Source organism: Hakea prostrata, chromosome 9 (genome assembly GCF_041222555.1).
Source record: "Hakea prostrata isolate BN-2017 chromosome 9, UWA_Hpros_2, whole genome shotgun sequence".
Classification (NCBI taxonomy): Eukaryota; Viridiplantae; Streptophyta; class Magnoliopsida; order Proteales; family Proteaceae; genus Hakea; species Hakea prostrata.
Window position 1 is genome coordinate 55,057,433 of NC_142608.1, and position 144,179 is coordinate 55,201,611.

Sequence of the window (144,179 nt, forward strand, 5' to 3'; positions counted from 1 at the left end):
ATTAAATTGAGGGTAAATCTTTACAAAAAGACAACTCCCTAAGCCTTTTCTTCATTGTTGCCCGAGGGACCCTGGTCGGGAGAACTTTTCTCAGGATCATGAGAAGAGCCTTCCTCAAGAGCGGCATCGGCTGAGTCCTCTACAGCAACAACTTGAGACTCGGCTTGTGATTTCTCCTTTGGAAGTGCTGGCTCGTCATTCAGGTATGCCTCATATTAAGGGTCAGCTGGAAAAGGATCATCTTCTTCCTGAGCCCAGTCCGGGAGATCCATACCTACTTTCCCGAAGACCTCTTTGTGGCATACCTCACGAAAAGGAGCGGTGTCGAAGGCAGGGATCGATCCAAGGATTCGCTCCCAAACATCGTTCTGCCCCATGCGATAAGCTTGAATGTTGTAGAGACCTAGCAGCTCGGAGAAAGGTACGCTGTTCAGGTATTTCCGAATGCACTCCTTCCGAAGCTCTGGCTTTATATGCTCGGGCTTGCTAGGGATCGCCAACTTCAGATGTTCTTCGAGCTCCCTACTTTTGATTTCAAGGCTGTCACCAAACAACGTGGCAGCTGCTTTTTGCTTCCTAGCCTAGCGCTCGGCAGCAGCGGCACGAATCTTCGATGCTTCGAGGGCTTCCTTGAGGGAGATCATTTCTTCCTCATGCTTTTTCTGCAGCTCCACGGTAGCTGCAGTCAGCTGGTCTATTTCAGAATTGGCCTTGGCCAATTTCTCTTCACAAGTTTGCAGCAAGGAGCTGGTGCGACCAACCCGGCTCAATGCTTCCATGTGTTGATAAAAGCTCAACACAGCATTCCTGGGAAGGCGGAAGATATCAGAAGAAGTCATAAGAAATTATGAAAATATAACTAAGCAAGAAGACCGGTACCTTGTAGATTGACTAACAAGGGAGGTGTCATCCAGGGCTTCAAACTCCTGGCGATCAGAAGGAGCAAGACTGAGGGAGCTCCATTATGCAGCTTTCTCGGGATCCCGAGTAACCCTGTCGGTCATCTTCAGGGTCCACTAGGGAGTGAAGACCTCCTCACCATCCGTCGAAGCTTTGGATTTCTTGTTGGAGGGAGCATCAATTGTGTCATGCCTCCTCTTGGCTCGGGCGGAAGAAGAGACATTAGACCTCTCCACCATCGGTTTCTTCCCTTTACCCGAAGCATCAGCTACAGTCCTGATATTCCTGATACCCCTATAAGAAGGGTCGGGAGAGGGAAGAGAAGCCTCTTGATCTACTGTCAAGACCCTGGGCGATCGTTGCTCGGCTGTCACAACTGCCCTAGCGGCCTTCACCCGCAGGCTTTCGGGGTTCATTCTGGGAGGCACTTGCAAAGAAGAAGGACAAGAGTCGGAATTCAAAACATATCACTTGAGTCAAATCAAAGGATGATGGTTAGAAGCTCACAATGAGCCAAGCCCCAGTACTGAAGGATGGAGTTATACTCCACTTCATATCCATGTATCTCTTGATACCACGGAATGGATTTGATCTTCCTGATGGCCGCCTCGTCTTCTCTGGATAAGGGAAGGCCCCGGTTACTCTCGGACGAAGAAGTAAACCTCCTCCAGGTGGTTGGGAAGTTAAGATCTGATGGAGGCGCTCGACAGAAAAAGTATCGTTCGCGCCATCTTTTGTGGTTAGAAGGGCAAGTTCCTTTGACAAGGATGCTGCCCCTCCAATCAAGTTCAGCCTTATTGCGTTTGGAAAGAAAAACCCATCCGGGAGGATGGGAGATAGAAAGAACATGAAAATGTACAAAAAGAGAAAGAGATGGCGTAATGCCAAGCTCAAAACACAAACCCAAGAAGCCAACGAAGAGACGCTAGCTATTGGGGAGGAGCATTCCGGGACAAATGTTCCAGTGATTCAAAACTGCGGAGAACAAAGGATTAAAAAAGGGAAAGCGAACCCCGCTTTCCAGTGCATCTATATACAGAGAAAATTCACCCGAAAGGGATGAATCAACCCTCTCATCAAGGTGGGGAGCCCTAACCTGATATGAGGAAGGAAGATCAAAATCTTGGACAGCTGAAAGAAGGTTTTCTCCATTGTAAATGGAGGGAACAGAGCCAGGTCCACCATTGGACCCGGAGGTTTGAGGCTGCCTAGAAGACTCGACAATCTTTGAAGATCCAGACTCGAGAAGGACACGAGAAGTTTTGGTTTTTCTTTCAAAACCTTGTTGAGAAACTTCAGCGAACTCTTGCCAAAGGACAGTTAGGGTTTTGTTATCACTATCCGACTGTTCGGGAGCAAGAGAGGCAAAAGCATCACTGCTATTACTAACAAGGGGTACTAAAGAAGCCCTATCGTCCGCCATTACTCGTTTCAGTAAACTACAAAAAGAAAACAGTAAACTTACTGATTCAGTGAGACGGAAGCTTGAGAGCGGGAAGGCGCGAAGCGAACAACAAAGGTTCAAATTCAGACGGGAAGAATGAAACCTACAAAGACAACGAACCGCTTTTAAAACTCCCGCACGAGTGTTCGGGAATCTGAACGATCGAGATTGATTCAAAATCAGCGATCAAGATTGAAAGACGTTTTGAAAGTTTGAACTCACGAATCCGAAATAGGCGTTCGGAAACCGTCGCTTGGATGACGTGAGCCACGACAGATCAACTGCAAGGAGATATGTGGCCTTACACTCACAACGCTCGAGGAAAAGTGACCACCGCATTAAATGTGATATGACATTTAATGAAGCACGCAGAGATTATCATCTGACGACAAACCCAGTTAAAAACCAAGCCCTCGGGATCGACCGAATGCTTGGTCTGGGGGGCTCGTGATACGGAGGGATTATGATCAGACTGGGTTCATACCTGGTCCGACCCTCATCCCCGGTCGAGACGGAAAGAACCGATTCCCTCCCGAGCAAACCGGATTCAGAAGATGGCTTGCTGAAGAAGAAAGCCTATTCGGCTGCAAGCGTGCCCTAATCCTACTTATGGATTAGGGTAATCACCCTAATGATGGCAGACTCAAATTGACGGCTGCGGATAATCATTATCGAAGGGATAAACATCGGATAACCTAAAGGTTATCTCAGGAGTCCTCTACTAGTCCAAACTAGTAGAAGTCTATTGCTCAACGGATCTCACTGATACGATCCAACGACTACCCGAAGAAGGCTCAAGTGCATCCAACGAAAGAGATTCGAAGGTACACTCTATATAAACCTCACTACCATACAAGGTGGGGAGATCGATCGATCGAAAAGAATACTATCTGAGACTTAGGTTCAAATACATACTGATAGACCTAAACTATCAGCGATCTGCTATCTAGATCACCTTTCCCAGTTCTTCATTCCTTAGCTCTGCGCTTCTAGCAGAGCCGTTTGTGATTAAGTTCATAAACTGACTTAGCCTTCGGAGGTGGACTCCCGACCCCAGCGGTCGGGCCACATCTGACGCTTTCGTTTTGCAGGACATCACGTGGAGATCCAAGGGCTGAGCAGATTTTGGACGCATCAACACCCAAAAGAGAAGGGAAGGCAATTGCACAAAAAACCTAGCGTTGATCCCATGCAGCAGTTACTCGAAGAATAATATTTGTAGTATTTCAGCGCTACTTCCAGAGGATATCCTGATTCTGATAGTAAACAAATTAGACGTGGTAGGTTTCCACCGCTTCAATGCATCGTGCAGGTTCTTGCATTCGGTTGCCGCTGCTGCCAAGAAAACACGGCATCAGATTCAGGTCATCACTAAACCTCAATCCCCATGGCTGATGCTTTCATTCAATTCGAAGAAACATTATTCTACTCGCAAGGATCTTCTTCCTCATCATCCTTATGATCATGATGGGTTTTTCAGCGGCTTCCATGGAAAAGTTTTTAGGTTGGGAATGACTAGGTTGCTAGATGCAATGTGTTGTGGGTCTAACTGGGGATGGTTGATAATGTTGGATCAGCGATTCGGAAGCATGTTTCTTTTTAATCCATTTACTGGAGTTCGTATTGAACTTCCAAATGCATCTACTCTTCCTCGTGCCATTAGTATGCCACTTGGTAGTTTTTACGGCCCCGGTTACATTCGCAAGGTTATCTTGTTGTCCCCTGCTGCCGTTGTTGCTACTACTACTGACCATACCAGTTCTAATTCCCACAGAACCAACAACAATGCCTGTCGTGGATGATTGTTTGGTCTTAGCTCTTTATAGGAGAAATCTCGTAGCATTTTGTAGACCAGGGGATAAGGCATGGACTGCCTTCACAAAGCACTATGTGGAAGATAAATTTCTTAGATATCAAGATCTTATTGTACAAGATGGCAAACTGTACGCCATAAAGTACGACTATGATCTTGTATTAGTGGAATTAGGTCCTGATCAGTCAAAAGAAACAAGTTGTAACATTGCTCCTCCTCCAGTTGAACAATTGGATAACCCGTTCCTGAATTTGATGAGGTATCTCTATTTAGTGGAATGTCGTGGGGAGTTGCTAATAGTTATAAGATGCGGTAAATATCATGTGGTGAGAGGGAAGCTCAAAATGGAAACCGTTCAAAAAACTCTGACACTGAAGATATTCAAGTTGGAGAAACAACAGCAGCGTTGGACTGAGGTAGAGGAATTAGGTGATCAAATGCTATTTGTTGGTGTAAGCACTGGCTTCTCCCGCTCGGCACTTGACTGCCCTGGATTTAGAGGAAACTGCATATATTTCACAGATGGATATTTCGGCAATAATCGCCATGATTTAGGTGTGTTTCACTTAGAAGATAAAAGTGTCAAACCTTTTTACACAACTCCTTCAGATTTAGACGAATTTCTGCCCATCTGGTTCGCACCAATTTCTTGGTAGACAAGAAGGTGGTCAAACCTTTTTACACAACTCCTTCAAATTTAGACGAATTTCTGCCCATCTGGTTCGCACCAATTTCTTGGTAGACAAGAAGGTGATTCTTATCCTACTAATGCACATGTTGTTGATTGGTTTTCAAATTTTTACAATGATCATTAGGAGAGGCTGGTCTCTCTTGATTGTTCTTGCTTTGTACTTTTTATGCATTTATATATATTTATGGTTTCCTTTTATTTTTATCCTAGTGTGCATATGTTGTTGATTGGCTTCCAAGTTTTTACAATGTTCATTTGGAAGAAACTGTCTTCAATTACTTGTTGAGTTTGTTAGATTGATTTGGATTGCTAGGCTGGAGACTATTATTATATTCAGACTACTTAAAGTCTAGGAATGTCCTCACTCATTTGTTTGTCATGATCTACCATTGTTGGTTCAATGGCTCCAACCAAATGTGCCTCTGTTAAAAAAGATGGTCTGTGATTTAATAATGTCAGGTTAACTTTTACATAAGATTATGTGGGAGTATGAATTCAACAATGAAAGTCTGCTTAACTCAGTTTCTTTAACTAAAATTCAATAATGAAAATCCAATTACCTCAGTTGCTATACTGACTTCCAAGTCAATCAGCAAAGCTTAACACTGATTACAAATATAGCTAAACAGAATATAATCCATGGCAAGCCCTTACATATTTTAGATAAACTGCCTTGATGCATGATCTATTTGACAAGGAATGAAGAAAATCACTGCATCAAAGTTTAAAAAGGGTTAAAAGCTGCATCTGCTTGAGTGATTTGGCATCAACTCTTCAGTCAGAAGCTTACATGCAGGCAGACATAGGCTACACAGATTAATGCAACCAAGTGACACCACTCATCAAATTGATCGTAAGCAATCATTGCTCTCTGATCACAGGACTTTCAACAAATGCAACAGGACGAACTAGGCAAGCAGAAGGGAAGAAAAACTAAGAATTCCATACAGATGTGGAGTTGTTTACCTTTAGCTCTTCTCAAAAATGATGGTAAAACTTCATTGTCAATGATAAGCTAAAATATTCATCCAAACCCAAGAGCCCAAAATCTGAAGCAAGCAGCATCAAGGAAGCAAATGGTTGTTGTTGAGAAGTCATAGCAATCCCAAATTGGGGTGAGCATAATTTGGCTGGGTAGCAATGTCTTGTACCTTCCTGGCATTATCTTCCCACTGCAATGCATATTCTACCTATGTCTTTGCATGAAGTGAGCTTCATATGGGTTGTCTATTGCCAACCCTGCCTCACTGTTTCAACATTTTCAACTTTGTATCCACATGTATTTAAGGTCAAGTCATCACCCCTCAATTCTTTACATCTCCCACATAATCTACTAATGAAAAAAGTACTTTCAATCAATTAACATCAAAATTGTGAAATGCCCTTGCTGAAGCTAGAATGAAAATTATATTCCTAGAAAATAGTACCAAAACCCAAACCAACATGAAGGCTTCTTTAGCAGGCACTATAATATAAGAAACATCACTAAAATGGGCCTGTCACTTCTCAATGTGCATGCATATGTTATACAAACTCCATGCTCCAATCCTACATTTGATCTCAAACTCAACTTAAATGTAAACTACTTAATGATCCAAACTGCTAGTGGTGAGTTTTTCAATTTGCATTGTACACATTTCATAGCGGAACTTACTGAATCACCTCAGAACTGAAGGCATAGCCAATCTTTTCATTTATTGAATCATATAGATGGCAATGCCTCTTCCATGCTTAGATAAATAAACAAAACAAACTAACTAATTATCTTTTTCCCTACACAGTTAGGGAAGAGTCCCTAACTGACTAAACTCTAAAACCAAAAGTATTAGTTAGAAAAACTCCTCCATATGCAAGCTATGTAGGGAGGGTCTAAAGCTATCAAAATACTCATGTATCCATCCATTGAAGATGAAAAAAGGAGTTACAGACTTACAGTACAACATATAACAGCGAAATCAGAAAAGTGAACCATATAAAACTGAACCACAAGGAAGAGAAAGAAAATAAAAGGAGTGGCAGGGGGTCGGTTTTCCTCAATGCTGCAGACCATCTATCTGTTCTTGAAATCTCGATCACTAAACCAAATACCAACCAAAACCAGCTATTAATTGACCAAGGTTTAAAGCAACTACTATCCTAGATAGTATTCCTTGGAACTTATCAACTGTAAACTACAACTTAAGTCCTACTGTCTCAAGGACACCAAATAAAAATTCAATTAACAAATTGACTTCTCATCTATCAAATAAAATAAATCTCAAATTCCTAACTCGAATCAAGCTTGTAAGATATATATATATATACACATACATACTAGTCATGTACTAACATGCACAAAAGCACGTGGCTGTGTGAGAAAGAGAGAGATAGGAAAAAAAGAAGAAAGAAAAGCATTTCAATGCCTGTAGTAATCCATCACGTCTTCAAAATGCTGCTAAAACATTATCAGAAATTAGGTTTAAAAAAAAAATCAGAAATTAGAGTTGTAGGTAGAATTTTACTTACTTAAAAGCCTTAATATAGAACAATATATAGGATATGGCAATCCAATGTTTTACAACTGATTGATACAGTATAACGAGTATGCGTATCAAATAATGATGGATATCACAATATTCTGTGGCAACAATATAAAATCTTGAGAGTGAAAATTTCAAAAGCATCCGTTATACCTGGATAAAATCACCATGGAAAAGTATTTCTTGATATAACTCAACAGTTATAGAGATCTTTCCCATGTAATAGTTTCTATATAGAGAAAAGCATGGTATGCCACAGTCTTAGAATAACATATTGTATATGTTCAAGTTAACTGCGTTATCCTTACAGGCATATTAAATATAAGAAAATTGGTGAAACATAGGCAGTGATCTAATCTACGCATGGGAGAACAATCAAATCCTAGCATAAAATATTACTGTCAGTGTTCTAAAACATATTGTGGGAGTCAGAATGTTACAATCTTGGGCTTAGATACTACCAAATTCTCTCAGTTTTCACCCCACTTGTACATTCTTCCCCCTCCCTTTTTTCTCCACTCTTTGGGAAATATGTTGTTGTTCCACCTCTGAAGTTCCTCATTAATGTGAATCGAAGTGTTTGTGAGGCGGTGCAAGTGGAGGTCAAAGTGGAAAGACTTGCTATTTCTGCTACTTGTCCGTTACCATCGGTCAGCCATGAAGAAGGGAGATGCACGAAGCGGTTTGAGAAAATCCAGAGACATCATCTGGATCATGGTTGTCGACTTGTCGCATACCAAGTGAATGCCCGTTAGCTCCAAAAGCGAAATGGGTACCTGAACAGAAAGCTCAAGTCCCAGAGAATAGACTGCTTCATAAGGTTCGTGTGCTCTTACCTGAAATGAGTGACCCACCTGAGAGAGCAGGGTTCCAAGAGCAGGTCCGACGCAGCAGTTCTCTGAGCAGATTTCAGAACGTCAGGAGGGCAGAAAGAATACTGAGGTAAGGGCTGTCACAGAAATTAATCCTAAAACGGTCCTTAAAGGGACATGGAAATAGGAAAAGGGGCAAGCTTGCTTGCTTGCTTGCTGTGAGAGAAGCGCTCTCAGGTGAGTGAATTAGTAGCAGTAGCATTCGCATATCGGTGTAAGAGTCTTGTTTTGTAATGGGATTTGCAGATTGTTTAAGGAATCGATTGTTCTTTGTTGATCCACTGCATTCTTATTTAATTACTCCAGTTCCAAATTTAATCCATAAAATGTTATTTTTAACCTGAATAGTGCTCACTTCAGAGTGAATCATAATAGTTCATCATGTTTGTCTTTCAATTTGTAGCCAACTAATTTTCTCTGCAATTTTTTAACACAGCAGTTGCTCTCTCCAATCACAAATCAACTAATTAATATTCACTAGTCCAAAGCATTCAAATTTGTCAAGCAAGCTGCATTTTCTGCATAGTTATCAGCCAGACCTCAAGAAATAAATGACTGAACTGGATATGAGTCCTAGTGATTGGGAAATTTTGTGGAATAGAATGCAGTTTAAATTCCTTGTTATTATAATATAAGGATCTTTGTGCTATTCTTTCCACACAAAGAACCATTATATATGTTGCTATTTCCCTCCTGAACTAGGAAACTTCATTAGTTATGGACATTAACGACTGTTCTAATAGTTACATGATTGGAATTGAAAGGTGTGAACCTTTTTCAACATATCCTTGAACTTAAGATTTCATACATGTATCCCATATCAACTCACTATTAAAGACATTCTGGTTCCAGCAAAAACACGTATTGAATTTTACAACATCCTCTTTTTGTGTGCATTAAATTTTCTCTGCATGGTACATTCAAAATGATTTTGATATGTTTAACAAAGTGAACTTATCATGATATCAGTTAGGAATTCATAAATGGTAAATTAGAGACCCTTCAGAGGTAAAAACTACCTTACTAATTTGATTAACCAAGGCAGAAATGATAAATTTTTCTGGTTTATCAAGAAGTTGTTTATACCAGAGAGCATGAATTCCTTCCCACCCTCAACCCCCCCTTCCCCAAACAAAAAAAGCAGTAACATGCAATGGAATGAATGGGGGAAACATTGGTTGAATAGCCAATTCTAAGAACTTGAAGATAATTTTTGAGGACTTATACATATCAAAGCCAGAGCAAACAATTGACATGTCTTTGTTAGATTTCATTCTTGTAATGCAACAAATACGTGAGAGAAAATACCTCAAATGAAGATGTTGGTGTAGAGCATTTATACAGAATCGTTTCGTTTTTGGTAATCTGGACTTGAATCTATAGAGTCAATGACGTTTTGAGGCAGGGGTGGAGCCAACATTGGGGGGGGGGCGAATGTATGTGGGCCAATGTGGGACCCACTATAGGTCCCATCTCAGAATATATTATTATATTTTAATATGGAGTCTACATTAAAAATTAGGTAAATTAATAGAAAATTCGTGAGTGTGAGAAAGAGAAAGAAAGAGTGAATACCTGATGTTGAGAAGATTTAGAAAAATTCCCAAGTTTGCTAACTACTTCAATATTTTGTGAGACATGTGAGAAAAAAAAAAGAGAAAAAATATGGATAAAAGAGGAGATTCATGAGATAATAAATAGAAATAAAAATAGGAGATAACATATAGGGAGAAATTCATGGATCATGAGTTAGTTTTTAATTAGAATTTAACTTTTTATTCCTTAAAATTAGAGATTTAATGATAACCATTAGATAAGGATTATGAATGACATTTGTACCCATCATCTTTATCTTAAATTTTTATTTTTAATTTTTGGAAGGGGGCCAAATAGTGGTATTTCACATTTAAAGATAGAGAAATAAGGAGAAAAATAAGGATATTTACAATTTCAAAAAATCTGGGGGGGACCATGGCCCCTTCCAGTACCAACGTGGCTCCGCAACTGTTTTGAGGAAAGAATCTATAAATTTTTTTTTTTTTTTTTGGTAAGAAGTTAAAAACTTCATTCATAAACTCGAAATAAAATACAAAACTTGACCAAAAAAAAAGAAATAAAATACAACGCACAAACATTAAACAAATTAATAAAGAAATACAAAAGATAGATGCATGAAATACAAAGTTTGGTCCGAACCAAGGAGTGGAAATTGACCAAGTTATCGTACATGCAATAGTCAAGGCCATTCAAGCTAAGGGATGAGTCTAGTCTAATAAACCCTTAGAAAAATAGTTAAGGGATGGATTAACCGCGTGTTGACATTTTGATCACTGAACATGGAAATAAATTTTAAGAGGGAAAAATTACTTGAAATAAGACTCCAAACAAAATCTAGAAAACTTTTACCATTAATATAATCTGGGAGGAAATCTCTCCCATTTTCTTTTTTGGCAACTCTCTCCCCTATTTGATTTTACAAATTTAAGAAAAAGAAAATTCTAAAATTGATTTGTATGGAAGTAAAAAAAAAAATAGCACGATTATTAGCAAAATTAGAAAACAAAATATCAAAACCAATTGTAAGTCGGGAAAATCACTTGAAAGATAATTTGAGATAGAATCCTGAAATATCTCCTACCATTAATATGAACGATCATGGATAAGAATACTCTTTCCTATTTAATATTTGATTTTACAAATTCAAGAAAAAAAGTAAAAATATAACGGGTACCCACAATTTGTGAGGAAAAAACAAAAATTATTAGAAAACTAATACACAAAATATGGTATTTGATAAAAAAAAGCCCAAAGGATATAATGGATAATACACAAAATATGGTATTTGATAAAAAAAGCCCAAAGGATATAATGGTCAACGAAAAAATATGCCAAAAAAGAAGAATCATGCTTTTATATAATAATATAATATATTTTCTCTTTTTAGAAAAAAGATCTCTTCCCTAATTCATTTGAGGCTTTTATTAGTGATTTATAAGGAAGATTGTTAGAGATTGAAAATATATATATATATATATATATATACACTAGCAAATTTACACACGTGCAAATGCACGTGACCATATATGAAGGATTAAGAGAGAGATCTTTGAAATTATTTTATGAGATATCTCGATATGCAATAAAATAAAGACAAACGCAAGATAAAAAGTGATAATTTTCTAGGGAGAATGGTATGCATCCCAATTAAAGGAAAGATAAAGCCTTGCCTTCTACAATCTCTAAATTGAATTCTAACTGAATATTGGGAAAATCATTTTCAAATTCAATATCCTAGTACACGAAATGGAAGTGTAAGAGTGTCTACCACTCAAGTAAGAAGTGCACGAAACATATTCACCATGGGGTTAAGTACGTGTCATGTATCCAGGTCTTTTTCTTTTACCTTTAGCTTGCTGATCAGTATTATTGTATGCTTATAGTTTCTCTTTATTTTCTTAATTGTTGTTTCTAGTTTTTAGGAAAGTACAGATTAAAGTAGATTGTAATTCTCCTTCTATTTAGTAATATCGTAATAGAGAGAGGACTGCTACCAAGTTGTGTTTCTCTTGCAACCTCTCCTATCCTTTTCTCTTCTTATTATTATTACCCATGTTACATCTAGCCAATTAGTGACTATTTATTCCCATGGTACCCAAGCATTGAAGTGACTGAACACCAGATATTGATCCAACCTTTTATGCTGTTTTGAGAGTCCTCCCAAAGGAAAAGCATGTGTACTGTATTGCTTGCACCAATTCGGATCCGTGCAGCCTATCAACTTTCAGGACTTTGATTAATAGTGATAATCATGAGTTAGACCTTTTTATCAAGCTTTGAAGGATTAAACAATTTATAGTCTATTTTATGGAGATCATGCCTGTAGTTGCAGTTTCTGGGAAATTTTTTCCTGAATTTTCTTTGTCGCTGTTGCATACTACCTACCCAGCTGATGCAACTGAGATATGAGGGCCGGTCTTACCTAGAGGGAGACTTGATCCCAGTTTGAATGAATTTTGGTGGCTTGGTTACCACACCCTACTGGCCACTTCATGATACGAGATTTTTATTTTTATTTTACTACAGGCATGATATGAGCAGATTAGGAGAAACAACAATACATTCAGTCAGCTTCAGATCTTTTTGAAGGCATAATAAATCTAAAAAGTAACAACCAAACATGAAAACAATTGATTGTAAATGGGAATATAATGTGTTTAGAACTACAAGTCAAGTAACTGCCTCAGTTCTTGAAGCCCAATGCAATGAAAATAGGCAGGATCATCAAGAAACATAAAAGGCTAGCAGGTTTCAAGCTACCTTGCTCCATCTTCCCTTCGTGAGAGGAGGAGATTGAGAGAAATTGAGAGAGATAAATACCTTTCGTCATAGGAAGAGATTGAGAGGGATTAAGACATGAATCTTCCAAATTCGTCGTGAGAGGAGATTGAAAAAGATCGAGAGAGATTTAAAGAGATTGATCATAAGAAGAGATTGAGAGAGATCGGGAGAGATTGAGAGAGATTGAGAGAGATCGATAATAGGAAGAGATTGAGTGGGATCGAACATAGGAAGAGATTTTAGAGAGATTCCGGAGAGATTGAGAGATTAAAACTTAGAACCTTCCAAATCAGGAGAGATTGAGAGAGATCGATCACAGGAAGAGATTGAGTGAGATCGAATGGAAGAGATTGAGGGTGATTAAACCGTGAATCTTCTAAATTCGTTGTGAGAGGAGATTGAGAGAGATCGGGAAAGATTGAGAGATTAAAACATGAATCTTCCAAATTCGTATAGGAATATTATATATATATTATTAAAAATTAAAACGTCGATATCCCTACAAAAACAACTAAAGAAAAAAAAATAGTAAAAAACTAATGAAATTTTAAAAAAAGATAAGGATAAAAAAGGACAGAAAAAGATTTGCGAAAAAAGGAGAGTACGTGCTTTTATAATAGTAGTATGATATAGTATGATTTACAAAAACCCGAGCTTATTATACGAGAAAAAGAGGAGAAATAACAAAGATAAATAAATAGAAGAGATTGGTTTCCGTCTACCTCTTTTAAATACCAACGGGAATCCCTCAGAAATCGATCATTCTGATCTTCTGAGATCGATAACAACCCTTGTCATCTTCATCAAACACTGCCTGAAAAGAGATCACTGAAATATATCAATAATCGCCGAAAGAAGCCGAAGAGTGAGAAGAAACCCTAAGTAACAGTTGAGCATTAGAACAACTCGTGAGGAGAAACGATTGAGAAAATTAAAATTTGCTGGAAATACTGAAGATTTGCTTTGCAACCCTAGATCTCATGCATTCGAACTCTATAAGTTTCTAACAAAGATAAATATATAGTAGAGATTGATTCAGAGCGAGTAAAGGGATATAGGAATATTTCTGCAATGAGAGAACAAATACATAGATTTAGAGAGATCGAGAGGGATTCAAAGCGAGTTCGAGAGGAAGAGGATATAGAGAGCGAGAGACTGAGATTGAGAGGGGTCGTAATAGATAGTGGTGATTTAGAGAGAGATTCAGAGAGAGTTTGAGAGGGAGAGGGATAGAACGACAGACTTTGAGATAGATTGAAAGAGGTCAAGAGATAAATCGGGATTAAAATTAATGATAAATTCATAATAATTCATGACTACAATGTCCAAATTATCCTTGCAAAAATAACTAAAGAAGTAACAGATAGTACAACATTATTGGTATTTAGAAAAATTCTAAGGACAGAAAAGGACAGAAAAAGATTTGCGAAAAAGATAGAGTACATGCTTTTATTATAGTAGTATGATATATATATTATTATCTTTTGTAGGAAATATTTCTTTCTCGATTTCATTTACGCATTTAAATAAAAAATATATAAAGGAATTACCAAGAATTTACGAGTAAAAAATAAAATGACAAAGTAATTAATACAAAAAATATGACATTTAAACAAAAACAAATTATATAATAGTCAAGTGAAAGATTTTTATTTTTTTTTTTTTGGAAAAAGGTAGCTGTGTATTAGAAAGAAAAGAAAAAGTTACAATCTGAAATAAGTCTTCCCTTCAGGTCAAGTCAAAGATTTGCAAATGAAATTGGAGTGCTTGCTTTTATATCATACTATTATATAAAAGCGTGTACTCCTCTTCTGCTGCAGATCTTTCACTTGACTATTATATCATTTACTTTTGTTCAAATATCTTATTTTTTATATTATTTTTTCTGTCATTTAATTTTTTATTAATTTTTTTCTTGGTATCCTTTATATTTTCCTTCTTATTTAAATACTTATCAAATCAAAACCACGACGGCAAAAATTCCGAGATTTTTTTTTCCAATTTTGTTAATAATTGTGATTTTTATTTTTATTTTTTTTTGCTTTTTTATTATTATTTTACTTCCATACAAATCAATTTATGATTTTTTTTTTCTTAAATTTGTAAAATCAAATCGAGGAGAGGGTTGCCAAAAAACAGGAGATAGTTCCTCCAACGATTATATTAATGGTAGAAGACTTCTAGATTTTCTTTGTAGTATTATTTCAAATAATTTTTTCTTCTTAAAATTCATTTCCATGTTTGGTTTTTTATTTTGTTAATAATTGTAGTAGGATGTTTTGGGATTTCTATCGAATATTCTTTTCTTTTCTTTTTTCAAGTTATTTTTCCCTCTTGAGATTTGTTTCAATGCTTTATTTTCTAATTTTGTTAATAGTTGTGATATGATATTTTGGGATTTTTTCTTGAATAAAAAAAATTTTAAAAAAAAAAGATGGCATAAAATTTGAAGAAAATGAATTGCTTCCTTTAATGCTTTTTTCTTTCTTTTCTTTTTTTCTTTTTTTCCTCTCTATTAGAATCTTTGAGAAAATAATAACAATACATGAAAAAGTTAATTAAAGGAAAGAGAGAAGAAGAAGAGATAATTAATGGAAAAATATAGTAATTTTTAAAAAAGAACCTTGTATAAATAAGAAGGTAAAATATAGTTTTTTTTTTTTTTTTTTAACGGTAATAGAATATCAATCACTTTTATTTTTATTTTCTTTATTCTTTTCAATTTCTGAGCAGATGTGTGGGCGGGGCAGTGGTGCAAGCAGAATCTTTCAGAATGTTATTTAATTGGAGATCTTTTTTTTCACAGTGTTTCCTAGCTACCCATTTCCTAGATAGGGTATCTATATATTTGGCTTCACAAATCATCCAGAGGAATGCCACCAAACTCATCTCTTGGATCATTCATTCACGTGGCGCCAAGGATGAAAAAAGGACCACCATGAGTTCATAGTTGGGTTTAATCAAATGCAGTTTCTTGGTTGTTCTTCTTCTTCTTCCTTTTTATTATATCTCACTCTCAAGCTTAATAGAATGTTTACAAAAGACGTGGACGAAAGTGATATTCAGTGGATCATCAAGAAGCTATCCAATATGTGGGTGCTTCAATAGCATTTTATGAATTTTTAATTTGCAAAAGCCTTTTCTTCTAATCATCTCCATAATTTTTATATGGGTTTTGATCTATTGTGTTCCATTTGAGATCTCTAATATTTAATGTAAATGCATTCTTCCAGAAAATGAAGATTCTTTATTGGAAGAAGAAAAAAAAGGAAGAACTTTATATGGCATTTTGCTTATGATTCTTGGTATTTATCATCTATCCAAAGTTCATTTCATGTAGTTCTTAAGGAACATTAGTTTTATTAATCTGAAACTTTATTGGTGCTTTGATGTAATACTTGCTGAATCTTTGAGGGATCAAATGAAGACAAGCAATTTCAGTCTCCTAGCCAAGAAATTTACTTTTGGTAAAGCCCCACAATATCCTTTGCACACAACAAGAAGTCTCTCTTCACCAATTCTACCTTGACTGAAGTTCCATTTTAGATTGTTAACAGCTAATACTACATTTACTCTTGCCCTGAGCGATGACGATGATGAGAGTAGGGCATCGGTTGATATGGATACCGGTTGCTTTAATGAATCTGACAACGTTCGTGTTGTCTTATGCCCGGTGGTACATAGGTGTCAAGATGTGCTTTGAGACTAAGTTTTTTAAGCTTGACGAAAGGTGTAGCCCGGGCTTTAGGTATGGAAAGATTATGGATTAAAATAGAATCCCTGTTAGTTGTGTTGGCAATGCAAGAATTCTGGATCCCCTAGTTTGTCTTGCAGCATTGGTATCGGTTGCAATGCGACTTGGAAAGCATTGATTGAAGAATCAACAACTATTTTCAGGAAGCATATTCAATCATTGATTATCTTGCAAAATCAGAAATGAAGATCAGACTTCGGCCCTTATTCGGAAGTGGCATGAACATATTTAGAGGCAGTTGAAATGGGACGCCATATAACTTCTAAGGTTCGATCAGGTTTAGTTGAGTGCCATTGCCCTTGGTTAGGGGCTATTGGGTTGTTTAATCTTACCTTGTCTTTCGATAGAGGAGCCAGTGAGCTCAGGCAAACATGGGGCAGCTGTTGTTGCAAGGTTGAAGGTTTTGGTTCCTAAGTGTGTACTTCTTCAGTTAATTTTAATGAAGTCTAATCCTTCTATTATATATAAAAAAAATATCCTATATTAAGGGGAAGGATTATTTTATCATTAAATCTAAGGGACAAAGCAGGATAAAATATCCTACACCCAAAAGCCAATCCTTAAAAAGTTGTACACCCCTTTCCAATTTTCTTCTCTACTCAGTCCTTGAGTCCTTGAGAAACTGAAATAATGCTATTCAAATGCAAAAATCTCTCTTTCTCTCTCTTTTGAGGTTTAGGTCAAAGAATGAAGATGATGGCATTGATGGGAAATACTTCACATTCAAGGTTTTCACCAAGTTGTTTGAGGTACATTTAGAAGGTGACAGACATGTTTTGTTTAGCATTCTTAGTAGAGATTTAAATCACCAGGTGTCTTGTGAAAGACGTACTGACGGATGGTATTGGCATAGTGGATAGGCAATGGTCGAAGGACGACACTCCAACCACAACCACTACATACAATAAATTATGATTTATTGGGGTGGAAGGATTATTTATCATTAAATCTAAGGGGAGAGCAGGAAAAAATACCCTTCACCCAAGGGTCAATCCTAGAAAAGGTTGAACAACCATTCCTAGTTTTCCTCTCTGCGTGGTCTTAGAGAAGCTTTGAGATGAAATAACGCTATTCAGATGCTTACTGCCTTTCCTTTTCTTTTCTTTTCTTTTATTTTGTGAGTTTTAGGGTCAAAGAATGATGATGATGGGAAACACTTCCCGTTGATTTTTCCCCAAAGTTGTTTTAGGTTCACTTAGAGGGGAAAGACGTGTTTTAGAAGTAAAGATTTATTATGTTGTTTAGCCTTCTTAGTTGAGAATTCTCCCTTTGCTTATGGTAAAAATCACTAGGTGTCTTGTGAAAGACTTAATGGTTTCTACCAATGGCATGGGCAAAATGTATAGATTACATCCGAAGGAGGACTATGGGAGGCATTGGTTTTGTCGGGTGAGATCATAATGGTTCCATTCTATTTGCAATCTCTAATTTTTGGAAGAATGTGCTATGCACTGGAAGGTGAGTTAGAAGCTATTAAAGAGGGTCTTCTTTTTGCTATTCAAGCTGGATTTAAATTCGTGGTGGTGGAAGTGGACTGTTTGTTAGCCATTTCTAAGTTGCAAAAAGGAGGTTCTGACATCCTTTCTATCTCCCCATTGTTGATCAAATTTTAGCTTTATGTGTGCCCCCCTTATTTGTTTCCTTCTCTTGGATCTCGCGCTCCTTTAACTTGGTTGCAGATGCTTTGGCCCGTGGTGGTTTTTCTTCTGGTTCTAGGTGTTTATGGCCTGTGAACTCTCCCTGGATCCGGGACTTGTTGTCCCTGGAGCTTGGCTTGTGTAATGGCTCTCCTTTTGAATAAATTGTGATTTACCAAAAAAAAAAAAAAATCCAAAGGACATTCAAATCCCAACCATTACATAAAACAACAGTCCAATACTAAGGTGGAGGGATTATTTATAATCAAATTTAAAGGGAGAAATCACAAATGAAATCCCCTTCGGAAAAACATCTACTGCTGTGCACAGCTGTGCCATATATACCAAATGGTTGGCTGAGAAAGCAAAGCAAATACAACACTATTGAGGATTTTAAAATTGAGTTTTTAATCTCAGCCTTCTATTTGGTATAAAAAGTGCACTCTGTGCACAACAAATAATTTTTTTTTTTTCAAATACTCTTCACCTAAGAGAGTCAAAAAAAAAAAAAATGATTGAACACCCATTCCCAATTTTCCTATCCACTCGATCATTGAGGAGTTGTGAGACATCTGAGACCTTTTATTTGGCCAGTAGATGCAAGAATGCAACACTTTATCATCAAAACCAACTTGTAGCCCTTGATTAAATCAAATTATCATTTTTTTAAGCAAATTGCGGCCCCAATGGAGCGCCTGAGAGCCTTCCATTGCCTCGACACGCCCACTTCATGTTTAAAAAGCATAGAGATCCAAAAATTGGATTTTTATTGGATATATTTGTCAAATTCATCACTAAAAACAGCTAAATCACTCTTTATTTTCAAAAACATCCCTATAATAAACAATGTCTAAGGGCCTGTTTGGTTACATGAGTTTGGAGATTTCAAATATCTAGAGATTTTAAATCTATAGATTTCAAATCTATGGAGTTATAATTTATAAAATTAGATGTTTGGTTGTGGAATGAAATCGGGATTCATCCCCAAAAACTATTTGATCGGCGTGATTTTTGTAAATGTGTAAATGTATAGTTTTTTTGAAACTCGGATTTCACCCCTTACCCATAAATCTCGATTCACGTTTTAGTGTAAAAATGTGAATCTCAGATTTCATGAATCTAGAGATTTTTACAACCAAACGGGTATAATTCTCAGATTCATGAATCCAGAGATTTCAAATCTCTGGATTCATGTAACCAAACATGCCCTAAAAGGTTTTCAGTGACAAATTGGACAAATATATTTAATGAAAATTCAATTTTTTGGTCTCTGTGCTTTTTAAACATAAAGTGAGGTTCACTTTAAAGCCTCCATTTTGAGGTGTCAGTGCAATTTGCTTTTTTTTTTTTTTTATACAAATTTTATGAAATTGTCAAAACGCCTTCTAGGGTCATGAAATGTTGGCATGTGTTGGACGTTAAGAGTGTCAATTGTATACCAAAACCGTTTATCAATATTGAAGTCGCATTGTTTAAACCATTTCAAAATTCAGTATGGCTAGTACCGAAATCGTATTTTGGAATTCGATACTGTATGGTGCGATTTCGGTTCAAGTATACTATTGTCCATATGTACCGGTACCAAAACCGAATTTTGAAGCGAATTTCGTACCGTATTTAGGTTATTTATGTAATGTAGTTTTTAATTTTAATTTTTTTTCCTCCAATTACTCTTTAAACTTATAACGGTAGAACCGTAGAACCCTAACGTTCAGCTTCAGCCTTGATTTTGGCTTCGACTTCTCTCTCTTGCGTCCGAACTCTGCAAAAATGAGCGACTGAGAGCCTTCTTTGTCTCCTACTGTTCTCTTCTCTTCGTTTTACTTGAACCACTCATTGCATACCTGTAAAACAGCAAAAGTTCGAAGGTATCTTCTCTTCTTTTTCGTTTCTGTTGATTTTCCCCCACCCCTTTTTCTAGATGCTCGTCTGCGACTGAGTTCGATTTAGAGCCGAGATGGATTAGGTGAAAATGAAATTTATCTGATGCATTTACTCTGTTAAATTTCATATCTTTAGCCTTGTTTCCAAGCATTGGAGTTGGAGTTGGAACCATAGCCTTCTCCCACTTCTCCGGCTAGGGATTGGAAACTGAAGCTCCAAGCAGAATTAACAAACCACACAGCTCAAGAAATCCAGGATTGCAGACAGATTCTACGGTGATCGCCTGGGTGTCACTATACCAGCCCCTAAATACAAATCACTGAGCAGAAGAAAACCAGGTATGCTCTGGTGTGGATGTCACATTCCCTTCAAAATTACTCTTGTTTGTATTCAATTTTTAATGCTATAATATATATTTTTTTAATTACTTCGATCACTGTCTTCACATTCCTTGTGTACTAATTTTCTGGTTCGATTAGAGAGAGAGGGGAACCGTGTGGGCTGGGAAGAGTCCAGATGCTTCTTGAGTTCCTTTTCCAGTATCAGTTTGTTTGGGTGAATTTCATGCTTTCAAAGCTAAGGAGTCAAACACAAAACTCTGAATCAGAGTATCGCGTATTTCTCATTTGCTTCCTTTGGAGAATGTTGACTTATGTCTTGGGAATCTCTCTGATGCATGGGTTTATATGTTTGTTTTCTCATCATTTCATGTACTGTGTCTGCTTTTTATGATCTGGGCTGTGGTGTTGTTTTTTTTTCTTTGGGGAGGGGGGGGGGGGGGGCCCGGGGGTTGTGCCCCCCCCTCTCTCTCTTCCCCCTAGGGGGGGGGGGGGGGTTTTGTTTTTTTTCTTTTTCTTCCCCGGGGGGGCCCCCCCCCCCCCCCCCCCCCCCCCCCCCCCCCCCCCCCCCCCCCCCCCATCATTCATCATATAGTTTCCCATGATTTGAAACTCCAACCCACACATTACAAACTAAAGCGAGCAATGAAGTTCCACAGATATCCAATTATAACTTGTATCAGAGTCTATACGGATATGCACTAAAAAGGAAGTTTCATTCAGAAACAGAGCTCATAGCCTGAAACAAGTGGGAAGCTTTTGCTTGTTCTCTGTTTCAATGGTAGCCAAATACGAGATCAATTGATTTTAGGGAGGATTCAATTGATTAAAAAAAAAATGTATATCCTTATAAGGAGAAAAATAAATTTCTGACAAAGAACAAACACAAGAAGAATTATTTGAACATAGAAGAATCCTAAGGAGAGAAACCAATTTATTTCACCCTTGGCGGCTCAGCTTCTCGCAATCCCACTACCAGGGGTTGCCAAGACGAAGAAGATGTAGAAGAGATGAACTGCTGCAAAAAACTGATTTTGATGGATTCAATGAGGAATCCCTTTCTCAGTGACAGCAGTGGATTGAAGCTTCCTCTGAGAAGAAGGGCAGAAAAATACGTCAATCATTTTTTTCAGCTTTTGGTTTTCTCTTTTTCCCCCCCTAAAAAAGCCCATACTTTTTCGTAGAAGGAAGGGGGGGGGCGGTGGAAGTGTGATCCACGTGTAATTCAATCAGAAAGAGGATGTAGAGATCGTGTTCTTAATCATATAAAACACGGCTATTAGATGTTCTTCATTAATACGTTCATACGGCAAAAATATGAGTTAAATACACCAATTCATGTAAAACTCCTATGGACTTATTTAATGAAGGATCACAGGGTAAGGTAAGGATGCCAAATGGTACGGTATCGATAAGGTACAGAAAATTAAAACCCAAAACTGAAATCATACTATACCATTTTTGTATCTACATTTACCAACCATTACCATAATGTTATGGTATGGTATGGTTTTAGCACAAAAATGGTATACATATTATATTAGGCAATATGATACAGTGTTCAGTATCTAAATGGTACTAAAAAGGTATATACCCATTAGTAGTGCACCCAAAACCAATATTGTATTGTGTCACAATAGAAACTGTTTTCAAAAAACTGTACCATATTATTTTTTAAATGGTTCGGAACGGTACGATTTTATATGGACAACTTTAATATCAGTTCCAGTATATAGGTTTGTTACCTAATTGACACCCTTAGGTCAAGGAGTCCAAATATGCAACCCACTTGGGGTGAAGGATGAATCCCAAGTTCCCAACTTATTGCATTGATAGGCCCCACATCTCATTTATGGCCAGCATTAATTCCATGCTGCCTGGGGATAGCTGATTGCTATTCCTCCACAATTGTGGAATTTTTTTTTGGCCAAAACAGAAGCATAAATTCATCCAATGAAAGAATTTAGGTCAAAAGACCTATACAAACGAGAAGAATCCACGATAAATAAAGGTGGTATACCCCACCAAGTTCTGTTTAAGGAGAATCTTCAAGCACCCCTAGTAAGAAAATTAGCAAAACCATTGCCAAACCTAGGAATATAACTAAACGAAACCCTACTAAACAAAGAACAAAGTCTCAAAATGTCCCTAACTAAATTGAAACCCATCCAATCTAAAGAGGATTGGAGACTTTGGAGAGCAAAAATCACAAGTAAGCAATCTGAATGGATTTGCAAATCAACAGCTCCTAAATAAGAGACAAGAAAATGCCATCTCTAATGGCTTCAAGTTCAACTATAGTTGCTGAAGAACTATGTCCCCATTTGCTTTGAGCTGCCACAAAATTGCCATTGTAATCCCAAATAATGCAACCTCCTCCTCCTTTGGGTGAGGTATTATCCCATGATCCATCTACAAAGATTTGAAAGAGAGCAAGTTCCTCAATAATGAGATGACTTGGCCTTGGATAAGGTTCCCCACGAGCCCTTTGAGACTCTATAGTGTGAAGTTGTATATTTGCACATAGATAAAAGAAGGTAGTCATTGTATGTATTATAGAAGCGTCAAACCCCTCTACATAGAACTGCATTCCTAGTGTTCCATTGCATCAAGCTAAGGCACTCCACATTTGATTCACCAAGATTAAATTGTCACAACCCTTAAACTTTATTTTGATAAATTCCATCCGATCATATAAATTTGTTCCTAGGAAATCAGATGTACTAATACGGAGAGAGGATAGTCTCCAGTACTCCTTTGCATGAGAACAGGAAAACAAAGCATGAAATACATTTTTTAGGCCATGGCCACAAATTAGATAAAGGGGGTTAAGTGAAACATTCCTTGAAAAGAGGGAGCTCCCAATTGCAATAGCCTCATATGAGGATTGCCACAAAAAATGTTTAGTCTTTGGGAGGGTAGGGATCTGTCAAATATGTTTCCAATACTCAGATGAGGAGGAAGAAGAAGCTACATGACCTTGATCATCATCCATAGCTAAAGTTAGGAGCTTAACACTGTCTTACCGTTTAATTGCCGTATGTATCCCTACCTATATGATTGCTATTTTTGACCTTACTAACATGAAAGGGTCAACTTATTAGCATTCCAAGATGTAATTTGACAATCCCTATGAGAAATAACTACCCGTGCAGGATTCGGGACCCACTGCTTGTGGGATACCCTCAAGGGGAAATGGAAACCCGTCTCTCTTTTCTCCTGGCTATCCTCTTCCTCTCTGTCAGCACTCTACTCCTAACTAAGATTTAAATTATTGGTATGGAGTATCATATCAATTTGTTGATTTTAAGAGATGCATTGTCTCGTATGGAGTATTGTATCGTACTAGCCAACACATTTTGGTGCAATCCAATACTTGCCCTTTAAAAAGAAAAAGAGATGTATCGATTTGTGTCATATCGACTGTATCCAATATGGGTACATATCGGCTAGTATCATGTCTTATCTTATCGTATGATACAGCAGCCAATCAAAGTTGATGGTGAAGGGAATCAGGACCACTTAGGAGGTTGCAGATTACAATTCTCTCTCTCTCTCTCTCTCTCTCTCTCTCTCTCTCTCTCTCACACACACACACACACACTCTCACAGATGAGTTTTTGTGATTCTTGTTTGCCCTTTATTGTTCGATTATTTGTCTGTGAAATACATCAAAGTGGCATGTCTCAATCTTCAGTGACTTCACAGTAGATCTCCTTCTCTCTCTTTTGCCCACTCAAAGAGGTCCTGCTTGTGCATCAACAGTCGTTCTTATTTTACGGTTATCTGGATGAATTTTCAGCCTCCATGCAGCTTGCTTCATCTGCAAGAGAGAAATTTATGTAGGAAAAAGAGATACTTGTGTACCAGCTACTTCCTACTTCGAACTTCTGGTTCTTTGGTTTAGCCAAAATTTGTGTAGTGTATTTTTTGGAGGGTCTATAATTGATTTGATTTTTGTTTATCAATTTTATTAATCATGGATTTTTTTAAGCAAGATGGTTAATTGTATGTCTGAAACCAGGTACGAAACCCCCTTCATCCACTTGAATGCTTGATTACCTTTTGAAACTGTGTTCTGAAGATTAACGAAGACTGACGGAGATTGCAGCTGAGTTATCTATTGTGTACTTGATGGCAATCTCTTACTGCCCCTCATACCTGAGATATACAGCAAGAGATCATGTTATATCATTCCCGCGTGTCAACTTCAGAGATAATATCAGGAAGAGGAATTGTTTAGTCTATGCTTCTTCTACAAAGTCAGAAAGGGATTTATTTTCTGAATCAAAGGTATTTCTACCCAGAAAATCTAATCTCACATGGCTTACTTGAGGATTTTTCCATTTCTTTTTAAGTAGTTATCCAACTCTCTTTCTTCCGCGGGGGGGGGGGGGGTTGTGGATCCTCAGAATATTAAATCAATGTCCCTTGCTTTTGTATTCTGGACATTCTTCCTTTAGAAGTATGGCATTGTTTTTACCTCTGAAGTATGAAGTTTGTTCTGGCTTTGATTCTATCAGAAGGGTTCTTATTTTGCTGAATATTGAAAATATAGTTGCATCTGAGGCCATCTTTAAACGAGTGATCATAGAACTCTTGATCAAGAAGGAATCATATTGCTGTTGGTCCCTTCCAAAATTTCCTTCATTCAGGGTTACAATGGTTGATAAGGTGCATATTATTTTCAATATTTCCCTTTTCATGGTCTCCATGTAAATATTCACCTAGAATATAACTTAGTCGTTCAATGTTACTATCCATTGAATTTTTTTTTTGGTCCCTTTAACAGTAAGAATTGTCCCATATTTTGAGCATCATATTATTTATAAATGATAAGTTTGTATTATTTTCAATATTTCCCTTTTCATGGTCTCCATATAAATATTCGCCTAGAATGTAACTTATTGGTTCAATGTTTATACCCATTGAACTGTATTTTTGGTCTCCTTAGAGTAAGAATTGTCCCATTTTTTGGGCGATTATATTATCTGCAAATGATAAGTTTGGCTATCTTTTTTCTTAATCTTCTGCATAGGTTCATTGATTGATGATTTTCTTTACACTTTTTTTCTGACCCCCAAGCCCCACCTTCCCCCAGCCAAAGAAATAAATGAATAAATAAATAAACCTGCCAGTTCCAGAAAAATATATTAATTTCATAGGCTTGATAGGCTTCTCGCTCCTTGCCCTATTCTTGCTTTTTGGTTTTCCTTGTTGCTTTATTTACTAGTATTGCCTTAGTTAGAAGTAGAACAGCCCAATAATGATCTAACCCCCAGAATCCGAGTTTCAGGAGCCTCATGCAGTCATGCACCGGGTATGCCCTTTTTATATTACTTGATAAATATGACTACTTTTACTTTTAGATCTTCTATATGGGGTTCATTGGTTGATTATTTCCTGGACACCTTCTCTTTGGACCATCACCCAAACTCCCAGTGCCCCTAAAAAATAATAATAATAATAAATAAATAAATAAATAGAAGAAGAAGAAGGAGAAAGAGAGAGGAATCTCCATTAACTATTATTGTCTCTGTTGAAATTGTTGGATCGTCCCAAAAAACCCATTATATCTTATTTTCCAGTATCAAGGTAGATCATTGACCACGTTGGCCATGTGAGTTTCCTCACTAGCTTAGTGTTCTGAACTTGTGCATATGCAAGCTGTTTATGCTTTAACTGATTTGCTTTCCTGGAATAATGGGGTGTACTTTTTATTGTGAATAATTTAGATTGAGCTATTGTTAGATTCTGTTAAGTGGAATGAAAAAGGGTTGGCAGTGGCAATTGCTCAAAATGTAGACACAGGAGCTGTCTTGATGCAAGGCTTTGCAAACAGGGAAGCACTAGCTACAACCATATCATCACGGAAGGCAACATTCTATAGCCGTTCCAGATCATCTTTGTGGACTAAGGGAGAGACATCCATGAACTTCATCAATATCCATGACATCTTCCTTGATTGTGATCGTGATTCTGTATGTTTCCCTAAGGCTAGTAGATTCCAAGAGCTTCATCTTTCAAAATCTGATCCAAAGCTAACTCAGAATTGTATATCAGATAATATATCTGGGGAAGCCTGATGGCCCAACTTGCCACACAGGTTCGGAGACATGCTATTATACATCAGTGTTTGATTTTTTGAAGGGTTCACAGGTATATAATCTCCTCTTATACTGTGATTTCTTTCTAGAAGACAGTGTTCAGTTTTTGGGTTGTTTGAAGTATTAATATCCTTTTGTGTAATTTTTGTTTTGCTGTTTATCATGTTGGTGTCAATAGATTAGTGCTAGTGGGATCGAATTGAGTTAATCAGGTTTCTTAATAGCACACTCTTGGCAGGATTTGAAAGATAGGCTTCTGTTGACGACTTTATCATCATTGGAGTCTATAATTTCCACACGCAAAGCAGAAATAGAGGCAGCTGAAAATGGGAAGCCGTCATGGACCAAACGGCTGTTGTGTGACCACGGGTTGCTTTCCTCTAAAATTCGGTACATTCTCAGTTGCTGCTGCAGATGGTTTCTATTTCCAAGTTACTTTTTACATTTTATCAATGCATTTGTGTAGGTTTTGGAGCATTTGATTCTAAACTCAAGTTCGAAGTCAGTTATTTTAGTTAATCATACCAACCAGGGGTGGGTTTATTAGTTTGGTATAGTAACTAACTCACAGTATCCTAGAAGGGGAATGACAAACATATTGATATCCTGCTAGAGAGAACCTGGTAGCAGACCACCATATCCTAGAAACATGCACCTACTATGTCTAATATGACATTTTTTCTTTGTTTGCTGGGTTGGTTGGGCTGGGTCACTTTGCTGAAGTCCTCAAAAGAGATTTCATATCAAGGATAGTGCAGGCTCAATCAAGTTGAGTTTAAGCCAAGTTGCTCCTAAATTTGTTTTCCGTGCAAATTCACCCATCATTTTGTTTCAGATGTGGAAAGAGTACAACTGCTCCAGAATCTTCTGAGAAAGATGATCCAGTTGATTCTGGGAAGAATTATATGCATTACAACTCTGTGTGTGACATAAATCAGGTTTAAACTATAGCAAGCACCTAGAAGGAATTTGGCTAACATTCTGTGTAGGTGAAAATATCTGAATATTCCAATGGTCGTTGATTCTTTCTTATCTACTGCACTATGGCCTTGATCCAACGTTCCCCATTGGATGCATTTCATTCCAGTCAGATCAGTTTTGCCCTTTGAAGAAAGAAATGTTAAGATTTACTCAACAAATATTATTGGTAGAGTTGTTCTAGTGCTTCCTTCGTTGCTTTAACAACCACTCCAGGTAAGGTTGGCTGAATAAGGATTAAGACCCACTCATGTAGAAGACATTTCTAACAGAGTAGTTCCACAAAAGACATTCTGAAGCAGAACACTCATTTAGTTTATGTACATGTTATTTGAAATCTGATGTGAAACCTTACGCAGGGAAGAGGCCGATGAGTTATGCAGAACATTAGAGGAGGATGAGGATAAGTCCCGCGCAGCTTCAGAGATGGCAGATTTGGTTTATCATGGCATGGTCTTACTTGCAGCTAAAGGTGCGACGATGGAAGAGGTTCTTGAAATTCTTAGGCACAGATTTTCTCAATCAGGCATTGAGGAAAAGAGCAGTAGGAAATCAAATCATTGAACAAAGGACCTGAGCTTGCTATGGAGAACTTCTGATCAGTTTTGTAGGTCACCACTACTCCTAATGAGAGGAGATTGTTCTTATACTCTCTCCTATCAAACCATGCTGGATATGACCAACTATAATTTATTTTTTTCTGTTTTTTTTTTTTAAATCTATTTATTGTTTTGCATGATTTTGTTGTATCTGTTTTGAGAGAATAGTTTCTTAACCACCAATGGTTATTTACCGTTTCATCCGGATTCTGTTGTTTTTTGGGTATAACTGTAGGATAAGAAAATTAATCATTTCAGTTTAAATGGTAACCAAAAATTAAAAGTTAGAAACCCATTCCTTTGAAGGATTTATAGACCGTTTAGAATATAGAGGACTGGTTGAAATATAATTTTTTTTGTTTTTCTTTGGGTTATGGGTGGGGCTGGAGTTGAAGTTCAGCTGGACCGGTTCTGTGTATTTTGACTAGGGATGTAAACAAACCGGATTTGGATTGAATAGTGGTAATACCATATCTGCATATTATTAAATTTGGATGAATTCGGATAATATTTTATCGGCATTTGGAAAGATTCATTCGGATGATAATCGGCTAATTATTTTTTTAAGTAAATTATTTTAAATAAACATAAATACAGATTGAATATAAGTTTTCGACTACTTATTTACATATTTATCCTTTTATTTGTGAGGGTTAGGTTTGAAATTTAAGTATTTAAGCAACTTTAGTAGCTATTTTAATAGAAACTTTAACAAAATAGTCACATATCATAGATTCATAGGTAAAAATTGGTAAAAGTAAGGGAAAAAAATCCAAATAAGTAACTTAATCGGATAATTTTGTCAAAAGGATAATAATGGGTAAGAAAGGGTAATATCATATTTGCATCTTCTGGACGGATTCGGAAGCAGATTTTGGTTATTCATTTACATCCTTAATTTTAACTACATCTTCACCAGGGTAGTTATTATATATAATTTAAATATAATGTAGTGTTTTATCCCTAATTAGAGTGAGATTTGATTCGAACTTTAATTTCCTATTTGGAGGTGTTGGATTTTTACCAAGAGGCTTGATCTATGGGATTAATTTTATTAATTTATACTAAACACAGAAGAAAAAAAGGAAAAAAAAAGGGCCAGATAGAAATGGTTATTCAGGCTTGTGTGGTGCAGAACACTTGCGTCTACACACAACAACTTGTGAAATGACTAGTAGTCTTTCCAAAATTTTCCTGTTTTCACAACTATTCCTTCCAAAATTTTCCTGTGAACATCTTTAACACGAGTAATTGAGTAATCCTCTTTATTTTGTATTAGCCCAACATGATTAAAGATATGAACTGCTCGAGTATTTATGTAGATCATTGATACAACAACAACAAATTTAATCTTATCTTAACTTAATGGAGTTGACTACATAGATCTAAAAGATAAGGGTAGGACAGAAAATGCTATCTAGAAAAATCAAAATTAGAACAATTAAAGATGAGAAAGATAGAAAGGATAGAATCATATCATAGTAAAAAGAAAAGAACACGCCTAGCACAGATGCAGATGCATAAAACTAGAAGAATTCAACTTAATCGTTGCTGATCATCATTATTCTTTGAAGAATTTTTCTTTTCTTCTTTTTGGGTGAGAATTCTTCACTGAATTCAAGAAAATGAAACGAGAATTTACATATAATGCAAAATATACCAACCAAAGGTTCTCCAAATAGAGGAATTTATTCTTTCTTATCAAATCAAGCCCAAAAGAATGGTTATACAATGACACTGTTCTTGAATCAAGGCATTTGGCATTGTCTACTGTGTCAAAAACTGGAAAGATGTCAAAAGCTTTCCAATAAAGTAATTCTGCTCAAATGAAACCAGTAAAGTCTTCATTGATGTGATGTTCAGGTCTCCATGGGATGTTTCATTTGTCAACATAAGTAGGTTTTGACGTGATTTTGTGGTCCAGTGGATTTATCTATTTGCCTTTTGATCTTCTTTATCTTTTTCTCTTATAAACGCAATTTGAGAATTGAAGATGACATCATTTTCTTTGACACTAGTGAAGCATCTTTATCAAATTATATAAAAAAATCTTAAAAAAACCCACTTAAATGATCGCATTTTGGTGGTTCAATTAATGGGTTTAAATCAAATATATGAACAGACTCAATTTGAAAGAAAAACTAATTGTTTTTTAGAAGAAAAAAAAAACCAATTTGGTGTAAGTGCAAGAAATGTAATCTTGGCTCCTTGGTTCGCTCCAGATCCAGCCCTTATTCCTGAGACCAAAGCAATGTGAAAGTGGGCCGCTTCTGAGGACGGGAAGCCATCTCCGACGATCGAGTTAGTCCAAGCTAACAAATAGCAAACTCCATTGAGGAGATAAAACCCCAAGAAATGATGAAGATCATCCTCTTGAAGGGTTAGAAAGTTGAGGATAACGAAGGCTGAAGTTTATAGAGCTTACCCCGTTTTTGGTGTAAGGAGGGATTATATCATGGATCCTTACTCTTTTTCGTGACTTTTGGGCAACTGTGCGATACAAGGGTCTCTTCAGCCGCCATCGTCTTACGGCGTGCAAGATTCGATAGAGATCTTGTCGTCCGAGGAGATCTTAGATAATGCCAGGCGCTAAGTTTATTTGGATATTTTGGCTCAAGCACGTAGGTCCCTGATGCGTCCAAAATCTGCTCAGCCCTTGGATCTCCAAGTGATGTCCTGCAAAACGAAAGCGTCAGATGTGGCCCGACCGCTAGGGTCGGGAGTCCACCTCCGAAGGCTAAGTCAGTTGATGAACTTAATCACAAACGGCTCTGCTAGAAGCACAGAGCTAATGAATGAAGAAACGGGAAAGGTGATCTAGATAGCGAACGCCGATAGTTTGGATCTATCGGTATGTATCCGAACCTGAGTCTCGAGATAGTATTCTTTTTGATCGATTGATCCGTCCCTCACCTTGTATGGTAGTGAGGGTTATAAAGAGGGGGCCCCCCCCCCCCCCCCCCGGGGCCCCCCCCCCCCCCCCCCCCCCGCCCCGCCCCCCCCCCCCCCCCCCCCCCCCCCCCCCCCCCCCCCCCCCCGTGGGGGTGATAACACTACGAGGATCCGGTCGAGTTCCAATCCAAACAAAATACAACAAGCGTGATTTAAGAGCAAGAGGTACAAAGAGACGCAGAGATACACTCCACAAAAGCACAAGACAAGATAGTCGTGTAGGAGAAAAGGACACAGAGTATCAGCGGAAGTTATGTTATTCGATGTTTCCCGCAAAAAAAACAAAGCTCCAATCCCAAACAAAACCCCAAGATCAAAGATACAGCCTCCGACGCACACGACATACGCACAATGCGTCATGTACATCGATATTCTCACAGCCGGCCACGATGACCCCGGCGGCGACTCTCCAAGTAATATGAACGCACCACCGCAACGAGCTAAAGAAAAGGAAAATACACGAGAGGATGAGTTCCACGAACCGGAGCGAACACATCAACACATGCATCATCATGTACACACACACATACGCATGTACGGTTGATGAATAAAGAATGAACATAAAGATATGATTATAACTTCTACCATGTAGTCTCTACGAGACACGCTTTAAGATAACACACCAGCCTCCTCTCAAGTAGTCCACACTCACCCTCACGACACTAAGCCCGCCGGGGTTCACCGCGAGTTGGGTCTGTCACACAACCATGGGGGGATTAGGTCAACACCCTCCCATCACCAGGCCCGAGAACCGGCGCGTGTCAAGGATTACTCAGCCCAATGCAAAGTCACATGTCTCGTGCACATGTGATCCGGATACCCCTCATGCCTAAGCGCCCTGGTCCGGATCGTTTCACCTATGAATGGAATCCTCAACGGGAGGCATCTATTGGATCCCATTCCCAACCCCGTGGCATCTACAATGCTAGGGTGGATGCCGTCATGTCCCCCACGCCGCCTAACCGCCGCTTGGGCATCACGAGGTCCGTCTAACACATGTCACTATACCATTGCATGATACCGTGGGTCCGTTGATGCACACGAACCCCATCCACCGATACACGGGTCACTCGGCCAATACCCCCGCCGAAAGGGTAGTAGCACTCACGGGATCTTAACCACAGCACTAAGACAACCACACCGACTATGAAAGTGCTCGGCATCGGAGGACAGTGTCCCATACCACAACCGCCGATAACCCAAGCTAGGAATACCAAGATAGGTAAACCCCATTTCACAGTCACATACATATATGCATCAATCAAGTGAAGTAACCAACACATAATCACATACAATTTACATTTAATCAATTAGTCATGAGTACAGATGACATGCGGATTATCGAGATTATAGAAGGTAATGACAATTATCATGCAACATACATTTTCACGTCCAAACACACAATGAAATTACATAATATATGTGATGTTATCCTCACCGTTAATCGAGAATTCACAAAATAACGACGCCCAAGACTCGTAACCAGCAAATAAACAAGATAAATAAGATTTAATCGGGATTCAATTTGAACACGGACCAAAGTGGGTAACACAGTCCAACAAGGCGGGCAACTCAGTCCCAAACGACCCGGTAACCGGCGGGTAGCCACGAGTCAACCGGCGAAAGTGCTCGGTTTCGCACGAGGCGACAAAGACGGCACAATAGCCATGCGAATCTTCACGGAGTCGAAAATTATTCCTCAACCTAAGCCCTCCAATATCACATTTAAATAAAATTACCCATCAAATATATCAAGAAACTACCCGAATTAGGTGAGGTGAAGCCCTACCTCCACGCGATCAAACCCAAACGCAACAAGACGCAAACACCCAAACCCCTCCCTAAGCTTGTCCTCTCTTCTCTCTCCCTCCCAAAAGTTCTCCTCAAAAGAGCTCACAAAACGTTTGTGAGTGAGACTAGTAAAAGGCAACAATAGGTAAAAAGACCAGCCCTAGTGGGAGGGACAGTCGATAAATAGCGACCGCCCATCCGACCGCCCCAAACACTCAGCGAGGCCGACGCAAAGGCCTCCGGAGGGTAGGTACCTTCGAAATCCCTACCAATGGTATAATCACCGAGATTTTAAGTCCTCTCGCATAGCTTTTTGGGCACACCAAAACCTCACTAATGCCTTCGGAAATAATTCTCTCTCCGGTGAAGTCAAATAAGGTGGGGGTCTCATCACATCATCCAAATCCATGGGTTCGATCCTTGAACCTTCGGGTTCAACTCAATGTAGGGTTAGAAATTGGGGTTCACACGTTGGATCTTATCAATAAGATCCGTTGAGCGATAGACTTCTACTAGTTTGGGCTAGTAGAGGACTCCTGAGATAACCGTTAGGTTATGCGATAGTTATCCCTTTGATGATGATTATCCGCAGCCGTCAGTTTGAGTCTGCTGTCATCAGGGTGATTACCCTAATCCATAAGTAAGATTAGGGCACGCTTGCAGCCGAATAATCTTTCTTCTTCAGCAAGCCATCTTCTGGATCCGGTTCGCTCGGGAGCGATTCGGTTTTCTCCGTCTCGACCGAGGTCGAGGGTCGGACCAGTTATGAACCCGGTCTGATCATAAACTCTCCATATCACGAGCCCCCCAGACCAAGCGTTCGGTCGATCCTGAGGGCTTAGTTTTTAATCGGGTTCGTCATCGGGTGATGATCTCTGCGTGCTTCATTAAATGTCATATCACATTTAATGCGGTGGTCACTTTTCCTTGAGCGTTGTGAGTGTAAGGCCACATGTCTTCGTTGCAGTTGATCTGTCGTGGCTCACGTCATCCAAGCGAAGGTTTCCGAACGCCTATTTCGGATTCGTGAGTTCAAACTTTCAAAACGTCTTTGAATCTTGATCGTTGATTTTGAATCAATCTCGATCGTTCAGATTCCCGAACACTCGTGCGGGAGTTTTAAAAGCGGTTCGTTGTCTTCGTAGGTTTCATTCTTCTGTCCGGAATTTGAACCTTTGTCGTTGCCTTCGCGCCTTCCTGCTCTCAAGCTTCCGTCTCCATTGAATCGGTAAGTTTCTTGGTCTTTTCTTTTTGTAGTTTCTTGAAACGAGTAATGGCGGACGATAGGGCTTCTTTAGTACCCCATGTTGGTGATAGCGGTGATGCTTTTGCTTCTCCTGCTCCCGAACAGTCGGATAGTGATAACAAAACCCTAACCGTCCTCTGCGGAGGAGTTCGCTGAAGTTTCTCAAAAAGGTTTTGAAAGAAAAACCGAAACTTCCCTGTCCTTGTCGAGTCTGGATCTTCCAAGATCGTTGATTCTTCTAGGCAACCTCAAACCTCCGGGTCCAATGGTGGGCTGGCTCTGTTCCTTCCATTTATAATGGAGAAACCCTTCTTTCAGCTGTCCAAGATTTTGACCTTCCTTCCTCCTATCGGGTTAGGGCTCCCCACCCACGATGAGAGGGTTGATTCATCCCTTTCGGGTGAATTTTCTCTGTACATAGATGCCTTTGGAAAGCGGGGTTCGCTTTCCCTTTTTTAATCCTTTATTCTCCATGAGTTTTGAATCACTTGGAACATTTGTCCCGGAATGCTCCTCCCCAATAGCTGGCGTCTCATCGTCGGCTTCTTGGGTTTGTGTTTTGAGCTTGGCATCACGCCATCTCTTTCTCTTTTTGTACATTTTCATGTTCTTTCTATCTCCCATCCTCCCGGATGGGTCTTTCTTTCCAAACGCAATAAGGCTGAACTTGATTGGAGGGGCAGCATCCTTGTCAAAGGAACTTGCCCTTCTAACCACAAAAGATGGCGCGAACGATACTTTTTCTGTCGAGCGCCTCCATCGGATCTTAACTTCCCGACCACCTGGAGGAGGTTTACTTCTTCGTCCGAAAGTAAGCGGGGCCTTCCCTTATCCAAAGAAGACGAGGCGGCCATCAGGAAGATCAAATCCATTCCGTGGTATCAAGAGATACATGGATATGAAATGGAGTATAACTCCATCCTTCGATCTTGGGGCTTGGCTCATTGTGAGCTTCTAACCATCATCCTTTGATTTGGTGAAGTGATATGTCTTGAATTCTGATTCTTGTCCTTCTTCTTTGCGGTGCCTCCCCGAACGAACCACGAAAGCCTGCGGGTGAAGGCCGCTAGGGCCGTTGTGACAGCCGAGCAACGATCGCCCGGGGTCTTGACTTGCAGATCAAGAGGCTTCTCTTCCCTCTCCCGACCCCTCTTACGGGGGTATCGGGAATATCGGGCCTGTAGCTGATGCTTCGGGTAAAGGGAAGAAACCAATGGTGGAGAGGGCTAGCGTCTCCTCCTCCGTCCGAACCAAGAGGAGGCATGACACAATTGATGCTCCCTCCAACAAAAAATCCAAAGCTTCGACGGATGGTGAGGAGATCTCCATCCCCCAGTGGACCACGAAGATGACCGACGGGGTCACTCGGGATCCTGAGAAAGCTGCGGAGTGGAGCTCTCTCGGTCTTGCTCCTTCGATCGCCCGGGAGTTTGAAGCCCTGGATGACACCTCCCTTGTTAGTCAATCTACAAGGTAACGGTCTTCTTGGTTACTTATGTTTTCATAATTTCTTATGACTTCTTCGATATCTTCCGTCTTCCCGGGGAATCTTTGTGTTGAGCTTTTATCAACACATGGAAGCATTGAGCCGGGTTGGTCGCACCAGCTCCTTGCTGCAAACTTGTGAAGAGAAATTGGCCAAGGCCAATTCCGAAATAGACCAGTGTTGCAGCCTACCGTGGAGCTGCGAGAAAAAGCATGAGGAAGAAGTGATCTCCCTCAAGGAAACTCTTGAAGCTTCGAGAATTCGTGTCTCTGCTGCCGAGCGCGAGGCCGGGAAGCAAAAGGCAGCTGCCACGTTGTTTGGTGACAGCCTTGAAATCAAAAGTAGGGATCTCGAAGAACATCGAAGTTGGCAATCCCTAGCAAGCCTGAGCATATAAAGCCGGACCTTCGGAAGGAGTGCATTCGGAAATACACGAACAGCGTACCTTTCTCCGAATTGCTAGGTTTCTACAACATTCGGGCTTATCGCATGGGGGCGAACGACGTTTGGGAGCGGATCCTTGGAACGATCCACGACTTCGACTCTTGCTCCTTTTCGTGAGGTATGCCACCCGGAGGTCTTCGGGAAAGTTGGTATGGATCTCCCAGAGGCCGGGCTCGGGGAGTAGATGATCCTTTTCCAGCTGACCCTCAATATGAGGCATATCTAGATGACGAGCCGGCACTTCCAGAGGAGAAATCACAAGCCGAGTCTCAAGTTGTTGCTGTAGAGGATTCAGCCGATGCCACTCTTGAGGAAGGCTCTTCTCATGGTCTGAGAAAAGTCATCCCGACCGGGGTCCCTCGGGCAACAATGAAGAAAAGGCTTAGGGAGTTGTTCTTTTGTAAAGATGTACCCTCAATTTAATGAATAGACATTTCTTTATTCATGTTGGCCTCAAAATTTCCCCGTCTCCTGCCCGAAGTATTGCCTTGAATATCAAAGTATTAATGATAAAACTTATCACTTAACTTTTCATTCCTCGCCGAATAATGATCTTGTAGAAATATTGTGAAGATGCGTTTCGGGAAGATACGTTAATCTTCCCCACTACTTCATTTATTGCAAAGTCCGCACGTTTCCCTTCTGCGAAGTTCAAACGTTTTCTGCTTTTGTGTACCATTCATTGTTTCCAATGAATCGGAAATACATCCATTATTTTAATGGCGGTGCGACGATTGGAGGTTTCTCTGCATCGGTGCTCGCTTCCACATGTTTCCATGTGGCATCCCTTCGACCGTTGATCTTGCTTTTTGCGGATTTCGAAGCGTCGTTTCGATCTGGGTCGTCGGTTGTCCTTAGCCTTCAACCGTCGTCTTATACCTGAGGCTATTTAAAGCCTTCGTGGGTACTCTCCATCTATCCTGACTTCTGCAAGATAGATTTGCTAAAGTGCCAAAGCAACCTTTCGTCCTTCGGCCTGCTTCCGTATTCCTCGTACTCCAACGACAGCTCTATCCATTTCTGAACAAGTGAGTTTTTTGATTTCTCATCTCTTTCCCCTCTTCCCCCCGAAGTAAACTGCACAGTAGTTATACTTGGGGTTTAGTTTGTTGGTGCATCGGAAGCTTTAGAAAACTAGGGTTTCCCCATTGTTCTTTGTCGTTTATTTCTGTACTGATACGGCTTTTTTTTTTGTTGTTTTGCATAGTGGCTCCCAAGATCAACCCGAACTTTATCAGAGCAAAATCTCGTAAGAATAGCGTTCCGTCGGTGGTGGTTGGGGCCAGTGCGGTGGTTTCAGCTAGTGAATCCTCCAAGCGTAAGGCGACTGCTGGCGGTGAATCTTCAAGTCGATTCCTGCAGCTTACGTTGATGCCGTCCCTGCGCCTCCTTTGCCCGAAGTGACCGCTCGTCTTTCCCGGGAAGATCTTGATCACTCCGTTGCCGATGGTGCTGCCGGCAATCCTGCTGGTGAGCTTTGTTGGTGCACCCCCGAAGAAGACTCTTCGGGCATCCGAGGCAACTATGTTGGCGTCTGATGAAGGTGTGGTCCCAGCAGGTGCTGCTCCTATTTCTAACTCCAGTGCTTGTTTGGCATCCTCCTCCTCTCCTTCTGAGTTGGAGGATTTTGCCACCGGGAAGCGCCGTCGGGTGACAAGTGATGAAGCTCGGCCTTTGCTTAGTGTAGTTCGTCCTTCTCATCCTTCGCCTGAATTAGTGTCAAACGAGTTTGACGGAGCGTTGGAATGGTGTCTTGCTGCTCGAATGACTACGAGAGCGCAGTTCTTTCCAAACTTCCGGATGAAGTCTTTACGAAGTCACTAGTGATGTAAGTCTTTCTTCATTATCCTCGATTTTGAAAAATTACTTTTCTGCTCCTCGCTAACTCGAAAGTTGTTTGCGGGGAGTCTTCTTTGGTAACTTCCACAACCAAGTGGAAGCGGTTACTAGACTCGATGGGTTGAGCAATGAAGTTTCTAGGCTTCGGGAAATCTCTCGAAGCTAAAGATGTTGAGATTGCTCGCCTTCGGAATCTAGCTTGGGAGGTGGCGGGGAGAAAAGAATTCGATGATTGGTCGTCTTCGGTCGGATTTGGATGATGCCGGGGAGAAGATCCGGCGGCTGGAGCGGACAGTTGGAAAGTCGGGAGCTAAAGGATCTGAAACATTACCCGAAAGGCAAGCTGTCGTTCCTTTGCCCGAATCCCTTCCAAGCGATGTTCGCAGAGCCTGCGTCTTCAAGTATTTACACGGTAAGCCTTTTGTTGATATGCTGAATGCTTATAACTTGCGGGCGTACCGGGATGGTGAGAACGAAGTATGGGAATCAATATTAAGGAAAGATCCTCATTTTGATACGACTCCCCCTACAGTCTTTGTTTGCCATCCTGAAGTATTTACCGACACGGGTATTCCTCCTCCCGATTGGACCAAGGATAAGATTGATCCTCCACCTTCCGATCCAGATATTATGCAATATCTGGAAGATTCTCCTGTTTATTCTCCATTTGGAAGAAGTCAATTATGACGAGCTTGTGCCGAATGCGAGTTTGATCGAGGACCATTCTTCTCCTGGACAAGTTGGGCAAAGAGTATGAAATTGCGGAGGATTTTCTGAATATCGAAATATTTTTGTAATCCTCATTTCTTCTCTTCTTTTCCTTGACTCCCCACCAATGGTTGACTCATATGTTTGTTCTAGCAAAGTCACGTCGATCTTGTATAACTTGTTATGAGTCCTGTAATGACTTTCTTCTTTGATCAAAGATTGTATTCAGCTCTTGTAATTATTTTGATCTTGGCCTCTTTGGATCTTCGAAGAAATAAGAAATTACTTTATCTTTGAACTTTGCTAGCCACTTGAATCGCCGTTGCATTAGGTCTTAGTTATGCGAAACAATGCCTTTACTTAAGGATTTCCGGAGAAATACAATAAGTCCGAGAAGGAACTCACTCGGGTTTTAAACCGATGCCTTATACTTAAGGATTTCCGGAGAAATACAATAAGTCTGAGAAGGAACTCACTCGGGTTTTAAACCGATGCCTTATACTTAAGGATTTCCGGAGAAATACAATAAGTCTGAGAAGGAACTCACTCGGGTTTTAAACCGATGCCTTATACTTAAGGATAATTCAAAAATTCAATAAGTCTCGAAGGAACTCACTCGGGTATCAAACCGACGCCTTGCAAAAGGAACTCACTCGGATTTTCATCCGATGCCCCGACTTAAGAAAGTTTGAAAAATTTTCCATAAGCGTTGAAGTGTTGAAGGACCCACACGAATTTTCATCCGATGCCTTATAGTTGGATCTTGTTCTTGAATGTGGTGTATGATGCCCCCCAATCAAAAGCTAGTTTGTTGAAAACCAAAAATTGCATTGATTGAGTTGAAAATGATTACATCACGAACAAAGTCGAAATCATCCTCAAGGATAAAACTTTTTGAGATGCCTAGCATTCCACGGACGATCCAACTCTTTCTGGGAGTCAATGTTCTTCAGCCTGTAAGCTCCTGAACCGACCGGTTTCACAACCATATAAGGTCCTTCCCAGGAAAGGTCCAACTTTCTTTGGTGACGCGGGTCGGAAGCTAGGGTGTTTCTCAACACCAAATCTCCGGCTAAGTACCGACGATTCTTCACTCGAGTATTATAATGAGACGCTATCCTTCTTTGATAATGTTGAGTTCGTGCTATTGCCTTTGCCCGAACTTCGTCCAACAAATCAAGACTATCAAGCGAGTCCTTGTTCATTTGCTTTTTCCTCGAACTCACGATCCCGTAACGTCCCGCCATTATCTCCACAGGTGCCAATGCTTCGGATCCATATGCCAACTTTGAATGGAGTTTCTCCTGTAGGTGTTCGAACCGTAGTTCTATAAGCCCACAGTACATTATGTAGTTCTTCGACCCAAGAAGCTTTGTCAGCTTCGAGTCTTCTCTTTATTCCTTCCAGTAGCGTTCGGTTAGTAACCTCTACCTGGCCATTGCTTTGGGGGTATGCTACGAGGACATACGATGCTCGATCATATATGTTCCATGAAATTGCTCAAATTGTGGACGATCGAGCGAGTACCATGGTCGGTGACAATTATCTTTGGAATCCCAAAGCGATATATGATTGATTCAAGCACAAATTTCTCCACTTTTTTCTCGGTAATTGTCGCCGGTGCTGCAGCTTCTACCCATTTTGTGAAGTAATCAATTGCTACTATCAGATATTCCCGTCCGCCCGATGCCTTGGTGAATTTGCCCATGATATCAATTCCCCACATTGCAAAGGGAATAGGATTTAGAATTGAAGTCATAATTTCCGCCGGGCGCTTCGATCTTGTAGCATGAATTTGCAGTTACTACATCGACGAACGTAGTCCATAGCAGCCTCTTGGATCTTAGGCCAATATAACCCAAGTCTTAGAATTTTGTGGGCCGGGGCTCTGCCACCCATGTGAGCGCCACAAATTCCTTCATGAACCTCGGCCAAAGCTGATTTTGCTCCTTCGGGGCCTATACATCTCATAAGGGGTCCAGCATAAGATCTTTTGTATAGTCTCCCATTCCGAATGACAAATCTAGCTGATCGAATCTTGATCAACCTTGCCTCTCTTGGATCCTCGGGTAACTTGTCATCTCTTAGATATTCGATTATTGGATCCATCCGACAACGTTCTGCTTCAATATAAGAAATTTCTTTCTCATGATAACTTGGAAAAGTTACCTCTTCAATGTAGACCGAAGGGTCTAGATTCTTTTCCTTGGCATTGGCTAGTCGGGATAGCTCATCTGCCACTGAATTTTCATTCCTCGAAATCGAGATATCTTCAAATTCCGAAATTGGTTCCGAAATGCCTGCACTATCTCCCGATATTTTTGCAAGCGTGGTTCTTTAATGCCATACTCCCCCTGGACTTGGTTGACTATAAGCTGAGAGTCACTATAAATAGTAACATCTGCAATAGCTAATGCCTTTGACAACCGAAGTCCTGCTATCGAGGCCTCATATTCCGCTTCGTTATTACTTGCATCAAATGCGAATCTCAAAGCATATCGAATAATAAATCCTGCTGGACTTTTTAATAGAATTCAGCGCTTTGCTCCATCTTTATTACTCGAACCATCCACATATACCTCCCAAGTGGTTGGTATAATGGGATCTTCAATGGTGGGTTCCTTTGGTGCGGTAGTTTCTACTACAAAGTCGGCTAATGCACGAGCCTTGATTGCGGTTCCGGGCTTAAAACTCACTTGGAACTCACTTAGCTCAACCGACCCAGGATACCATCCTTCCGGACAAATCAGGTTTGTTAAGAACTTTACTAAGAGGAAAAGTTGTAAATACCTCAATTGGATGAGCCTGAAAATATGGCCTTAGCTTCCTGGTGGCCATCATGAGAGCAGAGCACTGCTTCTCAATCTGCGAATATCTCGTCTCCGCAGCATCCAGCAACACGTGGCTTACATAGTAAATCGGCCCTTGTTTCTTATCTTTCTCCCGAACAAGTCTTGCACCGACCGCCGAAAGGGATGTCGCTAGATATAGCTGTAATATTTCCCCCTTCTCTGGCCCGGACAGGATCGGTGGTTGTTCAAGTGCTTCTTTTAATTCCTCGAAAGCTTTACGGCACTCTTGATCCACTTTGCTTCCTTACTGCCCTTCAGGTCTTTAAGTGCCTTGAAGAAAGGCAAACATTTTTCTCCAGGACTTGGAGATAAATCGATTTAAGGCGACAACTCTCCTGTCAAACATTGTACATCCCGAACGGTTTTGGGAGCCTCCATATCAATCGAGCTTGTATTTTGGCGGGATTTGCCTCAATTCCCCTCTGTGATACCATGAAACCCAAGAATTTGCCCGAGGAGACTCCAAAGGCACATTTTTCGGGGTTCAACTTCATTTGATGTTTCCTCGATCTTGAGAAAACCTCGATCAAATCTGCAATGTGATTTGCTTTTGTAAAGCTTTTCACCAGCATGTCGTCAACATATGCTTCAACATTCTTTCCTATCGGCTCTTTGAAAATCTTGTTGACGGCCCTCGATATGTTGCTCCTGCATTCTTGAGGCCAAAAGGCATGACCTTGTAATAATAGCTTTCACGATCAGTCATGAAAGCCGTATACTTCTCATCCTCCTTATTCATAAGGATCGATTATACCACGAGTAGGCATCCATGAAACTTAAAGTTTCATATCCTGCGATAGCATCTATCAAGAGGTCAATCCGAGGCAATGGATAGCAATCTTTTGGGCAAGCTTTATTTAGATCCGTGTAGTCTGTACACATCCTCCACTTCCCATTCGCCTTTTTCACCATCACCACTTTGGCCAACCATGTTGGGCACTCGATTGGTTCTATGAAACCAGAATTCTTAAGTTTTTCAACTTCGTTCCGAACGGCTTCATACTTTTCAATAGAGAAATTTCTTCTTTTACGTATCATTGGTTTCGCCTTAGGGTCTATCCGAGTTTGTGCTCTGCAATGGCCCGATCGATCCCGGGATGTCCTCGGCGGACCATGCGAATACATCCTTATTCTGTTGAAGAAATAACTTCAACTCATCTTTAAACTCTTCCATTTGTTCGGACCCGACATAAGTAATCTTTTTCTCATCCTCGGTACACAGCTGGATTTGCTCCGATTTCTCCTTTGGTTCGGGCCTTTGCATCTCTGTCTCTTCCCGTTCATCTCGAACTTCTATGGGGAGGGCGGTAACCTTCCTCGGACCCTCCTTGTCTTTTAAATAGGCAACATAACACGCCGAGAGATCTTACAGTCGGAGGAGACTTGACCGATTCCCATATCAGTCGGGAATTTTATCTTCAGGTGCTTTGTCGAAACAATAGCACCTATCTTGGATAAAGATGGTCGCCCAAGAATCATATTATAGGCTGGTAGTTCCCGAACCACCAGAAAATTGATTCGGACAGTTGTTTCTTTGGGAAAACTTCCAATGGAAAGATCCAACTGAACCGATCCTTCCGCTATTGCAGATGACCCTGCAAAGCCATATAGGTGTGTAGATGAAGGTTTCATCAAGTCTTGATCCACCTTCAATTTTTGATACACTTCGTAAGAAATTAGGTCAGCTGCAGAGACCTGTATCAATCAAAACTCTATGCACTTCCCGCCGTGCAATCTCTACCTTGATGACTATAGCATCATCATGAGGTAAACAAACGTCTCTTTCATCTTCTTCGCTAAAGGTGATAGAATCTTCACCATTCAGCTTCTTCCGCTTCTGCGCCTCTCCGGCTCCAACAAATTTGGATTTGGTTTTTAAACTCCGGAATGATTCGGGCTCTGGACCCCCGAAGATGGTAAGGATCGGTGACCGAGTAGCAGCTTCAATCACCTCCTTGCCTTTTTTAGACTTTAGGGCCTCCCTTGATCGTTCTGAACTAACCGAACGATTCCTTTTAGGGGCAGCCGCACGTGGCCCACGTGGCTCCTCCCTTCTCCTGCTAACAAAGCCGGAATGAGATGTCCCTGAGATATCAATCTCTCAATATCGCCTTGGGATGACGACGAGTCATTAGTGTAATGACCATAGTCCTTGTGGAATCGGCAATACTTTTCCCGATCCTGCTTGCTCTCTCGGGTTTCAAAAGAATTTTAGGCGGCCACTTCAAAATATTTTTTCTTTTGAGGATATTCAAAATATCGGCCCGAGGAGCATTCAATGGAGTGTACTCACTTCTACCGGGGGATCTTTGGCGCCAAGGCTGGGATTTTCCAACTCGATCACGAACATTCTTCTTTGGCTTCCCGTACGCTCGGGAGCCTTTTGTTCCTTATTGGAGATTTTATTATCTCCTTGGCGCGCATCTAGAATCTCCATGACTTCAGCACTGCTTACGGCATCTCTGTACCAACTCGGCATAAGTCGTGGGTATATCCTGTAGTAATAACTCCGGGAGTTTCCGATTTGTGAGTCCTGTGAATAGAGCGGTTACGGCTACTGTTCATCCAAGTTTTCTATCTCCATCGTCACTTTGTTGAATCTTTTGAGAAACTCTACGATCGATTCGTTCTTTCCTTGTTTGACGATAAACAAGGTTTCTTCCGTTTTCTTGACTGTATCCCACTCTGGGAATCGCCCTATGAATTGGCGCGCCAATTCGTCAAAGTTTACGATCCTTCCCGAGGGAGGTTAGAAAACCACTTTTGTGCCGCTCCGATTAGAGATGAACCGAAAACCTGCATAAAATTTCATCGAATTACTGAAGCGCCATGGTCTGTTGGTAATAGCCGATGTGAGCTGTTGGATCTCCGGAGCCATCGAATGTTGAGAAGGTAGGCAAACGAAAGTTATGGGGAAAACGATATCCCGCAATTGGCTCGGCAAAAGGAGTCTTCCAAATGAGCGAGTAAATATCCTCGATTATTCTTCCCTTAGCCAATTGCCCTAACTTCTCATTGATGTTGGCCAATTCTTGACCAATGCGGGTCGGGTGATCTTCAGCAATACGATCACGACCTCGATTAGCACGATCATCACGTGCTACTCGATCATCACGAACAGCCCGTCCTTCACGAACGTTTCTCTCGTCACGAGCTGCTCGATCATCACGAACGGTTCTTCGACGGTGGGTGAGTGAGTTCTTACCCTTGTATCCAACCTTGTATTTGAATCAGTTGTACTCTCTTGCGGTCCGTCGAACCGATCGCCTCGCCTTGGTTGATCATCAATCCTCCGAAGTCCTCGGTCTCCTTCACGGAAATTCTGATCAACATTCCGGTCTTCACCATTCTTTGGTCACGTGGCAATGCACGTCTCCCTGAATCGTGTTGATCGGGTTCTTGTGGTAAAACCACTCGTGCGGTGAGCATGCGGAGTGCTTGGCTCACCTCCAAGAGTTGAATCTTTACCTGATCCAATTGATCTTGGATTGTATCGGGAGGAAGATTACGTCCTCCCTGGCCTTTATCCACCTCGATAGGATTTTGGCTTTCTGGGGAATATCCGGATTATTCACCCCAGGTATCCTGAACACCGGAATTGCGTTGTGCGGCGGCTGCTGCGGCTGCTGATCTAGTCACCATGGCTTTTTCAAGTCTTTCCCACGAGACGGCGCCAAATGATGCGTCCAAAATCTGCTCGGCCCTTGGATCTCCACGTGATGTCCTGCAAAAACGAAAGCGTCGGATGTGGCCCGACCGCTGGGGTCGGGAGTCCACCTCGAAGGCTAAGTCGGTTGATGAACTTAATCACAAACGGCTCTGCTAGAAGCACGAGAGCTAATGAATGAAGAAACGGGAAAGGTGATCTAGATAGCGAACGGCGATAGTTTGGATCTATCGGTATGTATCCGAACCCGAGTCTCGAGATAGTATTCTTTTTGATCGATTGATCCGTCCCTCACCTTGTATGGTAGTGAGGTTTATATAGAGTGTACCTTCGAATCTCCTTCGTTGGATGCACTCGAGCCTTCTTCGGGTAGTCGTTGGATCTTATCAATAAGATCCGTTGAGCGATAGACTTCTACTAGTTTGGGCTAGTAGAGGACTCCTGAGATAACCGTTAGGTTATGCGATAGTTATCCCTTTGATGATGATTATCCGCAGCCGTCAGTTTGAGTCTGCTGTCATCAGGGTGATTACCCTAATCCATAAGTAAGATTAGGGCACGCTTGCAGCCGAATAATCTTTCTTCTTCGACAAGCCATCTTACGGATCCGGTTCGCTCGGGAGCGATTCGGTTTTCTCCGTCTCGACCGGGGTCGAGGGTCGGACTAGGTATGAACCCGGTCTGATCATAAACTCTCCATATCAGTCCCCTGCCACGTAGGCCTTTTGTAGGGGATGAGCTGGCTTGAGGCTTCCTTAGCTATCTAGAACCGGTCCCGAGATTTATCCTTCTGGTTCAGATATATCCACAACCACAACATTTGGGTATTTAAAAGTCATGAGAGAAGAACCGAAGAATAGAGTCAATTTGAGTCAAGAGATTCAAAACATCTTTGAAATATTTCTCATGAAGAATATAGTCAAGAAAAAATTCAAGTCCTTCAACTGTGGAGAGAAAATCTATTTCATAAATTACCATTAAACTCTTTGACTCATTAATATGGTTTATCAGACCACCTCCCCTAATGCAATATTCCCTAATTCATCTATGGGTTTTGATTTTTTGACTGTGAAATGTAAAGGGCGGGGCATCCGAGAGACCCGGGCCCGAAAACCCGGGGTAAAATCATAGATTCATGAAACAGAGATTCACCTTTTACACAAAAACGGGGGATTAGGGTAAGGGGTGAAATCCGAGATTTCAAAAAGCTTACATTTGCACATTCACAAAATCACGTCGATCAAATAGTTTTTTAGGATGAATCCATAGATTTCATTCCACAACCAAACATCTAATTTTATAAATTATAACTCCATAGATTTGAAATCTATAGATTTAAAATCTTTAGATATTTGAAATCTCCAAACTCATGTAACCAAACAGGCCCTAATATAACTCGACTTTAAATTTCTGTGCTATTCTTTGAAACCCAAAAGAAAAAAAGAATTTAGTAAATTAAAAGTTAATGTTGGAGTGAAGTAAAAGATAAACAAAAAATATTTAGATTGCTTGGTGTGTTAGATTTTTCAACCCCCAATTTATAACCTTATGGAATGATTGATTAATAGGTGGGTTGTTGTGTCTTTGGGATACTTTTGGTCAACAAACCTATTAATTATTTTAGGTGATCTATGTCCTACTCGTCGGCAATACCATTAATCCAAGATTTTAGTTCTCAATTTTTTCATTAATCGAAGTAACACTGATCCCTTTTTGGACCACATTAGTTGTTTAATATAAACAGGGAGGCAAGAAAAACACAAGACGTCTTGAGAGCATAACTCAAGAAGCCAAGGCTCGGAAATGGGCCACACTGTCTTACTTGCCAACGACAGTGCCCTCCTGGTTAGAGCATCGGCTACAAAATTAGCCTCTCTAGATGTAAAACAAAAAGATCACCTAATAATCTGTTGGACCAAGATTCGAATATCATCTAAGATAGGGCCAACATCCATAAGACCGCACGGCTGAACCCGATTGAGAAGAGAGATCAGGTACAAGCAATCTTACTCAAAGCAAACATACTCCAAAGACAGCCTGCTTGCCTTGAGTCTATGAACCCTTGATGATGATGAAAAAAGGGGGGAGGGGGTTGGGTCTTTAACCTTAAGCTATTAATCAAACTAAAAAATATTACAATTTGATTCATCTCATGAAAATTATGGGAGATCCTAAGCCATCAATCAAACTAAAAAAAATTGTGAGTTGATTTGATCCTGTAAGAAAGCTGACAAAGCCTATCCTCCGTTGCAATATAGATCAAGTCATATCCTTCTTGTGTCCGAGCACAACCACTGGTCTTTTTTTTTAGTCAAAAGCTCAAACATTTCATTCATAATTGAAATAAAACACAGACACAAACACCGAACAAAAGGAAAAAAAAAAAAACAAAAACTAAGGAATGGGCTGAACCCAATAAACCCTCAGAAATCTGGTCTTATTAGCACGTTAAAATTATCCCTGTCAAACCATTTTTGGCTCATGTCTGTTAGTTACAAACTGAAAATTATATTTGAACCTTGGATCTTGCTTCTTGGGCTTAAGAATCAAATAAACTAACCTTTTGCCTCTTCAAATCAGGCTATTATTGGTTTGTTTTTTGTGTGATTCGGTTCGATTAATGATTTCATCCATTTATTTGATCTAAAGGGCCCGAACCAATTCAAGATCGATAGGTTTTTCAATCCCCAATTCATACCGTCCAAGTAACCTTAGGTTGGTTCAGCTGGTGTCTTAATGGGTCTCATATTTCAATCCCTAAATCTGAACCGTTCGTATCTTGAGATTCAGGTCCTTTCCACTCAACTTATTCATGCCCTCATCTTTCCACACTCACATAAGACCTTGACATAGGCTTGCCCGTCTTAGCTAGGGCCTGCCCATGTCAGGCCTTATGTGAGTGTGAGAGAATAGAAGCATGGCCGCAAGGCAGGTGAAGTGGAGAGGTCTCCACAAGTGGATCTCATTCATTGAGGCATGGATTTTGATGTAATTTCAAGTTCATTAGACAAAGCATGAAAGCACAAAGTGGTCTTATAATTTTCAACTCTAACGTTTGAAACCGTACCATTTCGTTTGAATGTTCATTGTTCATACTCAAGTGGATTTGCAAGTGCGCATTACTGAAAAGTCGGTTGTTTAATTTAAAAAAAAATCAGAAAAAGTCGAAAAACAAAACAACTTGGCGGGTAAAATTTCTACTAAAGTAATGATAATTGTAGATGACGAAAGCCAGCAGGTTTAGCTTTAAATAATTCGAGTGTGTCAACCCAAAACCGTTGCTACAGTCATCATCAGTAGAGTATGTTTGTTTGTTTGTTTTCTTCTTTTTTTTTTTTGTTTTTTGGGTCAAGAGAGTATGTTTGTTTATCTTTAGTTTTCTTTATGATTTCTGATCTCATTCCACTGTAGAACCAGAAAGTTAACTAGGGTTCTTCTTCTTGAACATTCTTCTGAGACCCTGTGTAACTTCCATTTCTTTAATCATCTTCTCTTTCTTGTTGTTGATTATCAGTTACCCACCTGCTTCGAGTTCTTGGTTTCTGATTTCAATGGATACTTCAACTTCTGAATTGAAAACTATTACAGAATCAATGCCGGATTCTCCAGATCCTCAGGTATTCTTTCTTTCATTTTTTTCTTTCTTTAAATCCATTTTGTTTGTGTGCTGTTGTTCGTAGACTCTTAATCAAACCAAAAATTCTTTCTGGGTTGATGGACTTCTGAGTGTATCGTTAGCTGAAATGGAAAACTATTTGCTGTGGATTGTCTCTGGTATATGTTTTGATACTGAGAGAATGTGGCTGAGTTCATGCCTTCAAATTTTTAATTTTTTGTTCTTACTTCCCGCCAGGGTTATTATTCCTTCCTTAGTTGTATAAAGCAAGATTTATTCCGAAGATTAAAGTGTATCACTAAAGGTCTTTAACAGTTTGGGAAATGGGTAGGGCAGCCAGGCTGAGGCGTTCTCAGGAATTCCATAATTGTATTTGTTCAGAGACGTGTGGATCAATACCGAAGTTATCTTGGGGAGCTCTTTACAGTATTTAGGGATTTTGAATGTGTGTGCTTAGTTTTGTTTTTATGTCATTTTGTTCTTTCTCCATTCTAGTATTTTACCAGAGTCTCTAAACCCCTTCTGTCGACTCCCACCCCTTTCCCAAAAAGAAAAGAAAGCCAAAAGGAGAATGATATGTAGAGGAACTAATTAAAAAAAAAAGGTAATGAAGCTATGAAACCATAATTCCAAGAATTCAAAACAAATCAAAAGCATTTTGAAGGACATCTAAGAAATCTGGCATACATTAAATTTGGGGTAGGATCATAGTGCAAAAAAAATTTCAGGGCAAGTTTTAATTGGGTGGAATTTGGTTTTCATCATGGAATGTACTTAGATTTTGATCTTGTGAGAAATTTATTACGTAGTTCATAATACATGAAAGAAATATGGAGTATGAGATCAAATGTGATGTTAATAAAATTACCAGACAACATAATACATGTATGTCTCTATGTTAAACATACATTAAGAAGGGGTGCACATCTCTTTTCTATTATTATATAATCATACTAGAAAATTTTCTTACATGAAGTCGCTTTTTGTGTGAATCCTGTTGGAAGACTGAGGGTGCTCACTGCTTGCAATGGCTCATAAGAGGTCCTTTAGGCAAGTTCTTTGACATGTCAGTGCTGAATCCGAGTGAATTAAGATCAAGTGGATGTCATTGTTGATGGAGTGTTCTTAACTCTTATCAAGAAACCCTGCTAACGAGGCGAACCTTTTTCTGGATTATAAAGAGAGTCAGGGAGCTTCAAACACGCATGTGGAAGATTCTTCAAATTTTTATTTGTGGTTGAAAAAGCATGGATTGGAACTCAAACCCTTGCAAATGTGAAACTTTGATGCATCTAATAGCTTAGTGTAACCTAAACTGCATGGATTTATACCAACAAAGTAACACTCTGAAAGCATGATTTGAAGAAAAAATGGTTTCTTTTAATTGTAAAAAACATGCCTTTTCCTGTCTAATTTTTTTGTACAACTTGTTGAATGATGCAAAGAATGATGCTTTTCCACTATTTGAATCATTTTCAAATTTTGAATGTTAGGCATTACATTTTTGTGTAAAAAGAAAGGTAGAAAGCAAGATTTGGTGGTTTTCCAAAGGGTGTTTCCTTTGCCTACTATGCTACTATAAAGGATAATTTAAACCCTTCATATCGAGCATATTGAAATGTATTAGTATGTATAGCCATATGGCCACATCATCTTGTACATCTCAATACCTATCGAACCATATTGGCCAATATATCATATTGATATGAATCAAAGTCTTGAAAGACGTCAATCAACTGCTTATCATACTTATCAAATACATATTGATGGTATTTGCCATTATGTGTCTTTTTGCCAATATCTATTAAATCCCAAAAATAATTTAGAAAGATTCATACCAAGGATATTGTACTTACTGAGCTTAGTGCATCGTATCATATATTATCAGACAATATGATACGCAAGATATGATATTGTTTTTTGAAAATAAAGAGATGTATCAATTGGTATTATATTGATACTGATACCTAGTGGCCAACATGTTACAATTCCGACTAATACTTAATTCTTTGGTAGTTAGTACTGGTTTCTATGTCGGTATTGATCAATAACCGATACATGTACCTATAATGTGTTTTAAAACCATGGATTACTGATCGTAGTATCTTTTTCTGGGATAGCTAAGTACCAAGGAAAGTCGAAGCCATGACCTCTAATTATGCAGTATTAAGTATTGATCCTTGCATTGAGCTATCCCTTTGGGGTCTGGCCATGCTTATACAGTCATCTATTTTTCAAATGTTTTTTTATATCCATTTGAAAAAAAGACATAGTAGCATTAGCATTCTGAAATTTGATTGCATATTTTTTGTGATACTTCTTTAAAACAACTGTTGTGCTTTAAAGAAAAAAAGATGGTAACTGTAGCAATGTGTTATTACCATTTTACTTATTCTGGCATGATTAACCTTGTGCTAGTTAGATGAATCTTCTATTGTTTCAGTTTGTTCTGTTATTGCAGGCAAGTGATGAAAAAGAAGTAAATGGTGAGCCCTCCTCAGTTCAGCGTCCAAGGAAGCCAAGTCTCTCCTCATTGCAAATACCTGCGAGGTCCTTAGAAGATCCATTGCCCAGTTCCAGTATGCTGGATATCCCTTCTATATCGAGTCCAAGTTCTACTAGAGCAGGATTGCCGCCAAGGCCAAGTTCAGCAAAGTTTAAACCGTCTATCAGAAGTCTCCTTTCACAGAGGAGCTTCAAAACAAAAAATTTGTTGCAGGAAGCTGAGAAGACAGTTCTCATTTCTGATGCACCAGCATCAGAAGGAATTGTGGATAAACCTTCTACGTCAAGGTCCTTTTCTTTGACCAAGGTTTTTTCTTCTTCGTCCACAAAAAGGACAAATTCTTTGCCTGTTACACCAGTTGCAAATTCAGGTGTTCAATGTTCATGGGAAAGAAATCTTGAAGATGGTCCTAATATCACTGTAAGTGTGTTTAGTTCGTTCCACTTGTGAACTGTCTGCCAGGTAATTGTATTTTTTTCTGTTGTCAATGCATCCCTCTTCAAAATTTAATGTTTTCTTTGAACAGAAATCAGAAGCTTGTCACCCTATAACACGCTCAATGTCAGTTCCAGTCAATGCCAAAGCCAGAAGCTTAAGGCGGACAGATTCTGTTGGAGGTATAATTCGTGTAGTATCAGCCACCCCTCGCCCTGCAACGGTTGATGAGACCTTAACAGATGATGGCCAAACAGATGCTGGTAAAATGTTATTCTGTTTCTCAATGCTTCCAAAAATTGCATCTTCTTGTTTTTATTAACTTGTATTTGTTAATCTTGCTGGTTAGTACTATGATGAGAAAATCTGATTAGGTTTATGTGTGTGAGACCTCATTGCATTCCATTGTTGATCCAAGCAACAGAGAACCAACTCCATTAGAGGTCACTATACAGTCTAACAGCAGGTCTAACTAATAGCTCCAGGTCATCACTGAATTAGAAAGTGTTCCAGAATTAGGAAGTGACCATTCTGATAGGCCAGATTTTTCAGCCAATGGTAGCCCCATTGAGAGGATTGACTTCTGAAAATATCCTCCTAAACTGATGGCTGGATACCGAATCATGAAAGGGACTCAGAAATAGATGGTGAGCAGATACCATAGGGTATGTTCTTGAGGTTTTCAGCCAGCACTTGATCTATCAGAAATCCACAGTCTTCTATGATCCATAGAGTAATTCCAGTAGCAACAACAAATCTTCAATGTTCTCAGACAAATAGGTATTTATGGATCAGTATTCTAGAAGCGAAGGGAAATTGATTGGAAAAAAATAAGATGGGGACAAGATAGTCGATTGAGCCTCCCACTCAACCTAAGTATTTAATTCATCAAATTATACCTTTCTGATCTGATACATAAAGGGCAAACCTGATGCTGAAGGCTCCTGCAGAAGTAGAGTCTGGGTGGCATTTTTCCTATGCAGCCTTGCCTCCAACAATTTTTGCTGAGAGGCTATTCCTATTGTGATCCAATACATTTATAGCAAATATTACAAATACCAAAAAGGGAATAAAACAAATTGGGAAGCCCATTACAACATCGGAACTTATACCCTAAGTCCAAAAATACTTGATAAGAATATAGAAACTCTTAACAATAACGACTACTAAGTCTAACAGTAGAAGAAAGAGTAGAAAGCTGATATATATAATAGCCTACAAATGTTTGCAGCATCTCATCCAAACTTAGGCTCCAACCGCTGATCATGTGGACAGTAATTTGGTCCTTTTATTCTGTGTTGGAGCTTGCAAATTTTTGTGTCCATCTGTTACATTTTAACAAAAGGTGTGGGTAGAATAAAACATTAACTAGATAAGAGTCAATACTTGGAGTTTGTGCTTCTTGTTTTGGAAAATACCAATATCTTTTGATTTTGTTAGCTTCAGAAACAAAGCTGTAGAATCGGCTCTTTGAGAAAACAACATTAACTGAGTGGTGATTTGTGATGTTCTATACCCTTAAAACATATACCTTTTGTGTTACATTAACTCCCACTCCTCCCCCCCCCCAAAAAAAAAAAAAAAAAAAAAAAAAAAGAAAAAAAGTTGGATACTGTATTGCGTAGTTTTATATTTTAAAATTGTTTTGCGAAAAAGTAAATATGTATTGTGAATAAAACATAGTGGTGATCTTGAAGCAAGCTACCACTGAGCAGGATAAAGATTACTATCAATTATTTTTGTGGGACTATATGTTAATGCATGCCTTACTGCTTGTGGCCCTATAGCTAACATGCTGTCACCAAAATCTATGACGTCCAATGAAGCCATGGTATCATTTTGCCAAATAGATACACATAGCTTAGGCCTTGTATTTAGTATGGCCTCAAATTGTGACTGGAAGGCAAGGGTCCCTGTAGCTGATCCCATTTAGTTGGGAGAAGGCTTGTTGTTGTTGTTGTTGTTGTGTTTGTGGTGTTATCATTTTTCTAAATTCGACTGAGATCTTCTTTAGGTACCAGTCTTGTACAGTGCATGATCAGATCTGAAGACTTACAATCATAGGAAGGCCAATGAGAGAGGCCAAACCGTGGCATAGTCTTGTTAATGTTTTGCTGCTTTTACACTTGGTTTATCTTTCGGGAAGTAGTTCTCTGTTCAGGAGTGTGGCCTACATTGGCACTCCCATGCGTTTATCTATCTCTCAGAATAAGGGGGCATAGGGTTCTTTTCTTCATATGTGTATGAGTGTGGCCTATACCAGGACTCCCATGTACATAACCTTACCTGTGCTTCCAGAAAGGCTGTTTCTGGGGCTTGAACCATGACCAAGCATTCAGTGAGTCAATGCTTGAGCAACGCAGGAAACACGATCTTCCAATTAAAGGTGCATCATTTATTTATTTCCTTTTCTATTAAAGTGGAATCCGCATCAGTGGCTAATTAGATGAATCAGTTGTGGGATCTCCCAATCCAATTCAAACTCTTTCTTTCTTATCCAATTTTTGAGCTAGAGTAGGTTGGGGCAGGGGTTTCTGATGTAAGACAACCCTAGAAACTAGGGTAGTCTACAAGAAGGCAGGATCACTAGCTAAGCATGACACTAGGAGGGGTATGACGGGTGGGAGTTGCACAGCACACACTTTACTAGCAAGGTATCTTCAACATAATATTAACCAACAATCAATAATATAAATAAAGTGCAAACAACGTAAAGACTAAAGGAAATACAATTCAGATGCCAAGCTTAAGGGAACCGGGATTAGGGCCATTATATTCAAAACAATTAAAAAAATGCAGCAACAATTCATATGCTTTATTAATCCATTTATTAAGAAGGAAAGTGCATAAGCAATATTCAATCTCAACCCCGTACCTAGGCTAACACCTAACCAGAGCACCATAGGATTACCCATAGAAAATAAAATTCCAGCAGTCTAAAGGATAATTTCAGCAAACTAAATTGCTGTAAAGGGAAAGAAACTACAGGGATAAATAAGTAATTGATGGGCACTTGCCTGATAGGCTGCTGCAGGGGGTGAGAAAAGCCACAGGCAAAGCAGGGAAAACAGGGGAGGGACAAGACTGTATTGGACAAAGGAGAAGAGAGGTAGCAGGTAGTCAGAGGTTAGAAGGATGAGGGAACTGAGGAAGGCAGTAGGGAAAATATGCTGGAAGAATGGTGCTTCCACAGGGATATAAGAGGGGGAAGAAGAGAAAATTAAAAGGGGAGAAAAAGAGAACTATCTGCAGAAGAAACAGAGAGAAACGAAGAAGAAGAAAAAAACAGAACCCGCAAGAGAGATTTTTTGGACTGAAGAGAGGGAAGGATGATATAATTTTCAGGCCAAAAGGAGATCGGTTGGAGGAAGAATGAAGAAGGAAACTATTGGCAGTAAGAGCTCTTGTCGTTAGGATGTAAGGATTAGGGGAAAAATTATTGAAGAAGGGAACAAGGTTTTTTTTTTTTTTTGGGGGAGAAAAAAAGAGTAGGACTATTAAGAAGAAGGGGAAAGGAAAGGAGCAGCAAAGGAGAAGAGAAATGACTTACCAAAGGTGAGGGGGAGAAGAATTCCCGCTAAGAGAGAGAAAACTTTGGCTGCAACTCGGTTTTATTTTTGGATTTTCCAACGTTTGATTCTTGGTGCTGGTTAGTAAAAACAAAAACTTTCCTAAAATATCCCTACAAATAAAAGGAAAAGTTTCCAATTGAATAAAATCCAACAACATCTAAGATATGAAGAAAAAAAGAAAAAAAAGAAAAAGGAGACTCCCTAGATTACCCTTACAATTAGGGATGTAAATGGATTGAATTCATCTCAAATAGGATGTTGTTTGATAAAATTCTGAATCCAATTATTAAACCCATTATCCAATTTCAAATCCGATATCCGTTAGATATGTAACTTTATAACGCGAATTCAAATTTGTTTAGTTAATCGGATTTTTGGATAATATCTAATCCGAATTCAAAGCAATCGAATGGATAAAAATATCCAAAGGTAGTTCAAATATCCGACATATGATTAGAGTAATTATTATTAGTTTAGTATAATTAGTTATTATTAATGAATATTAGTGAAGGGATAATGACATTTTTCCCAAAATTAAACTTTAATTGGATATAGATATTAGATATGGATAATATCCGTCAAATATCTAATCGAATCGGATAATATCCGACTTAAAATTGGCATATCCAATTCGAATCCGATTATTAATCGGATCATCCAAAGTCGAATCCGAATTTAAAAAAATTGAATTCGGATGCCCTTAAACGGATATGAATACTAGTCAAATTCAAAATTTTGACTATTTGTTTACACCCCTACTTACAATAAATAAACCCAAGCTACTAATGTAACAAAACAAAAAAGGTGTGGTATGGGCCATGTTCCTAAGGGTCCAGATGACCCTTTCCTAGTAGATCTCTCTGTGTGCCTCACCAGGTGAAAAAGTTCCATCGTCTCTGTCTCTGGTAGTAATGAGTGATGTCCCCATCAGCTTCCCGATCACACTCTTAACTCTGTTCTATTGTTAAAAAGAGCAAACCAGGAGCTAATTCGTAGCTCAGGATTTTACAAACAACCAAGCTGCTGCTGCATGTCTTCTCCATCGAAGAACATTGTGTGTGATCAAGGAAAGGATTGGTGTCTGATCCAATTGACACCTCAGGAAGCCCCGGTGGATCATTATATTGTTCATGTTTTGTATTGTTGATGTTCTACTTGTATCCTGACTATTCTTTTATGTTCCTTGCCATTGACAAGTTAATCTACAAGTTTGCGTAACTAAAATCCTTGCTTCTAGATCGTATACTACAATCTTTTGGAGCGAAATCTCTCAATCCAACCATTATAATTTATCACAATATGATAGTCGCATACTCGCATATCATTAATTGTGGAAGCCGATCCAAGTTTCAGGCTGTTCCAAGTCTCTGACCAGTTGTGGTGAAATTTCTATTTTGCACTTTTTGCTATTAAAACCTTATTTCATGTTTGAATCAATTCTGATATGCTGAACCTTTTCAAGTACTGATCATGTGTCTTTGTTTATGATTGATTTGATCAAGCTTTCTTTATTTGTGAACCCCAATTTGATTAGTCAAATTACTGTTTTGCTTCTACCACTAGTGGGATAACCTGATTCTTTCTTATTTCACCATTCAGTTGGATTCAAACTCTCTGCAATTCTTCATCTGCCCCTATGCTAGACTGAGTTGGAAGTTTAGCCTATTCTAACCATCTTAGGTTGGTTTTTTTCCCTTTTCTTTTTTTTTTTTTGGGTTTTGTTTTATTTATTATTATTATTTTTTTAATTTTTCCTAATTCTGGGACTTGTTCTTTGTGGAACATCTTTGTCATATAGCCAAAAGTCCAAATTTTGGTCAAGAACACCGAAATTTCAGTTTTTTGCTCAGCTGAGATGAAACTAGGAGGGTGAATTTTTTTCTTCCTAGTTTCAATCAAGAAGGGATTTCAAAAAACTTTTGTGAACCCTATTTAAAGTCCCAAATCTTGGTCGAGTTTTGCGAAATTTCACAGAACTCGCAAGTGTTGCCGGTAAAAATTTCGGGGATTCCCCCCTTTTCCCCCATTTTTGCCTCTTTCAACCTTGTTTTCACTCAAATATTATTACTTCTTTTTCTTCCATCACCTTGTTTGTTACTTGCTCCATGTTTATAGTCCTTATGGAATATATGGTGGAGTTGCTGGATATGAGGGTTCATTTGTTGATGCTAGTAGTATGTATGCATATGGGTATGCGGATAGTTTGAGACCAAGTCCATCCTTTGTGGATATCAATCATAGCCAATTGGGCCAGTTCAACCATCATCCTCTGACAGTCCATTCCTTGATGATACATTCCCTAGGTTGGGATATCTAGCTTATGCTGACAATGACACCTATAGATTCACAATATTGGACTACCTGAATAAATATTCCAAGACCATGACATGGGATTCTTGTCCAGTATTAAGTGTGATGGATCAGATCTTACCAGTACGCGTTTTGTAAGGTGGATCCATCGAGGAACTCAATTTGGAATTGAGTGAAGATGTTAGCAAAAGTTTCTTTTTGGTTATTTGGTTTGTCGCTGAAGCAGTCAAGAACATAATTCAATCAAGAAATGATGGTGGGAGGGAAAGAGAAGATGGACAAAGAGGTATCATGTGTTTTCTCTCCTCTTGTAATCCTTTTTTATTTTTTATAATAGAGAGATACTGTCCTATACTATTTAGGAAAGTAAATATCAGTCTTAAGTCACAACCAAAGATAACAAAAAACTAACATCCCAAAATTGCTTTGATTTGCGCTATAAGAAACTTGCAGCCCAAGTTACCTTACGGCCCAAGTATTGGGTTGACACCCCCTTCAAGTCGGAGCATATACATTATCAAGGCCAAGTTTAACACATCCAGATTTGAAGGTGGGTCCATAAATTGCTTTAGCAAACAAATCTGCCAACTGATCATGTGATCGTACTAGATGGGTAACAATGGTGCCTTTTTTGTACTTCATCTCGAACAAAATGGAGATCCACTTTAATATGCTTAGTGCGCTCCTTAAAGACAGGATTTCTGGCTATGTAAGTTGCTGCCTGGTTGTCACAGAATAGTTTAATAGATTCTTTCATTCTAAATCCAAGTTCTTGCATAAGCCCTTCAATCCAAAGTAATTCTGACATTGTATGAGCCATTTCTTTGTATTCAGCTTTTGCACTAGAAAGTGTCACCGTGGTTTGTTTCTTGCCCCACCAAGTGATGAGATTTCTACCAAGGAAGGTACAATACCTATGGTAGATTTTCGATCATTTTCTGAACCTGCCCAGTCTGCATCCGAGTATGCTTGAACTTCAATATTTGCACTGGGTTTGTAAATTAACCCTTTTCTTGGAACACCCTTTAAATAATTCAAGATCATGCATATAGTTCCTTAATGTTTCTTCTAGGTTTTTGCATATACCTACTCACCACCCCTACTGCATAAGAAATATCCGGTTTCGTGATTGTTAAATAAATTAACCTTCCCACAAGCTGTTGGTATCAATGGTGGTCTTCATAGTCCTCCTCATTATCATCATCAATGCTAAATTTTCCATCCATTGGGGTTTCAACTGGTTTAAACTCTAGTTTGCCAGTTTCATTCAGTAAATCAAGGAAATATTTTCTTTGGGAGAGGTTTATTCCTTTTTACTTCCTTAATTCCCAAGAAATAGGTTAGTTGGCCCAAGTCGGTGATCTGAAATTGTTGTTGTAATTAAGTTTTTACTTTATCAATGCCTTCCCTATCATTTTTGGATATGATGATGTCGTCTACATAGACAATTAAAACCACAATTTTGTCTCCTTCTTTACCATCACTGAATGATCTGAGTAGCATGTCCGGAAGCCAATTTCTGAAACTATGGAAACAAACTTATTGTACCATGCTCTTGGTGATTGTTTTAAGCCATAGATGGAGCGATGGAGTTTACATACCTTGATAGCAATATAGCATTCCTCCCTTTGAGCAACATACCCATATAGAATAGCTATTTTCACATTTAACTGGTACAAGGGCCAATCCAATTGGCAACTAGTGAAAGAAGAATGCGAACTGAATTTAATCTTGCCACTGGTGAGAAGGTCTCAAAATAGGCTAGGCCATATGTCCGGTATATCCTTTGGCCACAATATGTGCTCTCAAGCGCTCAATTGTCCCATCAGCACTGTATTTAACTACATACACCCATTAACACCCTACAATTTCTTTTCTAGGAGGTAAGTCCACTAATGTCCAAGTGTTATGAGAATGCATAGCATCCATCTCGGTGTCCATTGTAGTCTTCCAGCCAGGATTATTCAGGGCTTCGATTGCGAAAGTGGGTATAGGGTGATCATTAAGGGATATCAAGGACTTGATAGGCGAAGGTAAATGAGAGGTAGCTACAAAGTTGGTTATGGGGTAGGCGACATTGGCTGTATTTTTTTTGAGTGCAAAATCCTTTAGGTTTCCAAATAGCGATCCGTAGGTTTGTAGAACTGTCAACAACAGGAAGTACATTTGGTGTAGGTACTTGTGAGTGATCATTCTACCTGGAACCATCTGCCATTTTTTTCTTTCTTTGATAAGTCCGTATAGGAGTTGGAGTCGTTTCAATTGGTGGCTCATCAGGTATAAGTATTACAGGAAGAGGAAGATCAAATCTTTCAGCATCAGGTTGGGAAGAATATATGGAGTATTTTTTAAAAAGCTAACATCTGCAGAAACATATTGACGAGGGTAAGGGGATCAAAACATTTATAACCTTTTTGGGTTTTAGAGTAACCTAAAAATATACATTTGACAGCTCGAGGACTCTGTTTATTTGATGGATGAAAAATATGAGCAAAACAGATGCACCCAAAATTTGAGGTGAGAGACTAAACAAGGGACGATTCGAATAAACCACTCGAAAGGGGATTTTGTTTTTAAGATCCGACTAGGGAATGCGATTAATCAATGTACATGCGGTTAAAACAACATCACACCAAAACCTTTTGGGAATGTTTAAATGCAGCAAAAAGGATTGTGTAACCTCTAGGAGGTGTTGGTTTTTCCGCTCGGCGACTCCATTTTGTTGTGGAGTGTTAGAGCAACTTATTTGATGGATGGTCTCTATTGAAGCACATAACATAAAAATCTCATTCTTTGTATTACTCTAGAGCATTATTTGACAATTTTTTTTTAATTCTTTTGCCGAATTGTGTTTGAATTTTTGTAAAGCGTTGTTGGAAAATCATCATAAATTTACATCTGGATTTTAATAAATATAACCATGTCATTCGCAAATGGTCATAAAAAAAAATCACAAAATATTCATTACTGAATCGATTTGAAATCTTACAAGGACCCCAATGTCCGAATGCGCTAAATTAAAAATTTTTGGACTACTCGAAACAGACAAATGGAAGTTTTGCTAACTCACTAGCTTCACATTCAAGAGATGTAGCATCTTTGCAAGAGGGACCTACAGGTTTAAGTTTTGATAAAGATAAGTGACCTAAAGTCCATGCCATTGTAGGGACTCGATTCTGACACAGAATTAGCAGGGATAGAATTTAAGGCAGATGATTCCAAGTAGTATAATCTGTCTCGTTCATGTCCTAAACTAATCGTTCTCGCTATCCTATTGTTATGAAACTCATAGAAAGCTCGATTAGAAACAACAGCGCAATCAAAGTCACGGAAAAGCTTACTAACAAATAAAAGGTTGATAGGAAAATTAGGCATGAAAAGTATAGATTTTAGGGTGTGATTGGGATAAAGAGATACATCTCCAATTCCTGTGGTAGGTATAGTAGAGCCATTGGCCAATATAATGGGTGAAGAAATTTTTTTGAAGTTTGAAAGTAGGTGAAATTTCCTGTCATTTGACAAGAGGCTCCAAAGTTTATCAACCAAGGATTAGGACTAGAAGAAAGGAAAACAAGGTTACCTATGTGTGTCAATGTCGCAGTTGATGTAGGAAGAGAGGTTTCAATTTGTTGAAGGTGAAGGTGTTGAAGAATCTGAGTTCTCTTGTCTTTAGTAGCTGAACTACCTAATTTTAATTTGAAGGTGCTTCAATGGTGTTTGCAGCTTTAGACCGATACTGATTGATAAGATTGTCTGCCCAATCTGGCCTACCATGCTTTGCCTAACATGTTTCTTCAGTATGATTTTGTTTGCCATAGCGAATACATGTCCTTGATGTTCTTTCAGAGTAAGCTAAATTTCTTCCCCTACCATGTCCACGGGCTGAGGCTCTTCTACCTCTAGATGGGAACCCCTCGCCGCGACTATCCATCATTACTTAATTTTCTTTAGGTGGGGCAACAATATTTCCTGCAGGAGTCATGTGTTGTAATCTAAAGAAGCTTTCAGATAAAGATGGTACCTTTTCGCTTGTCAAAATATTGTTGTGAACGGAATGATAATCTGAGTTAACACCAGCTAGGAATTTTCCAATTGTATTTGAGCCCTTTGTTCTCGTAATTTTTCAGCATCTGTAGTAAAAGGCTGGTAAACAGCCAATTTTTCCAGTATCCCTTTGTATGTGCTGTAGTAGTCAACTAGGGATTGATCTCCTTGTGTAATATTGAACCACTTTTCATAGAGGTGGTAAATACGGGAAATATTTTTCTCACCACAGTAGGTTTCCTTCAAATCATCCCATTTATTCTTGGCAGTAGCATGAAACATGATGCTGTTAGCAATCTGTGGCTCAACACTGTTCCAGTCTTCCAGATCTATATTTTAATGGTGGAATCTTCTCTACTCCATGTTTCGAATTCTGTAGCAGATTTCTCATTCAATATCTCCAATTTTGGTGGATCTTGTGTCAGAAGTTTTTCTTTTCCTTTGGCACGTATGAAGGCAAGCACCGATTGGGACCATAGTAAATAGTTACCATGCTATTCAGTTTGTTGGTGGTGATTTGAATCTGAAACGATTCAACTTTTGTAGCTTCAGCTATGGAGTAGAGATAAAAGGTAGGTTAAAAAAGATTTAATGGTGCATAAAAAATACCTTTCGGTATTTTGTGTATCTTAATAGCACCAAACCAGCATAGTAGTCAGCTTTGTGGTGCTGCAACCAAGGGAACAACGAGAACTTTGAAGTCAATCAAGAGAGAGAGAGAGAGAGAGAGAAGAGCCCCTAGATTGAACTACAGCTCTGATGCCATGAAGCAGCCAAGAAAATAATTCAGTCAAGAGACAATGGTGGGAGAGAATGAGAAGATGGAGAGAGAGGTATCGTATGTTTTCTCTCCTCCTCTTGAAATCCTTTGTTTATGATAGAGAAATATGGTCCTATACTATTTACACCACTTGAATGACAACTCTTCATTTATTTATTTTAAAGCAAAATATCCAGGACATTGTGTTCTTTGTGCTTTAAGTAGGTTGTATGCAAAAATCCTGATGAAAAAACGATGTAAACAAGGCCAAACCCATCCATCGAGTTGTCTTGGAAAATTCCCAGGTTTCAAATGAGAAGGTTGAAACTGGCCTTGAAATCGAGATTTTGATCCTTGCATATAGCTAGTGTTTTGTGTCTTTAATCTGGTACTACCATGGTGCACTTTTGGCCCATTAGAGTGACGATCAAATAGTTTACCATTTACATCTCATTGATTTACTGAGCTTTTCTTCGGTTGGTACCTAACAGATTCATCCCTCTTTTTGTTTTTGTTGAAAAAAAGAAAAGGGGGGGGGGGGGGGGGGGGGACACCAAAGTCTTACTTTGAACCTAATGTTGGTAGTGAAATGGAAACATCTGAAGGTGGTTCCATCTATAAATATGTATTTGTATTCCTTTTCATTCATCACTATTTTCTACTTATGCTAATAAGTATTCTTTATTTCTTTTTGCAATCTATTATTACAGAAAAAGAAGATGCTGGGGAAGACATCCCTGAAGAAGAAGCAGTCTGCAGAATCTGTTTGTCTGAGCTTGGTGAAGGAGGTGAAACTCTTAAGATGGAGTGCAGCTGTAAAGGTGAACTTGCACTTGCTCACAAAGACTGTGCAGTGAAATGGTTTACTATTAGGGGTAACAAGACATGTGAAGTTTGCAAGCAAGAAGTTCAAAACCTACCTGTAACATTATTGAGAATACAAAGTTCTCAGTCTGTCCCTAGGCAGCCAATTATACTTGAGCAAAGAGAACCTGCTCGCTACAGGCAAGTTGTTTGACTCCAAAAATCTTTTTAGCTTCTACTTGGCTTGAAACATGCAAGTAGGACATGTATCCCTGGTCATAACTGGATGTTCATATTCACTCAGCCAGATCTGAATTTTTGTCTTTATTTATCTTTTAATTTCTAGGTAAAAGTTCCCTGAGGAGAAAAAAAAGTTGGGTCTTGACAAGTTTTTTGGTGTTAATCAAAATGGAAAAAAAATATTGAAGAAGCTTCACTAAGTCTTTGCTAAATATTCAATGTATACACAAACACACAATTCTCACAATTCTTTCCCTAGTCTCTGTGGTTAATTTGGTTCTGAATTTCTCTGTGGATTTGGTATATTCAGGCATGGTGTCCAAGAATACTTGCTTGGTGAGTTTCCACTTTTTTCGTTGCAAATAAAAATATAGCCCCCTTGATTGTACCTCAAGAATCAAGTGCTGCTCACTTAGGATATTGGAAGGTTGATAGATGGATTTCTGTATGATCGTAGGAGATTTATGTGAATCCCATTCTCAAAAGAATCACAATATGATGAAATCTCTGAGAAAAAGCAACTCCTTGAAACTTGGAAACATTAGGTTCTGAGACTTTAGAAACTAATTCCAAAAGCTTCAGTTTGGTCACAAGTTTCTTGGTAGCCTGGACAAACACATAAACGGAAAGGAACAAAAGCATTTTGAAAGAGACTTGTCAACTTTCAGAATTTGCATGAATCTCACATCGTTCGCAGGTAGACCACATTGTTTGTGTAACCCGAATTTGGGTTTTATCATTGGCCCATGACCAGTTCCAAAATCTGGTTCCTGTTCTTTAGTATGCCCCCTGCATGAAAGAAAAACACAAATTCCTGGTTGGGCTGGCCAATTACTTACCAACTCAGACAGTTGAGCTTCTTAAAAACCAGAAGGTATGATTAGAAGGGTTTCCAAGAGCACACTAATGTAGTAGCAATTTGAAGGATTAAAATAGTGCCAGAACAGGATAAAAAACAGAGAGATAAACAAGTATTTTCAAACGAAATTTGATAGAACAGAATCCAATAATTTGGGACGAGTTCTCCTCTTAGTGAAAACTCTCAGGTTAACCTAACGAGTGATTAGGAAAGGGGCAAGGCAGATCAGATCGTGAAAACAATGGCACACTAAGATATCTTATAGGTAACTTCGTATTGAAAAACCCGTTAAAATTCCAATAGTTGCAGTTTATTTTTCTGGGTAAGGCCCCCTACACTAATAACGGACTTAGTGCTATTGAGACACAACCCAGAGAGGGCAGTGAACTCATCTAAGGCCCCCATACTAGCTACGATAGAATAGTGAAAAACCCTTTTAAAGATCATCAAGTCATCTGCAAACATCAAATGTGATATACCTGCTGACTTACGTCTGGACAGCAACTTAATCTGGCCTTTTATCTCCAACCGCCTCATAATCCCAGAGAATGCCTCCATTGATAAAGTAAAAAGATATGGCGAAAGTGGATCCCCCTATCTAATCCCTCTACCTCCTGCAAAGTATTCTGCTGGGCTGCCATTATTTAGGATAGAGAACATAAGAGAATTAATCCGGCCATTAACCTGTCGCAAGAACTTATTACGGATTTGCATCTGTTGCATTACTAACAGAAACTTTCTACTAAGAGAATCATAATCCTTGTGCCTTCAACACAGCCAAGGGGGAAGCTGCTTTTTGTTCTATCCCTCTCACAATGTCATTGCACACAAGGATGTCATCTACTGCCAACCTCCCTTTGATGAATGCAAACTGATTTCTCACTAATGAGATCACCAACCACCTGTTTCATTCTATTTATGAGTTAGTTACTGATCATCTTGTATAACAGATCACACAAGGCAGTAGGTCTGTACCCTGCAAATTTTCCCACCTCTCCACCTTTTGGCACCAAAGCAACAAAGGTAGCTTCAAGTGAATTAGGAATAGCCAACTCCTCAGAGAACCACCAAATGGTTTCCGTTGGCTTCTCCCTCACCAAGTCCCAAAGAGCTTGTAGAATTTTTCCCTGAAGTCATCAAGCCCAGGAGATTTTAAGTCTTGCATCTCAAAGACCACCTTTTTTTATTTCATCCCTAGAGAAGGGGGCTTCTAGCCAATTTTTTTGTTCCACCAACAGTGTTCCCTTCAATGGGATATTAGGAGGGCGGCTAACCTTATCCTCTTCCCCTGTTCCAAAAAGCTTCACAAAGAACTCGATAGCCTTGTTTTATCTCCTTGGGCTTCTCTAAACTAACACCTTGCTGGTTTTTATTTCCAGAATGTGTTTTCTGACTTTCTGTTTTGCCTACTATTTCACTGATTTATGAAAGAAAGCATTATTTCCATCTCCAAGTTGCAACCACTATACTCTGGACTTTTCCCTAAGCACTTTCTCCTCAGTCTGCAGTACTGCAGACAACTTACTCTTTGCTTCCCTTTCTCTTCTTAAGAGGCTGTCGTCAAAGATTAGTGCTTATAAAAGGGCAAACCCCGTGCTAAAGGCTTCACAAAAGCAGAGTCCCTGGGGGGGGGGGGGGCAGTTTTCCCGTGCAATCTTACCCCAACCATTTTTGTTGGGAGGTTGTTTTGATGCCTTGACCTCAGGGCTACAACTGTGGTCCACCAACTGTTGCGCCAGGGCTTGCCTCTTCAAGATTATTGCTAGTCAGTCGTTGAATTTACTCCAATTCCTTTGTTGCTTCCTTAACTGCTGGGGAAACATCTCCAAATTCATTCTTGTTCCACTCTTGGTGCTCCTTTCTGGCATTTCCAACCCAGCAGCAAGCCCCAAAGAGGAATCAGCTTATTACTTATTGGTTTGCCCAATCCTCTTTCAACCACCTCATGATATGCAGCCTTGGCAGTCCAAGCTTGTAAGAATTTAGAAGGTTTAGGGCATGAATTGTATTCCTCCAATATCTTCAACACAACCAGATTAGGATCAGACAACCCAGGTTCCAGAAACTCCGCTTTGAACACCCTAAGCTTATCCAACCATTCATTATTCACGAGGACCCTATCCAGCTTAGAACATATCCTCCTGCCTCCCCTCTGATTATTAGACCAAGTGAAAAGTTATCCTTTCCATTCCAAGTCTGAGAATCCCGCATCAAAGATGTAATCATTAAACTCTCCTACTGCAGCTGGACTTCCAAAATCATCTCCTCTTCTTTCACTGGGGTGCTGAACAACATTAAAGTACCCCATTACAACTCAAGGTTCATTAATAGACCTTGCCAATCCTTGCACTTCCCTCCATGGAATTTACTGCATAAACAATAGAGCAAGCAAACCCAACTGTAAGTCCTTGCCACTATTACTCCTAAGTGGATAATCTGTGCACTCTTCTGCATTTCCTCCACAGTTAAGTAACCCAGGTCCAAATCCTATACAGCTTTGAATTTTCACTTCCATGGTCCCATTATGAACAAACTTCCAGCCTAGCTTTACTCTCTGAAAAGCTTCTAATGCATTATCAATTTTTAACTTTGTTTCTATAAGTCCAGCAAACTTAATTTTCCTCTCAATGAACATACTCCTAATGTAGTTTTGTTTCTCAAGGGCATTTAAACCCCATAGTTCGAGCAAAGCCAGTTCATTTAGACATAATAATGGCATTTGACCTTGAGGCTTGTTGCCATCATTCTCCCCTCTTATCATTATTACCATACTTTTTAACAGGAGGTAGTCCGATCTTGAATTTTCACACCTTTTTTCTTTTGCAAATATGTATCTCCCTTCTTTGAACCTGTTAAGTACCCGAATGAGGCAACTTAACAAAGATGGAATAACTCAAGAAGATAATAGCAATAATGGACTTTGAATAAAAGTTGAACGAGAAACAAAACACACTACTAGCAGTAGGTGAATCCTACGGCTACCCAAGAGCAATAACTCTCACTCAATAACTCAAAAACCTTCTCTCCTCTACTCTTCCTTCCCCCTATTTATAGCAATTTCATTCCTACGGTATTAATCAACAGAATCATCCCAATTCGAATAGGACTCTTCAAATCTAATCCTAAAAAGTAACCTGAATGTAATATGACTCTTCAAATCTTCCACCCGATTTAGGGGATTTGCTTGCCACGCTTTCGTTTATAGACTCGTGATACAAGGGGCTATCAGAACCATCTAAGGATGCTGCATTTTTGTTGTTTTGCGGAGTGAATAGGGGACTAAAGCAAGAAGAGTTTTACTTTGATGGAGCACAAGTAGCTTCAATGTTATAATCAACTCAGCACCTTTTCCCCCATTCTGAATCCCAACATCACCTTGCTGTTTATATTTTTTGGTGCAGCAATCACGGTCTCCCCACCCTTGGAATTTCTAGTTTTTTCCCAGTAATAGTTCCCTTGCTAACCAACTGTAGAGGTGAGTCCAGTATATCAGAAAATTGATTATTATTTAGTTCTCCAAACTCCCCATCATCAACTCCAAATTTCTAGTGAGGATCAAATGGGGATATCAACTAGATTTGAAGCAAGCATTCCAGTGTCATAGGTTGGGATAGGTTAGTCCTTTTGTTGTAAACCACTTCAAGAAAATCATGAAGGTCCCTAGGTCCTTGGTTTGGAAATGAGTCTATAGTTCAGCTTTCACCTCTTCAATGCCAGCCTTGTCATTCATAAAAATAATCATATTGTCCACATATACAACCATAATGACAACCTTGTCCCCCTTGACGATGGACAAATATAGAGTGGTCCGAGTAACATTGGTGAAATCCATAGGTGGTGACAGTAGTACTGAATTTCTCAAACTATGCGTTGAGTGATTGTTTAAGCCCATGTATAGGTTGATGCAGTTTGCACACCTAATGCTGATTCTCCCTCTATGCAACATACCCTGGAGATTGCATCATGTACGCATCAAATGAAGATCAACATATAGGAAGGCATTTTTGATATCCAACTATAGTAATGCCAATCAAAATTGACTGTAAGTGATATCATGAGACGAACAAAATTTTGATCTGGCTACAGGAGAAAAAGTCTCAAAATAATCAATCCCATAAGTCTGAGTATAACCTTTGGCAACCAACTGAGCTTTTAGCTGCTCAATGGTGTCATCAGAATGATACTTGATAATGAACACCTAATGACACTTAACCACCTCCGCCTCCTTATAAGGAAGTAAATTGACTAGAGTCTATGTGTTTTGAGAAGTCAGGGTATCCATTTCCGTATCCATTACAACTTTCTAGTCAAGGTAATTGGAACTACCCTGAAGCTTAGGGGAGATAATATGAATATTCAGATGCTCAGAAGAAAGAGTAGGGTTCTCTGAAGAGACAGCAGTGGTCTCAATGGCCATGTAAAATCAGAAACAAGAAAAATACCATCACACAAGTAGTGATCAATCCAAAGCAGGGCAGCAGACAACAGGGATGTATCCTGCTTATCAGAAGAGAAAAACAAGGGCTGCTGTCCATTCATATATGTAGGACAGCAGTACCATATGTTTGAGGGAAACAAAAATATCTTCAAGGGACTATGTCACCCAAAAAATCTGCAGTAGAGAAGCTATACAGCAGCAGCATAATCTGTTGGAGTAAAATAACTCCACAAAGCAGGGATAGCAGTAGATCGTGGAAATTCAAGGTTTCAAACACAGTCCATATCACATAAAAAGAGAGCAGCATCCTAGGATTCAATATAGGGTGAATTGCACCTCAGAAAATAGCCAAAAACCTCCGCAGAGAACCACCGCATGAAGGAATTTTCTTCTGAAGTACACAGCCAGCCATCATCTTGATCCCTGGATTGATAGTAGTATGATTCACATACTCTTAGTCCTTAATGAGTTGATTAAGGGGCAATATCATACACTTTAGAGCAGCAACAGGTTGTGATCAGCAGAAAAGACTTTGGGAGAATGTTACACTAGTTACAGAGGCTTTGATTCCGTGTTACAATCCTAGATCTCTGTAACTAGCTATGCAGCTGAGAAGAAAGAAGAGACTGAGAGAGAAGAAGACAAAAGAAGACAGAATCACAAGGAGAAAGGCCTGTGGTTAGGATGGTTTGTTCGCAGGCAATTAAGTTTAAAACAAAGAATAAAGTCCATTCTGCACTTCACTTAATTTACAGCAGAAAATGCAATAATAAAGCTCTAGAACTAACCCTACCAAACACAGAATAGAGGACGGATAACCCCAGGCTATCACTGCTAGGACAATAAATCCTAGCTATTGCAACCTTCAACAGAATACAACAACAACAAGCCTTTTCCCAACTTAATGATGTCGGTTACATGGATCCTTGCCTTCCAATTAGCTCTATTTGAGGCCATACTAGATGCAATGCCTAAGCTATGCATATCCTTTCTATATTTGGAAGATTGCATGTAATTAGATCAAGGATAGTTTCCAGATCTGGAGTTCCTTCAGGAATCAATAAAGCAGCAAGCTGACAGAGAGCTGCATTCTCCTCTTTATCTTCTTTCCTTCATCCCTGTTCTCTGTTCTTCTGTGATATCTTATAACAAAGGTAATATAAACTGATTAGGAAATTAAAATAATGAAAGAAATTGACTGAAAACCAGACTGACTAAATTAATGACCTAAATCCTGTTTTCCTCTTTTCTCCGTGTTTTAGGTCCCTTAAAGTGGTATATTGCCAAGAAAACCCAATGTGAGCAAAGGTCCTACACTTACATGCTGTTTAATTGACTTATCTGCTTTGTTATCCCCCCACCTTAAAACAATTTGTACAGAGTCTTGACAAGTCTGGAACTAATCTCACTTGTTGCATACTTGCATATCTATATTCAATCTGAAGTTGAATTCTGGTAGTTGCTTGACATTAGAAATGAAGTCTTGAAGTCTTGGTTTTCTTTCTTTGAAACATTTCAGTCTTAATGAACTTGGCATGATCAATTGTGTTTTCAGATTTGTTGACCACTGAATCCCAAAAAATTCCTTCCATTGTGTTCTTTTTTGCCTCGATCTCTGACATCTTTAAACTCCATTAGTTGACAAGTTTGTTGAGGACTTCTTCTATGTGGTTCCTCAACCCAAGGGTGCAAATCACAATTCCAACTTGGTTTCAACCAGCTAGGAACTGAAACATGGTTGAAACCACTCAAACCAGCACTTCTTCCCAGCCATCTTGAGGTGTAGGCATGTTTTGACACCTGGAAATGGTTTTTTTATCTGATTTTTTTGTGTACAACCTATTTTTGACCTTCTAAGCACAATGTATGGTCCAATTTTCACAGGGAGAAAAAGCACTCCAAGTGATGCTTGTGATTTTGGCCCAAGTTTGATGATGTACAGTGTTCTTGGAGATCGGCTAGTAACCAAGAGAGATACTTTTAGCTAATATCCAAGTGAAAACTTTTGTATTTGTATTTTATTTATTTGAGATATTATTCAAAAATAAGAAAATGCTCTTCTATTAGAATCCAATGAAAGTAATTAAAAAAAATCAAATACCAAAAAGAAAAAAGTCGACTCCCAGTTCAAGAGTAAGACGGGATTATTTATGGCAAGGTGCAACTTTCAACTTTCTAATGCTATGCTTTTATCAAATCACTAGTCTTAATATGGTACCAAAAGTGCAGTGAAATATTCATTTGTTTTGCTAAAAATATATTTTCTTTCAGAGCTATTTGCAGACAACAAATTAAGTTTGACCTTTGGCTGAAAAAAAATTTCAGTGATTGAAAACTAACCGCTGAGGGACCTATTAGACTCTAGTACAGTGAAAAAGCTGCAATCAGTATAGCCCACAACCCAGAATAACATGACAGGACCAAACATGTTGAAATTGACTGACATTTTCATCAAGAAGAATATAAAAGATGGTCTAATATGCATTCCTTTTGTTACTACATATAATGGAAAATGTCATCACTAAGAGCTTGTCAGCTAAGACCTTCCATACAGTTATTTCCTAGATAGAGATGTCTGACATCCATGCACCAACTTAAGGTGAGTTTGGGGTTAACCCGATTTGATTCAGTGTTCTTTACTTCTGTCTTGGTAGTGCATACTAGGTACACTACGGTGCCAAGATTCATTATGCATATGTTGTAGTTGCACATGATCTCCATATTTGTCATAATCCTAGATTATAAATAAAATGTTCAACCCTGAGAACTTCACAAGCTAAATCATCCTAGATTATAAATTAAATGGTGTACTGTATATTTGATTTCAACCTTTACTGACCTGTTATTGTTGAGATTTGTGATCTATGTTCAAGATCTGTATATTTCTATTCCTGGTGTAAGTAGGACTGATCCATATTTTCTGATCCAACTGTTGGATTTTGTTCTATGCAATTTCTTCTCAATCTGGATTTTTTTAAACCTGGAAGAGATTCTGATTATACTGTTTTGAGTTTTCAGTTACAGTACTGCATTATGAGCACCTTCGCCCACCTCCTCATAGTTCTTTGACATTCTGATACTGGAAGATAATTTGGATAAATTTGTTAAATAGCAAAATCATCTGTTCTATTTTCATTTTTTTTGGGGTTTCCTTCAAACTTCACAAAAAAGTTTCAACGCTCTTTTGAAAAAGAAAGGCATGTTCCTTTCTTGATGATCATCATTTTGGTTAGTGTTGTAAAAACTAAACAAGAAGAATTTTTAATTATAGAAACAGATGATGGTGGCAATGTAGGATTGATTTCTCAATCTGTAAGCAAGATCTCCCAAGTTCTCATTTATTCTGATAAACAAAAGAAGAGTATATACTAGTCCAATTGATTGCCCATTTTAAAATACTACTAGATCATCCAATACGCATGCTATTGATTTTAATAGGAAGCAAGGCTTTTCAAAAAATGATTGCACTGTTTCAACTCATGTCTATTTGTTCCTTCTTTTTTTAAATGGGAAACTGAATAACTAAAATAGATATTGCTTGATCTGTTTTGTTTCAAATGGAGGTAACAGAGACTTTGTGGTCTGATGCACATTATGCACCAGTTATATAATGGGCTCCCTCTTTCTTGTCTCATAATGCTAAACCTAGCAATTACTCATTTCCTTATTGGTGCCTCATTCCGATTTCTTCAGGGAGTTAAAGAGTCTCTCTTTCCATGTATAACAGGGTCTGGCAGGATATTCCAGTTCTTGTATTGGTCAGCATGCTTGCCTATTTCTGCTTCCTGGAGCAATTGCTGGTAAATTATTTGTCTTGTTCTTGATGCCTATATCTAGCCTAGGTGGTATCCTATGAGATACTATTTGGTGCATCCCAAGACCACCTATTATTTTTTCCCCTTTCTTTCCGGATGAATCACAGAGAAGATGAGGCAAGGCTTTCTATTTTTTTTGTCGGATGTCATTTGTGTTTATGCATTCTGGGATGTTTACGTTGATAGGGTTTCACCCAAGGTATGAAAACTCATTTCATTTCAGTGTTTTGACCAGGTTGAGACACCGAAATTTCGGCAAAACCTAGAACATGATTGTACCAGGTTTAGGTTGATGGTTTCCGTGGGTTGTAAGGCTAATGTTGACCTGGTTTTTGGTGGACAGCCTATTTTAAGGCTAATAAGTACATTTCTAATTTTAACTTTTACTAAAACATAACACAAATTGGTCCTTTTGATTCACAGTTTCGCACATGTTCGGTCTTACACTGACAAGACTGAATTTTGTATTTTCATTAGAAATATCAAATTGACATAAATGAGAAACAGTCTCATTGATAATCAATAAAACATTAAAACTTTGTTAATGTTCATGACAAACACATATGACATAAATAAAACATCCCAGAAGTAGTCAAATCTCAATTACAACTTACAAATTGTAGTATTGTACTAATTAAAATTTACACTTACAAGCCTCAGAAGTTCTTGAATTTTTAAAATTTCACCGAAATGCTGAACTGACTCAGCTTCATTTAACAGTTTTATCTTGTTTAAGTGATCTCAAGATACCTGGAATCTTGCGAAATTTTGGCTAAATTTGCAAGATTTCATACCACGGTTTCACCCAATTAGTGGGTCACTTCTTGTTTGGGCATAATGCAATTACATCATCTTCAAATAATTTCCTGTTGAAGAGTGCTTATGCTCTAATTGTGTATAAAGCATCAAAATAAGGATCGCATATTCAAGGTTGTAACACCTATGGAAGTTGTAGATGTCTAGTGGGAGAGAGAGAGAGAGAATGATGTTAGACTGCTGGATAAGGATAATATCCCCGGAACTCATTGTAAGGTCAGAGTTCTATGTAAACTATGTCCTGTGGTTATAAGCATTGGCTGTAATACCTTCTGCCTAAAATTGTGTATTTGTATTTTATTGGGTTTTTATCATAACTTATACTGTAGCCCAATAGGTTAGAGCATTAATTAGATAAAATAGGTATAGGGTTCAAATCCTAAGGAGTGCAACATAGTTATTATTCATTTTTCTTAGTATTTTATTAAAGTCCATAAAGAAATATAATAAATAATAAAAATGCATTAGTTATTGTGGATTTAATGTGACTGTTGGATTCTGGACGAATAGGAAAAGCAGAGTTATAGAGATGGGGGGAAAAAGCAAAAAAAAAAAAAAAGGATATAAGGTGGCGGAGGAGTAACCCCACATGCATAGAAAATGAGGGTATTCGAGAGAAAGTTTAAGGAAAGAGAAGAGAAAGAGAAGAGAAAGAGAAGAGGAAGAGGAGAAAGGAGGGTTTGAGGACAAGATTCGACCCGTATGTTTCGTGTCCTCCACTTTTTTATTATTTGAGACCTTAATTTTCTAAACATTATTTGTGGGTTTTTTCTATCAATCAAGGGAAAATTTTTGATCAAAACTTCCGGGAGAATGTGAAATTTTCTAGGTTTTGGCCAAAATTTCGGTCGAAACATATGACTTTTTTCTGAAATTTCGAACTTCAGTTTCGAGCCTTATATGGACTCAAAATTCTTTGGATTCTTGCATCGTAGCATAAAACACACTGGAACTACCGAACTATTGTTTTATATATGAGAAGAACCAAGAATATTACCAAGTATAAATTTGCCTAATTCATGTCTCCCTCTTCCCTCTACACCCCATACCAATGATTATACATGTCATATGATGTTTGAGGCATATAGTTGTCGACGTAGCTGACAATTGCAGATCTGTATGTGGCCTCATCCACATGGCTAAGATATCCTGATCGTCGGAAGTTGGAAATATCTAGATAATGAGTTGATGGAAGGGTTGGTGGTCTTTGTGGTATAGAGTGGAAGATCTGCTCAACAAACGAGGAACCACCTCATTCATCGACAACGACAGGGGCACTATAAGCTCCATAATATTGCCAAGGAACAACCGAAACTCCTAGTGGCATCCTTAAATGCCTTCATCTAATATATAAAGAAAGGAAGAAAAAAAAAATCTAGGTTAATACTTAATAACTTAGTATAAAACTATGAATTGTGAATATCAAATCACAATCTCACCTCCATAAGGATGACTGTCTATTTAGATGGATCCGGTTCCAACCTCTCCACTACAGTTTGGACGGCATCTATTAAATCTTGCCTCATCCCAAGTATGTCTTTGTAATATTACTTGGGATTCAGATAGTATGTTATGTAAGAAAAAACAAAAATAAGAGGGAATAGTCAATACTTAATAGTGTGATAATATAATGAAAATTAAATTGATTCCTAAACTTAACAATTCACCAGCCTTATGTAGTGGATGCTACAACATAGATTCATATCTAATTTGGATGATGTCGAGGATTGTCTTGTTGCTCTATGGGTAGACCTAAGCAACTTTCTACTTCATCCTATCTACTACAACCCATATATGTGGTAAAGTTGGTCTTTTTTGTTGATCTGTCATCCTCAACACATGCACCACAGGTTCAAGTATCTTCACCATTATCCTCACATTATTCCAGAAATTGTCATCGAGTATAGTCAATTATGCTCTCCTTCCTCCTACGGATGAAAAACCCTCCCAATTAAACCATTGCTTTGATGCAAACATGCTTTTAAGGCCAGTGTCTTCCTACTCTTAAAGCTCTGCAGTGCTATCCAGTTGGTAGCAAATCTTGTTTTGCTTGGCCTCACTAAGTCACCTGACACTTGTCACTCATCATTTTTAGTGTATAGGTGTGGTTATAGATGAAGGTGCTAACTTATTAGGCTTTCTCAACGGTCTTCTTCACAAGCTTGACCTTCCCTATGTCCTTTAGTATTAGTTCAATGCAGTGAGCAGCACATGGAGTCCAAAAGAGCCTATATCTGTCCAGATAAAAATGTCCAAATTAGTAATGATTTATTGAACCATCAAGGCATCAATATAAAATCATAAAGTGTATATGTAAATATGTAATATAAAATGTATTTAAAAATTAAAATTAGTACTAAAAGTATAAGCATGTTTTGACACCTAGAGTTCTTCATCATCTTCAACCTAGTTTTCTTGTAGTTGGAGCCATTATTAGCCGTAATTTGGATCACATTCTCTGCTCCAACCTGCTTCACCACTTGCTTCAATAATTTGTAAATATATTTTGTATCCTTATTCTCACTGGATGCATCTATTGACTTGAGGAACACGGTCCTCCCATTACAACTCAACATGAAATTGATGATGGACTGTCTAGTGGTGGCCAATCTAACCATCAGCCATCACAATCACTCCATAATGAGCCCACATGGGGTTCAATCCATTAATGTACTCCTCTTTATGCTTAGGCAAATACCTATTATATATCTCATATCGAGTAGGCCCTTATACACCATTCCCAACCCTGCCTATTTCCTCAATCATATCTCTATAGTAGGGCCCTTGGACTGTGTGTGCTAAAATACTATGGTACGTAAACCCATTTGGAGAAAGCCATCCCCACTTTCTCCTTCACACTCCCTTATAAGTGCTTCAACTTTCTCTAGTTTTGCTTAGGCCTCCTAAATAAGGCCGGATCATTGCAAAAAATCTCCAGATCCGAATCGTAGCATGTGCCTGAGGAAGCTCGACCCCTTGTTGGGGCCCGTGGGATAGAAACCTCTTGCCTCACACTCTTGACTCTTTCTTATAGGGACTTGGGAGCTTCATGTGCCTCCTATACCTGCTGGCTCTCTAAAGGACCCACAACCTATAGCCCTTTGTTGCCTCCTAATGTCATCAACCGTCGCCTTCTCCCTACTCATCATCATCACCCTCCTGATATGTTCAAATTTTGGGTCAGGTTCACATCCATATTCTCCTAGCTTCTCTGGATCAAAATCCTACTCTCCTGGCTCTAGAAGGTTATCTAGGCATGCATCCTTGAACTCCTGGCTCTGTGTTCTCTTCTCTTTCCTCTTTTGCTTTCCCCTAAGCCAAGTATGAGGCCATTGCCTTCTTGACCCCTGAGGGCACCTATCGGCATCCTACTACATCCCTACTTCCCCCAGCTAGATGCACCTTCAATCTAGTTGCCCCACCTCCTCCTATCTGTTTCTTGTAATAATCACACTCAATCTTCTTCCTATCGGTTGTCAGTGGCTTTCCATGTTGCCAGGCTATGTCGGACATCTATCAAAGAGAGTGCCTAATACAAGAAATGCACACTAAGTATCTTAAAAAGCATTACAATAAGCTTAAAAAGTCACATACATGCTATTATAAATAATCTCTTATTTTAAATATATAACAGAAATTAATTAGTATTTTTAAATATTAAAATAATTTCTAAAAGTACTTTAATATTTTTCAAACAATTAAAATTAATAATTAGCCAAAAAAAATCTGATTCAACACCATCACAGAATATATAAAGTGATGGTGTCTCATATTCATCAATTTGAAGCTCATACATAGTGTATACATGTGTATTTTAGGAATATACATATTTTGAAAAATAATTTTTATAAAGAAAAAAATAATAGCAATATGAAAAATTTAATTTGAACTTCACATAATCATAGATCAACACTCTAGACTAAACATACTTTAATTTGAAAGCAATCTAAGTTGATTTGAGGCATAAACAAAACAAAAATAAAAAATGGAGAACTTTGTTAACTCACATTGTTTGATTCTCAAAAACCCAACAATGGAGGAGCAAGAGTGGAGTAGGAATGCAAAATAGTTGGTAAAATGAGGTGAAATGGGGGTAGAATCCAAGAGAAATGAGAAAAAATTTGGTTTAGGTTCGAAATCTAAGGGGCGGAAGTTTTGTCCGAAACTCGCAGAATCTGCGAAAATACATAGGCTCCGCTAAAAGCAGGTAGCTTTTATAACCTGGAATGGGTTGTTTCGAGTCGGTACCGAAGTTTCATACCATTTTGTTCTAAATATATGACTTCGACGAAATATTTTGCATTTCATTTTGATTTTCAGAAGTGCAGAAATTTTGATCAAAACTATCAATTAGTAAACCTAATACATGATTGTTCCTCAACCTCTTTGTAATGATGGTTGAATCCCGTGGTGGGAAAAGTCAAAGACCTCTAGTTTCAACTCATGACCATGATAAAAAAATAAAAAAATTTAAAGGGAATATATAACGACCCTGGGATTGATACTATGTGACCATAGAAAGGATTTGCTGTGGATGATTGTTCTTTTCAATCCTTTATTAACCATTGAAATTGACAAAGATGACTTCCATATTCTTGATAAGTTAGGGTTACCTTTTCTCCCGAGGTGTTTTGATTCTGTGCCGATTGAGGCTTAGAGATGGCTTGCTAGGTGTTAATTTCTAATAAATGGATCATGCATTATCATGGATCGTGTGGTTTTGTTTTATCACTCACTTGCATTATTGTTCTTTATAGTGGTTTTATGGATGCTTGAAGAGATGTGACGTGTTAGGTCGTGTTGCATTTGCGTATCCCCTCAGTGAGTTAGGGTTTGAAAGCTTACCCCCTTGGGTCTGTCTCTTTTAGATATGGTGGCAGGTGATGCTCCGGCATTTGGAAGGATATGCTTGGCAGGGGAATGGGACACGCAACCCTTATGTAAAAACTTTAATCATCTGAATTAATATGGTTTAATTCTTCTCCGGCTGCTAATGATTAATGGATACTATTCATGCCATTGATATTGAGATCTATGGTGTGGATGGGAGATTGGGCAAGAACTATGCGATTCTGGATGGTGTGGTCTGCGGATGTACACATCCCAACCATGCCCTGAACCTATGTAGTTCAGATGGGGTGTGACATTGGCTGCCTCGATGGTTCTTTTTCCACAATTATGACCATTTATTTTTCCTTAAAGTTTCCATTATAATAGCCATTTTTTGTTTGCACTGGCAACCTTGAGCGTATTTTTAGCAAAATTTCAAAATAAATAAAGCAAAATAAATCTTGATCATATTACTTTTCAGTATTCTGTGTCTTTTATGTATCAAGGATGGCCTCAAATAGAGCAGATTGGATGGGAAGGTGATGTAACCCCAAATTGAGGGCCAATAAACAAGATCAATTATATGAAATCAGCAGTCAAATTAGGGTTTCTCAAACCCTGTGCTGTTGAATTTAGGGCTGATTAGGGTTGTTGGGGTTGGTAGGGAAGGTATAATAGGTTCGATCTGGGTAGGGTTCATTGAAATACAAACTTTGACCTTACTGTTTTGGGTTTCAAGTTTAAATTCCAAAAGTCCTAGGGTTAGGGTTTTGGGAATTTAGAATGAAGTGCTGCTGGGAGGGGAGAGGAATTTTAGGTTAGGTGCGATGGAGGGGGAAGCAATCTAGGAACTAGGGCATTGGGGAAGGGGAAGTTTCAGAATATAGGGTTCGGTGAAGAAATTAGGGTTGGGGATGCGGATCCAATGTTAGGGAAGGGGTGGGGGTGATGATGCCAAAAGGGTTGGGATCTGGGTGAGGGAATGGGGGAGATCTAGGGTTTAGGACTTGGGGAGAGGGAGAAAAGGATGCACAAAGCAAGAGACAGAGGGGGAGTTAGGGTTGCGATGGGGAAATAGAGAAGGGGAAAGGTAGGGGCAGGGGTGGGGGTGATAATGCCAAAGGTGTTGGGATCTGGGTGAGGGAACGGGGAAGATCTAGGGTTGGGGAGGGAGAAAAGGATGCCACAAGCAAGAGATAGAGGGGGAGTTAGGGTTGCGATTGGGAGAGAGAAGGGGAAGGGGAATGTACTTGTTGAAGATGAGAAAAGGTTGAACTGTTGAAGAACCCCAGAAATTTGGAAATCTCAAAGCTGCTGCAGGTTTCCTCCCCTGGAATCTGCGACTCCACTCGATATCTCATTCAGCCAAATTTTATTAGTTATCAAAATCGTCTTGTTTACAAGTGGGGGCTATATTTATAGCCTCACATTGAAGGATTCCTACTAGGACTCAAATTGGAAGACAAAACAAACTAGAATTTCTACTTTACTTATGACTCTCACTCTACTAAGGACTCTAACTTATCTGAACCTAAGATGATTCAAATTATACAACAAGAGCAGGACTAGTCTCCTGGTACAGATTGGACTACAACTCAAGGCATCCTTCTCTAAGTAGGACTCCTAACTAGACTAGGACTCTTTCACAACTTGACCAAAACTAAATCAAACACCAAAGTAAAAGTAGAGTTGGATTCCTACGGATGTGGTGAATGCCCAAATTCCAATACCCTTTACTTGGTGCACTTTTCCTTCTGGCCGTAGGGTGTTGGGCAGCAACCCTAGGCCCTATTTCGGCCCCTTGTCCACTATCAGGATGGCCTTGGCTCCAGATCACGTCAGAAAGATCCATGTAACCAATTCCATTTAGTTAAGTAGGACTCCTAACTAGACTAAGACTCTTTCACAACGTGACCAAAACTAAATCAAACACCAAAGTAAAAATAGAGTTGGACTCCTACTGAGATGCGGAATCCAACTAACCCTAATTGGGCTTCCTTAAGACTGCCCAAATACCAATACCCTTTACTTGGTGCACTTTTCCTTCAGGCCGTAGGGTGTTGGACTGTTGGGCAGCAACCCTTGGCCCTATTTCGGCCCCTTGTCCACTATCAGGATGGCCCTGGGTCCAGATCACATCACAAATATCCATGTAACTAACTCCATTTAGTTGGGAATAGGCTTGTAGTTGTTATTTACATCTTTTCTTCTGATGGATCCTATGATGTAATCTTCTTTTATTTTTTTGGTCAATTTGTTCATGCGAACAGGTTACAGATATGAAAGCTCATGCTCTGGCCATATCACTGCCTTTCTCATGTGCTTTAGGTCTCCTCTCATCCATGATAGCCTCAACAATGGGTAAGCTACTTTCTGTTTAGCTGTTATGTAGGGAATCAACTCACATCGGAGAAGGTTTGTCAACATTGGCTTTTTTCTCATTTGAATTAAAATTGAATGAAGTGAATATTTTTGCTTCATTTGAATTGGATAGTACGATAGTGTTATCTGGAACATTTGTTCTCCTTCCTGTGTTTCTTCTTTTATCTTGAGTTTTCCTCCATTATGTGACTCCATTCTTTGCTAACCAATAAATTTATCTTCGCATAAAGAATAAATTTACTAAAAAGAGAACCGAAAGAATGCACATCATTGGTCTTTCTCTTCTCAGGAGGAAATACACATCTTCTCTGAACTGTCTTCCAATAAAACGAATATGTATGCTTCTGTAAAATGGCACAGAAGAAATGGTAAGAATTGATATGATTTGCAATGGTTGACTGCAAACATGGCTTTAGAGTTTACAAAATCGAACAGCAACATCAGATCCTTGTGGAAGCATATTTAGTAGTGAAATGAATTGATTTATTCGAGTTTAGAATGAGCCAACCACATCTGCTCATCAAAGGACTTATTGATTTGAGTTGTAGTCTTGTAAAGTGAGTCAAGGTGATCTAAATATCTTAGGATGGCAGCTTCAACAGTTAGTGCAGTTGTTGCAGTGTCTAGGCGAGCAAGGCATCTGCTTTTGTTGGAAGCAGGGGGGTAGATTCAAGGCAACACCAAGAAAGGCGGCAAGATGACACTTGAATGCCTCAGACTGAGCCACCTAGGCACCACCAATCTGCACAGGACGCACAGGCACTCAAAAGAAACAAGTTCATTCCCTCATTTATGACATCTGGTTTCATTTTTCAGTGCTTGCATATTTAAATGGAAATCTAGAGGACACCTGATTCCAAGCTAAAGCTATAACTAAATCAAACTCTCAGACTGAAATGGAATGTAACTCTATCACTTTGCAGCCAAGGAAAACTAAAACTAAAGATCACAAGATAATTGACATGATAAATACAAACAAATAAACAACAAATATTTTACCAGATCAAATTATCAATTTGGGTTCATTTCTCGGTCACAGCTCTCAAACGGGTTTGGCCTACAACAACAACAACAACAAAAAGCCTTGTCCCAACTAAATGGGGTCGGGTACATGGATTCTTGCCTTCCAAACAGTTCTATTTGATGTCATGCTAGATACAAGGCCTAGGCTATGCATATACTTTCTCACCACTTCTCTTAAGGTTATCTTAGGTCTACCCATGGCTCTTCTAGTTCCTTCAATCTGGATTACAGGGGAATTTACAAGTCTCTGTTGAATGTGACTGTGCCACCTCAAAAGACTTTCTCGAAGCTTTTCACTTATAGGAGAAACTCCTAGACCAACTCTAATATGACCATTCCTTATCTTATCCTTCCTAGTTGCCACTCATCCATCTTAGCATCTTCATTTCTGTTACACTGAGTTTATCTATATGATTCTTTTCAATAGCCCAACACTCTGCACCGTACATCATAGCTGGTCAAACCACGGTCCTATAGAATTTTCTTTTGAGGTTCAATGGAATACGTCGATCACACAAGACCCCGGACAACCAAATAAACAACAGATATTTTACCAGATCAAATTATCGATTTGGGTTTATTTCTCTGTCACAGCTCTCAAATGGGTTTGGCCTATAACAAAAAATTGTTCCTGCATCAATTTCCTCCTTTTGAAGAAAAACTAACCCACCGTTTATATAAAATAGTAGAATTAGCAGCAGTTGTTTGGAACCCATCATTGACTGTATGAAACTATAATTGAATCACGATTGAATGGTTTAATAGGGTGGACCAAAGCATATAAACCAAGGATTGAAGGAACTATAAGAAAGGTGAAGGGAAGTTAAGCATCAGGTCTAGATGAGAAATCCCTTGACATGTGGAAGAATGTAGGGCTTTGTCTTATATCCTGGTTAACCAAGTTGTTTAACAAAATTATGAGCACTAGGAAATTTCCAAATGACTGGAAGAGACGATTTGTGGTCTCAGTTTGTAAGAACAAACGAGATATTCAAAACTAAAATAATCATTGAGGTATAAAGTTAGTGAGTCATGCAATGGAGTAAATGGGAGAGGGTTATTGAATCTCACCTGGGAAAGGAGACTACTATTTCTGTAAACCAGTTCGTTTTTATGGCACGTCTTTAAATGCAGTTTACTTATTTAGGAGACTCAAAAAGATATAGAGAGGGCAAGAAATGAAGAAAGATCTTCATATGGTGTTTATATATATGGAAAAAGCCCACGACAAAGTTTCGAGAGAGCTAATTTAGATGTTCTAGAGAAGAGAAGGGTGTCTAATATTTACATGGACTTAATTAAAATTATTGTTGAGAAACACGATATTGGTAGAATGGCTCAATTGATCAGTGTGATCTCAAGCCCTTTATTTATAATAAATTGGAAATAACACTAATACATAAATACCCCTACTTGGGTAATAGAAATTTACACAAACAAAAACTCTAATAGAGTTGAACTCCTAGTAGAACTCAACCCACAAATATGTTTGCTGATTTGTGACTAGCATTAGAATGAAAGTGAACTTTTAATCTAAATCAGGTTACACCAGAGATCGGCCTGAAGCCCTTACTTCTTTGTGCTTATCATGGACAAATTAACCCCCTTCTCAGACGAGGTGCTTTTGTGAGAGGACAATATAACCCCTCTCAGTTCTAGCACTAGTGCCAGACTCGTGAGGGATAAAATCCTACAACTGTTCCTTTTTGGTTTACCTCTAATTGTAAACTACATATACCCCACTGTGGCTGTGAATAAAGAACAATTTCTCTGAGTAATAAACTCTCAATCACGTGGTATCAAAGCTTTAGACTTTACACTCAAGTCTCTTTTTCTGAAGCACTCTACACGGTTGTTCCTCCTCTCTAATCCCAATTGCAGGACTGCTTTCTTCAACTTTTTTGCAAGTTGGTGTCTTCAATCTCATTGTCGGCTATACTGTTTCATCTGAATTATTGGAATACTCCATCGCGGGCTCTAAACTGGGTCACCCCTGATCTTTACTTAAAAAGAATAAATAGTAAAAACTAACACAAAAAGACCACCCTAGCCACAGGAGAGAACTCCACCTTTTTTACCTTAGTTTTGAAGACAACAGTAAGGGAACTCAATGCTCCAAACAGCTGCCCTCTATTTCCCTTTTCTATCATTTAAAATTAAAATAGGAAACCCTAATCTCTTCCGACCTGAACTTTACTTCTTCCTTGGAGACCTAATCTAGTGGCAGACCTGGGATTTTTTCTCTATTGTACATTAGCAGTTTTTACCCTTTTACAATCTCTTTTTAAGGCTGTATTCATTAACAGTTCAGAACCTTTGGTTGTAATGTTTTCCTTTCTTTTAGCAATATGTTTTAGGGCTGTATTCTGAACTGCAGTTAGTAAATAGGTTCAGATTTTTTAAAGGTTGTAATTGTAATTTTCCTCTTTCTTGCCCTAGTTATTATCCTAAAATTGGTTGCAATTTTTGCTCGGGTAAAAAGAACAGAACTTATAATCACTACAGCTGAGAATCTGCAAAATAGGATCTCCCTGCTTGGAACTAGCAAGATCAGAACTTTTCTTGTTAGCGTGCTTCTGCCCAGGTTCACTTATTTATCAGCCCACTCGGAAGAAGAGTCACCGGCTCAAAACCTCAAACCTCAAGCAGAGACTCTTGTTTGATCCATAGGGCACTGGAAAAATCAGAGTAAGTGGACCTTCTTGACTCGACTGCAGAAGCGTACCCTCTACTAGCGCCTTCGTTCTCCACTTATAATCCTAGGTTGGTCAAACTACCTAATGTGATCAAGATCTGCCCACATTATTTTTTCTGGCTGAGGACTTCTAGGACACATTAATGGCACTACTGTGAAACCAAGAAACCCTGAACCAGCTCAGGATCGATTGCTTGCACATGACTCTCTAGTAATAGCCTTCTTAATTAGGTCTATGAAAACCAGAATTACATCAATCTTTTCTACTTTTGGACACTGGTACTATTATTTGGACTGCTGCTCAGAAGTCCTTTGGTAAAGTTGGAAACAGGGCCCAGGTCTATGAACTCTACAAGCAAGTTCATGGGACAAAACAGAAGAAGATGTCACTCTCTCAATACTACAAGCTACAACATTAGTGCATTGTGGCAGGAGATTGATCATTATAACACCTTTCAGCCAAACAGTGATGATGGCATTGCAGCCTATCATAGACACCTAGATGATTTCCTAGCCGGACTTAATGTTAACTATGACCCATTTGGCTTCAAATTCTAGGCCAATATCTTTTCCAACTTTAGAGGAATCGTATGCCTTTGTACACACAGAAGACTGCCATGGTGCTGCAATGCTTCCGTCCTCTACAGTTGACAAGTCAGCCATCCAGATTCAGGCAGTCAGGCTAGTAGTAGTACAGAAGCATCAAAAGAAGCCATCAAATGTGAACAATTCGGTAAACCTTGGCATTCAAAAGCATAGCCTGTATGATGGGAAATAGAAAGAATAGCCTATATGATGGGGAAGAGGTAATGTTGGAACTAGAAAGAAATAAAACTTAAAGAGGGAATAGAAGTTGCTACCAGCTATAGGGATTAAAGCCCTAAAAAGGGAACAGAAGTTGCAACTGGCTATAGGGATTAAAGCCTTATAGGGGTATATATATTACTTGGGGAGGGAAGAAGACAAAGGTTGTGTTCAACCTTGGATAACCTGCAATAACTGAAGCCAGGTGGTAACTCTGGATCCAGGTTTGGTTTCAAAGAGATACATAACAACAAGGTTGGGTTTAGAGTATGAGAAACTACGGCTAGGGTCATCTAAGGAGGGAAGCCTTCACATGCAAATTCCCAATAAAAAAGGAATAGGGATGGGTGAGAGCAATCCCAAGAAGCAGAGAGAATCATACTGAATAGAGGATGGGTCAGAATTGTCTTTTTCTTTTCTTTTCTTTTCTTTTCTTTTCTTCTTTCTTTCCCCCGGGGGTGGGGGGAAGGGTGTATTCCACAAAGGGGAAGAGAACAGCAAGAAGGAAGAAGGTCCTGCTGTGGGGATAGGGGAGAGAGCCCAGAGAGGATGTAGGAAAGTAGACAGGAGAAGGGGGTGGACAGGAGTTTGCATAGGCACAAGGCATACAGGAACTCAAACAAAACTAATATCATTCCATTGCGAAATCTGACTTCATTGGTTACACTGCTTGTACATATAAAGAAAAGGGATTGAGTCCCTCGTCTTGCTGCATATCATATGCAAGCATCTCTGCATATAACTACTCCCAAAATTTCATTTTGCATTGGAAACTATTCTAGGAGAATTTTGAATCCATTCCATTCGGATATTGATCGGTCTTGGTTTGACATGGTTTATGCATTACTGGTTCTTGAAGAGTCAATATCTCCTTAGCTAAACCCTTTCTGACCTGCCTTTGGAGTAGTGGTTGAATCAATTAAGTATTCAACTTTTTTACAGTCTTATCTAGGGAACCGAGTTTTAAATGTATACATAGAGAAAGTCATGTGCAATGAAAAAAGCAAGCACAGTTTGGGGAGGGATTTTTTTATTATTTCAAAAAGGAAATTTTCTACTCCATTCGACTAGTTCCGGGTTTGAATCCCGGGCAACCCATTATTATTTGGAAAATTTTATTAAAAAATAAATCCAGTTCTTATTCTATTTTTCAACTCAATTTTATTCATTTACACCACAATTCATTCACATCCTAGAGGGCATATAATTGGAGATTCCATTCTTTCTGGTACAAAAGTTTCTATAAAAATTGGAAATGCCCTACCTTTGAGTGCGGTTTGAACTATTGATTTACATAATTGGAAGTAGCCATTAGGTTTTTCTATTAATCATCCGTTGCAGCCAGTATTTGTGTGTTTCCACCGAGCTGTATGAGATGAAATTCTCATATACAGTTCTCAGAGTGGGAGTCTCCTTAGGGCCCTCTTATCTCTTCCTTCTCTGAGCTCGGGTTACTGAAGAAAGAACGAGAAGAAGGTATAGCAACAATTTATTGTGGGACAGCTCATGACATTCATATTGATCTATTATGCACCTCTGCATCTAGCATTGGATAGACCTCATACAATAACTGTCCTAGTTCTGCCATTTCTTACACAATCAATGGAGGCCTTCCCAACATATATTGCCCCGGGGGGGGGCAGGGAAGGGAAGATACATCATTTCACAGGAAGGAGGCAAGAGAGCCACTGGGGTTCACTAGGTACAGTGTGCAGCCTGGCAGCTATCCTTATTCATCAAGAGAATATAAAGTTCTCCTCATTCCAATCTAAAGCTACTATGGAATCAAACTCCACGACTAAAAATAGGATGCAATTCTTTGACCATGGTTCTTAATCTCAGTTTAACAAGAAAATGTTCAGTTGATACTGACTTGTACCAAGTTCCAACCTGTTTCGACCTTTCTAACCAACCCACATGACGTGTTGAGTTTTGTGCAGAAAATACCTGGTTTCAGCAGGGACTGAGGAATTCTTGAATTTTGGCCACAGTAAAAAATGTCCTTGAAACCGAAGATCTTTGTGTGCTACCATATAGCCTACCCAATGAGAAACAAATTACAAGATAAATCTTAACTATAAATCCAACTAAATTAACTACTGAAGTCCCAGAAGATCCAATCCAATTTGTGCCTGTTCTTGGTCAGAGCTCTCAAACAGGTTCACCTTGCTTAAAAGAATGCTTTCACATCAGCCCCATGCCACATGGAAAAGTAGGCTTGTACCTTTTTAGGTCAAATATCCCTTTGGGCCTGAAATTTGAGGTATTGATGCTGATTATCTCATATGAGTGGATGCTTCGATATGCCAACTCTTGCCCGAGCATGGACGAACAGGTCCAAATGTTTTTCAGGTCAAAATCCTTCAGTGACTTGGTTCTAGGGTATTGTGAATCTAGAGATCTTCGTTTGACCTCTTTCATTGTACTACACTAGTAAATTCATCTGATTCTTTCAGTATGACATTATTGGTTAAATGAAATCTTTAGTAACTACTATGAAGAGTGGAAAGGGATCCATCCAACAGAAGTCTAGGAATGCTGATGTGGACATGGACCTGATATGCAAAGCCCAATCCGGAGCGACGCCATCTGGGCAGTGGTTTGGTTTGGGCATGTTTGTCATTTAAACTGGATGAAGAGGGGTGTCCTGAGGAGACTTGTAGTTCCTTTTAAACCATAAGTACTAAAACTTTATCTTTAGGTCCCTAATAGGCCATTTGTCTCTTTTGTAAATGCATGGGATAAGATGGCTTATCAAAAGTATTCCATTGGGCCAATTTTGTAATTAGGAGATCTATGGAGTGAGAGCACTTGCCCTGTGGCTCTTTGAAAGCCTTAAAAGCTGTATGGCCTAAGGAGGAAAGAAGTGGTGCTTTCTATGCTCCCTAAGTTTAGCTCTTCATCTTTAAAAATTGATGTTATTTCAAATACCCATGAATCATTACTCAATGCACTTCCATCTATTGGTTTTTTAGTGAGCAAGAATTACCTGTGGGCTTATGCATCCTTCCAGTTTGCGACTGTGATCCTGTTTGCTCATATCTTCTATAATGTCGTAAGTCATACTGTTGCTTTCCTGAATTGCTTCATCTTATTTTGTTACCATGAAGCTATTTGTCACTTAGCAGAGAGAATTCTGTTTCCCTTGCAGCTCAATGTTAATCCAATTCTGTCGGTCTTGCTTTCCTCCTTCACTGGGTTTGGCATTGCAATCAGCACAAATTCTCTACTTCTTGAGTACTTGAGATGGAGAACCAACCGGAATCTACAATCTGCTCAAAATACTAGAGGTGTGCAACAGAGACAGCAGCCAAGAGAGGAACTTAATGTACGAACGATGGGTGGTGAGGCAGCAAGAAACCAGGGTTGAGAACACAAATCCTTCACAACATGTATAAAGTTCACAGGTATTGAAAAGGAACTTTTCAATTTCCTAAAACCTTCAGGGTTTTTTATCAATTTTGCCCTGTATGATCTTGTCCTTCTGGCACTCTGAGTTGAATTTAAAATGTTGAAGTCAAGTGTGACTTTTACAAAGCTTTTGTCATTTTTCTTCCTTGATGAACACAGACTGTAGATGAATTTCTTCTACCTCTGTCTATTATAAGGTTTTATGGTGGCTGCTTCAAACTGCAGTATCAGACAAGAAGGTTCACCCAACCTCATGATGTTTATAGGAAGCTATTCATATTGGTGAAAGAATTTCAAGGCATATCAATTGGGAGCAGACAATTGACAAGAAACCTGGAAGGAAAAAGGGAGAAGGTTTTCTTGTGTTTTTTATTATTATATGTTGAGGAAATCAAAATGTGATATAAAATGTGTTTCGAGTGGATATCTTTCTGGTCTTGTATTTTGAAATTTGAAGGTGATTACATCTGCTTCAGTCAATTTTTTTTGGCTTTGTATGATCATTTCTTTCAAATTTTTCTTAGCAGGGAGTGGTGGTGGAAAGTCTGGGAGAGTGGGAAGTAGACCTCCCATGATGGATGCAAGACTGAAAATAAACTGAAGGGAAAGGTAGCATTTGAATTTAATTTTAAAGACACTCTTCTTTCCTGAACTTCTCCATCACTCTGTACTTCTCAATCAGTCTTGGAACTTCGTCCACTGAAACCCCAATAAACTCAACCAAGAACCAAAACCAGAACCCTCAAATGGCATCAGGTGAGTAAGTTCTGACTTGGCTCCCAATTTTTCCCCTAGCTAGACCTTCCGGTAGAAAAGAAACCAGGCCTTTTCAGAACCCAGGTTTTTTGAATAACCATCTTTTCTCCAGTAAGTTCTTCAGTGACAAATGGTTATCTCACTTTTCGTTTAACCACCTCTGGTAAAGTTGATGCCCAGGCTTCCTTCTTGTTTTCCTCACTGACCGGGACACGGTGTTGGATCACCTAAGGGTCTTAGGACTTTGTAAGGTTTAACTGTTAAGCTTTGTTGATTTTGAGTAGTTGCTTTGATGTTACATCTGAAGGTTCTTCCTCATCAAAAGTTTTGGACCATAGTGAATAATGGTGTGCAAAAAGATAGCATAGTTTAGATGCTGTTAAACCTAGAAAAGTAGGCTTGAAATGCAAAAATAACAAGATGCATTTCTTGTATATTAGCAATCTCTGGAACTACACATTAGATGAGAAGCACAAATAAAAATCAAATTAGGCTGAAAATCTGCTAAGAGCATCGTCTCTACAAATATATACATGCCTTTGAATTAGTCTTGCTAACCGTTTTATTGTTTCATTTCTGTTGGATTTCCTTCTCTTTTGTTAATTCTGAAACCCTAAGAGCACATTTGGTACTGGGGAAGGAACAGAGTTCTTTCTTCTTAGAAAGTAAAAAAAAGTCCAAAAGGCATTTGGCAAAATGGTCTTTGTTTTTAGGAAACAAAAGAGTGTATGAAAAAGCTTATTTTTGCAAGACAACTTTGAAATGTTTGGTTATTCTCAAAAGTAAAAAGCAAGTCTCAAAATTATGCACAAAGGGGATATTTGACTCAAATTTCATTCACACAAAACTTCTAACTCCTTCCCATCATAAGACAAATAAAAATAAAAATAAACAAAACATCTTCTAGAAGCCTCTCTCTCTCTCTTTCATGCTCTTTTTTCAATTGCCTTTGAGCTACGGTAGGTTTCTTAATTGATTCTCATTGTTTATAAATAAGTTGATTTGCAATATTATTTTTTTCGTACAAAGTTTGCACAAATCTTGTTTCATGACATTCTAAATAAAACAAACTCAAAGCCACTAATCGAATGGTGAGAATCCCATATCGTCATCGCTCTCTTCGTTCTCTTTTGTCGCTCTCTTTGTTCTCTTTTGTCTTCTCCTCAGCAGCAGGTGCTTCAATATGTAGTGCATTGCCTCCAAAATTGTTAGACCACCCACAACAATTTCTGTTGATGTTCAGGGTTTAGGCAAAAGGTTGCTTAAAACATTATATCCAGAATATCTAGTTTGGAATACCCAGGCTGTTGCTTCTAGCTAGTATTTATAGAACACTAGGTTCACTCTCCCACAAAGACCCATTACACTGTTAGATTGTAACTAATCTGATGGCATATATTAGAATATACGTTGGGTATAACTCAAATGCCTCATCCATATTTGAGTATGACTAAAATAATCTCAACAATCTTCTCCTATGTTCTACATATGGTTCCAACATTAGTCCTAAAAATGTAATGTTCAAACTAAATAAAGAATCATTCATAACTTTCCATAGATAATAGTATTCGATTAAGTACAAATGAACACTTCAAACCAAAACATGAGTTTTAGAACAAATGTAAACTCAATCTAACTAGAAATTCTTCTTGGAAGTGAATTATCTATCCTCACAAAGAACAAATATAATAGTTCTATGCAGCCTTGAATGATTTTACTCATTAAGTGAATCATCCTCCATCCTTACAGCTTTGATGTTAGTTGTTAAATAAATCATTTCTGCCAAACCCTAAGATTGGATTCACTCTTCCATTTTTGACATCCATTGCAAATTTACCAAATATGAATTTCATACTATATGAATTCAATCATTTGCATAAGTATCTAGTTCAACCAAATAAACTTAGTACAACCCACATGATGGTTGAAAAACCATTCGTATTCTCATAAGGTTTCTAACAAGAACAAGAACTAAATATTTTCTTTTACAAAGAACCATTCTATGTTTCTATTTGGAATATTATAGTTATCATGTCCAACATAGTGATCGATTGTGTTGTTGCACAATCATGTTCGTCCCTTCAGCCGGTTGAACCTGCAAGGATGAGCTCGACCGTGGAGGTCGAGTTTTCACCTCCGACGATTTAGTTAGGAATCCGACTAAGGAAGATAAGAAAATAATCAACAATAATAATACGAATAGTGATAGTTCTATTCAGCGTACCTTTCTCTTGTGTTCTCATACCTTTTTATAGCTTTTCTAAGTATGAGTTTGAGTGAGACTCAAACCTTAGATTGTGAACTAACTCTCAGTTATTGAGTCCTACTCAGATACGAGTAGTTGAGTCGTGATTGAATACTGTTTGTTTGACTAGAATCTTATTCAGATTTACCTTGTTATTCAGCATTTGTACTTGTTCGACCGACCTTGACTTGGTAGGTCTAACGAGATCCGAGCTGGTCGGACTAGGCTTGAACCGAACTAGTTTGATTCTGTCTTGGTCGGACTAGACTCAGACCGAACAGGTTTTAGCTTATTTATTTTTTCCTTATCAGATTGTATCATCAAATTTGAAATAACAAACATTTATATAAAAGACATCATCAAATGGAAAATGATATAAAGATAACAATAACATCATTGATACATATTAACAAATTATATATTCCTTGTTTAGAATAATAAGGTGATCAAGGTTCATACAAAGGTTGCTACATCATCAATGTGGAATGACTTTACACACCTCTATACTCCACAATCCTACCAAATTATGTGAAATATATAAATTGTCATGAATGCTAACAATGGCTAGATGAAATTCAAACAATTCAAAATAACATTGAATTGGATTAAGACCTACATATATGGTCTTTAACCCCATTTCCCCCATAGTTTTGAATGTTCGATTTATATTTCAATCCCTTTTTAAGGACATCTGTCGTATTCTTCTTTAATCACACATCAACTAAAGTGATCATTTCTTGTTTCATAAGATAATCACTAGTAAATTTGTTATTCCTAATTCTAAGCAACAAAATGTATCAAAATTATCCTATTGAATTAAAGGATGTATGGTTTAAAAAAGAGCATAGTTTGAAATCCCCTTAAAGTATCTTAGTAGCCTTGTGAAGGCAGACCAATGCTTTCTACTAGGATTATTACTGAATTAACTTAGCATGCCTACTGTATTAGCTATGTCTGGCTTAAGGCAATTTATTGTATACAAAAAACTACCAATCAGTTTAGAATAATTTGATTGATTCACAGCTTTACAGACACAGGGTACAAATCTTTTGTTATAATCAAATGAAATTTCAATTGATTTGCATCCACTGTATCTCCATCTAGAAAGTAGTTTTATAATCGACTATGTGTACTTATTTGCTCAATAAAACTTACATTCATGCCGTGGTGGTCTACAATATACCAACCACGCAAAAGAGTTTGTCAACTAGCTTTAGCCACTAAATGTCTCCCATCCTCATACCTCCTTCTAACTTCTTATTTTTTGGTCATAATAACAAAAAGTATATTAATAATAATAAAGAAGGACAGGTTCCACCTGAAAGTGGAGAGAACATGAATCACTACATCTCTGCAAGTTTAACAAACTTTTGTTTTCTTTTCATTACAATTAATCAAGTAATTTGAAGGTACAAAAAAGGTTTAAACCACAAGAAAACCCTATTTCCTTTTCTTTTTTCCGGTATTACCTAGCTAGGGTATGGATCAGATGATGAAATGAAAGGAATGAACAGGTTAGTGCAATCATGGCATTGCTGAGAAAATTTAAGTAATGCTATTCCTCTTCTTATCTTCAAAACCAAAGCAGTAAACTAACTTTAAGAAAAAGTAAAGAACTAAAGTGTAACTACTTTTCACTTTTCAAATCTTGAGATAAAAAATTAAAAGTAGAATAGATTCATTGTAAGTGTGGCATTGTCAAATATCATAATCATGACAAAATCCAAGCATTGAATGTTGTTCTTCCTTTTTCCTTAATCCGTAAGGCAGAAGAATTCATGCACCTTCTTTGTCAAACCATGTAATACTCAGAATATTCAATTCGAAAAAAACTAACCAAATTCGGGCGGGGGGCGGAGGGGAAAAAAAATGTAGGGGGTGAGGGGAAGAGGAAATTCCTTATTGGTTTCGGTATCAACAAGATAGGGGGGCTCACTTTTTTTTCCTCAAACCCCAAGATAAAAGACTTGGGGGGGAATAACTAATCACACCAAACAAAATACCATTTTGGAATTCAAAGAGCACTCTTTTCAAGAATTTCCACCCTTTTTCCACCCCCCCTTTTTTAGAAAAAAAAGGAACCCCCGCCCCCCAAACCAAAAAAGTAATAACTATTCCATTAATAATTCAAAGAGCAAAATTTACAAAAAAATAAATTAATTAATAATAAAAAATAAATAATAAAAAATAAAATAATTTGTAATATTTTAAGATTGTTGATGTTTAGGGTTTAAGAAAAATATTGCTTAAAGCATTACATCCTGAATATTTAATTTGAAACACTCAGAATGTTGCTTCTAACTAGTATTTATAGAATAACACTAGGTTTTACAGTTAATTGGACTCTTCCACAGATGCCCATTATACTATTAAGTCGTAACTAATCCGGATATTTAAATATAACTAAAATACCTCAACAGTTTTACCTTCGTGAAACCACCACCTCTTCCAATAATTACTTGAAAAATGGCCAAAGATGGTGTGATAGCAGAGAAAAACGACTGAACTCCAGAAGATTCACTAGAGAGGGCTGCTTGAACAAGCTTTCTCTGGCGGCTGATTCTAGCTAGGTAGATCTTCTACAAGGACTTTTTCTTGTTCTTGTTCTTATAATTGCTCATTCTATCTGTTTGAGAAAGCTTTATATAGTTTGTTTCAGTGAGCTTTGCATTGAGAAAATAGTGAAAGTTTGAAATAGGGAGCGGCAAGGAACAGAAGATTGAGTGCCATTAAAAACTAGAGAAAAAAAACCTGAAAAGGAAAGAACTAATAATTCATTAAAAAAAAAAAACACAGGAAAGAAACATGAAATTTTTGAAGCCGTGTTCAATGAAAATTGGAGAGATTTTTTTTATTAAGAGGGTGAAGAAACTGTTGCTGTCTTCTTGTGAATGTAACCTATAACGAGTAGACCTAACAAGCTGAACTTGTTGACTGAGTGAGTCAGTAGTATGTAGATATGGTCTTCAATTTTTGGAAGATCTCAAGGAAACAAAGAATGGTATGAAAACGTGAATTGTTTTAAATCAAACATGTTCTTAGTAGACTACGAAAAAAAAATTTATATGTATCAATGTTGTTTTTAAGAATAAAACTTACCAAACGCCAATTTGCTCCACAATCCTTCTCAAACTTTCTCACAATAGATCTTACTAAATGGTCAAAATTATGCTCAGATCACCATTTCTTGATGAGAACGTACAAAGACTGCTGCCAAATGCATATAAATAGTCTTCACTTGATACCTTCATCAGTTATAAAATCTTAAAATTTCTAAGGTCTGAAGCAGCCAATTCATGAATGTAATTCTCCATTTTTCGAGACGGTGTTAACATCAGATTTTGAGTAATTTGTATGAACATAAAGATAAAGAAGAATAGTAGAGACTGCAAACTTAATTCAGATTTTATTCTCTTAAACAAGAGAGACTTTGTTCAAGAAAAAGAAGAAAAACAAAGAAATCTGTTCATGACAAAACAGATGAAAACCTATTTCAGGAAAAAGACCAAAATGCTTACCCAGCAAAACCCAGTGGAAAAGAAACTCATCTAAATAGATTTCAATCCCCATCTAATTATTCGTAAAAGCTCGAATAAAAGATCGAAATTCTGATGATCGATCAACGTCGGAAAATGGCAATGTAGGTATATTTAGGTCCCGAAATGAATCCTGAAACAATATGAATAGGTTTGTCTTCACCATAAGAGGTTGTCATTTCACCAATAGTTTCCAGTTTGAAAAGAAAGTCCACAAAGGATTTGAGAGCTTCTACCCCAAAAAGACAAGAACTTTCTTTAATAAATGTTTATTAGGAAGACAAACACAATGCTATTATAAAATTATGAGATCATTGCCTTTAAATAACATTCTCAGTATATACATCTAACAAATATTGCTGTATACATGCCTCATAAACATAAACTAAAAGAAAAGAGCTGTCACAGCAAAGGCAGCTCTTGAGCAATAGCCCCTAACCCTAACTTCCATTTTAAAAAGAAAAAAATAAAGATCTAATCAATTTGCAATGTCTTACAGGAGGAGAAACCAATTGGAATTTTCAGGCAATATGTCATGACTCAGAACTGCGACTCCAATTCCATATAACTTCATACGGATGTGTGATAACCACATTTTCTGAACTCACTGCATCTACTGGCTCTCTCCTAAATATGGCAATCTGCGAGGCAAAACCAGGTTCCACATCCGCATGCCCGCCAACCCCACTGAACTCAACACTGTAATTGTGCCTCATGGCAAGGTCTGAAGCCCAGTTGTTGAACTGTTCTCGGGTCCACTCAAACTTGTGATCATGGTTGCGGAATTTGCAAGGCGTCTTCTCATCTAGATCCTCATCCTTGTTTGACAGATCAGTTCTTTGTAGTATAGAATTGTACTCATAATTTGGTGTGGAGACAATAAGAATATTTGGACGAAAAGAACTCAGCACAACATCGCCAAACAAGCATGCTTGATCTTCCTCCATATGTTCAATGACCTGGAGATTTGTCATTATATCAGTTGCAACTGTGGTCACCAATCAAGAGTATGTAGAACAGTTTAGCTATAACCAAATCACCTCTCAAGCAACTCAAGATCAAAAGCAAAAACAACCAGGCTCCAGCACTTTCGTGAATTTTAAGAATATAATGTACATAGGAGTTAGTTGGGATAAGTTCGTCATTGTTGTTGCAGGGTATACAGGAGGGTGCAAAACAATAAAACAGCTAGGTGACTGAACTATCCCAATAATAAAAATATGAAACATACATTCTTCAGTACAGCATAATATTGCGAGGGCATAAAAAACTATGAGAGACTGGATCTATTTCAATCATCCTTCAAAAACAACTTAAATGAGAGGACATATAATGGTGGTTGGTGAAAATCCTTACACATGTCTCCTAGACATTGTGGATTTATTAGTTGGGAAGAAATTGATCTGCTGCTTCTGAAAATCTGGACAACTAATGTTTACATTTAAAGGGGTAGACGTGCAGTTGTGTAACTAAATTCACTGCTGGAATCAACTCTGGCAAAGTTCTAAACTAGTTAATAAGAGGGAAAACTCAATACCTCTAAGCAAGTGCCAATGTCATATCCACTAAGACGAGAGTCAAACACCGTAATGGAACCATCATATAGCAAGGCAGATTTTATGCCTCTACTTAGTTTAGCAGACTCAGAATTTCCACTTAGTTTTGAATGGATTGCCTGCATTATTGAAATAAATTAGACATGTAGAAAATGCAATTATGTTTTAATAAGTGATAACAGAAAATCAACATTGGAAGCAAGATTCAGTGACTGGCTCCAATTAAAATATCATCAATTAATCCCATAATGCATTCTGAAAATCCACAGTTTCGGGTTTTCCACAAGATAAAAAGGTGACGCAAATAGCACACATCCATTTGATAGAAGACAATGGTTTTAAGTGATGCATGTAACTCCATGCACACATTGGCTGTATATCCCTCTTATGTATACACTTCTTTTACCTAATAAAGTTCCAAATAAAGGGGATGTTTAATGGAAAAGATTTTGACACATGGCAGGGAGAATTTGACATCGTCAAACAAGTAGTACCATGATGGACCATCACTCGAACTACCAAGCATAGTTGTCAAGGCATTGCCTAGGCGTCCTGGCCCTTCTTTAGGTCAAGGCGACCTGGTGTCAATTCGCCTAGGCCTCTTGATTTTCATTATCCCCTATCGCCTCACCTCGCCTTGCCATGTCGCCTTGACAACTATGCTACCAAGTGTCAAGAATCATGAATCATCAGGTCCAATCTGTTCGTAACAGCACAAAGTATAAACAGATTCATACCCATACAAACACCATGGGTATGTATGACAAAATATACACTGTCAATTCAAAATGTAAAAAAAAGATGTATGAGTTCTCTATACATCCCACAAAATTGAGGACAATTTTCAGGTATAAATCAGAGTGCAAAAAGATTTGTTTGAAATTTTCCATTTAAATGTTTAAGCATGAAACAAACAGAATCATAAGGAATCTTTTAGATCGGATGAAATCAGCTACCTTGTGTACATTGACACAAGGAATGAAAGTGAGATTTGGCCTCACCAAGGAGATTATAGGTTATTTATGCCAGCAGGTTGATGATAGTGACAAAATGATCTGGACAGGTTTTGTCAAAGGGTGAATTTGCAATGACATAAAAATCCTACACCAGGCGTCTTAGATGTAAATCATGAATTTAGTAGGAGCAACTGATAGGCCTCTTGTATCGCAAGTGTATACTCGCAAACATACAAAGAGGACCTCAGGATTTGATGTGCAGCAATTAGGGAAGGAAATCAGATCTGAGGCAGAGATTGCTAAATAAGAATGAATATGGGAGATTCTGTCAAGGGATTAATTTGGAAACTATTTAATATTAATATTGAAGAAGGGTAGTAAGTTAGGATTATTGATTATTGTCAAGGGAAAACAGGAGGGAGAGGAGCTGCTCTCAGGTAGCTGCAGGAGTACCTACTGCTGGTTGTGTCTTTGAGTACTTGTGTTTCTTCAGTTCAGCAATTAATTAAGATTATTTTTACTATTATTTATGTGTTGCTGTTCTGCCATTGTTAAGCTGAACCTAGGGGCTTAACAGCAAGTCTTTGATGCTTCCAGTTCCCCCCATTAGGATGCATGTCTTCCTCTCAAGGAGACTTAAAAACAGAATGCAATATTTGACATCAAATGGTGAAGACTATGAAATCAAGACAGCTGGTTCAAACCTTTGCTGCACGACTTAGACTCTTCCTTGAAATGTCAACCCCAACAATTTTTTCCAGGGAGGAGGAAGTATCCAACAGAGAATCCAATAGACTGCCAGACCCACAGCCAAAGTCAACCTGTAGTGAAAGGAGATTCTGAACTATCAGTATATTATAATTGAGAATTATAAAACGAAAAGTAACTACTAGATAGATACCAAAGTAGTAGCACAGGATTCATTGATATATCTCAATGCATATTCCACTCGCTGCTTCGAAAGAGGAGGGCTGAACAGAGCCTGCTCCATTCTATCTTCCAACGGTTCTGTCACACGCAGCAGAGATATAGAATACTCCAAGAAGCACTCACCTGCAAGGAATGTCCATCAGTACTACACAAAACTGGTTGACATCAATAGTGCAGGACATAATGCAAACAAATAAAGTAACAGAAATCCGATGCCTCGCTGTCAATCATGCTGAGGCCTCTCCTCTTTAAGTAATGTGCATGTGCTCATTTATCATGGCTGTCAGGTTGATGGCCATAACATGCCGTAAGTACAAAAAGCTCAGGTGAGGAAAGTCATTTGAAGCACTAAAAACAATTTGAACCATGGAAGGCATGTTCATCGAGGCCAATAAAATAAGCATTGATAAAAATAAAGGGCCATTAAATGCATGTTGTTCTTCTGTTCTATCACAAGTAGGCCCGTAAAGCCTCAATAATAACACACTGAAACTTCCCAAGCTATTTCTTCCACTTAAATGTAAAAGAGAATTAAGAAAACAGAACTTACCCATGCGTAACAGTGAAATAGACTCTGCAGAATTACCAGCTGCAGCAAAAATAAAGTCATGGGGTGGAAGCTCAGTATTAAAATGAGCAGACTGGTTCATTGACATCTGAGTTACGCATGCTTCAACCTGGGGAATCACTGCTCCACTTCCTACTTCAAACTCAAACTCATCACTGCTCTCCAGAAATTCTTTCATATGTTCTCCATTCCTTACTAAAGAGACAACATAACTTATGCATATTAAAGACCCATTAAATGGGAAAACACCCGAATCCAGACCTTCAATTTTGAACGAACATACAGTATTTTCCAGGGGTGTGTTCAGCTGATCTATGCAACTTGACGCCAACAAACTGCATTTTTGAAGAGGACTTGCAAGCCGACCACCATGAACACAGAGACATAATGCAAACTCCTTCGAAATTTTCTCAGGATAAAACTGGAGAGACTGAGTTTCCCCAGAGGACAGCTTCTCTACATGCATATCCAACTGCTTAAGATATTTGTTTAACCATGACAGAACTTTCAAAGCAGCGTTCTGTTTGGCATCATTAGACTTCCTATACAAACCTACAGGCAAGCACTCAATTATCAGATCTTGATCCTTGGACAATATTTTAACTTCACAACGGAAAGAACCTCCGAGTGCTATCGATTCCTTGTCCTTTGCATCATGTGATCCTCCATTCACATAATTCATTTCTTCTTCAGCTGAGTTTGTTACTTTCAATTGCTTGGATGCTTGCGATGTTTCTGATGAAGGGTCCACAGGATCAGCTATACTAATTATAGAGTAGACTGGTTCTGATAACCAATGCTGACGGCAGAACATTCCAAGGAGATCTGATGGGAATGAACCTCTCCAATTTGAACGTGAAGTGAATGATTCAGGTAACTCTGCCATAAGTATTGCTTCTCTAGATAATTTATAACCCCCATCAGGTAGCCTGCCAATTAGCATCCTGTCAAAAAAGCACTGGTTAAAACAAAAGGTATAAAATATAGATCATGGTAACATGAAATACTTGCAATGCAATCAGGTACATAAATAGGTTAAGGATACTACTCTATGACACATAAAGACTACCGATTTCAAAAACCAAGCATTCAATTTCTGGCCACATCAAGGGGAAGTCTAAATTCTTTCTCATTTCTAACCCCAGATGCTTCCAAGCCTCAAGCCACTGCTGTGTAAATCCAAACAGAACATGAACAAGAGACAAGAAAGAACAGTACACAGCAAAGTCGAGTGAGCAAAATGTTCAAAGTCATGCATTAAAAGTAGTTTGAGAGGAAGACATCTTATCCAGGTCCAAATGCAGAGCTCTGTATAAATTGTCTTTCATTGCACAACTAGGATTATCTACGTAGCAAAAATAATTAGATATGCCTTCCGAATGTGTCAAAAATTTCAAAACCAGACAACTGTGCTAGTACCACTATATTCGACAGGCAGTATAATGAATGCCTTCTGAATCAAAGATTTCCATTTCCTAAGCACAACATAGAGCCCAGCATCAAAATATCCATGCAGTAAGAAATCAAAATATGCATAAGAGCGTGTGATGATGTGCTTCAGAGTTCAGAGTTAAATTCAACATGCTTAAACGGAATTTTAAGGGTAAAGAAAGCAAAAAGGGAAGGAACTTCCAACATTCTTGAGAGTCACATTTCTTGTTTAGTTGTTGTATTACTTACTGAATCTCCATTAAAAAATGAATAAATAAAGAAAATTCCAAACTCTGTATAAGCTTGTCCATAATATACTAACTGCAAAGTTTTCTTTGGTTTCTATTTATCCTTTCCCTCTGCTTTTAATATTTCAATTATACCAAGGGACCAAAAGAGTAGAGACAACTACATGGTGAATAACACAAAATGCATAATAATAGTTTCAATAAATAAATAATCAGGAAAACACCTGTAGTAGCTACCCAATGATACATCTTCATGGAAAAGGTCTGGAGACTTCCATGTATATCCAACGGATGCCAATATAGCATCTCCATATATATTTTGACTGGAGAAATAAGAGGCCCTATGATTAAAAGATTCATTGGTAACAGGTTCTTTTGCATCTGATGGATCTTCCAGTGATGAATCTAACGGAACAGGTAACTCCAATGCAGAGAAGTACAATCTCATCTCAGAAGATGCTTTGCCAACAGTCCTGTGGGAGAAGGAAATTACCTTTTTATCAAAAAAAGTTGTATTGTTCAGCATATAGTACACAAAATGTTAAGAAAGCTCATGTCAAGACAGGACCAAACAGGTTGATCAGCCTGGCCTTAGGGAACTTGGACACCACCATTATGGATCCAGTCAAAAATTGACAAATGTGGCATGATCCATTCATTTTATTGATAATGTTCTTCTATCTGAAGAACTTTCCCTAGTTTTTTTATGTCAAGCCAAAAAAAAAATGACAGAACAGAGAGTTAAAATCACCTCTATCAGGTTAAATTTTCATACAGTAAACCTCAGAATGAAAACCAACAAATGGTGCATCATGGTTTTCCCCCAAAGCAGACAGGATAGGTTCTTCCCATCAAACAGTCAAGAGCCATGAGCTCACTGACATGTATTATAAGAATTGTTAGAAATCCTAGTTGTCTAGCAGCATATAATGTTCCAAATAGTTTACCCACCTTGAGATTAAAATCTGAGAAATATTAGTTAGACCAAGTTTTTGTGCGATGGCATCGATATAATATCCATTTGAAGAAACATAAAGAGCAACTGGCTCAACAGGCTTCTCAATTGAACAGGGAATTCTTATGGCCTGAATCTGGATCCCCTCTGATGAACTCAATTGCTGGCTGATTAAAGCTTGCAGAATGTCTGGAGTACACAGGCTCTGCTTCCAAATCCAGAATTTTCCTTGAGAAACAGTGGCAGAAGCAGACAATCTTGCAGCCTTCAGGATAAGCGACACAATCAAGTGTGGATTCCTGTCAACCTTATGATTGATGGATTTGCACAAATTATTAAGCTTCACATCATATGCAGCAAGGATGGACGCAGGTAAACCATGCTCTTTGGTCTCTCTCTGTAATGCTGCTCTGAAGTGACCAATAAGTGGATGTTGTGGTTGATGTTGCAACGAGAGGAACTTCACCCCCACCCCACCCAAAAAGAATGCAGTAGGAAAGAGTCATAAAACTAAAGTCAACCACATACAGGAATGAAATAGTACAATCAAGCTGACACTTTGTCACAATGAGTACTTAAAATTGTTGACCATTTAACTGTAAATTGACACAAGTAACCTCTGAAAAACAATTTCTCCTGAACTAATTAGTAAATGGATTTTAGCTAGCTTTTCTTCAAATGTTCCAGAACCGGTTTTAAGCATGCTCAAAGATCAAATGACCCAGACCTACATGATCAAACCCACACAATCTGCAGCATTCATTGGGCTGGCTATTTAATTTATTTGCTAAAGCCTACAAATTTCATCATTCCATACATAACAAGGGTTCAGGAACAGGCATCAGGTACAAGTAAATATTGACAAGTCAGATCTACCTATCCTTGTACAGGAATGTCTCCAGAAACAGGTACGGGTATAAGGGCTAGCCTAAAATATGCCAAAAAAAGGTGACAATTACATATCAAAGTGGGGAGGGGGGGGGGGAGGTTAGCAAGTCAAAGAAGGGATTAAAAGACAAAAAAAGAACGTCTACATGTACGGGAAGTTTCGAACCTATGAGCAACTGTATTTGTGAATACTATAAAATTGCCACAACTGAAGCCAGCTTTTTTCAGAATTTATCTGTCTTTTTAACAATGATAAAACACACACCTCATTGGAAAAGACAGATGAGAGACGAGCAACCAATGCATCCCATGGGTCTCGTGATGCGGAACTATCAGTTGTAGGCTCAATACCAAGCTGAAACAAAAACAACCCAAAAAAATAAATTTAAATTAGCTATAAGACAATATACTTGAGATTTCATGGTAGCAAGCTCTGACAACATTTCGTTAACAACATTCTTTGAAGAATATGAACAAAAAGAACTTAGGTAGTTCGGAAGGAAAGGAAAAGAGCGGTCTTCACTCCTTTTGTCACACATGGAAAAGCATAGGATGCTTATGAAGGATATCCAGTTGCAAAATTCTGAAAGTAGTCCTTTTTATCCTATAGTCTTGTTAGGCAACAAGAGTAAGGAATCCAAAGGCTCATGGGAAGAGAGCATACAAAAGAAATCAGTAACTGCCCATACAAAATGCCCATACAAAAAGCCATAGCACCAATTAAGCACGAGCTGACCAGCCTAGACCAAAATATTGCAACTTGGAAAGTGCTCAGTCAATCCAAAGTAAATCCACAATCAACCTCCCCCCCCCCCTCCTGTTCATGATGGAAATCCATCACCAGACAGCCTGCGCTCACAGTTTCAGCATCTTTCCCCCTTTCAGTGTTACAACAATGTAGGGGAACATCCTCACAAAGCATTGTTGCCCTACTAATATTCTATTTCCTTACCTAGTATCTACTAGCATATTTTGTGAACAAAGAACAAAAAACTCTCATATAACTAAAACAACTTCCAAATGCACTCCAGATCTAACATTGGATCATTATTTGCAACACAAAGCAATCTCAGACAACAAAGGGTCAGTATTCTTCTTTGAACTCTAAACAGATATTTGAATAAACAAAGCTTGTCAAGCAGGCATGATAAGCATCAAAAGATTTTTTTTACTGGCCCCATGTGTAGCAATTTCACCGGAGAGGATCCCGAAATGAGAAGTGCAACAAACTACTACCCTTCTTTAAAGGCCCAAAATGAGCCTGGGCCAAGTCTCACTCAAACTCACATGCATCTTACCAAGGTAAGTAAAGACGGACCTGTCATTGAATTCCATTCTTCTACTGCAATACATAAGGAACTTCCAGTAACTGACATTTACGAACATATAATAAGTGAGACTTTAGGATTGACCCACATTTAACTGTTTAGACTAACCATTAAGTAGCCATGGGTAGTCCAATGGTACCATGGGATTTGCTATGAAATTTTGGGCTGATTCATCCATAACAAATTGGCAAATTTGTAATCCTCCATAATCTACACCTCAACTAGTCTGTCGTGCAATCTGGATTTGGGACTAGGAGATAAAAGTCCTGCCCATATCTATGTCTATTGACCATAAGAGACAGTCAAATCTTCAAACCCCCAATTGCCTGGGTAGTAGGTACTTGTAAACTCAGGCAGTCAACTGCATACCGTGTTAGTACTTCCATATGCAAGTAGACCATCAAAGGATTTTCCAGATCCACTCCAGAAAGGCACACCATGAACATTGAAATATCAACCACCACAAAACCATCTCCTAGGGAGTGGTTTTCAGTTCACAAAACTCCCACTAAACAAATGGCCTTGAGCCCCACTAATTAGTGGGTGGCATCAAGAACCCACTCCCTAGAAGTATAGCATGAAAAAAAGGTGGTGTTCCTCTGCATCAGAAAGAAACAGGATCTGTTTTCAGGTTGTATCACAACTCAATGAAAAGTTCAAAGAGAGAAACAAACAGTTATTTTGTGTGGTAGAAGGAAGTTGAAAGAGTGAAAATCTAAAACAAAAAGAGTTGTTTGGTTTTGCATAGGTAAGAACTGGAATGGCTTGTAGCAGTGGTCTATCACTGGTTTTAATTTTTTTTTTCAATGCATTAGCTACATGCTTCTTGATCCACGGTTCTACTAAATCTTACTGCAACCAAATGAGTCAGCTACACTAGTCCTTCATAAGATGCATTACCAATTTATATAAATGACATAAATTTTTGTATCAGTGAAAACAAGCCAAGGGAACCAACAAATCAAGATTCAGTTTTTTCAAATATGTGTGCACCCTTAGTTCTAAGTACACAATTTAAACTTTGGAGAAGATTCCAAAGTTATGCTTTTGCCAAGGCTCTAGAGTTTGCTAAGGATTTGACTTTGAAAGAAGAACCAAAAAGGACCCACTTAGAAATTACATCACATAGTGTTGAGAGGCTTTTGAGCTCCTATAAATTATGAAACCCTGTCTTCCTCTATACCTAGAAAAAGCATGCAAAAGGTTTAGTCAAATCTGGATGACACACAAATTCTATCGAATGTAAGGTGGCAACATAATAGACTATGGTAACTTATTGTTGGGCCTGTTTAGGTCTCGTTGTAGAGCATCACACTTTAATTGTAACTTGCCCATTCTTCTTTTTTTCAAGTTTTTATTTTAGGGTCGAAGGGAGGAAGAACAGGTAGGGTTTGTACCGATGCTACTGGAAATTAGTAACCCATCCAGTTGGAAAGCTGTAAGAAACAATGAGTTCATATTGTATGTGCCACATGAAAAGGCAAACTCCATCTTTTTTGTGTTGCCCCCAGGGGTAAAAAAACTAAAGAAGATGAAAATCTTGCAATCAATGTACTATCCCATCCTAATACTCTGGAACTACTAAGTCCCACCCGAAGAATCATTTTTCTCACTTAATTATGCCAATTAGTAAAGGGGCTAATTACTTCATACACTTAGTTAAGCTACTTAAAAACATTCAATAACAATCTAAATTACAAACATTCCATAGGTGAGACAAAGGTCATCAAGATGATGACTAAAATACAAAATGAAACATATAATGAACCAAAAAAAAAGAAAAAAAAAGAAGAAGAAAGAAGCATTGAGGCAAGATTAGTTTCCAGAACAAGGTTCCCAACATAATATGTCAAACTAGTGAGCCTGAATATAGTGCAGTGATTCACCATAAAATCAAAAATTTCTCCACTAGGAAAAACATAACCTTATGCTAACAAAGACAAAATGCTACAAGAAATATTGCAAGGTGGGAACACAATTTAATAGTACCTGTTCCAGAGCCATTTGGGCAGCATTTTGTTCAGCGTCCTTTTTCTTTTTGAAAGTTCCTGAAGTAACAGAAAGTTCTGGAAGCTGCAAGATACAGCGAAAGAGGCAAGGGCCCCCCTGCTGTGGGATAGCCAGTCCTGGACAACTGTTTTGGGTAGGTTCCCGCATTTCCTCTATCTTGTAACAAGCACTGGTACCATATTTCTGATGTATGATGGCCTTGGGGGTTTGATTTGATTTCTTTGCTTGGATAGCCAGGGTTTCTCCCATTTAAAACAAGTATGTCACAAAGTTTATAAATAGGTATAAATACAGTATAAATTAGTTACAAAACTGCCGACTTTTTGCACCTGTTCAACACACAACAGCAACTCAAGTCACTAACAGAAAATGGTTGGTTTATGGAAACCCATGAACTATCATCATACTAAATAAGAGATAAGTATATCTTAAATTTCTAAATAGTATTTCTCCCGATACCCAATACTCATAACAGCCTTTTACCCTTTTCTCAAGAGAGTCAGTCCCCAAACACCTCATAATCATGGCATAAAGAACAGAAGAAGAAGAAAGAAAGATGCTCAACCTGGTACTAACTGTACCCAACAAACAGACAATAGCATTCCCTCAGATGAGAATAGAAACCCATATCTCAACAGAAAAAAAGAAAGAAAAAAACCCTTCCCATCGCAAACATCTTCATAACAAAGCAACCAATCTTAATTAAAACCATTCAACAAAAAAAAATCAACTTTTAATTCTTCCGCAAACTAGAAGTCCATAAATTTATGTAACCGACTCCAGGAAGAGAATAAAACCGAAACCACGAGACAATAGTTCTGCATTCTATCTTTGGCTACTAATTCCTGAACATAATGACCCTTAAGTTCTTTCTGCATGGAAAAAAGATTCTCATTCCAACGCCAGAAAAACAGAGCAAAACAAATGTAAGCAAACCCAACCTGCGTAAAATCAATCAATGGAATCAACAAAAGAAATTTAAAAGAAAAAGAACGAATAAAACCACAAAAGAATCACCTTTTCTTGTAGAGCAGCAAACGAACAGTGAAAATTTCTAAACCTCACTACCGCATACACTTGAGTAAAGATTCAAAAAGAAGGCGAACAAGTCATGAGTTTTATCACAAGTTAAGAGTGACAGCCCTTTTTAATGAGTACCGTACCTCTTTCCTTTTCTATGTGCTTTTTCTTCAGACTTCTCAGTCTGCTCAGTTTACTGGGTATCAGTTAGAGACAGAGAGAAAAAGAAAGAGTGGAGGGAAAGTTGAGAGAATTAAGTAACTAAATTAACCCAAGAAAATTTTTGTCCCAAAATGAATGGAAAACCGGAAACGTAGTAGATAATAAAACCGAAATTGAGAAGTGCGACTTCAGATTGGTCAATGTATTGGGACCTGCGCCAGAGACTGGAGGGTACACCAAAAGGCAAAAAGTAATAATTTTCTAGGCTCACCAAATAATAATAAAAGGATTTTCTAAAATAATTTTTGAAATTTTATGGAAGAAGATAATTGTTTTTGCAATTCCCACTTACCATTTTAAAAAGATTGAGGAAATCTTTTTTATGGGTAATGGAAAGTTAAATACCAAGCATCATTCTCTCTCTTCTGTTTACCAAATTTTTTTTTCTATTTCATTAATCTGGATCATCACCCCCGTCCGGGAGCACTTTACCACCACAAATCAGTGGGCCCCAAAGCTGAAAAATATAAAAAAAAAAATCCCATCACCCACCCTTGGGCCCCGTATTTTGAGGTGGAAAGCCGTCGGGGACGAATTGCAAATCTAGACTCCTATTTCATTACCTTTTTTTTTTTTTAATCTAAGACACCCTCATTTCCTCTTCCTTTGTGCTCCCCAACGGGTTGCAGATCCGGACTCCTATTTCATTATTTTTTTTTTTTTTTAATCTAAGACACCCTCCTTTCCTCTTCCTTTTTACTTTGAAGTAAACTTATGCAAAAATTCCTTCCTCCTTTTCTCTCAGCAACCATATTTTTTTTTTTCTTTGGAAGCTGAGGTTCATCCGTGCCAGCTTGCGCACATCTTGATTACATCCTCAGGGGGAAGACGCTGTCTGCAAAAATTGAACCCACAACCTCTCCACTGAGAAGCATGGATCCTACCGCTTTACCAACCCTGAGAAACATGGATCACTGCAACCATATTCCATTCATCCCTACAAACATTTCACCATCTTGACCCTCCTCCCTACACACTATCTTGCATAGTATCTTGATCCTTTTCTTTTTGGACTAGTCTTGTGTCACTCTATCTTTTACAAATTTCCTCTCTTCCCCTTCTTTTCTTATTGAATTATCCTTAGATATGTTAATGGATGAAATCCTCACAATAGGATACTTAATATAAATGTAACGAAACAAAAAACTTCTAGGATTAATAGCCCAAGAATGGTCAATTGTGAATTAGATTAGATGCCCTAATTGAAAACTTAAATTCCATAAAAATGGTGGCCAACAAGTTACAGACATCCATAGGAAAGAACCCTGAAGGTTTTTGTGCTTGCTCAATAGACTAGATTCAACCAGTAGAATGATTTTTGAGTCTCCTAGTTTCATCACTATCTTACAACTAGGATTAGAACCTTAATAAAAATACATACGAAACACCCACTTTATAGTCCTTACAATGAATGACAAATTATCGATTACAAATCCCATAATATCATGAATCCATTAGGCATTCATCCAAATATTATAACATAAATGTGAATATAGAGAGACTAGATTACCATACACAATATTATGCCACAATTGGGTACCACTCTATGCACAACCGAAACCTTGAATGCAATCATATCAAGATAACCATCAAAATCACCCATTGCACATTCGTCATCCAAAATAGGGTTTCTTACTCACTTTCACTCTTTTTTTCTTTTCTTTTTCTTATCTTTTTCTTTTTTTATACATAAACAAGGTGAAAGACCCCAACAAAAGAACCAACTATTCAAGAGAAAAGCATGGATCTCCTTTAACTCTAGAGAATCTAGAAAGATAAAGGCACCTTTTATATACAATTGGCGTTTCAATGGATGTTATGACCTCCTTAATAAAGCTAAACAGCACTTTTGTTTCATCAACTAAACTAACTATTAGGCGTGATAAGGATGATTTTTCATCATTTCCCTAATTGTCTCTAATTTGAATTCTTTCCATTCATCACTTCTCTCATTTGAATTCCTTCCATACCATTTCATCCTTTCGTTTCATCAATATCCTAATTTGGCTTTGGCTTGATTAGGTTTCTCTATTAAATCATTTCCATACAAACATTTCCATGTATTATATTTCCATACAAACATTTCCATGTATTGTATTTATATGTTTTATATATTTCTTTTATTGTTCATAGTTCCCTAACAGCATGAGATGTATGCTGCCTATATATTTGAGATTCTCTCATATGAAATCATTCAACTATTTTTCCCATTGAAGTTGTTTCTTAATATGGTATCAGCCTATCCTACATCTTCATCAGCCACGTCTTCTTCTTCCTCATCTTCCACCTCTTCTTCAATGACTATCAATACTACGTCTTCAATGGATTCATCTCATACGGTTCACTCTTTTGCTACAACTGTGATCCCTTCAGTTGTTGCACCATCTTCCACCACAGATCAATACCTGATGCATCCAAAATCTGCTCAGCCCTTAGATCTTCTCGTGATGACCTGCAAAATGAAAGCGTCAGATGTGGCCCGACCGCGGGGGTCGGGAGTCCACCTCCGAAAGCTAAGTCAGTTGATGAACTTAATCACAAATGGCTCTGCTAGAAGCACGGAGCTAAGGAATGAAGAACTGGGAAAGGTGATCTAGATCGTGAGCCCATGATAGTTTACGTCTACCAATGTGTATATGAATCTCTGTCCCTCACCTCGTATGGCAGTGAGGTTTATATAGAGTGTACCTTCGAATCTCCTTCGTCGGATGCACTTGAGCCTTCTTCGAGTAGTCGTTGGATCTTAACAGTTAGATCCGTTGAGCGATAGACTTCTACTAGTTTGGACTAGTAGAGGACTCCTGAGATAACCTCTAGGTTATGTGATGATTATCCCTTTGATAATGATTAGCCGCAGCCGTCAATTTGAGTCTGCCATCATTAGGGTAATTAACCTAATCCATCAATTGGATTAGGGAGTGCTTGTGGCTGAATAAGTTTTCTTCCTCAGCAAGCTATCTTCTGGATACGGTTCGCTCGGGAACGAATCGATTCCCTCTATCTCGACCGGGGTCGAGGGTCGAACCAAGTATGAACCCGGTTCGATCATATTTTCTCCATATCACGAGCCCCCCAGACCAAGCGTTTGGTCGATCCCGAGGGCTTGGTTTTTAACTGGGTTCTTCGTCAGACAATAGTCCCTGTGTGTTCCATTAAATGTCATATCACATTTAATGCGGTGGTCACTTTTCCTCGAGCGTTGTGAAGGTAATGCCACGTGTCTCCTTGCAGTCGATCTGTCGTGGCTCACGTAACCCAAGCGACGGTTTCCGAACGCCTGTTTCGGATTCGTGAGTTCAAACTTTCAAAACATCTTCTAATCTCGATCGTTTATTTTGAATCAATCTCGATCGTTCAGATTCCCGAACACTCGTGCGGGTGTTTTAAAAGCGGTTCGTTGTCTTCGTAGGTTTCATTCTTCTTGTCTGGAATTTGAAACTTTGTCATCTGTTTCGCGCCTTCTTGCTCTCAAGCTTTTGCCTCACTGAATCAGTAAGTTTACTGGTCTTTTTCTTTTTGTACCTTACTGAAACAAGTAATGGCGGATAATAGGGTTTCTCCGGTACCCAGTGTTAGTAATAGTAGTGGTAAGGAAGCTTTTGCTTCTCCTCCTTCCGAACAGTCGGATAGTGATAACAAAACCCTAACTGTCCTCTAGCGCGAGTTTGCTGAAGTTTCTCAAAAAGGTTTAGAGAGAAAAACCGAAACTCCTTCCGTCCTTCCTGAGTCTAGATCTTCCAAGACTTCTAGGGTAACTGCCAAGTCTTCTAGGCAGTCTCAAACTTCCAGGTCCGATGGCGGACCTGGCTCTGTTCCCTCCATTTTCAAGGAGGAAACCCTTCTTTCAGCCATCCAAGACTTTGATTTTCCTTCCTCTTATCAGGTTAGGGCTCCCCATCCTGATGAGAGGGTTGATTCAACCCTTTCGGGTGAATTTTCTCTGTACATGGATGCACTGGAAAGCGGGGTTCGCCTTCCCTTTTTTAATCCTTTGTTCTCAGCCGTTCTGAATCATTGGGACATTTGCCCTGGAATGCTCCTTCCCAATAGCTGGCGTCTCATCATCGGCTTCTTGGGTTTGTGTTTTGAACTTGGCATTACGCCATCTCTTTCTCTCTTTGTGCATTTTCATGTTCTTTCTATCTCCCATCCTCCCGGTTGGGTTTTTCTGTCCAAATGCAATAAAGCTGAACTTGATTGGAGGGGTAGCATCCTTGTCAAAGGAACTTGCCCTTCTAACCACAAAAGATGGCACAAAAGATATTTTTTTCTGTCGAACGCCTCCCTCAGATCTTAACTTCCCGACCGTCTAGAGGCGGTGTACTTCTTCTTCCGAGAATAACCAAGGCCTTCCCTTATCCAAAGAAGACGAGGCAGCCATCAGGAAGATCAAATCCATTCCATGGTATCAAGAGATACATGGACTTGAGGTGGAGTATAACTCCATTCTTCAGTACTGGGGCTTGGCTCATTGTGAGCTTCTAACCATCATCCTTTAATTTTACTGAAGTGATACGTCTTTAATTCTGACTCTTGCTCTTCTTTACAGTGCCTCCAAGAATGAACCCCGAGAACCTGCTAGTGAAGGCCGCTAGGGCCGTTGTGACAGCCGAGCAACGATCGCCTAGAGCCTTGACCGTTGATCAAGAGGCTTCTGTTCCCTCTCCCGACCCCTCTTATAGGGGTATCAGGAATATCAGGCCTGTGGCTGATGCTTCGGGTAAAGGGAAGAAGCCGATGGTGGAAAGGACTAATGTCTCCTCCTCCGCCCGAACCAAAAGGAGGCATGATACAATTGATGCTTCCTCCCATAAAAAATCCAAAAATTTTGCGGATTGTGAGGAGGTCTTCACCCCCCAGTGGACCCTGAAGTTGACCGACAGGGTCACACAGGATCCTGAGAAAGCTGCAGAGTGGAGCTCCCTCAGTCTTGTTCCTTCTGATCGCCAGGAGTTTGAAACCCTGGACGACGTTGCCCTTGTTAGTCAATCCACAAGGTATCGGTCTTCTTGCTTACTTATTTTTTCATTATTTCTCATGACTTCTTCTGATAATTTCCGCCTTCCCAGGAATGTTGTGTTGAGCTTCTATCAACACATGGAAGCATTGAGCCGGGTTGGCCGCAACATCTCCTTGCTGCAGACTTGTGAAGAGAATTTGGCCAAAGCCAATTCTGAGATAGACCGGCTGACTGCAGCTGCCGAGGAGCTGCAAAGAAAGCACGAGGAAGAAGTCATCTCCCTCAAGGAGGCCCTTGATGCTTCAAAGGCTCGTGTTGTTGCTGCCAAGCAAGAGGCCAAAAAGCAAAAAGAAGCTGCCACGTTGTTCGGTGACAAACTTGAATTTAAATGTATAGAGAACAAAGAATACTTGAAGTTGGCCATTCCCAGCAAGCCCGAGCACATCAAGCCAGAGCTTTGGAAGGATTGTGTTCGGAAGTACCTGAACAGCGAACCTTTCTCCCAGCTATTGGGTGCCTACAACGTCCAAGCTTATCGCTTGGGGCAGAATGATGTTTGGGAGCGAATTCTCGCATCAATCCCTTCCTTCGATACTGCTCCCTTTCGTGAGGTGTGCCATAAAGAGGTCTTCGGGAAATTAGGCATGGATCTCCCAGACTTGGCTCGGGAAGAAGATGATCCTTTTCCAGCCGACCCACAATATGAAGCATATCTTGCTGATGAGCCGGCACTTCCAGAGGAAAAATCACAAGCTGCTGCTGAAGAGGGCTCTGACAATGTCAATATTGAGGAAGGCTCTTCTCAGGATCCTGAGAAAAGTCCTCCTGCTCAGGGCTCCTCGGGCATCAATGAAGAAGAGGCTTAGGGAGTTATTATTTTTTGTAAAGATTGACCTCCTTGCTAATGAATAGACACTTCTTTTTCATGTTGGCCTTTCCATTTCCCTCTCTCCTATCGAAATCTTGTCTTGAATATCAAAATATAAATGATAAAACTTATCACTTAACTTCACATTCTTTGACGAATAATAATCTTGTAAAGATATTATGAAGATACGTTTTGGAAAGATGCATTAATCTTCCCCACTCCTTCATTTACTTCAAAGTCCACACGTTTCCCTTCTGGTATCTGTGAAGTCCAAACGTTTCCTTGCCTTAGTATACCATTCACTGTTTCCAATGAATCGATAATACATCCATTATCACAATGGCGGTGCGACGGTTGGAGGTATTCTTGCATCGGGTGCTAGCCTCCACATGTTTCCATGTGGCCTCCCTCCGACCGTTGATCTTGCTTGTTGTGGATTTCGAAGCGTCATTTCGATCTGAGCCATTGGTTGTCTTTAGCTCTCAACCGTCGTCTTAATACCTGAGGCTATTTAAAGCCTTCGTGGGTACTCTCCATCTATCTTACTATCTGCAAGTTAGATTTGCTAAAGAGACATTCCGTCCTCCTGCTTGCTTCCGTATTCCTCGTACTCCAACAATAACTCTATCAACTTCTGAACAAGTGAGTTTTTTGATCACTCATCTCTTTCCCCTTTCCCCCTTAGTAAACTGCACAGTAGTAGTACTTGGGGTTTAGTTAATCGGGTTTTTCATAGCTGATAAAGAACTAGGGTTTTCCCTTGTTGCTGTTGTTGTTGGATATCTGTAATGATACGGCTTTTTCTGTGTATACAGTGGCTCCCAGAATCAACCCGAACTTTATTAGAGCGAAATCTTGTAAGAAAATCGTTCCGTCGGCGGTGGTTGGGGCCAATGAGGTGGTTTCAGCTAGTGAATCCTCCTAGCGTAAGGCGACTGCTGTTGGTGAATCTTCAGGTCAGATTCCCACAGTTTCTGTTGATGCCGCCCCTACGCCTCTTCTGCCTGAAGTGATCGCTCGTTCTTCCCAAGAAGATCTTGATCACTCCGTTGTTGATGGTGCTGCTGACGCCCCTGCTACAAAGACTATTCATGCACCCCGGAAGGAGATTCTTCGGGCATCTGAGGCAACTATGTTGACGTCTGATGAAGGTGCAGTCCCAGCAGGTGCTGCTCCTATTTCCAATTCCAGTGCTTGTTTGGCATCCTCCTCCTCTCCTTTGGAGTTGGAGGATTTTGCCACCAGGAAGCGTTGTCGGGTGACAAGTGATGCAGCTCATCCTTCTCTTGGTGTAGCTCATCCTTCGCCCGAATTAGTGTCAAACGAGTTTGACAAAGCGTTGGAATGGTGCACTGCTGCTCGAATGACTTCTGAGAGCGCAGCTTCTTTCCAAACTTCCAGATGAAGTCTTTATGAAGTCACTTGGTGATGTAAGTCTTTCTTCATTATCTTTTGATCTCGAATATTACTCTTCCGCTCCTTTTTAACTCAGAAGTTGTTTGCAGGAGTCTTACTGGTAACTTCCACAACCAAGTGGAAGCAACCTCTAGGCTCAATAGGTTGAGCAATGAAGTTTCCAGGCTTCGGAAAATCTCTGAAGCTAAAGATGTCGAGATTGCTCACCTTAGGAAATTAGCTTGGGAGTTTGCAGGAGAAAAGAATTCGGTGATCGATCGTCTTCGGTCAGACTTGGATGATGCCAGGAAGAAGATTCGGCACCTGGAGCGAGGAGTTGGAAAGTCAGGAGCCAAAGGATCTGAAACATTACCCCAAAGGCAAGCTGTCGTTCCTTTGCCCAAATCCCTTCCAACTGATGTTCGCAGAGCCTGCGTCTTCAAGTATTTACATAGTAAGCCATTTGTTGATATGCTGAATGCTTATAACTTGCAGGCGTACCGGGATGGTGAGAACGAAGTATGGGAATCAATATTAAGGAAGGATCCTCATTTTGATACGACTCCCTAAAGTGCTATTTGCCATCCTGAAGTATTTACCAACCTGGGCCTTCCTCCTCCTGACTGGACCAAAAATAAGATTGATCCTCCGCCTTCTGATCCAGATATTATGCATTATCTGGAAGATTCTCCTGTTTATTCTCCCTTGGAAGGATTCAATTATGACTAGCTCGCCTTGAATGCAAGTTTAGCCGAGGACCATACTTCTCCTGGACAAGCTGGACAAAGAGTATGAAATAGCGGAGGATTTTATACATACTAAAATGTTTTTTGTAATCCTCATTTCTCCTATTCTTTTCCTTGAATCCATACCAATGATTGACTCATGTGTTTGTTCTAGCAAAGTTGTGCCGATCTTGTATGACTTCTTAATGATCATTGATGATGACTTTCTTTTTTGACCGAAGATTGTATCCAGCTCTTGTAATCTTATGTTTGATGTTGAGACCGGCCTCTTCTGGTCTTTTGAAGAAATAAGAAATTAACTTCATCTTGAACTTTGCTAGCCACTTGAATCATTATTGTACTAGGTCTTAGTTGTTTAGAACAATGCCTTTACTTAAAGATTTTCGGAGAAATACAATAAGTCTGAGAAGGAACTCACTCGGGTTTTAAACCGATGCCTTTACTTAAGGATTTCCGGAGAAATACAATAAGTCTGAGAAGGAACTCACTCGGGTTTTAAACCGATGCCTTTACTTAAGGATTTCCGGAGAAATACAATAAGTCTGAGAAGGAACTCACTCGGGTTTTAAACCGATGCCTTTACTTAAGGATTTCCGGAGAAATACAATAAGCTTGAGAAGGAACTCACTCGGGTTTTAAACCGATGCCTTAACTTAAGGATAATTTGGAAATTCAATAAGTCTTGAAGGAACTTACTCGGGTTTCAAACCGACGCCTTGCGGAAGGAACCCACACGGATTTTCATCCGATGCCTTATAGTTGGATCTTGTTCTTGAATGTGGTGTATGATGCCCCCCAATCAAAAGATAATTTGTTGAAAGCCAAAAATTGCATTGATTGAGTTGAAAATGTTTACATCACGAACAAAATTGAAATCATCATCAAGGATAAAAAATTTTGAGATGCTTGGCATTCCACGAACAATCCAACTCTTTCTCGGTGTTGATGTTCTTCAGCCTATAAGCTCCTAAACCAACTGGTTTTACAACCATATAAGGTCCTTCCCAGGAAGGGTCCAATTTTCTTTGGTGACGTGGGTCGGAAGCTAAGGTGTTTCTCAACACCAAATCTCCGGCTAAGTACCGACGATTCTTCACTTGAGTATTATAATGAGACGCTATCCTTCTTTGATAATGTTGAGTTCGTGCTATTGCCTTTGCCCGAACTTCGTCCAACAGATCAAGACTATCAAGCAGTCCTTGCTCGTTTGCTTTTTCCTCAAACTCTTGATCGCGTAATGTCCCCGCCATTATCTCCACCGGTGCCAATGCTTCGGACCCATATGCTAACCTGAATGGAGTTTCTCTTGTGGGTGTTCGAACCGTAGTTCTATAGGCCCACAATACGTTATGAAGTTCTTCGACCCAAGAGGCCTTGTTAGCTTCGAGTCTTCTCTTTATTCCCTCCAGTAGCGTTCGGTTAGTGACCTCTACTTGTCCATTGCTCTGGGGGTATGCCACTGAGGACATACGATGCTCGATCATATATGTTCCGCAAAATTGCTCAAATTGCGGACAGTCGAACTGAGTACCATGGTCAGTGACGATAATCTTTGGAATCCCAAAGCGATATATGATTGACTCAAGTTCAAATTTCTCCACTTTGTTCTCAGTAATTGTTGCCAGTGCACCTGCTTCAACCCATTTCGTGAAGTAATCAATTGCTACTATCAGATATTCCTGTCCGCCTGACACTTTGGTGAATTTGCCCATGATATCAATTCCCCACATCGCAAAGGGAATGGGATCCAGAATTGAAGTCATGGTTTCCGCCGGGCGCTTCGATACTGTAGCATGAATTTGACAGTTGCCACATTGACGAACATACTCCATAGCAGCCTCTTGGATCTTAGGCCAATATAACCCAAGTCTTAGAATTTTGTGGGCCAGGGCTCGTCCACCACATGTGAGCCCCACAAATTCCTTCATGAACCTCGGCCAAAGTTGACTTTGCTCCTTCGGGGCCTATACATCTCATAAGGGGTCCAGAATAAGATCTTTTGTATAGCTCCCATTCCCAAAACCAAACCCCCCCCCCCCCCCCCCCACCCCCCCCCCCCCCCCCCCCCCCCGGGCCCCTGTTTTTTGGGGGCCCGGGGGGCCGAAGTAAGAAGTCGGCTTGGGCCATCCCGGGGAGGACGGGCGGCTTTGAATCCAGAAAGTTGATGATGAAGTCTATTTATGGAACGAATCTTGATGAAGACGGATTAGTTGATGGACTTGGAGTGCCTCTATCTTGGTTTGAAGGCATTCACCTATTAGGTAAGTCACTGACAGGGCAAAACCCCTTTAGGATTGGATTTGATCGGGTCTTCAATCCGTTTGGAATTCTGCGACATTGGTCGAGATTGGCGGGACCGACGACCAATCCACCGACCAATGAGTCGCTTTGGCAATTAGGTTTTTCTTGCTCTATTTAAGTCCAATCTCGAGTCTACTTCGTATTTGCTGCCTCCAAACTCTTGGACGAACCAAAGACCTCGCAAGTCATCTCCCTTGCATCCTTGGTGATTTTCTTGACGGATCTTCGCGAAACTCTTCCTTTGCATCAAAAGGTATGTCTATACTCTCTTCTTCTCCTCTATCTCTTATTTTCTTTCCTTTTGAGTTGAGACGAGAGGAGATGCTGCATTCTCGTGCAAACATCCGGACTTGTCTCTCATGATCATCCTAAGGATTAAAGGCTAGAACAATGATCTTAACCATGATCATTGCAAGCTTTTGAAGGAATCATGATCAAACCATGATCTAATCTTTGTTAAACTCGATTTGAATTCCGATCTCCTTGGATCTTCTATATTGATCATGTTAGTAGTTAATTGCTGTGTTTTCTTTTCATGATCCATGATCTATCAATCTCTAGTTGTTCTCTTCTACCATACTATGTGTTCTTCATGAATCATGGTAGTTACATATATGGTAGGTTTTTTTCCTTATTTAGATTTATGCTTTTAAGCCTATTTCCTTGAAGATCTAAGTATGTTTTCATGATACCTTTACCGAAGCAATGATCCATCCTCCTATTGTTCTTGTCTTTGATTTCTATTTCGAATTCATCAAGATCCATGGTTGATCTAATTATGGTAACTTTTTGTTTCCTAATTTGGATCTTGATGGCTTGATTGGATTAGTGTTTTGAGGTCCCCTATATGTTAGAATACTACGATGTAGTTTACCCCTTGATTAGTACCCTTTTGAACCACCAAATCGGATTTCATATCTTAAAACTTTGTTTTTTTTAGCTCATCTCGCATTGGTCGATTGATTGGTTGGACCGATCGACCAATCCACTCGACCAATGAGTACAGCAACTCGGAATTGGCTGTGTTGGATGTTTTGGTATCTTTTCTGTTAGGGATCTTTCCTAATATGTTGTATACACTTGTTTAGGACCTTCTTCTCAAGTTTGCCAAGATCTTACTTGATTTCTTAGGATTCCTTTGCGAGTTTATAAAGGTAAGGATGGTTATTTCCTTAATTACATAGATAGCATGAATCTAGTTTCTATATTTGAATAGCATGAATCTAGTTTCTATATTTGAATATCATTGATATGTTTCCTAAATTAGATTCTTACAATGATATACTACTGTTGCATAACCTTGATTATAGTAGCATTGCTTAAATTGATTCATGTATGATTTACTTACCAATTATATACAAGTGATTGTAATTATTGATTTCTTTCCATATATGAAGTTACCATATATGTGATGATATGAATTGATGCATGTGTATGCTTAAGTATGGTTTGGAAAGGAGAGGTGTCCTTTTGACACTTCGTCCTTGGACTACTACGGGAATATTATGGGATGTTTCCGGAGATGCCCTCTGGACACCTTCCTAAAGCGTTGGATGACATATCTAGGATTGTCTAGTAGTGTTTGGCTAGGATGTCCTGTTATGTCGACCCTAATCGGAGGGGTATTGAGACCGAACGACCCGTGGTAGCAATGGGGATTCATGGGCGCTCAAGACCGGTAACCAACCCGTGAGAGGACAGGAATCACATTGTGGGGGCCATTTATTGGTAGGGTTGCATATGGTTAGACTTGGGCTCACGGGCGCTTAAGACCGGTAACCAACCCGTGAGAGGACGTGAGAGCTTCCCGTTTACCATATGTGGATGATCAATAGGGTTGATGAGTCCGTAGTCAAGGACTATGAGGACTCTAGTGTGAAGGATACCGAAAAGGATCGCGGGGACGAGGAATGGACGTATCCGGATCGACTTGATGTAACTAAGTAGAAGACTTGCATTTGGCTAGGTTTTCCCGACATGCACCGGTACTTATGCCAAATGGTTGTGAGAGAGTGTGTTGACTTAACCCCGCCATGGTTAGTCTGAGGGATGAAGGACCCATACCAATTGGCTGCTCAAGACCGGTGAAATGATCCGTGAGAGAATCCAAGATATCTTAAATGGTTGAGGATGTGAGCGGACCTTCCCAAAGAAGTACGGTGCTATGACTTAAAGCATGTCGCCGATAGAGACCAGCATACATAGAGTTAGATTCATTCATTCATTGCTTGTCTCATATCATATTGCATTATGTTTGTTCGAAATCGCCATTTATGATATTATGGATTTAACTACCCGAGTTTCTTTGAAACTCATTCCTATGTACAATGTTTGTTAGACTATCCTGCGCGAGATATGACGGTCCCATGAAGAAGCGCAAGGCGAAGAGGCAATCCCGGGAAGGTGATTGCGGTTACCACAAAACGAAGATTCCGCGAGTGGTTATGCTCCGTACGATGCTTAGTCCGACCATTGAGTGGAAGCGCCTTGTGCCATTTATGAGATTTACACTTATAAGGATGTTGTCTATAAAGTGGAGAACAATTAGTTACCCATGTACCGGGATTAGATTTTGTCTAGTTTATATCTTTTAGAGCTACCGGGAGAGTGGGATTTGCCTCACTTACATCGTGACACTCGATTATATCTAGTATCGATTATTATGATATTCTTCCTATTGGACTATGGTTTATCTTCCGCACTTTTATATGATTGTAGATTATGTTATGTTTAGTGGGAGGTTGATTACTCGATACCCGATCTTCGGGCTGTGGATCACACTCTCGGGTATGCCAGATAAGGTACCGGCTGGGAGGATGTGACAGTATCTTGATCAACCTTGCCTCTTTCGGATCCTCAGGTAATTTGTCATCTCTCAGATACTCAATTATCGGATCCATCCAGCAACGCTCTGCTTCAATATAAGAAATTTCTTTCTCATGATAACTTGGAAATGTTATCTCTTCAATGTAGACCGAAGGGTCTAGATTCTTTTCTTTGGCATTGGCTAGTCGGGATAGCTCATCTGCCACTGAATTTTCAGTCCTCGGAATCTGAGATATCTTCAAATTCTGAAATTGGTTTTGAAATGCCTGCACTATCTCTTGATATTTCTGCAAGCGTGGTTCTTTAATACCATACTCCCCCTGGACTTGGTTGACTATAAGTTGAGAGTCACTATAAATAGTAACATCTGCAATAGACAATGCTTTTGACAACCGAAGTCCAGCTATCAGAGCCTCATATTCTGTTTCGTTATTACTTGCTTCAAATGCAAATCTCAAAGCATATCGAATAATAAAGCCTGCTGGACTTTTCAATAGAATTCCAGCTCCTGCTCCATCTTTATTACTCGAACCATCCACATATACCTCCCAAGTGGTTGGTATAATGGGATCCTCAATGGTGAACTCCACTGGTGCAGTAGTTTCTACTACAAAATCGGCTAGCGCCTGAGCCTTGATTGCCGTTCTGGGCTTAAAGCTCACTTTGAACTCGCTGAGTTCAACCGACCAGGACACCATCCTTCCAGATAAATCAGGTTTATTAAGAACTTTACTGAGTGGAAAAGTTGTAAATACCTCAATTGGATGAGCACGAAAGTATGGCCTTAGCTTCCTGGCGGCCATCATGAGAGCCGAGCACAGCTTCTCAATCTGCGAATATCGTGTCTCCGCATCTAGCAATACGTGGCTCACATAGTAAATCGGCCACTGTTTTTTATCTTTCTCACGAACAAGTACTGCACTGACCGCTGAAAGGGACGTCGCTAGATATAGCTGTAATATTTCCCCCTTCTCTGGTCGGGACAAGATCGGCGGTTGTCCGAGTGCTTCTTTTAACTCCTCGAAAGCTTTCTGGCATTCTTCGGTCCATTTTGCTTCCTTGTTGCCCCTCAAATCTTTGAGTGCCTTGAAGAATGGCAAACACTTTTCTCCAGACTTGGAGATGAATCGATTCAAAGCGGCAACTCTCCCTGTTAAACACTGTACATCACGAACAGTTTTGGGAGCCTCCATATCAACCAGAGCCTGTATTTTGGCAGGATTAGCCTCAATACCTCTCTGTGACACCATGAAGCCCAAAAATTTGCCTGAGGAAACTCCAAAGGCGCACTTTTCTGGATTCAGCTTCAATTGATATTTTCGCAGGACTGAGAATACCTCAGTCAAATCTGCAATATGATTTGTAAAGCTCTTCACAAGCATGTCGTCAATATAAGCTTCAACATTCTTTCCTATCAAATCTTTAAAAATCTTGTTGACGGCTCTCTGATATGTAGCTCCTGCATTCTTCAGGCCAAATGGCATGACTTTATAATAGTAGCTTTCACGATAAGTCATGAAAGCCGTAAACTTCTCATCTTCCTTATTCATAAGGATCTGATTATACCCTGAGTAGGCATCCATGAAACTTAGAGTTTCATATCCTGCAGTCGCATCTATCAAGAGGTCAATCCGAGGCAACGGATAGCAATCTTTAGGGCAAACCTTGTTGAGATATGTGTAGTCTGTACACATTCTCCACTTCCCATTCGCCTTTTTTACCATTACCACGTTAGCTAACCAAGTTGGGCATTCAATTGGTTCTATGAAACCAGAATTCTTCAGTTTTTCAACTTCGCCCCGAACGGCTTCATACTTTTCAATGGAGAAATTTCTCCTTTTTTGTATCACTGGTTTCACCTTCGGATCTATCTAGAGTTTATGCTCTGCGACAGCCCGATCGATTCCTGGCATGTCATCAGCAGACCATGCAAATATGTCATTATTCTATGAAGAAATAACTTCAACTCATCTTTGAATTCCTCCAGCTGTTCAGACCCAATATAAGTAATCTTCTTCTTATCTACGGTACACAGTTGGATTTGCTCCAACTTCTCCACTGGTTCGGGCCTTTGCATTTCTGCTTCTTCCCGATCGTCTCGAACTTCTATAGGTAGGGCAGTCACCTTCCTCGGGCCCTCCTTGTCTTTTAAATAGGCAACGTAACATTGCCGAGAGATCCTCTGGTCAGAGGAAACTTGACCAACTCCCATATCAGTCGGGAATTTTATCTTCAGGTGTTTTGTCGAAACAATAGCACCTATCTTGGATAAAGATGGTCGCCTGAGGATAACATTATAAGCTGGCAATTCCCGAACCACCAAAAAATTGATTCGGACGGTTGTTTCCTTAGGAAAACTTCCAATAGATAAGTCCAACTGGACAGATCCTTCCGCCACCGCAGACGACCCTGCAAAACCATATAGATGCGTGGATGAAGGCTCCATCTAGTCCTCATCCACCTTCAGTTTTTGATACACTTCATAAGAAATTAGGTCATTCTGCAGACCCTGTATCAACCAAAACTCTATGCACTTCCCGACGTGCAATCTCTACCTTGATGACTATGGCATCATCATGAGGTAAACAAACGCCTCTTTCATCCTCCTCGCCAAAGGTGATAGAATCTTCACCATTTAGCTTCTTTCGCTTCTGCGTCTCTCCGGTTCCGACAAATTTGGATTTTGTCTTCAAACTGCGGAGTGATTCGGGCTCTGGTCCTCCGAAAATGGTAAGGATAGGTGACCGAGTAGCTTCAGTCACCTCCTTGCCCTTCTTAGACTTCGGAACCTCCCTTGATCGTTCTGAACTAACCGAACGATCCCTTTTAGGAGCAGCCGCGCGTGGCTCACGTGGCTCCTCCCTCCTTCTGCTAACAAAATTGGACAAGTGTCCCTGAGATATTAATCTCTCAATATCTGCTTTCAGATGACGACAGTCATTTGTATAATGACCATAGTCCTTGTGGAATCGGCAATACTTTTCTCGATCCTACTGCTCCCCAGGTTTCAAAAGAATTTTAGGTGGCCACTTCAAAATATTTTTCCTTTTGATGATATTTAGAATATCAGCCCAGGGAACATTCAATGGAGTATATTCACTTTTACCGGGTTACCTCTGGCGCTAAGCCTGAGATTTCCCAACCCGATCATGGACATTTTTCTTTGGCTTCTACTTCTGCTCAGGAGCCTTATGTTCCTTATTGGAGACTTTGTTATCTCCTTGGCGCGCATCTAGGATCTCCATGACTTCGGCCTGCTTCTGGCATCTCTGTACCAACTCAGCATAAGTTGCAGGCATATCCTGTAGTAATAACTCCAGGAGTTTCCGGTTAGTGAGTCCAGTGAATAGAGTAGTTTTGACTACTTGCTCATCCAAATTTTCTATCTCCATCGTTACTTTGTTGAATCTTTTCAGAAACTCTCTGATTGATTCGCTTTTTCCTTGTCTGACAGTAAACAAGGTTTCTTCCATTTTCTTGACCTGTATCCCACTCTGGAATCGCCCTATGAATTTGCGCGCCAATTCATCAAAGTTTACGATCCTTCCAAATGGGAGGTTCGAAAACTACTTTTGTGCTGCTTCGGTTAAAGATGAACCAAAAACCCTGCATAAAATTTCGTCAGAATTACCTGAAACTGCCATGGTCTGCTGATAATAGCCAATGTGGGCCGTTGGATCTCCGGAGCCATCGAATGTAGAAAAGGTAGGCAAACGAAAGTTATGGGGAAACTGATATCCCGCAATTGGCTCGGCAAAGGGGGTCTTCCGAATGACTGAGTAAATATCCTCAGTCATCCTTCCTTTAGCCAACTGCCCTAACTTCTGATTGATGTTGGCCAATTCCTGACCAATCTAGGTCGGGTGATCCTCAGCGATATGATCACGACCTCGATTAACACGATCATCACGTGCTATTCAATCATCACGAACAGCCCGTCCTTCCCGAACATTCCTCTCGTCTCGAACTGCTCGATCATCGCGACCGGTTCTTCGACCAGTTGGTGAGTGAGTTCTCACCCCTATGTCCAACCTTGTATTTGAATCGGTTGTACTTTCTTGCGGTCTGTCGAACCGATCGTCTCACCTAGGTTGATCGTCAACTCGTCTAGGTCCTCGGTCGCCTTCATAAAAGTTCTGACCAATATTCCAGTCTTCAGCCAATCTTTGATCACACGATTGATCACGTGGTAACGCGCGCCTCCCTGGATCGCGATGGTCAGGCTCTTGTGGTAACACCACTCGCCTGGTGAGCATGCGGAGTGCTTGGCTCACCTCCAAGAGTTGAATCTTTACTTGATTCAATTGATCTTGGAATGTATCAGGAGGATTACGTCCTCCCTGACCACCATCTACTTCGATAGGATTTTGGCTTCCCTAGGGAACGTCTGGATTATTCACTCCAGGGATCTGAATACCAGAATCGCGCTGTGCAGTGGATGCTGAGGCTGCTGCCGACTAGTCACCATGGCTTTACAAGTCTTTCCCATAGACGGCGCCAAATGATGCGTCCAAAATCTACTCAGCCCTTAGATCTTCTCGTGATGACCTGCAAAACGAAAGCATCAGATGTGGCCCGACCGCGGGGGTCTGGAGTCCACCTCCGAAGGCTAAGTTAGTTGATGAACTTAATCACAAACGGCTCTGCTAGAAGCACAAAGCTAAGGAATGAAGAACTGGGAAAGGTGATCTAGATCGTGAGCCCCTGATAGTTTACGTCTACCGAGTGTGTATATGAATCTCTGTCCCTCACCTCGTATGGCAGTGAGGTTTATATAGAGTGTACCTTCGAATCTTCTTCGTCGGATGCACTTGAGCCTTCTTCGGGTAGTCGTTGGATCTTAACAGTTAGATCCGTTGAGCGATAGACTTCTACTAGTTTGGACTAGTAGAGGACTCCTGAGATAACCTCTAGGTTATGTGATGATTATCCCTTCGATAATGATTAGCCGCAGCCGTCAATTTGAGTCTTCCATCATTAGGGTAATTAACCTAATCCATCAATTGGATTAGGGCGTGCTTGTGGCTGAATAAGTTTTCTTCCTCAGCAAGCTATCTTCTGGATCTGGTTCGCTCGGGAACGAATCGATTCCCTCTGTCTCGACCGGGGTCGAGGATCGAACCAAGTATGAACCCGGTTCGATCATATTTTCTCCATATCAGTACCATAAACTTCTATCTATGTTGGAATCTGGTAACATTCCACCATTGGCAAATGCTGTAGGTAAAGTATCTTCTCTATGGGTTATTGATTCGGGTGCCAGTCTTCATATGGTTTCCGACTTATCTTTATTTCATTTGAATAGTCTTGTTCCCCACACCCAATCTATTCGCCTTCAAAATAGTGGTTTTGCTTCCGTTACACATATTGGGAATTGCAGCCCCCTACCCACTTTACCTCTCACGAACGTATTACATGTTCCTTCATTTGGTTTTAATTTATTATCTGTTACCCAACTTACCCAACAACTTCATTGTATCATAACTTTCTATCCCGATCATTGTGTGATACATGACCTATGCACGAAGGAGAGGATTGGGCTAGGCAAGGCGTACAATGGACTTGATTATTTGGAGTTGGATTATCCGGTCATTGCTGTTGTTTTACCTGCCAAAGACCTTTGGCATTCTCATTTAGGCCATCCATCTTTAAAGGTTTCTAGTTATATTGCACATTTAGATCCAAATATTTATTTTTCTAAAGATTTTGTTTGCTCCATTTGTCCTTTAGCTAAGCAAACTCAACTTCCTTTTCCATCTAGTACAACTTCTACCACCTCTTGCTTTGGATTGATATATTGTGACATATGGGGACCTTACTTCGTTCCCTCAATTTGTAGTGCAAAATATTTTTTAACTATTGTGGAAGATTTTTCATGATGCACCTAAGTGTTTTTGTTAAATCATAAATCTGATGCTTGGTCCCGATTAAGGGAATTTTTTGTTATGATTAAAACCCAATTTGGATACCAAATTAAACAACTCCGAACTGATAATGGTCGTGAGTTTTTTAATCACTATTCAAATGCCTTTTTTACAACCCATGGTATTATTCATCAACATAGTTGCCTTGATACACACCAACAAAATGGGGTTGTTGAATGCAAACACCGCCATCTTCTTAATGTGGCCCATGCTCTATCTTTTCAAGCAAGTCTACCTCATAAGTTTTGGGGTCCTTGTGTTTTGACAGCCACTTACCTAATTAACCATTTACCCACTCCGCTATTACATGGTAAGTCACCACTTCAAGTTTTATTTGGCAAGATCCCTTCATATTCTCATCTTCGAACTTTTGGATGCCTTTGTTTTGGTCATAACCATTCATCCATTCACCATAAATTTGATCCCCGAGCATCTCCAAGTGTTTTTATTGAGTATCCATATGCACAAAAAGGGTATACGATTTATGATTTACAAACACATAAGGTTTACATTAGTTGTGATGTCACATTTTTTGAAGATTATTTTCCTTTTTCAAAATTGTCATCCCCATTATTGCCTGTTTTACCCATTGCAGCTTCAGATATTGATAGTTTACCCATCTTGTTAGACCCACCCTTATCAATCACACCCTCTCCCCAACCGGTTGAAGAACCTCTTTCACCCACCCTCCCATCCACTACCATTTCTCGGCCATCTCAGGTTCATCGACCGCCACCCCATCTTCAAGACTATCATTGTTTCGCCATGGATGCCCAAGCTCCTCCTTCATGCACAGGTTCTCTCACTCCTAAAAATTATTTTTTATCCTATCATAGATTATCCTCACCCCATTTCAGGTATCTCAAGGCCCTCAATGCTATAACTGAACCTACAAGCTTTGCTAAGGCTATTATTTCACCTGATTGGAAGGAGGCAATGGACAATGAAATTGCAGCTCTTGACCTTAACAAGACTTGGTCTCTTGTACCTTTACCCCCAAACAAGAAACCAATAGGTTGTAAATGGGTTTACAAAATTAAACGGCATTCAGATGAGTCAATTGAGCGTTATAAAGCGCGTTTGGTGGCAAAGGGTTATACTCAAATTGAGGGGGTTGATTTCCATGAGACGTTTGCCTCAATTGCTAAGTTGGTTACTGTCAGAACACTTCTTGCCATTGTTGTCATCAAAGGATGGTCCTTGCATCAATTGGATGTGAACAACGCCTTTCTCTATGGCGATCTTGATGAAGAGGTATATATGACACTTCCACCTGGTTATCATCAAAAGGGGGAGAAATTGGTTTGTCGCTTGCACAAATCATTATATGGGCTTAAGCAGGCATCCCGTAATTGGTTTTCCAAGCTTTCTGGTGCCCTTATTGATCTTGGATATACACAATCTAAAGCAGATTACTCTCTATTTTCTCTACTTACAAAGTCTTCATCTACCTTTGTACTTATTTATGTTGATGACATTTTAATTGCTGGGTTTGACACAACTGTGATTTCCAACTTAAAATCACTTCTTCAGCAACGTTTTCAAATTAAAGATCTTGGATTGCTTAAATATTTCCTTGGTCTTGAGGTGGCACGTTCCCAGAAAGGTATTTTCATCAACCAACGAAAATACACATTGGACATCTTAACTGATGTTGGTTTCACAGGTGCTAATCCGACTCAATTTCCAATGGAACAACACCTCAAGTTAACTACTTCTGATGGTGAGCCCTTACATGATCCAACACCATACCCTCGGTTATTGGGAAGACTTATTTATCTCACAATTACTCGTCCAGATATTGTTCACACTGTGAATGTTCTTAGTCAATTAATGCATGAGCCTCGTAAACCTCATATGGATGCTGCTAATCGTTTACTTCGTTATCTCCATGGCACTCTAGGACAAGGGATTCTTTTATCTGCTGATAGTGAGTTATCTCTTCACGCTTATTGTGACTCAGATTGGGCAAGTTGCCCTATGACTTGAAGATCTACCACTGGATGTTCTGTATTTCTTGGTTCTAGCCCTTTGTCTTGGAAATCTAAAAAACAAACTATTGTGTCCCGCTCATCTGCTGAGGCTGAATATCGTGCTATGGCTGTCACTACTTGTGAACTCATGTGGTTAATTAGTTACATTGCTAAAAGATCTTGGTGTCATTGTCCCTCGACCAATACCTTTATTTTGTGACAATCAAGCTGCTTTACATATTGCTGCAAACCCAGTCTTTCATGAGCGCACCAAACACATTGAGATTGATTGTCATGTGGTTCGTGATCAGGTTCGACATGGTCTTATTCAACCCACCTCCACCACTAGTGTTGCTTAAGTTGCTGACATTTTCACCAAGGCCCTTGGAAAATATTTATTTCTCAGTCATTGAGGCAAGTTGGGAGTTCTTGACATTCACTCTCCAACTTGAGGGGGAGTATTAGGCGTGATAAGGATGATTTTTCATCCTTTCCCTAATTGTCTCTAATTTGAATTCTTTCCATATCATTTCATCCTCTCATTTGAATTCTTTCCATATCATTTCATCCTCTCATTTGAATTCTTTCCATATCATTTCATCTTCTCATTTGAATTCTTTCCATTCATCACTCCTCTCATTTGAATTCCTTCCATTCATCATTCTTTACATTTGAATTCTTTCCATACCATTTCATCCTTCCATTTCATCAATATCCTAATTTGGCTTTGGCTTGATTAGGTTTCTCTATTAAATCATTTCCATACAAACATTTCCATGTATTGTATTTCTATGTTTTATATCTTTCTTTTATTGTTCATATTTACCTAACAGCATGGGATGTATGCTGCCTATATATTTGAGGTTCTCTCATATGAAATCATTCAACTATTTTTCCCATTAAGGTTGTTTCTTAATACTAACAAGTCCATCAAACAAACACCCCACTAGTGAAAAGGCAAGAAACTACCTCTAAGGAATCCAAATTTCAATTTATTTGAAAAAAAAAAATCCAATTTGGCCTCATAATAAAGTTATAATGGTGAATGGAATCATGAATTTGAACTAGAGCAAATGATAATACTAATTGGGAAAGATGATCATTTGTGTCAAGTTGAGAATGTCGTTGTGAATCCGATTTGGATTCAGAAGAGGGTGAAAAAGAAAGAAACAATCAAGGACAATTTGGTACATAGTGTTCAGTACTTGAGGAAAGAGGTGAGCTTCCTTTTGCAAGAGAAAACATTAATCTGGAAACCCTCCTCTGGTTTTGTCTCCGTTACCAAAGATTAATGCATTTGTGGATGGATTTTCATGTTGTTGGAGTTTCCTCTTGAAGATTTGAATGTCTGTAGCCATGATCCTCTAGCTGAGATTTCCAAGAACCTATTTTGTTGGACTTGCTTTGTTTCTTCACCAACATATTAGGTAAGTTATGAGAACACCTTTCCTAGACATTTTCCATACAGTTAAAGGAAAACCTGCTTCTAGTATCCTTTCCCTTCCTTGCTTTGTTGCAATAATGCATTGTAAGCAAATTTTGCACTGCAATCATAACTAAGACTACATTAATAGCTATTAATGATGACTTTAATTTGAGCATCTCGCATGGCTTTTGATTTCTGGGTTTTATCTTCTCTCTTTGAGTCTTCTAATTTTTGGGGAGCTCGAAATGTTGCACACTGAAGCATGGATCACCTCTGACCCCAACCCTTTGTGTAAAATCCGGCCTTATCCTAACCTTGACCCGGCCCGGATTTTATACTGTTGGAGGTCCAAAGACCCGAAGTGGAGGTAGAAGAGACTTGTGGGCCCTCTTAGTTGAAGATTCGATGCTTGATCCAGAGCCTATAGACATTGACAATGATGCCCCTTACTTGAGCACATTGTCAGTGTTGAGTGAAAATATGCGCATCGATGAAGATTGAATTAGTTGAAGCACTTATTGGACCCCCATGATCAATCCGAAGGTATTCCTTGAAACTAGACTTGTTGATTGACTTGTAGGAGAAAACCCAACTCAATTCGGATCTGTCTGGCCTTCCAAATCCACTCCTGAAGTTGTTGTCATGCCTTGGTCGACTGCCAGTCGACTAGCAATAATGGAATTCGAATTTTTACAAAATCACTTCCCATTTTGCCCCTACCTTTTTGGAACTCGTGAATGAGGACCTAGGCTAATCATTTGCACTCCAGAGCACGAAGTTGGACACTCTCTTGGGCTTTTCTTGGTGTTTGGGAAGATCTTTGACTCCAATCATTTGTATTGCACATCAATCATCAACTCAAGGTATGATTCCTTCTATTCTTCTTCTAATCTATTCATTTCCTACCAAATTATGATCTTAAGACCATGGTTGAAGTGCTGCAACCTTGCAAACACTTAACCATGAGTCTTCCCCAATCAATCCCATGATTATCACCCCATTCTTGCTATGCTATGATTCAATTAGGATTGCTTACATTTCATTACTTTGATTTCTTCCATTCCAACCTTGTCTTGATTCAAAACTGATATGTAAGTGCATGTTAGGTCTAGATTACTATGAATTCATGATTCTAACTTGATTATTACCATTCACTTAATTGATTCCCATCATTCTTTACAATTCCAATTCGATTTGTGATATTTATCATATAAAGCATAATGCTTCGATTTGGGCATTTCTAATTGGACCATTGGATCGTCATGAAATTTAGTGTGTAGTATTGTCATAATGTTATGAACATGCCCTCCAAATTTCGTGTCGATCGGAGCACCGGAAGGTCAATTTCAAACCAAGTTTTCATTGCTGCGCTGCCCACTGGTTAACAAGTCTTGGTTGACTGATAGTCGACCAAGCCAGTTAACCAAGATATGAGAACACCCCTGTACTTGGCCAAATTGATTCGTTTGACCTCCGATTCAACTGTTTTCTTCTCTAATGTTACTTGTATGTTGTCTAGGGTACTAGCACTGATTTCTAGGACTATTCTTGGTGATCATTGATTTTATTTACGACTCGATTAAGGTAAGGAAGGTCGTTAACTCAAGTATGTTAATTAAGTAGACATGCTTATACTTTGAGAACTCAATGGTTATATTCCTATGTGTATTTCTTTATCATACATGACTACTCTATGCATTCTTATCAGTAGTAGTATGTCACATATCATTTGGAATATCATGTTTAATTGTACTTTAAGATTTTATATATGATTAATCATGCTATGATATGCCTTTGTTTATATGATGAATCATTGATTAAGTATGATATGATGAGAATGAACTTGTGATTGACTACGTATGACTTGGGATTGGGAAGTGTCCTTCCGACACTTCTGTCCTTGGACATCGGAGTGAGTAGTATGGGATATTCTCCGAAGGTGTCCATCGACGCTTTCCCGGGTTAGTGGATGACATACATAGGATTGTCTAGGTGTATGGTTAGGATATTTCCCTGTCGTATCAGACCCAAATCGGAAGGGTATTGAGACCGAACGACCCGTGGTAGAGTATGGTTGATGGGTGCTCAAGACCGGTATCCACTCCATGAGAGGACTTAAACCATACTGCGGATATCCTAAAGGGGCCATTTATTGGTAGGGTTGCAAATGGATAGACCTGGGCTCACGGGCGCTTAAGACCGGTAACCAACCCGTGAGAGGACGTGAGAGCTTCCCGTTTACCATTTGTGGATGACCAATAGGGTTGATGAGTCCGTAGTCCGAGTTGGTCGGTGCCATAGGATATGCTGACTCTAGTGTGAAGGATACGGAACCGAGTTGGTCGGTGTCATAGGGAAAGTATCCGGATCTGACATGATACGATTGAGTAGATGACTTGCATTGGGCTAGGCTTCGCCGTGACATGGGCCAATACTTATACCAATGGTGATGTGAGAGAGTGGTGACTGAATCCCCAACCATGGTTTGATGAGGACTTTAACCAATTACCCCGGCAGACCCAAGATATCTATATGATTGAGGGGGAGTGACAGACGACCCAAAGAAGTATGGTGCTATGGCTTAAAGCATGTGTACCTTAGAGACTAGCATACTTAGGATTAGAATCATATATCATCATTGTCTCATATCATATTGCATCATACCATGATTTGTATCGGATGAACTATGTATTATGAAACGACTTGCCTTGCTGAGTTCTTTTGAACTCATTCATTTCGTGCAATTTGTTAGATTATCCTGCGGGTATAGAAGACCCTGATGGCGCACACTACGACCCGCGCTATGATCCCGCATACTACCCTTCGGGTGATGGCTTCGATGAGAGTCAGGATTATTGTGCCGAGGAGGATTATTGTTCGTACCAGGGTTAGCCCCACCTTAGTGAGGGAGCGGCCGCGCTGGGTCCATTTCATCCATACTTACGAAGAAACAATCATTAGGATTGAAGAAACCTTTGCGTAGTGCCCCATTTCCTTGGATGACTGTAAAACTTATGGATATATTGTCTTTAATTCTTATGGATTTACTCTTGATATGGATTTGTAATTTAGTTTAATTAACCACCTTTCCGCTATTATTGAAGGGGTGACTCCTGATCACTCCTTCCCCTTGGGACCATTTTTTTTTATGAGAAGTGACACTTGATATTTTTCCGCACTCTAATTGATTATCTTTTCTTATTCATTTGATCTGTTTATTGCTTACTTTAAACATTGATTATATTGTTCATGATTATGTTATCGTGTATGTGAGAGGCATGGCCGCTCGATCTGGATCTTCGGGTTGTGGATCACATCCCGGGTATGCCAGATAGGATACCGGCTGGGTGGATGTGACACTTTGCATGAAGGGATTTCATACTCATTGCATTTCTTTATGTCAGATTTCTTCCCTCTTACATGATACCTTGCAAATTTGGGCAGCTCTAGGTTTAGTTTGCCATTTTTCAGTGGGAAAACTCTCATGATAGTCCCTATTTGGCCTTTTTTCTCGTCTATGTTCCCAAATCCTTTGCTTTCCCCCCCTTCTCTTTTTATTCTGAGTGGTGGTTTTGCCTTCCTTAATTGCCCCCCTAGCTCTCTTCCATCAGTTCTTCTTCACGATTAGTGTAGCTAAAATAGTGGTCTAGAACTTTGTGGAAAGGGATTCAATGGCAAGACCTACCCCCTCCAACCATCAAAAACTCTTTGGCTTCCTAGTTTCCTCCCTAATGCCCTATGGCAGAGAGAGTGTCAACAGAGTTTGTCGCAAAAATTGACCTTCTTGTTCGACCATTAGTATTATCAAATCTCTTCTTAAGGGCTTGAGGAAGCAAAGAAGGACTTGAAATACATCTTTATAGGTTGAGTTTCAGATGGTCTACACATCACTTATCCTGAGCTTCAAAAGATGGTGCATGGTGTGAAATCCCTCACAAACCCTAATCTGGAAATCTATGTTGTAAGTTCGAAGACCTGAAGTCAAGGAAGAAGATAGTTGTGGAGCCTCTCATTTGAACCCATTATCCAGAAATCCAAAAATCTATAACCAATGGAGATTGACAATGAAGAACCTATTATGGAAACCCTGAATGACTTTGATAGAAGATGTAGCTTGAACGAATATGTACTTGGGAGATGGACTTTGTTATAGTGTTGACACCTTCGGAAGGTCCTGCACAATCAAGTAAGACCCTTTATGAAGTTGTAAGAGGACCAAAGTGGAGCTTGTGGCTTTAGAAGACCAAAATTCAGCATTTGACCAAAAGGCACTGCTTTGGTCAATTGCCTTCGTTGCCCTAAGTGACCAAAGTTGTCTAGGGTAGAATTGTCACTTTTGGGAAAATTAGGTTTTTGGAGCCTTACATATTCAAACTTCAATCTAATTTGTACCACTTTTCCTCTTAGCTTCTGGAGAACGTGAGAAGAACCCTAGAGCTTCCTCTTCAAGGCCATGAGAGATTCCTTCATTGAATCTTCTTATACAATGTTCATATTAGCATATATTCTCTCTAGATCTACTCTCTCTACTGTTTCAACCCATTGTTGTGATTGTGAGAAAGGTCTTATACTACTGTAATTACCTATCCTCAGATCCTCATAGTCTTAGAGTGAATTCCCATTCACTCTATTCCTTCCATGGAAAGCACGGTATGATTTCGGTGTTTTAACCTAGCATGTTGACCATGATTTATTCTTACTTGAATTGTTTGATTTCTAATATATGTTAGATCTATTCCTAGGTTGTTTTCTATTCATAATCTACTAGATTCTTATCTCTAGAGTGAATTTCTAATCACTCTAGTCCTTCAATGAGAATACGCGGATCAAGCCTATGATGAACAGGTAAGGACACATTTTTATATATATGCGATGATATGCTCTAAGATGAAATGTTTAATTCTTATATATATCATTGCTCTTGTAATGATATGTCACTTAATTGCATTAATATTATATCAAATCTTTTGTATTTAATGAGACTAATTGGTTGTTTTATTTGGATTTATATTATATTGATAGATTAGAGCATTTGGGTATCAAGTCCAAAAAAAGAGCGGTTTAAAACCACATCGCTACATTTTTAAATCAAATCAAATAACCAAGCCCAAATTAAGATGGAGGATTTGACTATGTCCAAAGCTAGAGATTTAATTTTGTCCAAATCAGAAGGATTTTCGTGAAATATCTTAATTCAACAAACAAAGATTTCGTTCTCTCTTGCGATCGGACATCTAAGGAAGAAGCTGAATTGAAAAGTGACTAAATTAGAAACACTGCATTGGCAAGAAGGAAGATGGAAACAATCAAATGGGCAAGGAGAAAGAAAGGAAACAACTGAATTGGGAAGAATTGTACTACTAAAGTGAACAACGGAAATGACAAAATTGGAAAGGATGCAAAATTGGCAGGAATCCTCTATAAGAAAGAAGGCATTTTCAGAGATTGATCATCACAAACTACAACAAGAGGAAGCCACAGTTCTAAGGAAGAAACGGCATGATGTTTTCTATTTTCATTTTTTTTCTTTTCCATGTCTAGTTAATTCCATCTTTCGATCAAGATTAATAGAAGTTTGATTTTCGACAATTGTGAGACTTCGGGTAATTAGTTTTCTTTAATTCTCAGGTATTTATACATTTTCCATATTTATTATGTTATTGGATTAATCCTTAGACAAGAGGCCTGTTGTTTGATGATTAATACAATACTTAGTCAATTAGAATAATTATTTATTATTCTCATATTAGTGACAAATAGCATCCTCGAATGGGTAATCAATGCCCTAGAGAGTTTCGTATGAGAATGTATGTCCTAGTTTAAATAAACAAGGCTTTTCCGGGTTTATTGACTAGGGATTGGTCTTTCGTATTTGATGTGATTAATAGACATAACTCAAAGGACAAATCCGAAAGTTATGTTTATTAACTAGGGGATAACTCAAAGGATGGATCCGAAGGTTATCGAGAAAGTAGGGAAAGATTGGTTGTTAGAGGATTGATCCTCAATGACCATAACCAATCTACCCAAAATTAAAGTTTTTGTTTTTAAGTCAGTGATCAATTAAGAGAATCAATAGTGAAATTAAATCTTGATTGAAAGTTTTTATTCTGATTTTCTTGTTACCTACTGCATCCATTTATTTGTTTTATTTATTATTTAATTTATCGATTCAAACCCCTAATTTTTATCAAGGAATAAATCTTCACCTATCTCTGCGGATTCGACCCTACTTACTGCTATTACAAATTCAGTTAAGAGAAGGATTACCTTTGGTGGATTCAACACCCATCATGTAACTTGATGTAGTTGTATAACTCAATGATTTGTAGTTGAATATATGTTGTAAATGATGTTTATATGTACTTTATTACTTTGTGATATAGAATGAACGGTTATGTTATAATGGTTGGTGATATGATGTAATTGTGATGGAAGGGTATCCATTGCTTGAGATATCATAAGGTTGTGGTATGGTACACATATTTATTGATGCCCCCAGCACTATCATGATTGCTGGATGACATACCTAGGGAGTCTAGATTGCATGGCTAGGTACCGATACATGCTACTACCCTTTCGGTAGGGGAATTGAAGCCGAATGACCCGTGATAGTAGTGATGTAACTCTGTTTTATCCTACATTGGTAACTAGTCCATGCAAAGATTCAGTGGTCCACTGTTGATCATGCCATGGTAGGGTTGCATATGTTAGGGTTTGGGCTCATGGACATCTAAGGAGCGGCCGAGAGTCGTGAGGGTTCATGAGAGCACCCACCCCAACAATATGTGGATGAGCATAGGGTTAGGGAATGGAGTCTAATAGCGGTAGCTAGTTTGTGAGGGTTCTCATTCCTAGGTAGGGAAGGATACTGAGTTGAGTTGGTTGGTGCCACAGGGAAAGTATCTGGACTATGTGTAGTATGTCACTGTATGACCTTGCATTGCATTAGAAACCCGACATGCGCCAGTACTCATGCCAATGGTCGTGGTAAGAGAGTGTTGACCTAAACCCCAACCATGGTTGATTGATGAGGGCTGAACCCTTTCACCCGGGATCCCAATAGAGGTAACTAGTCCGTGAGGGATCAGAGTGATTAGACCTACCCAGAGGAAGGTTGGTGTTATATTTTAAAGCATGTCAATTGTCTAGAGACTTGCATAGTTAGATTCTAGCTGCACTCATATATTTGCATATCATTCTTTACATATGTGCTTACTTGGATATACTGTCGATATGTATGTGAGATGTGTTTTCCTTATGGAGCTTGTTAGAACTCATTCATTTTCTTTGTATGTTACATTATATTATACAAATTGGTTTACCGAATCATGAGAGGTTCCAAATGACTAGAGCAACTCTTTTGAAGAGGATGTGGCGGCGTCAGTGGGTGACGGAGATGTATGTTATGAAGCCTTCTGTGGATGCATGGAGTGCGCTTATAGCACCCATTGACGGCAGATGGAGACAGATCGCTCAACATTTTGAGAAGTCTTTGGAGCAAAGCTGGATAGCTCCCGTCATTGCTAGAACTTAAGTGAAGGCTATAGCCCAGGAGTGATCGAGTTACTGGAACTAAATTGTTTTAGATTAATAATTGCATCCGTTGAACTCGATTAATTTTGGACCTTGATTTCATTTAATTTTTTTCTTTGATTCCTTCCTTTGGAGTATTTGGACTCCTGTAACCTTTTCATTTAATTAATTGAAATATTCCTTGCTTTTGATTATTATTGCTTGCATTTATTATTATTGATGATAAAATCGTGGATTCTTAATGGATCACACCCACGGGTTGTCGGGCGGACCGAGACCGGCGGGTGGGGTGTGACAATGTCCTATTATACTTATATACCAATTAGGGTTGTGGGTTCTCCCATTATCCTAGTGACCTTATATATATGCACTTAGACCTAAGCACATAATGCTAGGTGTCTAGAAGTGTTTGGCTATGTACTTTCATGAGTACTACTACCCTTCTGGTAGGGTATTGCAGCCGATTAACCTGTAATGTTAGTGGCTGGGTCCTGTAAGCATCAAGCAGGTCCACTGCCATCACAAGATGGTAGGATTGCATATAATAGACATGGGCTCATAGTCTCTCAAGACCGGTAACCAACTCGTGAGAGGACATGAGAGCATCATGTCCATTATATGTGAATGACCATAGGGTTGAGAAATGGAATGTAACAGATGCCTCTTGTTGAGGATCCCATTTTTAAGTGGATAAGGATATCAGACTAACAGATGCCTCCTGTTGAGGAATGATATCCAAACCATATGTAGTACGAGAGTATATGACTATGCACTGGGCTAGAGTTGTCCTTGACATGTGCCCGTTCTCATGTCAAATGGTGATGTGAGCGAGTAGTGACTTATATCCCTAGCCATGGATTGATGTGACTTGATCCAACAACCGTAGGAACCCAATAGACATCTCTTGTTGAGGGAGAGGGATTGAGACCACCCAGAGGAGACTAGTGTACAACTAATACATGTCTACCATAGAGACTTCATGATAGAGTTAGGAGCATAACATTGTGTTCATTCATTAGTCATATTATCATCATTGTTAATCTTATATATGTGATGTGAGAAATTGGTGGATGAATGCTTGATATGTTGTTGAGTTGACCTCACTGAGTTTTGTTGAACTCATTCCTTTTATATGTATATTCTGTTAGATCTTACTATAGGTTATGATGACTCCTTTCAAATGGAGGATCCATCATTGGCATACTATTTTGAGAAAGCAACTTGCAAGGAGGTGGACTCGTGGAGCTTTGTGCCCGTGCTAGGATTGCTCCTATGGAGCTGGGTTCTAGTTGGGAATTGGTGGTGCTTTGGGAGTAGATAATATCTCTTATGGAAATGTTTTACATTTTTACCCTTATATATTTTGAGAAGAGCGATAGCATCTTCTATAATGACAAATAGATTATTTTCTGCTACAAACAAACAAAATTTTCTTTTAAACTTTGATGTCCAGTTTTGTTTCCATTTGGACCATGTTTTAATTCTAGTTGATGAATAATTGTAACCTCTTGATAAATTCAAATTATCTAATATTAGATATTGATCATGTTTTATTCTTGTCCTTCGATTATGCTATATCATATGTTTGTATGAGTTTGTCAGTGAACCGTTGTTGTGAAATCCCTTGGACTTCTACCTCTTTAACTCGTGGTTTCAGGATCAAGAACTCAGGCCTCGAGTCGGCGACAACTATGGGCCATTCGAGTCGAGCCCAAAGGTTCGAAGTGGACCCAATGTTTGTTGATGACCCTTGTGATGACTTGACAACTCTCCTAGGGTTTAAGAGAAGAGAGAAGATTAATTACAATGGTGTTAAAAAGGGCGGTTTTGGAATGTCCGTAGACTGGCGATGGAGTGTCTGATTAACAAGATTAAGGTATCCAAACAAAGATCATTGAAAAAACTTTCCATCAAACCAAAGATCACCGAAATCGGAGTTCGGATGGGGGTCCAAACATGGACCGGTCAAGTTTCCAGTCGAGTGGCCGGTTGGTTGACCAACCCCCCCCCCACGCCTTTTTCTTGTTATGGGGCATAATTGGGATTTCAGGTTTTTAAACCCTATTTTAGGTTGTAACTCACCTCTAAACGCATGTTTTTTATGCAAGAATGAGGCGGAGGCTTTGGGAAGAGGACAAACAAAGGAGAAGAGTAGATCCCATCCAATCAAAGGTGCTCTATGACTCAGATCTTTGCTAGAACGTTGAAGAAAGGTGAAAATTCTGAAACCCTTCTTTTGAAACATAGTTTGTGAGGTTTCTCTTCTCTTCTCTTCTTTTATGGCATTGCGGTAGTGGAAGCATGTTAGATTTATTGGATGCTCTTGATTTCTCTTGTTAAGGTTGCTCTTTAGTATGAGAGTTGATGGTGCAAATCCTTGCGAAAGATTTCGCACTTTGACTCTCTGAGACCCCCACAAACGATTTAGGAGAGCCAATTTGGGGCTTCTTGATCTAGATAGAATTGGATCAAATTGAGGTACCTTTAGAATCCTTTTGCTGCCAATTAGACTTTCCCAAAGTTTTGTTTTGATTCGACTTCAAATCGGTGGCAAAATAGTGACCATTCACAAATGAGGTTGAGAACTATCCTTTTTAAACTAGTGGTCAAGATTGAGTTTTCGTGGGAACATTTTGGGATATCTTTTGAAATCCAAATTGACTTCAATTTGTGATTATTAATCCTCTTGCATGAATAGGTTTATGTATCTTTTAGTCACCAACTAGTGGGAGTGATTTTGGACTTTGGAGAAAAGAAACAAAGTGAAAGGTGAGGAATAACTAGCCATGTTATACTTAATTAGTTGTTGCTATTTTAATTTCTCTTGTTGATATAAATTGATGTAATTTCTATTTATCATGATATATTTGTGTGTGACTTTGCGCGAATGGAAGGTAAGGTTTAATATTTGAATATTTCTCTTTAATATTGAATCTTAAATTATTGATATGAAATGGTATGATAATTGATAAAGTAGGAGATGAAAGAGGTGGAATGATAGTATTATCCTTAACTTGTATTTTCTACTAAGGTTGTGGGTCCGCCCATTACCCTAGTAAACTTATGTGGTAGCATTAAACCTAGATGCATGATTGATAGGTGTCTAGAAGTGTTGGGCTAGGAATCCCTTTGGATACTACTACCCTTCTGGTAGGGGTATTGAAACCGGTTAACCCATGATGTCAGTGGCTGGGTCCTTTGAGCATCAAGCAGGCCCATTGTAACAACCCTCGTATTTCTAACCCGAGATCCGTATTGCAAGTCTGAGAACCCGAAGGTCTAGTCGGGTAAGTTTGTGGAGTGTCCAGATAGAAGTCCATGATCCATACCCTGAACCCATGGATCTGGATCCCTTGTATGAAGAGCTTGCCTTGCTTGGTAGTTGGACTTCTGGAAGTCAAGTGATGTCGGAAAATGTCTGGATTGAAGGTAAGATCTCCCCCATCTCTTCTTTAGGGCTAGGTTGTACTTGGATATCAACCCCCTAGCAAAAGCACCCTTGTATGGAAAATTACATGGGGGCGGTTGCTAGTGGCGGTCGATCAAACCAAGCGACCGCCTGGAGCGACTGCCCGGTCTGTTTTCGGGGTTTTGCTTTATTTTGCCCCCTGACTTCTATAAAAGGTAACTCTCGTCCAACTTACGAATATTTTATCGTGGTTACCATTTTTGGAGGTCAGACGGCTGCGGAGAAGTGCTGGCAGTGATCTGGAGATCAGTCTTTCCCTATTTCTGGTATTCTTGAGTGAGATAATGGATTCACCCTTCATCCTTTATCTCCTTTGTCTTTCAATTTCGTGTGAACCCATCCCCTCATCATTGTGGTTACCCTTTTGATCAATTGTGACTCTCTTTCCAATCTTCTTGATGTGATTCATCCAAAAACGAAACATTGTTTTCGTGAAAAGGATAATCCAGTCAAGGGGAGAGTTCTGGGTAATCTAATGATGGTAATTGTTAGGTTTCCTTTCACCCTTTGGCTATGGGAGTGTTAGATTTGAGATTTAGGCCATGATCACTTGAAATCCGGATTGAAAATGGGTGATCAGAAGCTTGAGTTTCGGATTGAAACTCTCTGTTTTTTGGGAGGTCACTAGTGGCGGTCGCTCAACCTAAGCGACCGGCCCAAGTGACCGGTTGGTAAACAGTGACCAAATGACTTTTGGTTTTGATCCACTTTGATTCAATTAACTTATACATTATTGTAACCCTGTGTTTAGGTATACTCTGTTTGAAAAGAAAGTCTTGTAATAGTTTACGGATCTCTTTTTACGGACAGTTTACTTCTATGCAGGTAAGGACATTCAATCCTATCTTATGAATAGACTTGAACATGCTAGTCCAGTGTCTGTTAGCATTAGTCTTTCTTTATATATGCTGTTGTAGTCATGTCTTATATATTAATCTTGTTATATTACTGATGTTTGTCTTGTTTACATATATACTTTGTTGATTATAAATGTTATGTACTGATGATGGTTAGTATATGGTTTTGATGGATGAGGTATTCCTTTGGGATATCTTAGCTTGGGATATCGAAGGGCTGTGGAATGGGACACATACCTGCTGATGTCTCCAGCACTGTCATGACTGTTGGATGACATTCTTAGGTAGAGTCTAGAATTGCATGGCTAGGTACCCCACATGTTACTACCCTTTCGGTAAGGGGATTGAAACCGAATGACCCATGATGACAGTGATGTGACGTTGGTCCACTGTTCGTCATATAAATGGTAGGGTTGCATATGTTAGGGTTGGGCTCATGGACGTCCAAGGAATGGACCGGGTGTCGTGAGGAGTCATGAGAGCTTCCGCCCCAATAATATGTGGATGACCATAGGATTAAGGAGTGGAGTCCAACAGCGGTAGCCAGTCCGTGAGGATTCTCGTTCCTAGGTTGTGAAGGATACTAAACCGAGTTGGTTGGTGCCATAGGGGATGTATCTGGACTTCATGTAGACATGTTACCAGTATGACCTTGCATTGGATTAGAAACCCCGACATGCGCCAGTACTTATTACCAATGGTCGTGGTAAGAGAGTGTTGACTTAACCCCCACCATGATTTGAGAGCCAGGTGTGGACTTTTCCTTTTTCCCAGGATCCCTACAGAGGTATCCAGTCCTTGCCGGATCAAAGTGACTAGACCTACCCAAAGGAGGGCTAGTGTATATCTTAAAGCATGTCAGCTGTTAAAGACTTGCATAGTTAGAAATCATAGTATCATTCATACTTTGCACTCATTCATATCATTTATGCATTTCTGATTTGTTGGATAATTGGTGGGAATTGTAATTGTTCTTACTGAGTTCTCTAGAACTCACTCCTTTATTTTGTATATGTTTATTAGCCTGCACAGATGGAGGAATTATGCCGGAAGATGGACTAGTTTCCTGTGAAGGAACCTTCCCATATGAAGAGGATGTGGCACCGGCAGTGGGAAATGGAGATAGCTTGTGCGGGAGCTCCTGCGAGTGCATGGAGTACGCTTAGCGCACCTATTGATGGACATAGACGGAAAGTGGTTAGACAATTCGCTCAGCGAATGGAGAAGAACTGGAGAACGCCCTTTTTAGAGATTCATGAAAAACACTATTTAGCCTTAGAAAAGAAATCTGGAAAGAAACAGATATAATTCTTTTGATTGCTTCCGCTGAATTCGTATTCGTTTTAATTCATTATTCTTTCAATTATTATTTTTATTGGAGTATTTGGGCTCCTGTAGTTCTTTAATTCATTTATTGAACATTTATTGCTCTTGATTGTCTATATTTGTATTTATTATTGTTGATAGACTAAAACTTTGGATCCAATGACGGATCACTCCCACAGGTTGTCGAGCGGGTAACTGAGACCGGCGGGTGGGGTGTGACAAAGTGGTATTAGAGCCATGGTTTTACGAAGTCAATGATACTTGATACAAGTGTTAGATGAGCAATCGGAGTCATAGATTCAGAAGTGACTCAAAAGAACTAGAGTGAATAATAGAACATCTTTCGTTAGAAACAAACTAAGAAAGTAAGTGAATCTTTCTTTTGCATAACTTACTATAAGTCAAGTGAAATATATTCTCACATTTTAATTATCAAGAAAGTGCATAAGAGACTATAATACAAATGCAACAAACATAACTGTACTTCATTAATGAGATAATGCTTTACATAATTTGGAATGTACTCTACGCTTTACAAAGTGATAGGAATTGAACATGTGCTGAATAAAAACTACAATAAACATATCTAAACCCTAAAGTCAGTTTGTACTGAATCAAAAAGGATAAAAGCCCTAAGTCTACTACTACTGTGGTGGAGGTGGTGGTGCTAGTCTCATCTGGCGGAGCATATCAAGGCACTCTGCTATTTGGCCCCTCATCTCTACCTGCCCCTGCTCGAACTAGTCCATCCGAGTGAACAGACCTCTAGCCCAAGGTGGTGCGACCTCTGCAGTATCCTGAGCCCCGGATGTGCCTCCTGTCTCGAACTAAGAAGGTGGTGGTGAGTCTGCATCATCAGCATCATCAGCCTCTACATCCATGTCCTCCGGCTCTGCTGGCATCTCTGGTGAGTTTGGTCCGCCCAGTAAGTGCATTTGAGCAACCAATCTGTGACCTATCGTGCCGCCATGCCCAACCAGAATAGCCTCCTCTCCCTCTAGGTCGACCCCGAAGTGCTCGAAGATCCGTGTCAGAAGTCGCCCGTATCCCAGGTTCGCTCCCCTCGGATAAGCCACTCGATAGATCATGGCATTCTGGATTATGTAAGCCAAGTCTATCTGATAGCGGGTGTACACAGAGAAGGTCATCATAGCCTGCATGAGTGAAATCTCACTCTGATGACCTGCCTTAGGCATCAGGTTCCATGCTATGATCCGTGAGATGATCCTGCATGAGGGAAGTATCTCGATCACTGACTCTACCCCGCTGCACTCATGCATGCAAATCAAGTAGATGAGAGCCCTCTCCTCCCAGTGGATGACATCGTTTGACTCAGCCCCCGGCTCGAACCATCTCCTGTCGCTATGGATGTATGGCATGTCTAAGATGTGAGCCAGCTCCTCTGTGGTGAAGCGTATGTCTGTAGTCTTCACCCGGCTCTCTATCACCAGCCTAGTGTCATGCTCTCCATCCCTCTCTCTGTGGAAGGTCAGGTTGCTGTAGAATAACTTGACTAGCTTTGGATAGGCATCCTCGTTCAATAACAAGGTACCTCTCCAGCCCACTACCGCGAACCTACTCTCGATCTGGAACTCCTGAACCTCTGAAGTCACTATCGGTCGACCATACTCGATCGGGCGCTGACTGAAATGGCTGAAGTACAGCTCCTGTGCCTCCGGTGATCTGAAGTAGTCTGGATGGACG

General features: G+C 39.3%; 4 protein-coding genes across 10 annotated transcripts; 3 read left to right on the plus strand and 1 right to left on the minus strand.

Moving 5' to 3' along the window:
* Nucleotides 1-4,129: 4,129 nt before the first annotated feature.
* On the plus strand, nucleotides 4,130-4,813 carry LOC149005603 (putative F-box protein At1g44080). Its single transcript, XM_089135951.1, has one exon. The coding sequence runs from the start codon at nucleotides 4,130-4,132 to the stop codon at nucleotides 4,811-4,813; it is 684 nt and encodes a 227-aa protein (XP_088992077.1).
* A 14,876-nt stretch (nucleotides 4,814-19,689) lies between these two features.
* Nucleotides 19,690-28,204, plus strand: AT-IE (histidine biosynthesis bifunctional protein (HISIE)). Of its 2 annotated transcripts, XM_089168537.1 has the most exons (7): nucleotides 19,690-19,836; nucleotides 19,988-20,190; nucleotides 24,215-24,483; nucleotides 25,926-26,171; nucleotides 26,254-26,349; nucleotides 26,536-26,687; nucleotides 27,635-28,204. In XM_089168537.1, the coding sequence occupies exons 3-7, from the start codon at nucleotides 24,325-24,327 to the stop codon at nucleotides 27,837-27,839; spliced, it is 858 nt and encodes a 285-aa protein (XP_089024663.1). In that variant the 5' UTR covers nucleotides 19,690-19,836; nucleotides 19,988-20,190; nucleotides 24,215-24,324; the 3' UTR covers nucleotides 27,840-28,204. The 2 variants fall into 2 exon arrangements, with proteins under 2 accessions (XP_089024663.1, XP_089024664.1); XM_089168538.1 differs by lacking the exons at nucleotides 19,690-19,836; nucleotides 19,988-20,190 and adding an exon at nucleotides 21,385-24,032.
* A 19,749-nt stretch (nucleotides 28,205-47,953) lies between these two features.
* Nucleotides 47,954-89,006, plus strand: LOC149005605 (uncharacterized). Of its 5 annotated transcripts, none has more exons than XM_089168721.1 (9): nucleotides 47,954-48,160; nucleotides 48,374-48,476; nucleotides 50,919-51,401; nucleotides 51,508-51,679; nucleotides 62,813-63,107; nucleotides 72,171-72,243; nucleotides 80,175-80,265; nucleotides 87,784-87,863; nucleotides 87,960-89,006. In XM_089168721.1, exons 2-9 carry the CDS (start codon nucleotides 48,411-48,413, stop codon nucleotides 88,176-88,178), a joined length of 1,479 nt encoding a protein of 492 aa, XP_089024847.1. In that variant the 5' UTR covers nucleotides 47,954-48,160; nucleotides 48,374-48,410; the 3' UTR covers nucleotides 88,179-89,006. The 5 variants fall into 5 exon arrangements, with proteins under 5 accessions (XP_089024847.1, XP_089024848.1, XP_089024849.1 ...); XM_089168722.1 differs by lacking the exon at nucleotides 47,954-48,160 and having other exon boundaries at nucleotides 48,198-48,476; nucleotides 87,960-88,215; nucleotides 88,417-89,006; XM_089168723.1 differs by lacking the exon at nucleotides 47,954-48,160 and having other exon boundaries at nucleotides 48,198-48,476; nucleotides 87,960-88,215; nucleotides 88,445-89,006.
* Nucleotides 89,007-94,983: 5,977 nt separating this feature from the next.
* On the minus strand, nucleotides 94,984-106,898 carry HEN1 (double-stranded RNA binding protein-related / DsRBD protein-like protein). 2 transcript variants are annotated; one of them, XM_089169107.1, is made up of 10 exons: nucleotides 106,790-106,898; nucleotides 105,606-105,955; nucleotides 102,554-102,643; nucleotides 101,397-101,860; nucleotides 100,670-100,918; nucleotides 98,749-99,710; nucleotides 98,170-98,321; nucleotides 97,973-98,089; nucleotides 96,294-96,431; nucleotides 94,984-95,715 (listed from the first exon to the last, which is right to left on the minus strand). In XM_089169107.1, the coding sequence occupies exons 2-10, from the start codon at nucleotides 105,873-105,875 to the stop codon at nucleotides 95,290-95,292; spliced, it is 2,868 nt and encodes a 955-aa protein (XP_089025233.1). In that variant the 5' UTR covers nucleotides 105,876-105,955; nucleotides 106,790-106,898; the 3' UTR covers nucleotides 94,984-95,289. The 2 variants fall into 2 exon arrangements, with proteins under 2 accessions (XP_089025233.1, XP_089025234.1); XM_089169108.1 differs by lacking the exon at nucleotides 106,790-106,898 and adding an exon at nucleotides 106,644-106,779.
* Between the last annotated feature and the right edge of the window lie 37,281 nt (nucleotides 106,899-144,179).

What these genes read in the sequence shown, in the direction of transcription:
- LOC149005605 (XM_089168721.1), top strand. Translation starts at nt 48,411, where the DNA reads ATGGATACTTCAACTTCTGAATTGAAAACTATTACAGAATCAATGCCG. An exon ending in AAGATGGTCCTAATATCACT is followed by an intron (nt 51,402 to 51,507) that starts GTAAGTGTGTTT and finishes TTCTTTGAACAG; the next exon opens with AAATCAGAAGCTTGTCACCC. An exon ending in GCTTCCTGGAGCAATTGCTG is followed by an intron (nt 72,244 to 80,174) that starts GTAAATTATTTG and finishes TCATGCGAACAG; the next exon opens with GTTACAGATATGAAAGCTCA.
- HEN1 (XM_089169107.1), bottom strand. Translation starts at nt 105,875, where the DNA reads ATGGGAGAAACCCTGGCTATCCAAGCAAAGAAATCAAATCAAACCCCC. An exon ending in CCCAAATGGCTCTGGAACAG is followed by an intron (nt 102,644 to 105,605) that starts GTACTATTAAAT and finishes TTTTTGTTTCAG; the next exon opens with CTTGGTATTGAGCCTACAAC. An exon ending in TCATTGGGTAGCTACTACAG is followed by an intron (nt 99,711 to 100,669) that starts GTGTTTTCCTGA and finishes CTTTTTTGACAG; the next exon opens with GATGCTAATTGGCAGGCTAC.
- AT-IE (XM_089168537.1), top strand. Translation starts at nt 24,325, where the DNA reads ATGGCAATCTCTTACTGCCCCTCATACCTGAGATATACAGCAAGAGAT. An exon ending in ATTTTTTGAAGGGTTCACAG is followed by an intron (nt 26,350 to 26,535) that starts GTATATAATCTC and finishes CACTCTTGGCAG; the next exon opens with GATTTGAAAGATAGGCTTCT. An exon ending in TTGCTTTCCTCTAAAATTCG is followed by an intron (nt 26,688 to 27,634) that starts GTACATTCTCAG and finishes AACCTTACGCAG; the next exon opens with GGAAGAGGCCGATGAGTTAT.
- LOC149005603 (XM_089135951.1), top strand. Translation starts at nt 4,130, where the DNA reads ATGCCTGTCGTGGATGATTGTTTGGTCTTAGCTCTTTATAGGAGAAAT.